The 144,179-nt window shown below is 37.7% G+C and overlaps 4 protein-coding genes across 4 annotated transcripts in view; 1 reads left to right on the top strand and 3 right to left on the bottom strand.

The window, feature by feature from the left end:
- The window catches only part of PALLD (palladin, cytoskeletal associated protein), a gene marked incomplete at both ends in the record, with an annotated part of 195,703 nt that extends 186,235 nt beyond the window's left edge, over window positions 1-9,468 (bottom strand). The window contains one exon of the mRNA XM_081999758.1: window positions 8,423-9,468. Within this exon, the coding sequence (XP_081855884.1) occupies window positions 8,423-9,468 (1,046 nt within the window). The remainder of the gene's footprint in view (window positions 1-8,422) is intronic.
- A 38,893-nt stretch (window positions 9,469-48,361) lies between these two features.
- On the top strand, window positions 48,362-97,047 carry LOC309404752 (putative ATP-dependent RNA helicase DDX60; the record flags this gene model as incomplete). The annotated part of the gene is made up of 37 exons (XM_081999318.1): window positions 48,362-48,743; window positions 48,878-48,947; window positions 50,649-50,826; window positions 50,967-51,308; window positions 51,789-51,896; window positions 53,335-53,496; window positions 54,030-54,188; window positions 54,691-54,832; window positions 56,095-56,256; window positions 57,033-57,135; window positions 57,857-57,972; window positions 61,453-61,616; window positions 62,640-62,892; window positions 63,754-63,917; window positions 66,007-66,159; window positions 67,197-67,346; window positions 68,730-68,849; window positions 70,270-70,365; window positions 71,135-71,250; window positions 71,768-71,913; window positions 72,080-72,189; window positions 72,297-72,401; window positions 72,488-72,616; window positions 73,438-73,565; window positions 76,796-76,954; window positions 78,235-78,379; window positions 79,955-80,111; window positions 82,496-82,596; window positions 83,801-84,001; window positions 85,068-85,172; window positions 86,547-86,685; window positions 87,357-87,478; window positions 89,897-90,044; window positions 92,913-93,055; window positions 94,034-94,185; window positions 96,490-96,552; window positions 96,670-97,047. 37 exons carry the CDS (start codon window positions 48,362-48,364, stop codon window positions 96,770-96,772), a joined length of 5,496 nt encoding a protein of 1,831 aa, XP_081855444.1. The 3' UTR covers window positions 96,773-97,047.
- Window positions 97,048-100,659: 3,612 nt separating this feature from the next.
- On the bottom strand, window positions 100,660-109,619 carry LOC309404426 (uncharacterized protein; the record flags this gene model as incomplete). The annotated part of the gene is made up of 8 exons (XM_081998897.1): window positions 100,660-102,453; window positions 103,545-103,646; window positions 103,741-103,841; window positions 104,426-104,571; window positions 105,476-105,498; window positions 107,364-107,597; window positions 107,765-107,851; window positions 109,074-109,619. The coding sequence occupies 8 exons, from the start codon at window positions 109,617-109,619 to the stop codon at window positions 100,660-100,662; spliced, it is 3,033 nt and encodes a 1,010-aa protein (XP_081855023.1).
- A 2,250-nt stretch (window positions 109,620-111,869) lies between these two features.
- On the bottom strand, window positions 111,870-130,507 carry ANXA10 (annexin A10; the record flags this gene model as incomplete). Its single annotated transcript, XM_081999123.1, has 11 exons — window positions 130,429-130,507; window positions 127,919-128,013; window positions 123,414-123,527; window positions 121,468-121,558; window positions 120,761-120,840; window positions 117,425-117,478; window positions 117,195-117,288; window positions 115,639-115,734; window positions 114,918-114,976; window positions 112,728-112,850; window positions 111,870-111,938 (listed from the first exon to the last, which is right to left on the bottom strand). The coding sequence occupies exons 1-11, from the start codon at window positions 130,466-130,468 to the stop codon at window positions 111,870-111,872; spliced, it is 915 nt and encodes a 304-aa protein (XP_081855249.1). The 5' UTR covers window positions 130,469-130,507.
- Window positions 130,508-144,179: the final 13,672 nt, after the last annotated feature.

The raw sequence follows: 144,179 nt of genomic DNA, 5'->3' as shown, positions 1-144,179 counted from the left end.
AACCATTAATCCAGCGCCACCATGTCCCCTAAACCATGTCCTGAAGTGCCACATCCAGTGGCCACTGTTCTAAGACAAATAGAATTAAGAAGCAGTTTCACAAGTCGCTGAGGTGACTTTGAACATTATGTTCCAGATCTATTCCAAAGGAAATTGAAACACCCAGGATGCCTAGAGAGGGATAGGCCTTATCTCAAATTAGCAAAAGCAAACCAACAAAATTCAAGACACAGCACAGCATGGTCTAATAAACCAAAAGTATAAAAGGAAATAAATGAGAAAGGAAGAAGGGCTAAAGAATAACAAGGTCAAGACTGCAAATAGCTACTATTTTGACTTGTAAATGAAGAAGGAAAAAAAGCAAAATTAAAGAAGATACTATTGACATGAGGAGTAAGAAAAAAATTACTGTGACATAAAAATATCGAGGATGTTTACATATTGTTTTCATATCTATAGATATTATATCTTACTTTGAGTGCAAATAAAATACTAAATGACAACACATTATTACTGAGCAGATTTCCGAAATGAGTGTACTACCAGATTAAAATGGCTAACAACATTTTTCTGTTTACACTCAGCAATATTACACATGCTGTTTATACTTTCAGATCATCTTCAATGCTTCATACACAGAAAAACATCCAAGTTTACCAAGGTAACATTTTTAACCCAATAATCTCCTTAGGTGCAAGAATCTTCCTCCATTTTTAACTCCTTCTTTGCAGAAGATTAATAAGAAAACAGATTAATGGGATTCTACTCTGAAATGATTAGTCGAAGACTTGTAGATGGCTATATAAAAGTAAGTTTATTGGGCAAAATAGTTTCATAAAGAAAACCAGTTGGACTGTGGGGAGAATACAAGAAAAATGTTTATATTTGGGAGCAGTTTAACAACTAACTCCATAAACTATCTCCCTTAGGAAATAAATACAAAATATTCTGGAAACACTTCTTGTTTACAAAAGGTTGCATAATAAAAAAGAACTGCTATTTCTTTAATAAACGATAAACAATTATAACAACTCTGTGAATTAATGGAATAGAAACTACTGTATAAGTTCAGGATGTGTTTTGGATAAATTCTTACTGTAAAATATTGCATTTGGTAATACAAACTAAAAGTAAAACCACCACAAATGCACACAATAAACAGAAAATCCAGTAGATCAACAAGCCAAAGAAAAGAGTGAAACATGATAGAATTTCTGAGCTTAAAGGTTGTTAAAATACTTTGTATATGAATTTTTTTGAGTTAAAATGAAAAATGTCACTTCATCCTAAAACTATCAATATCTGAATAAAAGGTATTAGAGACCCACTTATGCAAGCAAGCCTCTGATATAGCTGTAAGGTTGCTAGAGCATCTAGAGAAATGCATGAGGAGATAGGTGTGTTAAAAAAAAAAAAAAGAAAAGAGGAGAGGCACTTTGCTGTAATTACAGTAGTAGTAATGAATTTGGACAAGTTGAAATAACAATTCTCAATATTGCAATAATTCAGAAGGAAACCATTTGTATAGTCAATACTATCTCTGGAACAAAGTAATACTTCAGTTTCTACAACAGAATTGTTGCCTATTTCTATCCTCTCTCAAAAAACACTGAGCTTCATTTTAAAGTACACATACAGGAAATAGCATGAGAATCACATTAAACCTCAATAAAATATTTGATTTTTACAGTATAAGATTAGTAGATGTGGCTGTTAATGATTTTCAGGTCACAAGAGCCCTATTCCACCACAGAGAGCACATACTAATCCTTTTAATTTTTTATAAAGTATTTCTGCAATCACTGTAACTACCATAATGCTTATAGACTAGTAAAGTTTATTCTTAAGACACATTAAGCATCTCATTGTTCAAAAAGCAAGTTTAGTTCTTGCACCCTTCCTCAGTCTTAGGCTAGCAAATAAGAATGGAATTAACAAATACTTTAAACAAGTTCATCATAAAATAGCTTCACTAAAGTTTCCATCTTGAATAACATAAGTATGTACTTAAGCTTAGGAAAATATATATGAAAAGCAGGACCCAAACCACCTGGTTTTAAACCCTAACTTGAACAGTTAAGATTTTACAAATGGAAAAGTAACGGTTCTGAAGATGACTATTAAAGAGCTTATACAAAAGAGTGAGAAGAAACCGATTTTTTTTGAACTAAGGATACCTAGGATTGTCAAATATGTTCTATTAACATATATACATAAATAGGTACCATTTAGAAAAAATAAGTAGCAATGCCTTGCCACTACATAACTAGTAGAACACCTGCATCTCCCACCAAGACACTACTGTTTCATTACAACTACAACATTTACACAATGAGAGACTTTAAGAAACCAAACTGAATACTACCTCTAAACCACAGTTTTCCTACCTGAAATCGAGCCCAGTAAAGAAGAAGAAACTACAGCTGTGACACCCTTTACATTCCCAAGACTTAAAAATCAACCAACTGCTGTCTAGGTAGCTCAGTCATTATTGTCCTGCACACCTGGATTTCTACTCAGCTGTGTAGATCTGTGCTAAGCATTATTTCATCTGACCTCTGATGTTCCTTGCAGCTGTGCCTGATTAGAGTACTGCAGGATCAGGCCCTTTATTATAGGAAGACTTTGGTAGAGACATAGTTTATTATATGTTTTTAGACTTCAAAGCTTTGAAGGTTGTAAAATCAGGTAAGTTTTGTTGAAGTTGTAGAAATCAATGTAGTTTGGGTTTTATTGTAAGTTTAAGTATTTTACTTTGCATTTGTTTTTATATTTTCTAAGAAGAGTTCTCAATTACACACAGCTAATGTTTCTAGGTGGGGATTTTGGGTACTTAGTGCAGTGAAATTTAGATAAACAACACTTATGAGAAGAAAAGTTTATCATGAGAGCAAATAGATTCCTTAAAGCAAAGAAGCCTTGTTCTTGCCATGTAGTATGTGGGAAGTGCTAATTGTTTGGGGTTTTTTTTGTTGTTGTTGTCAATTTGCTGTTGAACAAGGAAGAGAATATACTTTGCACAAAATATTTCAATACCAGTTGTGCTACAGCCTAAGTGAATATCTGTAAAGACTTTAATCATAGCTTACAGTTCAGGGCAGACCTCAGAAGTAATTAAATATTCAGGTATTGAGGCAAATGCTGAAGAGTTCTAAGTCATTCCCAGCAGGGATTTGCTTTTGCTAGCTCAATGCTAACTTGGGCATTTTTAAGTACTGCCACTGCTGATGCACTTTGAAGGAGAGCTACTGACTGATAGGATGATTTTGAGAGTAATATAGAAATTTTCTGCTTCAACTTACATTTTATATGCTTTAGACCTTCTTCAGAAGCTGCATTTCCTAGAACTTCTCAAACTACTTAATACTCTGCTAGGTTTGGGGTTGAAATCCACGTTGTTCAGCAATGTTAAAATTGTTCTGACCAGTGACAAAATCTTCATTATTAGACATCTAATATTCTGCTAGTAGAACTAGTAAGTTGGCATTGAATTTTGAGATGTAGTGCTTCTTGAAATTTAACTGATGGTTTTCCTTTGGGATTCAACCCTAAAATTCTAGTTAGAATTCCTTCTGTCAAAGCTTACTTATTTTACTCTTGTAGAAAAAAGCTACTTTGGTCAAATTTTGTCACTCAAACTGTAATACTTACAGTTTTTACTTTCTGTATGATAACAGCTATGAACATCCAAGGAACTTAAAATTTACGAGGCCCCCTTAGTCACATAATCTTCAAATATAAACCTTGTCCTTACACTACATTTGATCGTTTCTTTGCTTATAATAAGATTCTGCAACCTTGTTATCCTTAGCCTTATAAGAAGGGTAGCAGGTTAAGGCAGGATTCTAGCTCCAGTTTGGATAAGTTGAGGAGTTTGGAAAGTTTAGCTCCAAAGAAGCTATGAAAAGGGAAGAAAGCCAGTTATAAGGATTATTGGGATCCAGAATAAGATGTGATGCATAGAAAAACAAGAACACACTAAACAGTCAGAAATACTCAAGTAGTTTCTTTTGAATTTTGCTCTGCTGTAGATCACTTGGATGAACTCATGGCCACCAGTGCTTGATTCTGCCTAAGTATCAGCTGTGCTTGTTACTAGGCTGGACAACTTCTTGGGTGCTAGGAAGAATAACAATTTAGTCAGTACTTTTCTTGTCACCATTAAACTATTGTTATTTCAGCATGACTTTCGGAACCATGGCTTCTGGTTATTTTCTTTCCAGCTGAGACAAAAAATTAAAATCCCAGTTGCTCTGTACTTTTATCACACTTACCACACTGAGTTCCAAAAATATTATTTGCAGTGGCTATGTTATTGAAACTGGCTTTTCTGGGAAAAACCAGAACAACTGAAGCCTCGTTTCTGCAGATTTTATTGCTATGTGCAAATGTACAGACCGTGGTAATCCTCATTCATCCTCCTATTTGCATCTCCTATTCAGAAAGTTTTTTATGTGCTAAGTGGCTCGCTCTTACGCCTCACAGACCAGGTAACTGTTCAGGTTGTTCTATAGCCCTTCTTTTGGCAATAACTTTAATATTCATTTCTGTCTTCTACTTATTCAGCAGTTTCCACAAAATGTTTAATATCTTTTATATCTTTTATCCTCTGTCCAGTTTCTTCAGAAAATAGTAGGCATTTAAATATTTCTGATTCATATGATTATGCTCCAAAGATTCTCCCCCCCAAGGTATTACAAAACAGAAATTCAGTCTAATGAAACATTTGTCTAAGTACAGTGCTTTAGAAAACTGGATTACCAAAGTACAAGAGTATGATCATCTAATATTGTATCACTGGTGTTTGCCTTTTTTCTTTTTTTAAACAACCACATAAAACTCCAATTTATAGAAATGTTCCTGAAAGTGGCACAAACAACAGGCATTCCTCACTTGCTCTGCAATGCATCAGTGGTTTTAAGTAGGCTTGTCTTTTTCCACTGCAGCATATTAGCTATTTACTGGATATTCAGGATATACCATACTGCCTTTCAGCTCCAGCAAGAGGGTAGTGATATGCATAGGTGATATTATGTAATTGTTTAGAAGTTTCTAGTAATGTTGTTATAGTCTAGAATCCACTACAAATTTTTCGGCATGCTTTCTTACCTTCTAAAGGAAAGAACCTCCTCCTTCCCCCAGGAGTCTTGCCCAAGCAGCACGCAAGTATTTGCCGTGTCCTTACACGGTTAGCACAGCCTCTTAACGAGTCCCGGCTGCCGTGCGATGGGCTCCCCAGCAAGCGCTCAACAGCTGAAGGGCTCTACGCTTCCCCCTGGCGCGCCTCGGCTCTCAAGGAGAGCTCCGGGCTGCGAGAGCCCTGCCCGTGCTGTGTGCGAGTGACCTCTTCAGCCAAGTCAGCGTCACTACAGAAAGGTCACGGTGCAGAGCTGTGTTGGCTTCCAAATGGAGCAGGTTTTGAGGTACAGCTGCCATATTTTTCTCCCTTGAAGATCCACGATGAAATGGAAACTAAAGGGGAGATGTATTTGCAGTGGGAACTTTGGAAAAGTAATTTTTTTGTTAATAAGTAACATGCTTTTTAAAGTATATTCACAAATTTGTGTGCTGTTGCCAGATGGACCATTATTAATAATCATTAAATAAAACCAGTTTGAGGCTGGACCGTGGGATTATATTAATTGGCTGCCAAGGAGCTTTGCAAGAGACTGAGAAGTTGTCATGAAGCATATTTGCTGTGATTCAGCAATGGTTGTATCTGTAGACAACAACCCACAATTATGAGTTTCAAAAAGGGAAATAAAGTAAAAGTTAAAAATTTAGTGATACTGATGAGATTACTTAAAGGTATACTTGATTTTAAAATCATCTACTATTTATTATATTAGCTGTGTTTCTCATGTCCCATTCTGCTAAGTGATTAAGACTTGCCTTCATATTTAATGATTCTGCAAGACTTAAGACTCAGAAAAGCAGAGTTTACATTAAAATTTAGAGAACATAAAGCTTTTTTCTAGGTTTCTTGTAAACATCTTGATATTAGCAACCTCTGAAATGAATACAACAATGATGTAAAAGACCTAAGCTAAAAAAATCTCCATAGCTTGTACACAAGTACAGTTCAGCTGATATTTATGTACAGTTCTGGAGTCGTATCACTCTGACATAAAGACTGATCTGCCAGATAAAATAAGAGCAACAAGATACCGAAACATTACAACAGTGCATATTTGCTATTAAAACACTGCAACCTGATTGCTGTTGTCAAACTCGCCCAAGCTGTCTATGCTGTATTTCATAACAGAAATTGACAACTTCTAATTGGTTCTGAACTGTACTTGTACCAATGGCAAGAAATATGGAGTATGTGGGTCTGATGGCACCAGTGAGGTTTTTTTTGCAGTTATGAAAATAAATGCCTGTTGACCCTAGGCTCTACTTAGTGAATGTTTGGTAATTCTGTTTTTAGAGATCTTCCATGCCTATGTGCTGCCTATTCTATGATAATTTTCACGCCACAAAATGGATTTTGTAACACAGTAGCACTGAAATATGTGTGAAAGCATAATAAACTGATGATGGTAAAACCATTCAAGCCAACAGAAACAGTGTTTCATTCTAGTAAAAGAGTATTGTTTACACACTGACCCTCAGTACCGTAATGACATGACATGGCTGACATATTGCTTGATGGGCATTAAATTATATTTTTGGGGTAAGCTTCCTGACCTGGTGGCAAGGCTTATGATGTAATTCCTTTGTTTACCATACTTAGATCCACAGCTTGTCTTGGTTTAGAAGATCCCTTGGCTTCAGTTGGTAAGACAGTCTAAGCTTGAGTACATAACCAATGTACTCAATGTGTTGAGGTACAACTTTTTCCATTGTGTATACAAGAACAACTGAACACACCTGATGTCTCTATAAAAGATCTTTTGACCCTGTAAAAATTTCGGTGTCTCAATATTCCGCTTGCCTGGGATACATTTTCACTGAAAACTCAGAGAAAGATAAAGGCAACGCTGTTGTCTTCAACAGTCACAAACAAGTCTCTGGAGATATTTTCTAGAAAATAACTTTTCACCTCGGAATTAAAGCATATACAAGCACATGTAGCCATAACATGACTTTTCAAAGCTGTACTTTTTAATCTTGTTGACAAAGATCTACAATCTTCAAGCTGACAGCTCTGTTTATTCCCTCTGCAAACCTGTACCAAAAGGTACAGATTTAAAAAATATGTTAAAGACAGATTTCAAAGGAGAAGTTCAGTTATGGTATGTATGAAGACATGGATACAAGTTCCTAAGCTTGCATAGCTGTAAGGCCTATACAAGTGATTATCTGCAAGCAATTGGGGTAACTTAATGCAAAATATTAGTAATTTCAAAGTGTTGAAAGACTTCACAGCTAAAGATATAAAGGAATTTAAAGCACAACAAGTGTTACAGATAAGTGATTGCTATGTTCCTTTAAGGAAATGTTGAGCACTTTAAAAGAATTGTGTAGTCTTCAGATGTAACTAAAGGACTTTACAGGAAGTTCTGAATGGGGAACTACACATTCTGTCCTGTCCAAACAGGACTTTTTGGACAAAATTTTCCTTTGGGAATATCAAATATGCTTAGTTGACTTCAAATCAAAATAGATTGTGAGGGACTATTAAATTAGCAGTGTGATCTACCTCTGTGTGTATTAAGAAATCATATTAGAATTAAGGCTCATACCCATGAAGTGGCAAATGTTGTCTATGCAGTGCTGGTTGACTTTAATTTCTATTAGCTTTAGAAGGAAAGGAAGACAGTGGAAAGTATTATGAGTTATTCAGCCCTCACCTGGTACTGCGAATGTAGCTTTTATAACTATCACAATCACAAGTTAATAAAGAATCTAAAACAAACAAACTTAGACAGCAGTTACTTTTATGTTTTGTCATCGAACAAAAGCAAATGCACATAAATTTCACTACAAAGTATTAAAAAAAGTTTTGAAATGTGAACCATATTAATGTTGTCTGGAAATGTCTTACCCAAGAGGATATTTGGCTAGATTTAGGTTATCTCATAGTATAGACTCCAAATCCCATTGGTATAGGACTTGGGGACATTCTAATTAATTGACAGTAAAAACTATATCAACTGCCTGATACATGTTCTTCAGGGGCAAATTGTGAATTCTTTCACCTAGATTAATGAGGTAAGTAACACAGAATGTTGTTAGAGCCAATTCTGTTTCTAATTTTGCCATGTGACTCTTCAATCAAGTAGAACTGCATTTCCCAAGCAGAAAACAATGAAACACTCTAAGAGAATTAAAGAGGTCAGAATCTGTTGTTCCATATGCTTACTATCCACTGCCTGATTTATGTATTCTTAAGTGACTACCCCTAAGCAGTTCCCCTGTGATACCTGTGGTACCTTCCACAAGCAGAAGATGACTTAGTTAAAAGGCATGCACTTACCTGACATCAGGGACTGGGTTGCCAGCAACTCTGCATTCCAGCAATACTTTGTTTCCTTCAGCAACTTCCTGGCTCCGGAGCTTCTGGATGAATTGAGGTGGTAAAGGCTGATTCTCTTCCACATTGACAAAGGGGTGGCAAAGGATCATTTCCCTCTGAGCGATGCTCTCCCTTTCAGAAAAGTGTTCTCCATTCGAATGAATGTCAGGTAATTTTGCCTCAGGCTCAGTCTCTTGATGTGGCTTGTCAAACTCCTGGGTCACTGAGGTACTTACAGCTGGATGTTTCTTTTTAGGAGACAAGTATCCACTGTCTGGAGAAGAAGAGTCCCCATCAGGACTTCTACCTCTTGTCTTTGCTGCCTGTCTAAATATAGATGACAGTTCCTCTATGAATGTGGCAGCTTTGTCACACAGCTTGTTCCTGAAAGGAACTTCCCCCTGGGGTGCCAATTCGGACTTTGAGCTTGTCTTGGACACACCTGGACCATCTTTATCCAAATGTTTCAGGCTTCTAATGAAGCTGGGACTAGCAGTTAGCACAGGTGAAGTGCTTGCTTGCCTCCTGGAAACTGTGACAAAGCTACTTGCTGTTTGAGGTGTGGTGGATTGCTCTTTCTGATTCCCTGGGAGAACATGACTTGCAGCAGATGAAGTCAGACTGCTTGCTTGAGGCCTCTGTAAAGCATCTTGCTCGTGCTGTCTGGTATCTCTGAAAGAAGGATCTTCTGAAGCGCTAGAAAGAGAGGTGTTGAAATAATGAGTGAAGTCTGGTGCTGAATTCTGATCATCCTTCATGGAATTGGCAATGGCTTCCCAAGCTATGTCAAGGCTCTTGCATATCTCCTCCTGGGTAAGGAAGGCAGAAAGTTCATTTGAAACTTCCCCGTTCTGTATGTCTGATAGGGAATCATAGAAAAAGTCATGGTAGGATGAAGCTTCTGATGTATTTTCAGGATATCCCTTATCAGTGCCTCTCTCTGCACAGTAAGCCTCCTTCAGCATTAAAGAAAGAGGTAATGCCTGGCCACAGCTTCTGTCTTGCATCCTGGAAGACACAAATACAGTTCCTTAACAAAAAAACCTTGTCAATAAAAAAAACTACAGCACTGTTATATTCTGGTTCCAATAAGCTATACAAAAAACTTGGAGAGGAGCAGAACAGAACGGTGCATGAAATAACTTATTGTAAACCTTGTTTTCTATTAGAAATGCCCAGGGCTGCAAATTGCCTAGGTGGAACTGAGAGAGCTTAGGAGTAATTTTTCTCACGTGTCTTCCTTCAGAACTATTAAGACATCCTTTGTCTGTACGTTGCCTAGCACAAGCTCAAACTGGACCAATGCGAGTGATTTTTTATTTCACATCACACTTCATTTTTTCTGATTTTAGGCTTATGATGATTTGGGGAATAAATATATTTTTTTCTTTGCCATAACACTGCCTTCCAGACACTAAACCATCAAATTCCAAGAGGAAAACACTGTTCTAGTTGAAAACAGTGTGAGAATTTACACAAGGATGTTTGGATTACAAATTCCAAGTTATTCTTTCTGTTTAATGTTGATAATATGTTTAATATTAATTTACTTCTTGTATTAACATTTTTAACTTGTTACCTTTTAGTACAATTTAGTAGCACTTTTCTCAACACTGGTAAGTGGAACATCAAACTACCACATGCTAAAAGTAAAATACTGAAGAAATAGATTTCACAACCTATGTATCATCCTGCACCACATAAGTGTATGATGTATATTCTGTACCAGTTCTGCAAAGTACAGAAGCATCTATACATCTCCAGTTTTCCCACGATTTTAGAATGAGGATGAGCATTCACTGCCTCTGTAAAGCCAGCAAGAAACAAGACATCAGGGAAACCGTTCTTTTCCCAAGGGAAGGATCTGCCTGGAACTCTCCTTATGGAAATTTATTTGTCCTGCTGGTCACTAGGTTGCGAGTGATCTGATCTTAAAAGTAATTGCCGCTTCTGTGAAGTAATTAAGTTGAACATCAGTGTTTTTAATTACTCTTGAAAATTCTCTTCTTGTCATGATATTTTCTATAAGATTAATTCTGCACAAGATTTTAAAAAAGAGTATATTTTTCTCTTAGTGGTCCAAAGTATTTCTCCACTGATAGATAGGTGGCTTGACAGTCATGAGAAGATGTGCTCGGATGTATTTTACATCAGCTTGTGCAAGCTCCAGTTACCTTTAGTCACTTCACCAGGGCTTACCCGGCATGTAGTCATTAACTGACTGATAAATTATTGGAATTCTTGGCCCGGCATATGCATCTCTTGATATGCCTGCTTGTCTTGCCAACAGATTACAACTCAACACATAAAAGAGAACTGTAAGGGAACCAAAGCATTTCAGCATTTGATAAATGTTTTTGTAGAATACAGTGATAGGCTTATCCTTTGCTGGGATTACATCTTTCTGTTGTTCTATTTGTGTTTACAGGACAACAAATTTAGCAACCATGCCAATCTCTTGTCAACAAAATCTAAAAAAGTATATACAGTATAACTGACTACCACATAGCAACTTTCAAGCATGAACCTGAGAAGCCAGGCAAACAGTTGGTCTAGAGGCTCAGCTGTTAAAGAATAAACTGGATGAATGCCAGGGAACCAAGGGTTGAACCTGGAGAGTTTCTGTCTCCTCAGTCTTAGTAGTTTTTTAAAACTTTGTATTCAAATGAACAAAGGTGCTAGTTTACTATTTAGATAAATCATAAATATCTGTGCTTCAAATGAGATCTTTATTTAAATCTGATTCATACTGGTTCCTAGCTTGCTCACGTATCAAAGTGATACGTTACATACTCAGATAAACTTCTCTGACTTCCAGCACCAAGCTGTTCTGGTGTTTCAATGGTCTTAATGATTGAAGGACAATTTCACCGACTGCTGGCCACCTGACATGACGATTAAAATGAATGTATTATGAATTAGCGTATCTCCTCCTAATTCTCAGTTTTATGCTGTTTTGTCACACATTAGAAAAATAAAATGTCTACGTATGTCATAATTTTCAAAGCCCAATGTCTATTTAGGTAAATCAATCTGTAGCTGAGTATTTAAATAAGGTTGATAAATTTAAACATGCTGGTTATTGGCAATTTCTAATGCTGATAAGCCTTCTTGATGAGAAAGGTCTCATGCCTCAAAATGGATTTATATGTCTAGCTTTAGGCAGCTGAATGGAAGCTTCCAGTATAAACACTGTTTTTTCAGCCACACTGTAATATGTAAAACCACTATTCTTTTAGAGCAAACATTTAGTTATTCTTTTGTAACCACAGCAAACTGGAGGTGCAGTATTGCTAACCCTATCAAGTAGCATATAAGATCATAATTAGAAATTTCAAATGCTATTTCTAGCTTCTCCAAGTTAGACTGTATTTATAACAGTTTTCATCATCATTACTCATTAGGTAACCTGCAAAGCCATATACTGTATCATTTAAAGGCACAAACATAAAATACAATGTTGCATGTAGATCAGTGGTTATCTATACTTCCAGCATTATTACGTGTAAGCTATTTATGGGGTCCTATTTGCTATATATTTAAAAACTACTTACAAGTAAATACACATTTTAACATCATGTTGTTTAAATATTTGTTCAAAAAATAATACAGATGCTTTAAGGAATGATACAGTAAATAGTAAAATCAAAATCTACCGGATTACAATAATCTCAGAAAACAATTGAATAATTAATCAATTTAAGGTATTAGAGAGATAAATAATAAAATATAAAAAAAACATAGAAAAATCAAAGGACTCATTTCAAGAAAAGTATAAGCATCCTGAATTAGCGGAAACTGTCCAATGAAAAATTATTACTTAATTACTTAAAAAAAAAAGACCCAAAGTCAATCTGTTCAAAGGAAGAAGGAAGAAATGTATCTACTAATATTTTTAAAACAAAATGGTATATTTTTCCTCTGAATTTTGAAATCTTGCAAAATTACTCCCCGAAGTACAATAATTACATTTAGCAGAAAATGTACAACAGACCTTACAATGAACAGGCCAATATGAAGAGTCTCAAGTGTAATTAATAGCAGGTAAAGTTGCTTCTTTCCTTCTTTATCTAAGTAGGCTTAAAGTCGCTCCAGCTATTCACTAAAGATTGCTTGGTCCTCAGTAAGCATCGAGAAACTGTGGCCTGTGTGTTACATCTGTCCTCTGTAACTATGTAATTCTTACCCCACTCGTCTATATTTGGTAACTGAACTCATGTTTCAGCAGACTGCTGCTATCTGGAATTCCAGTAGAAGCAACGTTAGGCCTGGAAGTGGCACAGAGTTCTGTGCACTTGCTACTCAGAAATTCAGAGACCTTAATCATTTAAATGTGCAATTTTTGTTGTATTTAGCACGGTATTTTAGGCTGTTTTAAAATTATTCTGGAATTTTAGGATGTGATTTTTGGTCATTATTAAAGGACCTACCTCCACAGTTCATAGAAAACAAAGTGTGTGAAAGTGAATTTTTAAAAAATACATTCTTCCCACTGCATTTTGTATTAACAAATTTTTAATTATTTATCAGAATGAACTATTTTTATGACAATAAATAAAATAATTAGCTTTTTCTACTAAGAGTAGTTTAAAATGAATAGCTTCCTTGTGTACCTTAAAATTTTCCAGGGAAAAAAAGCAAACAATAAAATCATAGAATCATTTAGGCTGGAAAAGACCGTTAACGTTTTTAGAGCTATCAGCAGAAATGGTCCATCTTTTTGTAATAATAAATAATTATTAATCTGTAATCATATACTGAACTGTATAAATAAATTTACCTACTGAATTTTCACATCTCGAAGTAATCCTATCATCAGAAAAGAAGTATGTCCCTCAGAAATGACAGAAAAATCCCTGGAAAACATGTATGCTTTTAAAAGACCCAACAACTCTGACACATGTATTAACACTGAAACAACCAAAATGCATTTCCAGTTCTGTAGCCTTGTAGAGTGTAATAAGTAACACAATCAGCTCTCCCTTTACTGTCTTTGCTAAGGAAGTAATTTCACCTCATTAAGAACTCCTGTGAGAGTTTTGTCTCAGGGAAGAAAATTTTTCGGTCCAAGAGCACACCTGTGCCTTTTCAGGCACATAATTTTCTTTGATAGTCAGTGAAAAGAAGAATTAAACATGAAGCCTGCTGGTTTAATCTACAGACTTTATCACACAATTTCCAGAAATAAATGCAGTGTGTGGGTAGGATTGTTTTTGCCAGATTGCAGCCTATTGGGAGAAGTCAAATTGTCTGGAGTAGTCAGAAGAAATTGTAGCTCCAAATAGATGTTATGGCCCTTTCTGCCTTCTGCCAGTGTCCATTATACCTGCTCTCTGATTTAAATAAATTTTGTGGGGTGACACTTGTTCTTAGCTCAAGGTCTTCCCAATATTGCATTACATTTTTTAATAAAGTTTATTCCTTGGCAACAATAGAAGAGCAGCAAACCCACTGTTGTGACAGAAATGCACAAGAGACTCATAGCTCCCTATTGGTCCTAGACCATCTTAATGTGTCACCAAGTGCTGGTATTACACATTTTATTCCAGTTAATACAGTATCTTTCTCTGCATCTTCATACAGGTAATTACTGTCCCCTAATCAGAGCTTCAACAGATTCACTGTTGAATTAGGAATGCTTACTTACTTCACAATGTATACAAGCCCCATTCTTACGACTTGGGATCCTTACTGTGTACTGTGTTGTAATGAAACTAAGAAAAACGGTTTTATTTCAGGTCACTTTACAGTGATTTCAGTGTGTCAGATAAGAACAGAATTGTCATTCTAAAAATTACAGGCTAAAAGCTGTACACAAAAAAAAAAGGAGCTGATCATCCAAGTGTTAACCACTGTATGCCTAATTTTTAAGCAGTCACTCCACAGAGTGGAATCCAGGCCCTGTGTCAGGCACCAAGCTCTCCACTAAATGCATAAGAGTTCGGCACCTTAGAACAGGAGCCAAAAATAGCCTGCATATAAACAGCGACAAACTGCCTTGGGCTATCTTCAGCCTTTCCTACAGGGAGGGGGTGGATGAAATTCTGGTTCTTGGAGTTATATGATTAAATTGTCACTTCTGGGAAGAAAATATGTCTGGCTGGAGTCACCTGCAGAGATCATTTTTAAAGGAACTGAGCTTTTACAAATACAGTTGCACTGGTGATTTGTGTATATCAGGTACGCCTATTACTTTTTGTACAGCATGATAGAAACATTTGCCCTGAAGGTGAAAGATCTGTGTTCAGTTTATTCCTAGTGGCTTCAAGTGTTAATGAAATACTCATCATAACTTGCAAACTTCTTAGGGTAAGGTTTTATACAGCTATATTAAGCCATGCACAAATTTTTGCAGTGTCATTCTACTAAGATTTAGGGAATGCTTATATCCTTTGACCTATGCTGAATCTTTTGGAAATGTACTTAATCTTTGACAGAGACCTTCCATTTTTATTGCAAAAATAATGTATATGCTCCTTTACAAAGGTGGTAGATAGCAGTAAATCATCATAAGAAAATGCCAGGGGACTAAAAATTTGGAACAATTATACATTTTGAAAGGTAAACATGTGCAATAATATGCAATGATGTAATAATTTAGCATTTACATGTAAACTGTAAAAATCAATGCTAACATATAGGATAAAAGATATTATGCCTGATAGGCTCACTCTATTCCTATTGCAGTATTGTGGCAAATTCGACTGATGAACAGACCACCAGAGTGAGAATACTTTTCACTACCGATAGATTTGATGGTGCGTTGCTGGATTGGTCTCCTGAAACCCTGATAATAGTTTCTAGTATTAGTCAGCCTGAGTCATTCAAAACCTCATGTCACAAATTATAAAGCTATTCTGGTTGTAGAGGCTTTCCAGTCCATATGATGAAGATGTTACATGGTGCAAAAGATTTTCATTGTTAAGTGGGCTAAAACAAAATATAATAACAAGCATGGCTCTTTACCCTAGTAATTCGTGTAATTACTTGAGAAAGCAGAAAACCTGTTATGGTCCCTGTTATTTTGTGTGTTACTCTAAATAGCCACAAGATAAACTACAAGTAGATGGGCAATCTCCTTTCTAAGGCCTAAAGTCAAACAGTAGTCTGTAAACTTCAAATAAGAATCTTTAAGAGCTGCTTCTACTTTAAGCAACAGAGGCAGATACAAACCCCTTTACTAGTTGCCACAGAAGCCTCCAGTTATTTTGAGTAACTGACAGACATTTTTTTCCATCTCTGAAAGTTTAAAAAAACAATATCTGGTCACCTGTGCTTAAACATACTGGGTCACTGCCTTGCTGTAGTTTGATGCCATACATAGATTTGGGTTTTTTGTTTTCTGTTAGTATGCAAATATGTTTAATTTTGCTTGTAAATATATATTTTTTTAAAATTGTTACATAGCTAGAGCTAATCTGTGTTTTTTATAGAGTGCATTGGATGTACCTACCTGTTGAATAAATATGAAAGTGTCGGATATAGTGAAATAGTCAAGCAGTGTCAATGGTACTCAAACATCTTTTTTCCAAGGTTCTGGAAGAGTTTCTCTGAGGATTTTCCTAGGAGAAAACTGTAGAAAGGCAATGGAAATGCTCATACACCTTCAGTTTTGCTAGCAGTGGTACGGGTACTTGATCTAGAAGAAATACAACAGTCGTTAAAGTTAAAATGTTAAAAGCACAGTAATAATAACTCATACCCTTCTTTTACGGAATATGTCAACAAAGTGACTGAGGGGTTACAAGTTAACAACAGTTCAATAAACTTAAAAATATCACAAATTTCCAGAATTGCCACAGCTGTGAGTCAGAAACAGTAAAATGGAAAGGAAGGCTAATAAGCAACTCACAAAGAACTAATACTGTTTCTTAAACTGGGGAAAGAGGTAAAGGCTTCCCAGTCCAAGATCTATGGTATCTAAGCTCTTGCTAAGGCAATTTACCTCAGACCTGTAATTCAGCTTCCCTCATCTCAAGACTACTAGAACACTTGTAATACCGTTCTCTCTCAAGGTGCCGTATTTTTTAATCTATCACTAGCCAGACAGGTAAAAACTGAACTCATAGACAAACTGCCATAGTACTGGTGTCTCCAACATCCCTTAAAATCTCGAAGGAATTTTCTTAGGAATTTGAGCCCCTGTGTACAGCGATTAATACACTTTTGCGCCTGGGGCTGCGAAGCACTCTGTACCCTCACAGGATTTAGCACGAAGGCAAAGAAACGTAGAGCAAAGCTTTTCCATCCTTGCCAGTGAACACTGTGCCTGGGGTAAAGATGTCCCTGCCCGAGTTACCTGAGGGCGGGCGGTGGCCTGGGCTGAGCGGTGCTGTCAGTCAGAGACTGCGAGACTGGCAGCCCCTTTGCGTTTTGCCAGGCCCCGGTGTTCATCAAACTCCCTCGAGGCTGACGACGCTGTGACACAGACCGGTTCCCGAGCTTGCCTTTCGCCTCGTTGAGCCCTTCCGCTCACGGGCCCGCGTAGGCGCTCAGTGGCCCAACGCCAGGCGCTGAGGGGGAAGGGCGGGAGGGAGGGTCGGCGCTGAGGCAAAAGGGCGGGAAGCGGGTGGGCGCTGAGGCAGAAGGGAGGGAGGAGCGAGGCGGGCGCTTGCCACCGGCTGAGGGGTGGTGAAGGGGTCCCAGGCGGACCGGGCGATAGTAGTTGCCTCAGGCGGGGGAGCCCGGCAACCCCTCCGAGCGAGGGATAAGGCGCCGTGGGGTGAGGGCGGGGAACGACCGCTGGAGCCCGCCGCCCCGACTGGCTGTGGCGAGCGGGAGGATGTGGCGGCACGGCGGAGGCCCAGAGGACAAGCTCAGCTGTCGGGACGTGTCGCGGCCAGGGGCCAGCATGCACATTAGGCCCTGCGCTGTTGACACATTTCTCATCGAAATTCTTCCTCAGAACAGAGAACACGCACAGACAATCTGATTTACAGGTACTGATATTTTTGTAATAAAAGTCCTGAAAAATCTGTATGGCTCGGCTCACATCTGTGCAGAAGGCCTAGAGAAGGCCTCTTCACTGCCCGATTCCATTAAATTGTTGTAAGGCATATTATATAATAGTATTAAAGGACAAGAAATGAGGTGTCAACAAACTGTGGAATTGACAGTCTTCTGTGGTTTAAGTAGAAAGGCCAATCCAGGTTTTATCATTTGGGAATGTACACAAATAAGAATTTAAGCAAACCTATAATACAGCAGATGTTGTTAAAGCACGAAAACCCAAGAAAACCATTTCATGTTGAGTTAAGAAACACGTGGGAAAGAAGTGAAAGTTACAGAAGACAGGACTGGTGCAACCTCACAAGGGTAGAGAAAGCAAGGATAAAATTTGCTGGTGTAGCACATGGCAATATGATTGCAACTAGATAGTCTAGAATGTAAAGATTTCAGATTATATGATAAATTTAAGAAATCTAAGCACCCTGTTTAATATATTGGTTCAGTGTAGTCCTACATAATTGTCTAAGGAAAGAAGTGAAAGAAATTATAACTAAAAAACTCTAGTGGAAAATCTGTGTCACAAAAGTAACATTCTAACTTAAATAGACTGATACCTCATATACTGTTTAAAAGAAGAAAAGGAAACCATGTATGGGTTAGGTAGTTAATTTAAGTGTCCCAACTTTGCAAAGCACAGTTAACACTAGTCTGGTTCTTAAGATTAAGAGTTTTCTTTTAAGGAGTCCACATCCAAGAACTTCGCTGTAATTTTGGCTAGTTTTGTTTAACTTTACTGCTTCAACTGTTACTCTTCTCTGAGTTGAATTTGTCCTGCATTCTGCAAATGCTAGTGGTATTGATGTGGCTTTACCATTTCTTTTATTTTGCAACTTAGTTACACTTGTTAACACTCCCTGTACCACATCTGAAAAGTTACCCATCCCTCTGTGCCCTCTATACAGATATCCTACTTAACTTTAAGTCTGTGCTTCAGCCCCACCCACATTAGCTGTTACACGTATACCTCTTTGAAAAATATATTTCAAACAAATCTGATGTTTTTTGATTTTTTTTTATAAGAACTGTTTGCACTTATGCATATCATAAAACTCTCATAGCTGAGCAGTGAGAAAAATGCTTTACAGCATCACATGCCATCTTTTTACGTCGAATGTACTAAGCCTTTGTCAACGCAGCTCAGTTAGACTTTCCTCTTCATAAGGAAAATGATCTCCATTAGATTAATTTTAGCTGCAAGCCCATAGTGCATATTTTACATGTTTATATTCACAGCTAGTCATGTACTCAGATTCCTTCTTAGCATGTGAAATGTATTTGATCTGAGCAGGCACAGACAGCGCTGAAGTTCAATACCAGATTAAAGCCTCTTTCTCTACAAGGGGATTAACTTTGAAAAACAAATGTGCCTGTTTCAACAAACTGTGAAATGCTGATCTCTAGGAAAATAAATATTTACTTCTCTTTTTCCTTTTATCATAATACAGCTTTACATTACTTTACCTTTTTAACAGCTCTTGCAAGCTGTCTTTTGATTATGCCAAATACATTCCTGTAGGAAGGCTCAGCCTGACACCTAAAAACATGTCTGGTGCAAGATAAGGGTAGACAGCTGTGTATTGCTGCCAGAAGTCATAGTGCTAAACAAAGACAAATGTGCAAGAATGTGACATCCATACTTCTAGAAAGAGGAATGAACGCTGAAGGAGGAGCACTGAACAGCTGATTACTTCCGCTGTTAACCTCAGTAGGACAAAATTAAAAAAAAAAAAAGTTAAAACACAGCTGGGTATATAGAATGAACTGCTGAGAGATTTGTCAGTCATTAACTTCTATTGGAGAAACACTTAGCTTGGGAGTATTTTTGGAAAGAGTTTCCATGGAGTTGGAGAGATTTCAGGCCTTTTGTTTTTTTCCGATTGGCCAACAGGCAGGTGCTGATAAAGGTGGTGGCAGAAATATTCCAGACATGGTGAGTATGGTATGGACAAGCAACGGCAACTTACTCTTTGGTTTATGATAGGCTGTATCATGTAAAAACATAACAGAATTTTTCCTTTCTCTCTTTCTGATGTGAAATGAAATGAGGTCAGACAAAGCACTCAATAATGTCAGTTGAAAATAGAACCACCTGTGCTTACAATTTGGGAGTGGTGTATTCTACCATAGCACATGTTTAATGGCTTAAAACTAAAACCATGTATTTTTTCTTCCAGGGTGAAGTGTTCCAGATACTTGTGATTAACAAATACATGTTTTATGTTTGAAGAGCCTATGTTTGTCAAACAGAAATGAATTATTCCATTATAAATGAATCATTTGCTTTTAGAGATAAATCATGTAGCAAACAAATTATTTTTTAAAAATAGGTGCTTTTAGACATGACATAAAGTAAGCCTCAATACTTGGGAGAAAGTAGGTCCTTTTCAGTGGCAATGAAAACTTGTGTGGTGGCACAGAGAATCCCTGTATTTCTTAATTTTTGAGTCAATTTATAAAGCTTGGACCCCCAGATTGGATCCACTGGTTCTGACAAAAGCAAGAGTTAGAATTTTGACAGAGTATTGATTTTGTACTTACAAGTACATCTTTCTCTAGGCATTACAGATTCAGAGTCAATGACTAAATGTTGTAGGGGTACAGTCTTGAGACTTGATGGACTGGAAAAAAGAAGGTCCAAGATTTTTAAGTAAAACAAAAAAACAAGCATGGTAAGTTTGCACACCTCCCTTCCTGTCCTGTTGTTACCTTGGTTAGAATCAAGATAAAGAGGCAAAGTATGCGGTTACCTGCAGGTATGTTTTACATGCTTTAAATTCTACAGCATCAGATGTTCACCTTGTATTGGATACTCCCTATTAAAGAAGGGGCAGTTAATTCTAAATTCATGCATTTCATAGTTGTTGAATGAGATGTTATTTGAGTTTCAATGATACTTTATACAGCAATTTTCTGGTCCTTATATGAAGCTGGTGGTATTAGTCTAGAAAAGGGAGTCGGACTGATTGATCAGTGAACTGATGAACTCTCTTTAAAAGGTGAAATATTACAGATAATCATGCAAAATATTCAACTAGTCAGAGGAAAAATGTGGACCTGGGAGGAAGCAGGCCTGAAAAGCCAAGACAACTACCCTTTAATGATGATGCAAGTATACATATGAGAGTTAAAAGCTGTCAATGAGACAGCTGAGGGAGCCACTGAAACAATGATTCACCCAAGTGGATTACTCGGAACAACACCTCCAAACTGTTTGGAATACAATTTCTGGCTTTGCCATCAAAACTTGACTGGATCCAAAGAATCCGCAGATGAAAGGTGGGAAGTTTTTGTGATGCTTTCACAAAAGGCTCTGAAATTCCAAAACGCCATATAAGCAACCTAACACATATATTATTTGCTTTGAAATTTGTGCAAGGGTAAAATCTGTCTATAACCCACAAAACTTAGGTAACAAATCTGTTATTGAAAAATTTTTTGCAGTAGCACTAACTGTATGTATTGTTGCACAGGTGGTACAGACAGAGATAGAGGCAGGTCTGGTGTGCAAAATTAGGATACAATGGAACCAATCAATCTAGATTTTACTTTACAGAACAAGAAGGAGGGAGGGTGATGCTCTAAATAAAACAGACAACAAGCTGCTTAATTCACTTTGTTGCCACCCTCAAATCCTAAAATAATCCAAACAGGCTGGATAGTTAGAAAGTATATCTTGACACAAACAATTTTAGAGGAGGAATTAGATATCTTTTATATAGCACTGGGGTAATAATTATGTGTAATATATTTTTGAAAAAATACCTATGCTTGTACAACTACAATACGTAAATATGCAATACTGATGAATTAGTTAACACAAAACTTCTATTATTTTGAGGTAATTGTACTTACTGTATGATATTGCACAGTTTTGTGATCAGTGGATATATAATTTCTGTGTAAAAAAGTCATTACAGCATCTCTATTTTTAATCGGGTTATTCTGGATTATGCATTTTAAGTCCTAAATTGAAAGCAACCTTATGAGTGAGTCTCATAAATCAAAATTTAAAGCTTCCCCTTGGGACATGCCGTCTGTGAGTATTTAGTCACAGAGTCAACTACCTCAAAAGCCCAAAAATGTTACCATCTCTCCTTTGCAGACATCTAGATTTGTTTGTCCAAGAACTCTCTTCTTACCTTCCCTCTGCAAATTGAATGGATGGTGTAATATTCCAGCAAGCAGTAAAGCATGGAGGGTTTCCTCTATAGCCAATTTTGATGCTCTTCACTTTCCTGGGCACTTGTACTGAAGTGAATGAAAGTGAGTTTTCAGTTTTGGCACTTTCACAGAAGGGATGGCAGAGACTATGCTTAGTGTTGTTGGTGTCCATTGATTTCAAACCCTGATGAAGTAATTTATTAAATATAATTGACCAAAACTTATAACAATAGTTTGCTTTCGTCTTTCAAAGTTCCATTGACTTCATGTATACCGTTATTGAACTAATGAAGCTTATAAGAATATTTTTTTCTTAGAGCTATCTTGAAGATATAATATGAGGAGATAGAACACCTCTGTCTTAATAGCATATATAAACTGAAAGGTAACAGTCATGGCATCTATAGTTTGTTTTCAAAATGGAAATGATAATGACAATCTCACAGCTAAAAGCTGTGAGGAAAAATTACTATCTTTTGAAGATCAAGGAGAAAATAACAGTGACTGCAGAGAATTTTCAAATACATTTTCTCAGAAAGAAGAAATAGAGCAGATATTGACAGTCAATGAGTTTAACAAAAAAAGATTTCAGAAATCCAGGTAAGAAACTAATTCTGTTTTTGTTTGTCAAACTTTCATATGGTTTGAGGAAGGTACTTTAATCAAAATTTTTTTTTGATTAAAGTTTATTGCAGAGCTGTTATTCTTAAGTATTTCACTATTATTAGAGCAGACATGATTGTTCTGATACTTCACCAGCATTCTACATGGATAGGTAACAGTTTATGACTTAGGAAATGTTTATAGCCAAATACCTTAATTTTTGGTCAGTTGTAAGTCAAGTAGGAACTGGCACCTTTCATGTACAGACTTGGGTCTTTGCACAAGGCTTTCAAGTTCCTTCATGTTAACAACTCAGAAAGCAGACTGCACATTTGTACAGGCTGCTGCCTCACTGCTAGGGTCTCATAGAGGCTGCGTATGGTTTACATGATGTAGTATTTGTGAAAGCACAAGACAGAAGGAAATTAACCTAGGTTATCCATTCCTCTCCTAAGTTCCTATGTGCTTTCATTTTCTTTCTGCAGGCAGACTTCATTTTGTCATTATCTGATTTCGGAATGTTTGGCTTTGCAGCCCTAATGTTATTCTTGTATTCTGCATCATGGAATAAAGAGGTACTTGAATATGATTGCATAATCCTTGTGACAGTTTGCTAAGACTTTCTAAAATTTCACTTTTAGAATTGCACAGATGTATGTTGAATGGACTAGTGCTTCACCATATGATACATGTGTATATATTTGTGTATATATATGTACAAGTTTACCTTGGTTCTTAGGTTCTTCCTAGCACGCTGACATCTGGGTGATTGTTATTTAAAACCTTCAGACACACATTTCCTCAAAAACACAGTTCAAAATGTTAGCAAGACTTCATGAAAAATCTCTTCAATCTGCTGTTTGTTTAGTAATGCATAGTGATAATAAAGGATCGGTACCAATCCTTTACTGAGCTTGCAGCCCTCACATCTTTTCTGAGCATTTCTTATGGAGGTCAGAGGCCTAAAAGTGGGGTCATTCACACTACTTGTAGTGTGTACACATGTGTACAAGAATTATTTTTTTTCTTGGCTAATACACAGAAAATGGGACAGGGCAAAGGAATGGAAAGGCATATGAAGGAAGCAATGTTCTAGGCATCATTGTTACTAGACAGCTTAATTAGCAAATGAGTGGTGAATATTATTCTTTTACAAAGGTTGTTTATTCTAAATACGATTATAGTTTTAAATAGTAGCTGATACAGAGTGAAAATAAATTTCAAAACATTTGAATAATACAATAGAAAAAAGCTTTAATTTAGTCTGAGTATGTGAGGTAGTCAACTGAATATCACTGCTGTTTTGTGTGTTTGTTTATTAACCAACTTGCATGTATGAGAAAGTATATATGCATCCTTTACTCAGAAAAAAGATGGAAGAGTTCTCAAAGCCTCAATATCGCTTTGTCCTTGGACATGTTTTCTTCATTGTTTCATTACCTCTGGGTTACTACTGGATATATGCGCTGACTATGATATTGTTTTGAAATATTTTATATGAGAGAAAATGCACAATGTAAAACAAATTTATAAAGCAATGAACATGGAATTTATGGAAGACATTTAGCATTTGTTAACTAAAATTTCACAAATACTTTGTATGTGATTTGATTTATTGATAGAATTCAAAAGCAGAAAAAATTGTTGAAGAAAACCAGAAAAGGATGAAAGATGAAAAGTGAGAAAAAAGAGTGGAAACAATGGAAAATCTTTGCATTGACAACCAAATTAAACAGAATTTTAGGTCTGGAACAAATAAGTTAAAAGATTTCCTGGAAGCCTGTCAAAGTAATTCTGTGAAACGTACTGCAGAAATATCTGGTTTGAATGTCTGTTTTCACCTGTGGAAAGAACAATCCCTAGATAAAGGTAAGTGTACATATTTTTGTGGTTTCTTTGAAGGGGATGGCAGGAATTAACTGTATGAAGACTGGAGAAGAACACCCTAATAAACTTTGCCTATTGTAATGGCATAGTGTTTTCATATTAACAGTAGCATTTTCTGTGCAGCTCAGATCATTTCAAGGATATTGATTTGTGGGGGAGGCATATGCTGTATTTAGGGAGTTTTCTGGACATTACAGTAATTCACCAGTTTGGCATCATCTGCATTTTGTAAGAAGTATTTTTTCACAATAGGTATATTGCAGATTATGTTTGGCCAGCTGAGTAAAAGAAGATGAAAGAATGCTTTGAATGTGCTAAGGCACACAATAGACCCATATTGTGCTTTTTAAGTGGGTTTTTATTACGTTAAGCTTGCATATCTCAGTTCATTTCTATTTGCACAAAATTCATAGCAGTGATGATGAACATATGTTCTTCACAAGATGAACAATAAGGTGAAAAAAGGTCCATGCGTGAAGTATGCATCCACTGGGTGTAATGGCCTCTCTTCTGTCTAATATTCTCCCTCCACAGTGTCAGCCAGGGGCTCTCCTACTGCATCAGGTGATGCATTGCTATTTTGTGGTTGCCCAGACCCACAACCCATTCAGTTTGGGACTGTTGACGCTGCTCAATTTGAGCTATTTTGATGAGCCCACTGATACACTCTCTGGGAATGAAAGAAAATTGTAAACAGCTTGCAGTAGCCTTTGGTTTGACCCTTTTCAGCCTAATCATTTCCATTCCTATACATACCAGCTTCTTATTGCTGTTTTTTGGTTTGTTTTCAAGCTGGATCACCTAGCAGATAAAGGTTAGCCTATCATCAGTTAATGTAGAATAACTGGGAGAGTAACACCTAGCAACGAAGGGGTGACGAGTTAGGGAGTGGGCTGACTTCAATAACCATTTAACCGAGATCAGCAGGTGCCTCTAAGGTTTATAAGACTGGAGGTCTGGAATGGTATGGGAGACTGGGGAAAATGCATGCTGCACATTTGCAGGCAGAATATGCATGCATTTGCATTTCCAAGTACATCTATTGCAGATGCTGATTTCTGTACACATTGAGACATCTGTGAGAATCATTGGCTCCTGATTTTTCAAAGTTTCTTTCATTAGGGGAAAGATTCTTAAAAGCAAAAGTATTGGATGTTACTATCATTTCAGCTGGCTTTTTTTTCCCTCCAAAGCAGAAGTGTGAAAGATCTATGAATGGCTGTTGAAGCAATGAGAAAAATCCATTCCCTACTGGATAAATAACATGATTTACTGGAGACCACAGATCATCTGAGGTTTGCCAAATGCCTTAGATGTTTTGGGTTTGAGAATTTGCCAGTCTGGATTGTTCACAGGTTATGTCTATGAAATAATTAAAATTTTAAATTTTTCTATTTTTCCTATATGTTGTTGCTACTGCATAGTTGGTACAGTTTTTCCCAGAATACTAAATTAAATCAACAATATTAGCAGTGAAACACCTGATAAAGACTTACTTGATTGCAAAATGACAAACTGTAAAGTTCAGAGATGCACTATTTATAATTGCCTGTACTACCTGTTGTAAGCAAATAATGGAGTGAAAGTTAAGATCGTCTTTCCTGAATTTGAAAAGTGCAAAACTTCCATAGAAGGCCTCTGTAATAGTATTTTGAATGCAATTCTATACTCCTCACAAGGAAAAAGGGAAGAACAAATTTTATTATGGGGAACTGACTCCATAACACATTATCACCAAGACTTTAACCCCTAGACCTGTGACATTGCTGCCATTTACAAATGTTCCTCAATGCCTAGCACAGCATGGTTGACTGCATATAGGGTAGTGGTACTTGATACCTTAAGCAGCACTTTCTCTGTGAAGTATGTAAACTTTCATAATCAATTTCTTTCTCAGCATCCTCCAGCAGTTTGTTCAGATTTAAATGACTCTCCAGCAATCCCATTCACTTCCAATTTACGAGGTCAATAATACTCCCTCTAAATTATGCTTCTTTTTCTTTTCTGAAAAGCACATACCACCTTAGCAGACCAACTGTGATTTTCTTTACTATTTTGCCTAATTAAACCTGCTTCAATCAATGAGGGGTAAAATTCCTTTTCTGCTAGTTGAGGTGATGAACAGGTATGATTTAAGGCAACTTCATCCACTGTGTCTTTGTATCTTTTAAAACTTGTAATTGACAAACATTATTAATAAAGCTACATACATGAGATTATTATATGCCACCCAGTATTGCATCTAATTCAGACTAGATACCATGGTAATCAGCGATTGGGGTCATAAGATGTTTGAGATGACTGGTCATCTAATCTTATCATTAGGGGTTCCCATAGGGGATGGAAGTTTGTCTTGTCTCTTTTCCCCTGTAAGGATGCAAGTTTGAATGTACATATCTTTCAGATGTCCTAATGGCTTTTTGAGTTGCTTTGAAGTCCAGTCTGAAGTTCAAAAATTGTACTCCTTTTGCATTCATTTGCATTTTGTAGGCCTACCTTCCAACAGAATACAGGACATTACATCCATATTTGGGAAAAGTATGAATCTTTTGAACTGAAATCCTTAACAGAGTGTCATATATTTTCTGATATATTAGTATGTGCTCTATGTTGTTGCCACATTTTGTTCTTCTAACCATTCAGTTTGCGCAGTTGTTTTTTTAAACTTTGCTTAACTCCTCCTACACTGATGTTTGCATCATTTGTATGGCATTTCTCCAAATAAGCGGTTAGTTTTGTCAGGCTGGGATGTATTTTCCATTTGGCACTTGTTTTTACCCACTTCATCAAGATTTCCTTTCTTTAAGAATTAAAGTCTGCCCAGAATATTTACTGGGTCCTTTGGTGCAACTGAAAAATATACTAAGTGTCTACAGAATCCAGAGCACAATCAGAGGTCTCCATGTTTTCTGTTTGGTCTGGGAGTACCTTGATTTCAACTACAGGACATGGGCCATTACCTGTTATGAGAAGAGAGGAAGATAGAGATCCCAGGGTTCAAATTTTTTATCAGATAAATGGCAGGTAAATGGCACTGTGAATTTTATTTAATATGCTTATGTTTATGGGTGTGCACAGGAAGACACTGGTATTATAAGAAAAAAGTTAAACTAAAAGATAATCTTGAGATATTGATACAAAATTACTCTGACACATATCTTTGAGACAATAGTTATCTGAATAGGCTCAACAAGGGAAAGAGTGAAGATGACTCAGTATTGTCATTTCAATATTGTTCATTTCAAACAAGCTGAGTGAAGTCTGAAGTATCATGGGATTGGATTCAAAATAATCAGATCAACACAATTTTAAAAAAATTAATTTCTTAATTTTCTTCTATTCAGAACTTTGGGATATATCTAAATTATGTTTTCAAGCATTTTCCACCAAAAGTGAGAACTTAAAAAAAAAATGGGGATTTTAAATCTCAAAACAACTTATTTTTTTCTGGAACAAGAAAGCAAAAATATTCTAAAGCTTAGACACTGTGGACCATGATAAACTGATGAGGATTGATAGAAGTAACTAGGAGCTTTATTCACAGTATCATGCTGTAGTAATACTAAATAGCAGGATGACATCAGTTAAGAAAAGATGAATTTCCTGTAACATGGGAATTATTTCCTTAAAGAAATAACTGGTGAAGAAAAAAAAAAGAAAAAAATACTGACCCTATATCAGTGAAATGTAATTGTGTGTGTGCAGTCCTGGTCTTATCACAAAAAGTTTTCTTAACTTGACATCCATTTACTCCCTTTTCAACAAGGGATTCTTGATATTGTAGGTAACAGGGACTGTTGCCCATACTTCATCAGGGAAAACCTATGCATCATACTATTGCATGGAAAAAATCCTGAAGGACAGTAATGAAGGGGTAGTTGCTCCCACCAAGGTATGACTTTACTTCTTTGTGTAGCTTAATACAAAATAGTAATTCACTGCAGTGTTACAGTATCATCAACGTGTGTGAAGTAGTGCAGTTACATTGGAATTTTTGAAGTTAAGATGACATGTGCAGGCTGATGATCTAGCTAGCTGGAGTTAAATCCTTAATTTTCAGGATATAATAAATAAAGACAAGACCAAACTCACATGGAAATCAGCAAAAAAGTTGACAGGTGTTTAATATGGCCTCTACAATGTGGCTAATCTGATCTTTTGCAATCTTTCCTGCATTCAGTATAATCCTCATTTTTTTCTGATGTACTTAGCATGCTGAGTTGCTTTCTATTGTACCACATCCTAACCTCAAAATTGTATTTTGAATTGACTTTAGTATACAGTAGTATACTGCTGTAGTTGCAGTAGTATAACACATGTAGTTCAGGGATCACAGGATCACAGAATGGTTGAGGTAGGAAGGGACCTCTGGAGGTCACCCGGTCCCACCCTCAGCTCAAGCAGGGCCACCCTGAGTATCTCAAAGAAGGGAGACTCCACAGCCTCCCTGGGCAACCTGTGCCACTGCTCAGTCACACTCACAGCACGACCCTCTGACGTATCAGCCACTCCTAGTTTTGTGTCATCTGGAAGATGATGAACCGAAATCTTTGTTTACTCTTTTTAATCTCTTACTTTTGTTTACTTACTACTGAAGTACTGCCTTTTCTCAATAATCAGGCTCTTCTTAACCAAGTATGGTGAACTATTTGTAATCGATTTAATAAAACACTGCCAGATGGCTTAGCAGTGAGTGGTGTTTTTAGATGAGATTTTCGCCATGATGCTCTCAACTGTCAGGTATGCTGTATTATTTCATTTATCTTTAAAAACATGATTATTCAAACTTGTGTATTAAAAAGTTCTACTTCTAAACTGTGATCTTAAAAAAAAAATAACACACCAAAACTAACACCTTTGGACAAGGGCTGACATCGTAGAACAAATATGCTCTCATTACCATCACAGTTGTCTCACCAAGGAATGCATATGTACACTGATTTAGCACTCACTGTAACAATTTTATTGACGTGCCAGCTGGAAGATGTAGAATTCCAGCCCAGAAATTAGAGATACAAGTTATCGGGCATTGTCTCATATGAAGTTCAGGATGTGGAGCTTTTCTCCAAGCAATTTTCTTCCTCTTGTACTAACATCCATACACCTGGGCACCCAAAAATAAGACGTGGACAAATAACTACACATACATGCATATACATGCAGGTGCACAGAAAAGCAGAAAGTAAAATCATTCAGTGTATTGAATGATTTATTGAATGACATATAATTGGCTGTAATATCATGTTAGGTTTGTTCACTTTCTAATTGTCTTGTTTGTAGTTTCCACTTATTTTTCCAGAAGGAACTTTTTGTCAGAATTTGCTTACCATGATAAATCCTGGGGGGAAAAAATGTATAAAATAATACAAATCTGTATTGGGATTTTATTAAAAAAATATGAGGGATTGAATCTGTGGGCTTTATCTAAAAAACAGTTCAGCAATTTCTTGGACGCTGCCGTGCTACTAACTGTGCATCTTACAAGAAGCCAATGGATCTACCTAATCTCCGGCTGGTCAGACATGAACTGCATAAATGAGGAAAACTCTTAGGCCCACAGCAGGCCATTTTCTTACTGCTCATCATCTGCCACCCAATGGCTGTTAGACAAATGGAAATAAAAAATGTGTTCATTAGTGACATAAAATCAGACCCTTTCACTCGTGGGTTCTGCACTAGTTCTTGTTGTTGCTGTTTTGAAGAGTTTGCCAAGTTTGTATAGCTATATTACATCTGCTAGAAAAGTAATACAATGTTTTATTGTATTACTTTTTATTTTTATTTTTAATAAAGTATTTTAATTTTTTTTAGATGGTTACAGGAAGTAAAGAGATGCTGGCAACATGCTGAGAGGAAAGACGACAAAATCTCCAGTTTGTGGACAGTTTCTAGAAAAAGGAAAGAGAAAACAGAAAACTACCAAGACAGTAAATAACACATACAGTGTTAGACTGGATAAGTAGGGGAAACTAAAATACCTCTAATTCAATTATTAGTCTATTTTAAAAAACAGTTATGTTTTTTAAATATAGACTAACTTTAGGCACTTAATGCTGTATTTAGAATTGAATGGCATGTTTTCCTGCATCCTTAGTACCTGCACTTGTCATTGATATAAATGGGAAGGTAAGCATCTTTGCAAATATAGAGATTTCTAAAGAGTACCATCAGAGACCCTGAGCCAAGCCAATCTAACAGTTTGCTGGGACAAAAATGGCCACCCAAGTTTTGCTTCTTCCCTTCTCCACTCTCTTTTCTCTCTCCTGTCCCAGCTGTGTGAACTACCCCATCTCACACTGGGTCTGGTACTTGTCTGGCTCCACAGCGGGTGAATTTATGAAGACAATGCAGGAGAGAACTAACCCAAGAAAGAAGTGAAGAGCTTTCTACCACCTTAGTGAGGGGGATCAGCAAATGAGTGACAGAAACAAAACTAGAAAAGGGATGAAGCTGTGTGGTTGAGAGTGAGCAGTGAGTGGAAAAGGAGTGAAAGAGATGAGCTGAAGGAGGGGTATTATGAAAAGGCAATATTCCCAGCAGCTGCAATGAACTGTCATCAGCTCACATGTCACACTAACTTGTACATCCCTACAAAATACGTGGTGTACAATGGGGAAGATAGACTGAGGCTCTCCCTCCCTCTGCTGCTCCCTTTGGCCTCAGCTGCTGCAAGTGTAGCTATACTTGTATCAGAACAAGACTGTGGAGATGGATCACTGACATGACCAAGGCTGAAAATAGTTCTATTCTTCTGGCTGCTTATATTTAACTTTGTGTTGCCCAGTGATCCAAGTCAGAGCAAAGCCCAAGAATGCTTGGGCTCTATTGGGCCTCACTGAGAAGGTGATAATCTATAGCTTTAAGCATGCCTGTATTCAAATGCTGGCTTTTAACATTAAATTTTAAAACTCTAAAGGTGTTTACACTGTGCTATGAAGAGAGATACAATGACTTAGTATTTGGCATTTGTTGGGGAATGGTGATCTTGTCATCCATCACTACCATCCATGTGCTACCTTGAACTGTGAAGTATGTAAGCTAAATAGCAAAAGTAAACAGAGTTAAAATGTAAAAAGAGTAGAAAATGTATTTTTAAGTCATTTCATGACCAAAATAGGTTTCCTGCTTAGGTTGTCTGATGCAGAAATGTTATATAAACATCCTTGCTTTATCACCATGAGAAAATGTTATATTGTATGACACAATGTTAAAAGTCAGGAAAAACTGTCCAAGGGCCTCTGTAAGTACACATTGCTATTATTTCTGCAGTTAGTTGGAGCAGATGCTTTGTAAGTGAATTTTCATGTTCACATTTTCCACATATATTTAAGGAACTGGATCCTGAGGAATTTACCTGCTTTTAAAACAACCTAGTAATCAAAAAGACAAATGCAAGAAAATATGAAAATTAATTGGAAGAGGAACTGAAAAACTGGATTTCACATAATAACAAAGAAGACATAATTGTGTTGTTTTACTTAAGGACTTAAGGATAAGAGCATATGAGAAGAGGTATTGTTTTAGGTGAAGGAGCATATGGAGTCATTGAAAAACACATCAAGCAGATCCTCCATGCTTTTCTTCAACTATTTATTTTGTTTCTAGGTTAACAAAGTGCTAGATTTGCCACAACATTGTGTCGGTGCGTATTCAGAAAATGAAATGAAAGTAGATTTTCTACTCTTTGTTGAAAAACTGAGAGAAAAGAATAAATTGTTTGTATTATTTTTTATGTAAGTTACAACATCAGTAGAAAGAAAATATCTAGCTTTTAAAATATAGGGATATTGCATATAATCAAAGAAAGTGTCTTGGAATCTAAGAAATTTTATAGTAAATGCAATTCTTAGGGTAGGTCTCATTATCAGTCTGAAATATTTGAAATTAAAAGGAAATCTTCAATTTTCTCACAATTTCAGAACATCTATGAGTGGCATGACACTGAATATAACATACAAGAAGTAGTTGCTCTTGTTATATAAACTTGCAGGTGGTACTGGAATGTAGGATACATCTCATTTAACATATCAGGCAAAACTCTGAATTGTAAACTAATGGGAAAGTTTATACTTTACAGGAATAAATGGGAATAAATGCAGGACTACTGAAATATGTATATATATTTCCACTGAATTGGTCTAGTTTTAAGAATGTTTCCTCATATTTTTAAGCAGTACTGAAGCTACAGTTAATGGCTGTGGTCATCACTCCTTGGCAGCCTCCTGTTTTAGTAAGTCCCTCATGAAGTTCCTCACTCATAGATACTTTCCTGACAACCACTGTTGTGCAGGTGAGATCCCACAATGATCCTCAGGATTCAGTGGAAGATTTTACCTTCATCTCGTCCACTAACACCCCCTAACTATATTGCTTTGGAGAGCAGCTATGATGCTTTTGCCACAAACCTTGTAACTGGAAATACTTAGGCATACAGAGACTTGATCTTCCTATTCCATAGATGACTGTACAGACAATATATTTGAAGAATCTGGCTTGGGCTCATTCTCCAAAATCTGTTTTCAGATTCCGCCTAAAAAAGGTGGAGCAAGGGGCTGAAAATGTAAGCAAATACCTAGAGGAAAAACAGAAGAGTAAACAAATGCCAAAACCTGAAAAGCATATAAAAGTATTAACAAACAAAATGGGAAAAAATGGGAAAGTAAGTACAGAAACAGAAGACTATGAAAGTATTATTTGCACTTGACTCTTCTGAAATGTATCAACATTCCCAAGTCCATGTCTTAAGTGATAAAAGTACAAATAACTTTACTAAAATACAAATAATCCACAGTGGTTGCCCCTCCATTCTCCAGGAGCACAAAGTGTTCCTCTGTATCTCAGGAAAAAAGATTCAAATGCTACAGGGATTCCTATGGATATCTTCCTCCTTACTCTTCCTTTTTCCAAGCTGCCTTTCCTCTGTCAAGCGTTACAATATGACTACTTGAGTGGGACTAAATATCCAAATCTGCTCATGCATCCAGGACCAATCTGAGATTTTTGACCTGTGATTAGAACTACCAAGAATAAATTTTATCACTTTACATGGAAAACTCTCTTCTTTGTTCTAACCAAGAATTGGTCTCATTTTCCCCAAGTTCCTGGCTGCTTCTCTAAGGCCAAAGACTCCTATTTTCCCATTATTTATTTTCCCCTTACTCACAACATTACCACAAACATATAATTTGTATACATATTAGACCTAAAGATGAGCCAATCACAAGAGAATACAATGTTTTCACCTGTCTGCAGCACTCAGCAGGTTTTGACCTCACAGTCTTAAGTTAGGTAAAAAGTAGGAAGTGGAAAAGCAATAGTAGATGGGATTTATTTTCATTGACCTGCTCCTACCATCAGTAGGACTTCTGCCATAAACTTTGGTGAGAGCCAGTTCTGAAGAGAACGACAGAAGTGAGTCAGGAGAATTGTAGAAGTGGGTGGAAGTATATTAAGTAAAAAAAAATTAGATCATAATAATAATATAAATTCTAATGAACTTAAGAAATTTTCAGTCAGTGCCTTTCTTAGGTAAAGGTTCAAGCTAATAAGCATATTGACTTTGTACAGTGTTATGAAAATGACAGTCATCAAGCTGAAAAAAATATAATTGGTGAAGCTGAACAGCAACACATGCAGCAATCACTTAGGAATTACTAGAATTCTTCCTGACTGCACATATGGAAACTGCCAAGCTGACAATACAGAGGTGAGGAAAAAAAAAATTGCTGATACTTTCTTTTTGTATTACATGAAGACTTTGCAAAAAAAAAAAATTTACATGTGTTTTCTATTCTTACTATCACGATATGTTGGCAGGTTCTGGTACTGTTATTAGGTATAGAGCTAATATCCATCACGTGCAGTTACAATTTTTATCTCCGTTTCTTTACAAGAAAAAAAAAAAGTAGTGTCCAGAGTAGTATTCCTGTTCTGTAGTTTTTCTTTTTTTGGACAATACTTATACTTTGCTATGTACTTCTCTCTACAGTAAGACAGAAGAAAAACTAATGGATTTTAAGTAAAAGTGAGTTTATGGCATTTCCTTATCTCTGTTTGAACCTTCTTTGACTCCCTGGGAAACTTTCCTGTTCTCCATCCTTACTGATACATTGTGAAGTACCACTGTATCTTATAAGGTTGTCAGCCATGGTCCCTAAGGTTACTAAAAAAAAATTTTGATATTTTGGCACTGAACTTGCAAATGTCATATGGAAGAAAACCATTTATATTAATTATTATTTATCTTAGACTCTGCAGAAGTTGATTGATTGAACACAGTCAATGAAACACAACAAATCACCTAAAGACGCTTGTGTGGACGGGAACTGGATTTCATCATGCTGCTGTAGACCACAAAGGAAGACAGTTGGTATAGACGCTGTTCAGAAAAGGATTTATACAGGTCTTTTCAAAGATTTTATGCACATGAAGACAACTATGATAAACTATCTTACACCTCCTTTTTCTGACTGCTAATTGGAAAGGGTTTATTAGCTGCAATAAAGAGGTTGTTATTGATGGGGTCCATGTTCCAGCAACCTTTACTGACATGGAACAAATACACCCCAGTTTTAAAAAAGTCTTTAACTAATGCTGCAGAAAGGGACACTGCCAACTCTCTCACTCAAAGCTAGAGAGTGACTGCTTTGTGGCCCTCAGACCAAATATGTACAAATGTGTATTCTGCCAAGGTAGATGATAAGGCTGATTGCACTATTGGAAAGGGCAGTACAAAGAACAAATGGAGATTAGAGTACTCATTTATACATTGCTTAACAGTCTGTTTTCTCCAGTGTTACAACACTGGAACTCTGAAACAAGTGTTTCAGCCAACTAACTTTCTCTTTCTCCTGTTATAACAGAACTGGCTTGCCCCTGAATACTCTTTGACCTTACAGATCACCTGAGTATGTTGTAAAAAGCCTACTACCCTTAAATAAACTTAGGGATGTGCACAATCATAGAATCAGAGTCATAGAATAGTTTGGGTTGGAAGGGACCTTTAAAGGTCATCTAGTCCAACCTCCTTTACAAAAATAAAATTAAATACATTAACTGTGTAAACTAAAAATACAGAACTATGCCAATATAAATCCTTACCAAAATGGTACGTCTACATAATTTGGCAAATTGACGCTATTTCAGAATGCTAAATATTCTTACATATTTTCATCCCCACTCTATCTCATAATCCTCTTTCCATTTGACAGGGATTTGCATGTAAAATTAAATTTCCTTCTGTGACTTTTTTGCTGTATTACTATTCTCAGTAAAGAAGAACTGTTCTTTCAGGAAGAGTAGCAAAACCTTTTTACTGCTATTCTTGATACATTTGCAGTATCTGTTATGTTCTTTAGGTTTTGACTTTTCATTGATTGCATTTTCATCTTTACTTTCCTCATGGGACAGCGAAGACCACGCACTGAACAGGCTAAATCTCAAAATGTACCTGAAGAATCCTTTGCTCAAATGCTCCATATCTGAAACACAAAACCTAAAACATAAAAGTCACACCAAACTGTAATTAAGAGACAAGTAGATTTTTAACAATCACTCTAAAAAGTGCATCATTTAAACAGAACAACTACCTTGATTGTGGAAGATCTGGGCTCTACCACAAGTCCTTTGTTTTAGGGGTGAAGTGTTTGTGTGTCTTACCTGTGCCTGAAGGAATTAAGGAAAAGAGACATTTGATTTTGCAAATTTTGTGCTTCAAAAATTTTGGTTTTCAAAATAGAAACTTATGATTAAAAACATAAGATTGCACCATTTTTTTTTCTTTTAGGTTGTTACATCTGCTAGGCAATTTCCTTTTAAGAACGTTGGAATGCATGTAAATCTAAAACTGTGTCACTTGGATGCTCTGAACTACAGACAGGTATGGAAATACGTAAGCAGCATGACACTCATACTGAATGTGTGAAGTTCATATGTATGTATATGTACATAGTAGACACAATTATGAGTCAGCTTACTATCTTATGTATTACTGCCTGGTTACCTGCAAGAAACCTCCGTCCAGGATGTACACATGTTCACAAAATCTAAAGGGAGGTTTGTGGTTGTTCCCTGGCTGCCTTGGGTAAAAACATTCGTGTCTGCAGCCTCTGTTCTAAATAGAGCTCAAACTGAAGTTCTTCCTTCTCATCCTCTCAGGATGGTAAGAGCCAGAGTTTTATGGTGTCAACAGCCTAGGACTACTTCTTCCCACCACTCCGTACAGCATAAATAGACATTTCAAATGAGCCAAATGAGAGCTGTGGAAACAAGGCATGCTCGAGGCCCATGCTTAAGGCAAGTCTATGTAAAATATGTCATAGAGGACTGTGCTCCTTAAACCTCAAGATGTCTAATCCACCGCGTACACTCTCTGTCTCCTCTCTCCCCTTACATGCCCTTCAGTCTGCTCTGACCTTTTCCAGCTACTGCTGCCTATGTAGTTTTTCAGTGGTGGTTTAGCTGGCATTAAGTATAAGAAGCAGGGAAGCATCCTGATGGAGACAAGTGAGTGGGAAAATGTATTTTTCTGTGTTAGAGCTGATGGAGGATTTTTTTCCGCTGTTCTGAAGGCCTATGTAGTTGAATGAAGATAGTGATTAAAGTTCATAAATAGGAAGGAAAAAAAAGAATACTTACAATGCAATATTGAAACTTGCTGAAAAGTCTCATCTTTTTGGTAACATGCAGTGGATGTGGAATGCCTGAGTATGTTTCATTGTCATTTGTAGCAGTTCGTGAAATTTTCCTGTAGTGTCATCACTAATGAATCATAATGCAGCGTAATTTAGACTTGGCCTAAATATGTATATGAACAGAATCAGGGATAACTGCAGACTACAGTGATTTGGAGAGGGATGGTGGTTTTAATGTGCCACAAATTGGGAAAGAAATGGGTTGGCAGTTGGGTTCTTTTTTTTTGCCATATAGTGCTGAAACTGACTTTTTTCCTGTGTGTCACAGAGACAGGATGAAATGTAGAATTGGATGGATAGAAAAAAATCAGGCGTGGATAAATGGATCTGTAAATCATAAAACCCACGATAATTTTAAGAGTTTACATTGGACGTGGTCACCTGATAAAAAGTGCATGAACAAAGAGGAGGAACAACGAAGGACTGTGTCCTGCCACTGGAAGAATAAGCATCCCTTAAAAAAAATATTTATGCATTACAGTAACAACATGTAAACTGCTGTTACTCCAGTAGCAGCATGTAAACTCCATTTACACTGCACAACTCCAATCCTGATTCTTTATAAAGTTTTAGCTAGTGAAAGTGGCAAAATTTCATTATTTGAAACACCTTGAAATGAAAAAACTCAGCATACTTTTTTTATGCTTTCTTTCTTCAACAGCTGAGTATGGTCCTGTATGACTACTCTGTATAACATAAAATATAGTCTGAATAGGGGCACTGACTGTTTTGCCTCTGCTTTTATCTCGACTGACTGTTTTAAAAGGTTTAATTTAATTATAGTGTGAGGCACCTCACAGTAAAATAATCACATGGAGGAAAGTTGTGTAACACAAGGTTCTCGCATCTCTGAAATCTTCCTTTTTACCAACTTACATCCCAAATCACCAGAGATGAGGTAGCTCTCTGAGGGTCAGAAAAGATGTGGAATGCACCGATTTTAAAAATTTCTTAATCTAAGATAGCTTGATATCAATACATCTAATACAGCAAGTTTCATGAAGAAATAGTTTCATTCACTTAAACACTTCTTTATTTTCTTCTTCCACCTCAGTCTCTTTTCTCTTTCTGTCTAGACTGTAATCATGGATGTCAAACAGTGCCAGAATTTTCTCCACTTCATTGATCCTATCCTCTCAGATCCTATCTACTCTCCTGGAAGTACTAACATCCACAAGTTACTCTATGGTATCATTAATTCAGTGTACCTTTATGTACCCAAGACCCTTCTGACAACACACTTCACTTTAAGGCATAGTCCTGAATATTACTGAAATGACATTTTGCTAGGGTAGAAAATGAAATAAAATTGTATTTTTGAACTCTTCAGATGTCTGGATGTGCTGGGAATGTGCAGGGAACATTACACAGGGAAGTAATGCTAGGAACATATTAATTTTGTTGTCTTTCTGCTTTCTTGAACACGATGTCTAAAAAACAAGACAGCTCCCAGCACTCAATCACCACTGACAAAGGGACCATAGTCCAAAATATCTTGTTCTAACATTGTTTTCATTGAGCATATGATAAGTTTCTGAAATGAGGAGTAAGATCTTTCCTGTGTACTCAATAAGATACATGCAGCATAGAAGACATACTCACATTTTCTAAAATACTATTTTGCTAGATTTGCAACCTCAGGAAGGTACCAAATCATCTCTTCAAGTGTAAGCTCCATAAATAGTACAAAATAAAAGATAAATGTCTGAAAAATCATGAAGCTAATGAGTGGATTTGCTTTGAAGCTGTGCTTTAAAACTGCAAAACACACGGGTCTTAGTTTTATGTCAGCTTTGATTCTTGGAAGTTAATACACAGGTACTGAAACTTGCTTGAAAAGTAATTCAGCCTAAGCTCAGATGCTGTTAGGGGCCTGGGTGTACTAACTGGTGCTAACTGCCCTGACCAGCCCCACCTGAGGCCTTCCCCTATGCTCCCCCAACCGTGGGGCTCCATTTAAGCTCTGTCCGGGGGCAGCTGCTTGTCTTAGCTCTGTTTCTGAGTTACTGTGTGGGGTTTCTGGGTTGATCTTGGCTTATTACTTTGCCTGATGATGACTGGGCTGTTGGTGGGGCCCTTTGCTGTCAACACCTTGCCTTGCTTGCCTGCCTCTGGCACAGCAGGACCGTGTCCCTCAGTGTGGTTGCCACCTGGCCTGTGATGTGGCTGTTGGCCCTGTACTGCTGGCTCGGCTGCTGGCCTGGAGTGGCCCTGCTCCTCCTGCTCCCCAGCAGCTGTACTGACTGATGGTTGTGGCTGTATCATAGTGAACTTCAATTATAGTATTTGATTTGATTATAGCATTTCATGCTTTCTTCTAGTTGCTCAGAAACATAGATGTAAATTGTGTTTTTTTTCAGGTGGTTCATAATGATCTCCTAGAAGTTTTTGCTGCTGCATTAGATGAGTACAAGAGCAAAACAGAGAACTTTGACTAGTTCCTATTGATTGCTTCTAGAATGGCTGATATGAAACAAGAATACATCCGTTTTTAAAAACTGGTAGGTACATATTCTATTTTTATAGGCAGATGTACAGTGTAACTTCAACAAACTGCTGTATGGATTGAAGGAAGATTTGGAGGACCATCTGTGTGTTTGTGTGTGGGAAAACATAATCTCCTATCAGGCTTGCAGTGCTCCTATTCTTTTCCCATGGTTGTTCTTTCTCTAATCAAAATCTTTTTGTTTGCTGTGTCCCCACTCAGCGCACCAGTAAACATTTTGCTGCTGTTCCTGTGTTTGCATCCCTTTGACAGTTTTCCTCTGTCATAATCATCAGATTGAAAGAAAGAGTAAGGCATGTTCAGTGTGGTTAGTCTATGCACTTGATGCACATGTAGCGTAAGACTAAGAAATTTTCGGGAGGCTATTACAATCTGTACTGAATTGGTACAATTATATTCTACCTATAAATAGAATTTAGCCCAAATCTTGGTGAACTTTCATCAGGACATAAAATGCACATGTCTAACACCAAAACCAATGTAAATTTTTCTCGCCTATATATTGTTGTGGTGAGTTGACCCTGGCTGGACGTCAGGTGCCCACTAAAGCTGCTCTATCACTCCCCTCCTCAGCTGGATGGGAGACAGAAAATGTTACAAAAAGCTTGCAGGTTGAGATAAGGGCAGGGAGAGATCACTCACCAATTACTGTCACAAGAAAAACAGACTCAACTTGGGGAAATTAATTTAATTTATTACCAATCAAATCAGAATAGGATAATGAGAAATAAATCAAAATCTTAAAACCTCTTCCCCACACCCCTCCTGTCTTCCTGGGCTTAACTTCACTCCTGAATTCTCTACCTCCTCCCCCTGAGCAGCATGGAGGGACAGGGAATGGGGGTTGTGGTCAGTTCATCACATGTTTCTGCTGTTTCTTGCTCCTCCGGGGGAGGACTTCTTACATTCTTTCCCTGCTCCATTGTGGGATCCCTTCCACGGGACACAGTCCTCCATGAACTCCTCCAACATGAGTCCTTCCCACAGGCTGCAGTTCTTCATGAACTGCTCCAGTCTGGGTCCCTTCCATGGGGTGTCCTTCAGGGACAGGCTGCTCCAGCGTGGGCTCCTCTCCTCCTCTCTCTCCATGGGGCCACAGGTCCTGCCAGGAGCCTGCTCCAGCGTGGGCTTCCCACGGGATCACAGCCTCCTTTGGGCATCCCCCTGTGCCACCGTGGGGTCCTCCTCGGGCTGCAGATGGAGATCTGCTCCAGTGTGGAGCTCCGTGGGCTGCAGGGGCACAGCCAGCCTCACCATGGGCTTCACCAGGAGCTGCTGGGGAACCTCTGCTCTGGTGCCTGGAGCCCCTCTTGCCCCTCCTTCTGCACTGGCCTCTGCAGAGCTGCTCCTCTCACATATTCTCGCTCCTCTCCCTGGCTGCAGTTCCGCAGTTTTTTCCCCCCACCTTCTTAACTGTGTGATCCCAGAGGTGCTACCACCATCGCTGATGGGCTCAGCCTTGGCCAACAGTGGGTCTGTCTTGGAGCCGGCTGGTATCGGCTCTATCAATCAGACACAGGGGAAGCTTCTGGCATCTTCTGACAGAAGCCACCCCTGTAGCCCTGCCCTGCTACCAAAACCTTGCCACTCAAATCCAACACCATTGTGTTACATAAATTTTGCAGCTCACCTATGCTGGCTGAGGAAAGAGACTAGGAAGCAAAGTATAGAATTACAAGGGTAAATATTTATTCATGCACATGAGGTGTCCCAGCCAAACTGGAGCACACTGAATGTGGTTTTATAAGGGTTCTTATACCCTTCAAGTGTTCAGGTACAACACAATTTGACTAATCACTAATTAACACATATACTACCTAGTATGAATCATAGTAAAACTTTGCAAAGCAACCATATTTTTGTAGCATCACCATCTGTCAGCATTCTTGCTGCTTGTCCATTGATCCCGATGTTCCCGGAGTCAGTCTTGCTGTAGGACTTAACAGTGTTATCAGGGTTTCAAAGATGTGTTGGAGGGGCTAGGATGCTAGCACTACCTTGGCTGTCCAGGGGTATCTTTTATCCTTCATGAACAGCTCTAAAAAGCAAAGTCCTTATTTCCAGGACTGGGCTGTCCTTCTAGTGCTTATGATGAGGTGGTGTCCTTCAGTTTGCTTTACTTAAACGTGAACAATACCAAAGCCTCCATTAAAATTCCACTACCTCATTACATTGCAGTGTATAATGTAAACCAGTAAATATTAACAATGTTAATATACTTTCATACTATAAAGACTGGTTGATATAATATTTAGGAAAGGAAATCTTCATAACAGTTGTGGGTATAGCCTTTTAAAATAGAGGTTTCTAAAGAATCAGAAAAATATTACTAGCTGAAATTAGTCTTGTTTTCCCTTAAGATTATTCTCAGTAATTGCTAAAAGGTTTGAATCTTTAAGAAACACCTATTCATCCTGAAGCAAAGAACATGCTTGTTGAAATCTCAGATCAGATTAATTTTAGCCAAAATTACAAGTGGGTGAAAACAGAGATTCTGTATATACAAAAGGAAGAAAGATTTACCAGAGTGTAAAAGGATTTCAATAATCAAAAAATTTGATTAAGAATATGAATGAATATTTCTTAATAAAAATTAAGCCTTCAAGATTTTACTTCAAATTTATAGAGGTACTGCTTAAATAACACTAGTATGAAGAAGCTTTTTGTATGGTTTGGAGAAGAATTGAGTGTATAAATATAGCTACACTTACATTTTATGTCATTTCTGTTTAGACTTCTCAGGTAATGAATGCACTAACTCAGAACTGGCATCTTAATGGGTTGTAATAATGGAAGAACAGCTATTTCACCTTTCGCATGCTTGTCTGGAAATTATGATAATTGCTTATGCAGCAATTATAAGCTCAGGCAGAAAGTGTCAATGCTGTATGTACGTAATTAAAATGCTTGCCAGGACACATTTTCTATCTAGGATGGATATATTTCAGAAAATGGACATGAAATTCTATAGATTGTGTTTTATTACTGGTTTTGAGGCTATTCATGTGCTTGACAAACATGTAGGGAAACTAATTTCAAAACAGCCACATGAGAAAAGTATTCTTATTTTACAAAAAACACTTTTCTACTTAATGTCAAATGCTTTGTCTCTCCTTTTACAACCGCATGCAATTTAGTGATGATCAACAGATATTATTTTTTTTTCAACTGGAAAAGTTTGTTTCATGCCCTTAAATTTGATAGAATATATCAGATTTACTTTTCTAGGAAAATATTTGGGCTAGCCAGTAGGGGGGCTGAGCATGTGTCCCCATCAGATATACAAACAAACACATACATACAAACACAGCTGGCCACATAGCTCAACAGAGTCAGAGAAACACTCAACACTCACTGGCTGATCAGGAAGAAAGCCCTTTAGCAGGAAACGTATATAATGCAGATCCCACCAACAGCTGGGCCTGTGCACTTGGGCTATCCAGTGGCTGGCTGTGGATCCTGGCTCTCCCCGGTTGCCTCCTGCACAGGCACTCACATGCACGTGGAAACAATCTCTCAGTTGAGCCCGAGACCTTATGGTCTTCCCAGTATTTGGCCTGGACGACCTGGTAGACAGGTCCTCCAGGGGTCTCACCCTTACAGACATGCATAACCTGGCTCCCAGGCCAGCTCACTTGCTTGCCGGCAGGTCTGGCTTGATAGTCACTAGGGATTACGCGCTGACTTACATACCCTCACTCAGTCCTGTTTCTGGTTCTGCAGATACAGGGGCCCCCATGACCCATGGTCTGAGGCCAGTTGCTGGCCATACACACGTGCATGCAGAACAGGTAGTCCCGCACCCAGGAAGTGGGTTAGAAGTGGAGTTTAATGAGCAGACAGGACAGCCTGTGCTGATTAGGTGCAGGTGCATGGCTAGACAAGCATTCTGCCTGGCAACCTGTTTACATGTCATCAGCCTCTTCTCTCCTTATCCCTCTGTTTTCCTGTGCTTGTTCACAGCCCCCCACCTCCCAAAACCACCTTGATATCTCCTTTCTCCAGAGCAAACCCACTGTTGGAGTCCCATTCTAGTGCCTTGCTTACCATTGTGCTAGAAAGCAGAGTACTTTGTCCATGCAGAGTGGGCTGCAAACCGTCCTCAGAAATCTCACATGAATGGGTAAATCATTATGAGCAGATGCAGATCCTTGGAGTCTGGGAGAGACTCGTTCCTTATTCCTGTAAACTGAATAGAAATGTATCAAAATCTAGCTGATCTTAAGAAATGGAGCTGAAATATTTGGATATTGGAGAGCCCTCTATGATGATTGGTTTCAGGAAAAACTGACAAGTTGAACATGACGGGAGTTTCACTATTTAGAAAATACAATGAGAAAATGCACAGTAAAAATACTAATAAAAATGATTGGGTAACTCTGAATAGTTCCTAATTTAAAACTTCAGCTTGTTCATAATAACTCTATCTTAACACTAAGAAAAGAACTTTTCTTCTATGTAAAAGCATGTGCACATTTAATCTTTTCCTTTCATTTTCCAGTGTTTTCTTAAGTGACCTCTGAGAAAGGTGGTGGAAGTTCTATGGCTGGTATTAGACTAGGCAAGCAGAAGGTTCCTTATGCACCTTTGTACACTACTGTTTGAAAAGTAACCAAAGCATTACCAGATTTCTTATCAATCACAACTTTCTGTACTTTGTGTTGGTACAGTACGGTTAATGAAAGAAATTAGAATATTCATATATTTAGTTTAATCTTAGGGTAAAAAATTTCTCACATTCAGACATGTACTAGTCGTTCCACCATCTGTATTGAATTTAGGGCTAGATTCCAAAACATATTGAAGAACAACTTATGCAAAATTTGAATTTATGCATTTATTTTCAAGGAGAGAGTTTAGCTTAAGATAGGTGGCTCCTGACAGCTTCAAGTAAGCATTGGGGAATTTTTATTATACCCCCTGAGGTGAATTAAATACACATTTGGGCTTATGTATAAAGTTAATGAACAATGCATTGGACAAAGTCCTACTGCTGTAAGCAGTTCTACAGGGAAGCTGCAAAGATGTGGCATGAGCAGATTCCTTATACATGCTTGCGCCAGCACCAGTCATATCATTACAAATCAATACTGTAGCGTTTCCTATTTTATCAACAAGGTAATTTGTTCTCCTTTATATAGAGTCATTCTACCTCTGGCATTCCTGCTTTTATTTAACTTGGTTGTGGAGTTAGGCCTTCCCACTGCCAGGACTGGGTCATTCCTTGGTCACCAATTACCATTGCTGAGCAGTTACAATTTGAATTTCCCCTTTGTAGGATGTCTCAAGTTAAAATTTCTGCAGCTCTTTTTCTATATGACACAGTTACTGCAACTGCTCAATGATTTTAGGCACTCTGATTCTTGCTTGAAAGAATTAGTCTTGGATCCTCATCTCGAGCATCTCTCTCTACCCTCCCCTCTTTGCTTCATGCATTACGTAGAGAGTTCTAAAAGAGTGTGGTGGGTTGACATTGGCCAACTGCCAGATGCTCACCCAGCTCTTCTCTCACTCCCCTCCCTCAACAGGACGAGGGAGAAAATAGGATGGAAAACCTTGTGGGTCAACACAAATACAGGGAGACTGCTTATCAGTTACCATTATTGGCAAAACAGACTCGTCTTGGGGAAAAGTAATTTAATTTATTGCCAATTAAAATAGATTTTGTTAGCAAGAAACAAAAAATAAAAATTTAAACACCACCTTCCCCCCACTTTCCCCTGTTTTTCTTGACACTTTACCCCTTCTCCAGTGTGAAACCTCTCCACGGGCTGCAGTCCTTCAGGATAAACCTGTTCCAGCATGGGCTTGCCACAGGCTGTGGTTCTTCCAGGGTATATCCACCTACTCCAGCGTAGTGTCCTCCATGGGGGGGCCCTGACCTTGGTGTTTAGACTTTCTCACTCTTTTTTTTTTTTTTTCTCTCTCCATCTCCGAGTGTTGGTTTTGCTCTTTCTTAAATATGTTTTCATGGAGGAGGCACCAGCTTCCTCAGGAAAGTAAAATGTCTGATTTGCCTTTTAGTTATGGTGAGTGGTGGGCCTAAAATAAGCTTTTCTGAACCAAAACGCATCATCCAAAGGGGTGCAGAATTGAATCTAAAGGTCTGTCTTCAAGACCTAATTAAAAGTTATATTAAAATCTGTTGAAGCATTGGGCTAAAGATCATCTCCCATTTAATTTGAGGAAAAGAAATGAAGAGTTCCAGTTATTTCCCAGATTGTTACTTCCCAAAGAAAAAGCGTGCTGAGAGCAGTGAGCAGGGGCTTATCCTGGGTAAGCAAAACAATTTTGATACGCTGGAGCGCTGTGGGTGTGCTACCATACGGTAGAAGATACCATTCTCCTGAGTTTCTGGAATCTTTGTACAGCTCTGAAAGGAAACGCAGGGTGTGGAAAAGACCTCAGGTCTGCTTACTCTGCAAGTGTTACGTGTCAGCTGTCCACCAGGGAGGTGTCCAAAACCTACCTGGATCCATGAGGGGACTACTTATGTATGTAACTCCAGTGGCTGGCTGTGCTGTGTCCTGCACAAGTACCTGACCTAAAGAGGAACTGGGCTTTTCACTTCTCACCAAGACAATCTGATACGTAAACTCTGTTTTTCTAAATGTTGTTTCAGCGGTACTTGGGTACCCAGGTTCCTTTGTCAATCGAGGTTTCACTATTTTAAACTAAGTGATAGGGATCCGGTACTGTTCCTGGTACGTGATTTGCTGGAAGTGCTAAAAAGTTGTGTAAAGTATATCCCTTAGTTTCTTTTTATATGGAATGCCCTACCTTAAAGCAGGCTGGTAGAAGAATAGATTGTGGTGAATACAGGGACAGAAATAGGAATTAGTACTTTCTGCGCTGTATATTATGCAACCCGCACTACCGACACTCTTAGGCGATGCAGGCTGAACGGCTCCCGCAGCACAAGCTGCAGCCGCCGTGACCGAACAGCGTATGATCTAATGGCAGCTGGGATACCGGCGAGGCTGTTCAGGGGCGCCGTTCTCCCAGCACCTCGGAAACGAAACCTGACCTTGGCGGCCGGGCCGCGCCGGGAACGGAAACCGAAAGCTGCTCGGGGAGGCGGGGGGCGGTGGCGGCGGGGCCCGAGCCCGGGGCCGGCGCCTTAAAGGCGGGGAGGCGGCGGGGCCGGGACGGGCGGCAGAGCGGGCAGCGGCAGCAGGTACTGCCCGGGCAGGGGCTTCGTTAGAAGTTGTGGTTAGGGTTGCCGTTCGGGTGGGCTTTGGGGCTGAGACTGGGTTTGGGGTTAGGGCTAGGGTTGGTCTTAGTTCTAGGGGTGCTGTGGTTGGGTTTAAGCGTGGTGCTGGAGCTGGGGCTGGGGCTTGCATTAGCATTGCGGTTGGTTTAGGGCTGGGCAGCATGCAGGGAACACCCGGGACTGTGTGGGCAGCAACGGAGCATCCTCCGGGGTGGAGGGGCAGCGAGGCTGCTGGGCGGGGAGTCCAAGCCACCTGTTTGCCTCTGCCTACACTCTGTAGCTCCAGGCACCCCAGATGCCAACATGTGCGCTGCAGAAAAGCACCGATGTAGCAAAGTATTTAAGCCTTTTTTTTTTTTTGTGAAAGGTAATATAGCAGTCTGTACATGAGTATGTACAGATACAGTTTTTCTTTCTTTGAGAATGGTTGGCTTTACATTTTTGATATATAAAAAGTCATGCTTGCTTAGGAGATTGCTGAAGTAGTGATCACAATTTTCTAGGTAAGTGACAATTTCAGCATGCAAAAATACGTGATTCATCCCAGGATGGTGTTCTCAAGCTTTTGATACAGCTTTTTCAAGTTAGATAAGAAAATGGAGAAAAGTCTCAGGTTTATTGCTGCCTTGACAAAAAGCACATATGCAGGAACACAAAAGGTGGCTTTATGTAGCTGTATGTATATAAATAGCTTACATTTCATGAAAATTGGTATTACAATTCAACTGCAAAGTTACATTAAGCACACCACTGTAATATAGCACGCTGTATGTACAGTATTGTATAAGTAAATGTATTTTTGTTTCTGTTTTCTGCAGCTACATTTGCTAGGAGTTTAAACTAACACAAGGTGAAAAAAAGAAAATTTCAGCTCAGTTTTGAGTTGAGTTTGTGGAATCTGAAAAATGGAGGTTGCACTTCAGTTTCTTTTATTAGTTAAGGGTTATAAGACTAAAAATGACATCTGAAGATGAAATAGTCCTTTTATGGTCTCAGGAAAATGAAGCATAACCATATCTAAGGTATATGAATATCACAATGGCAAATGCTGCAACAATAAATACTGTATGAGGCTGTTACCTGAATGGAAACTAGAGAAAACTAACCTCAGGAGAACTGAGCTGATGCAGTAGGGAGTGTGCAGGGTTATCCCAAGCTGCTTGCTTGTTCTTTAGCTCAATGAACATTGTGATCTCGTAAAGTGGGGAGTTACCCTAATCATTACAGTTGTATGTTCCCTCAAGATTTGAGAATTCTACTCTTGGGGAAAAAAAAAAAAAAGAAAAAAGCTAGAACTGAATTAGAAAGTGGGATTGTTACCAAGCCATGGTTACCCCCATCACGCAATGTAGATGTTGTGGCACACCTACTTGTGACTGGACTAGCACGAATGGTGTGGGTACAAGTCACCTGAACCAGGAAACATGGATCATTCCTTGGAGTGTGCCATGTAGATATATATATTTGCTATATATATGATTTACTATTTATATATACATATAATAATAATTTGTATCTATATAATATAGCAAATTATGACTAATATCCCCCCAGGGTCCCTTCATGCAGAGCACAAAACTGATAGGTAATGCTTCTCTTTAGTAAACTTTAAGAAAGACAAAAGCTGATGTTTTCCTTATAGTTCATAAAAATATTTATTCATTTTAAAATGAAAATGTCTCATAGAGATGTTCACAAAATGCTTTCTGATTTTTCCTAAGTTCTTTTCCAGTGTGATTATGAAGTAGATAACTTAATGGTTGAAGCCTCAGAGCATACAATGTTTCCTGAAAATTATCTCTTGAATACTTAGAGTTTTCTTTTTTTGGATGCCAGAATCAAGATCTGTGATGGAGTCTGCAGATCATTTCAAGAAAATCGTTCATAATGATGCAAATGAGAATGCTAGTAATGATGATAAGGATAGTGAGTATAGCGACAGTGAGAAAGAAGGCTTCCCTCCAACAAAGGAACATAAAGAGAGTGGGAGTACAAGTGACAGTGATGAGGAGGATGCGACTTGTGACAAAGCAGAAGCAGCTGTTATGCAGATGCTTAAAGAAGAGGAAAATAGAGAAAAAGAAGCCAAAGACCCAGATTACACTAATGCTTATAGTATTTCGACCACTGAAGAAGTGACACAGCAGGCATCACAAACTGAATGTGAGGATTTCAGAGTTCTCCAGAACGAACGTGATTCCCAAAGCCCTGGTGAGGAGCTGTTATTAGCTTATGCTTGTGTTTGTGGCTTTTATTGCAGTGTCTTACCTTTTGGCTCTTTTGTAATGAACTGATGAGTTATGATTATATGGTTCTATCTATAACCATGTATATGGTCATTTTAGAAATAAGAAAACATCTTGAATTTCTGAAGAAATTGAGGCTACACATTTGGGCATCTCTATCAAGAGCTCAGTAAGTACGGTGGGATTCATGGAAAGAAATGTAATAACTGGTAATAAAAAAAGTTTCTTTGAACTAAGAAGACTTCATGGCGTAGTACCCTTTAGAGAAAGAAGCTATGTGCTTGTCACTTAGGTTTGTGAAAAACCAGGAGACCTAAGGCATGCTTAGAATGTCATATTTCCTCCAGCCACATGAAGAATGATTCCTAATATAGTAGAAAGTCTGCCCAAAGAGTAGGGATTGTCTGCACGTTTTAGGAATTGGTCTACCATTTTAACTATTGCTATTTATTCTTTTTCAAATTCTTTGTCATGCTTTTTTTGACCATGTTTCCTCACATGTTTTAAGGCTACTACTTTTACAGCATTTAAAACAGTTTTCCTACAAAATTTGCCTTTTCGTATGTATCTTCTGTGTGTTTGCATGTCAGTTCTCATGCATAATCTTGCATGTCGAGGTTCTGATTCTTTTCCCTGCCTGAAATGGAAAAGGATTAGCAATAGTGCCATTCACATTGACAGTGAAGTGTCTTCTCTGCATTCTGGAGCTAACGTGCTAAAGAGATTAGCATTAATTAAAGACAGACAATTTAAATGTGTAAGACAGAAGTTTGCATAGTTTTTGTTCATGGAAGGCTACTCATTGCATCTGGGCTACTCAAGGATACTGCATTGATAACAAACTGGGCCTGTAAACCAGAGGCTGTTGATCCCAGCCAGAAAGGAAAGCTGTGTCTTCCCAGGTGTGGACCTAAGGTGATGTGTATCAGGCATTTTTGACAGCCTTGAAGAAAACAAGCATGTTCTTAGCATTAGAGTATGGATGTTCTCATAATGTGCATCAGTATTGTAATATGTAATAGTGTAGTATGTAATTGACAAACATGAAAGCAGAGAACCTTTACAAGAAGGGCTTGCATCTTCATCTGGACCCACAAAAGTTCTTCTGACTCTTTGGTCTGTAAAACATCGTGTCCCTGGACTTTCATGGATTCCTGAAGAGCTGAAGAACGCAGTCAATTCCTAGGGTGTATTCAAAATTACTGACGTGCTGCCTGTTTATACTTGCCATCTTCAGCGAAGAGGCTTTGTTTCAAGTTTAACCCAAGACTGGTTAATGGCTTATCAACTTCCATAGTTTTCTGAAATGAAAAGGGGATGAAGAAATCTTTTAATTATTTGGTCTCTTGAAGGAATGTATTGTGATTGGATTCCTCTTGCTGTTAAGTTATTTTTCTTGCCATAGACATTCCTTGGATGAAGGAGGTACTTGTCATTGTCATGATAGTTGTTGATAACCCACTTGCTATTTTTAGCTGGAAACTCAGGCAGGAAGGCTCTCAAAATATATTTTGTGGTTATTTCCTGTGGGGTATTTCCTATAGAACAGATAACACCTTTGCATAAGCAGACATGGACGTGGCAAGAGTTGCCACATAAGTCAAAGAAGCCCCAGATGCTACAAAAGTATCTGAAGTTGTAAAGGAGACAATTACTAATACATTCAATAACTAAAAGGATTGCAAGCTATTGAGAACTAACCTTAGATCCAAGAAAGATGGTTTGCTATTGATTTAATTTATACATTTAATGTTTAGTTGATTTAATTAACAAAAACATTTATTTTAAAGTCTATTAGTAATCAAAATTCTTCTGTCCCATGTCCCCAACTTGGAGTAATGTTATGTGGATGCTATTTCTTTTTTTTCAGGTATGTCAGTCTGTTGAAAGACTTTGTTGAATCTGAATTCTTTGTGATAGATGGGGATTCCTTACTACTTATGTTTTTAGATGAGGAAACACAATATCTAAACTTCTTCTACCAAATTGAATGCTTCCTGCAGGATTTCACTGAAAAAGGAGCAAAATACATCATTGCTTTCTTCAAGGTACTGAACAAGTAACATTTGTTTGCTGTTTAAACCACTGCACTCCTTCAGAAACACCTGCTTGATTCTAATCAGGATTAGGAAACTTCATTGTGTCAACAAACGTAACTGAATAATTTCATTGTTTTTATTTCCCACAGGATGCAGAACAGATGTACTTTCCGTATCCTCATTTTCTTTTCTTACGTACGACATTAATAGAACACCTGAGGCATAACACAGGCATCACTGTTCATACAGAATTTTCCAATTGTTTATCATCAAATTGGGAGATTTTCCTGAAGAAGAGCTATCCTTACTTCATCATTGTATCTGACATAGGGCTGACCTCTCTCCAGACAGACTATTTATCTATTTTAATTGCTCATTCATTGTCAAAGAAAATCAATGTTGTTCTTGCTTCAGGACAGGAGTATGATATTCTTAGAGTTTATGGATATCATGTTCAGAGTGTGTATAAACACAGATCTTTTTTTGAAAAGGTAAGTTACACAACTTTGTTGTTGGTTTGCAATAACGGTGTTAGTTCTACTTAGCAGCTTTAATTAAAGTATCCCAATATGAGTATTATTTTACATATTAAAATTATAAAGCACTGATACGTTGCTCATTTTATGTTTCTTTAATTTACTGGGCTTGAAATCCTTAATAGGCAAACATTGTGAGTGATGGCAAATTCTTACCCTGTTCTCTATAGTCTGATTTCACATCCTTGTTCAGTTAAGATATGATAGTCTCAAACACAGCCTTTCCCATATCTTCAGTATCACATGTCTTAGTTGACTTGTAATATGCCAGACAAGACTAGCATTTAGGGCAGGGATGTGATTTTTAAAATTTTATTTAGAATAGATGTTTCTTGGAGGCTGGGGATTGATATATATTTGAATGGTCTGTGGCTAGCAGTCCCCGAGGGATTGTATCTATTGACTTTTGCATATAACTTTGACTTTTGCACTTAGTATGAACAACATCTGCGACGTGCCTGTGAAAACCTACTCAGGAACAAAGAACCATTCATCTGTCTATATGAGCATCTCAAGCTGAGCCTGAAAAGCATACAAAAAGAGGTAACTGGGCCTCTCTGATCCTTTTTCTTTTTTCTCCTCAGGTTGATTGTCTTCCTCCATTCCTTTACCTGAAATTCTCTCCTAGCCAGAACTGGGGCTCTCTTCCTTATCCTGAAGTGACACCCAGAGTCTGAGAAGGTCTCCTCTGTGCCCACTCTTCTTCACAGCAGCTTGAAGCTGTTTCGTTCTTTGAAGTTCACTCAAGTAGGATGGGTCAGCTGGAAGGTGCTCAGTGGGATGCCCTTTAAGGGATATTTCCATCTTGGGGACTACCTTTATATTGTAGAAGATGGAAACCAGCCCATTCAGTGGAAAACAACATCTGTGGCACAAATCCACCCTTGGTCACATGGGTGGCTGTGGCTACTACCCTCTGGGCGCACTGTGGCCATTGCCTCACCCCCGCAGTCGCATCTGGCTCCTGAGGGTAGGGTGTGGGAGGCTATGTTCAGCAGTGGCGGGCAAGAGTCAGTGCTGCTGCCAGCAGCAACCTTGTCTGAAGGGACATCTCAAAATCTAAACCTTGCTGTTGCAGCTGCTAAGGCTTGCATGCTCTGTTAACTAAAGTATTCACAATTTGGTAAGATTTTTTTTTAAGATCTTGATTACAGTTGCAAGATCTGTGTTTGCATGATTGAAGCAGTGGTTTTACAATATTTTAACTTAAAAGAACTGGTATTTTTATGGTGCCATAATCACCTTTAGTGCCTAATATACTCCTGCCATTTTCCTGAGCGTTAAGTTAACCTGCAGTGTTGTGACTCTGCTCCTCCTCCTGTGGAGAACAGCAAGGCTTCCTTGGACTTCAGTGGGAATGATACTGGCCCAGCAAGCTGATTTTTTTCAGTCCAGAAGAAAATGGTGTTACTCAGAAAGCATTTTGCTGAGGCAACTTCAAAAATTGGATACCCCAGAAGCAGAAAAACATCAGGGCGCCATGGGGGTGGGTGGCTGGTCCCTCGGGGCTGGGGCTGGTGGAGCTCCCCTGGGGGCGGCAGGGCAGGGCCTGGTAGCCGGGGCCTGTCCCACTGCCCCAGTCAAGAGCAGGGCAGCCGGGGCAACCCCGGGCACTAGGCACCTCCCTGGGAGCGGGCTGAGGCCAGACCAGGTTGTCAGCCTGCCAGGCTGTGGGAGCTGGAGGCCAGCACTGCTGCAGCATTGCTGGGGCAGTGACTGACGGCCCCGGGGGGCTGGAATGGAGCCCTAGGCAGGTGGGAGGAGGCCCCAGAGGTTGGGCAGGGACAGCCAGGGCTGTTGGTGCCCCCAGGGACGTGACAAAAAAAGAGCTATTTTTACTAATGATTGTGCCCACTTTTCCTTCTGTAGTTTTCATATCCTTCTTTTCCCTTCTCTGATGGAACTGTACAGGATAAGACTTGGGGTTTTTTGGTAATTTTTACGATAGCGGTCATTTGTGCTATTCATGTTATGACTACAGGTTGACCAGACAGTCCGCCTGTTGAAACAGCTGTGGCCTGATGGATCTGACATTCGGCGTGTGGTCTGTGTTCTTGCTTGTGCCGTGGGATTAAAAATATACAGCAACATGCTGGAAAATGCAAGTACTTCCAGGGGAGCAAAAAAAAAGCAATCAGCAAGAGTAAGAAAATTTTTAATATCTTTTCAGCACAGTGACCATAAACATTTTGCTGATGGGAGAGATGGCTGTCTTTCTAGATCCCAAGCTGCAGAGATGTATGAGACACATTCAGTGGACTACGGGATAGCTACGAGTGGTTAGCACAGCTGGACTTCTGTACAGACTTTTTGCTGTGCAGTTGAGAAAAGAGCATAGGCCTATATCTAGGTATTAACTTTTCCTCTTAAAACAATATCATTTCTAGCCAGACACACTGACAATTGTTTTTAGGTTTTGTCTTGATTTTTGTAGTCGTATTTCTTTTGGAAAAGAGATTTTTTTTTATTTTTTATGTTCTAACTGATCTACATCTACCAGCACTACAAGAATGTTCGTTTTGATGTAAGTGTATCCACAAGTAATTACAATGCACAAATTCTTTAAATAGATAAAAATTATTAGCTGCTTTAACAAAGTGCAAACCACTGAATTAATAGAGGTGAACACTTATTTTACTGAAGGACATCAACTTTGTATCTGTCACCTCTCAACAGGGACGAAGTAAACCCTTATCTCCAGAAGAAGCAGCTGACCTCTGTAGAATGCAGTGTCTTACAGTGACTTTTCTTCTTCATATGCCTCTTTCACAAAGAGCTCAGATTAGGATCATGAAATCCTGCTGGACTAAGCAAGTTTTACCATTAATAAAAATGGTATGTGTAGCACTGTCTTACTTTTGTCATCAGGGGCAATTGTAATTTCATTTTTCATTTTCCCTTATATACCACTTAGTCATCTGATGAGATCAAAGCATGTAATGTACCTGCTGGAAACAAAGCTTACCTGGTTCAGGAATCTTATGAGCCACGAATCAGTGGAGCTAGGAGAATGTTTGTGGCAATATCTCTGTACTTGACCTCTTCTTAGACATATCCAGTTAGCCAGCTTTAGTGTTAGGGTACTGGGACAGATGGACCGCTTGGTCTCATCTAGTATGGGAAGTTTGATGGCAGGCCTTTTTATTGTTTAAAGTTGGTTATTACAGTGAAGGAGAATAGTGAAGGCAGTTCCCTGATCATGCAGAAAGTCAAGTAACAGTGTGTTGTTTTTCATGTCAATACATTCTGTGGTAGTTAACCTTGCTTTGGAGATGCTTTGATCCTTCCACCTGAAAAAGTACTCCATAAGAATTAATTGTTTGCTTTATTTTAACAGCAACAGTTGTGTATGCATTTTGCTGTGACACAGCTAAGTGATACAAATGATTGGAAATTGGATTTAACTTACCTGCCTGACTTAAATGATGATTCACTGCTCATAAATCTTGCACATTACTATGAGGTCAAATACACTGAAGGTATTTATCTTTGTTGAACAGTTTGCTTTCTTACATTTCTAGCTTTATTAAGCTGCAGAATGAGAATGAAACTTCTTGTACAAGCAGAAATGAGCACAATTTTCTAACTACCCATGTAATAATGGATACATTTTATGGAATAATAGGGAAACTTTTTTCTTTAGCCATGTCTAGAAAATCACATCTGAAAGTGTCTTTCAACAGCACTCACTCAGAATACTTTACCATGTCATATCTTTGATGTGTCCCCTGTACTTATACAAAGGAAGAGTAGTAAGGTAGTAAGGGCTCTGGGTCACTGTTATTGGGTATCCTCAACCATTTGGTTTTTAGCCAGTTTTCTATCCATTTCGTTTTGTCTTAGTGCAACACAGTCAGAATGGAAACTAGATCCTAATGCCTACTGTCACTGTGACATTAGATAATATTTTTAATTTCAGATGAGATTGATTCAGACAAAATCATATATTATCTTATAAATACATGAATTTGGGAGCTGGAGCTTTAAGAACACCATCAGATGTGTTAAGATTCACAAAAAAGTTACAAAAGCTGACAGAGCAAGGAAGTGTGGAAAAAGATTTGTAGCAAATGTTCTTTCAAAGTAATTCTGTTTACCTGAAATCCTGTGCCATGACTCTGTCTGATAGTAAAGAACACTTTCTTTATGAATTTAGTCACAAGATGTCCTGTGTGTATCTAAGTAAAGGAAGTGTAGAGGAATTTTTAAAGGGAATATAAATTAGGAATATGAAACATTTATTTTTATAATGATACCTCTTATTTGTCACTAAAAAGAAAAGTGTCAATTCAAGATCCTACTCTGCAAGAGGTGAAGGTGAGAGAAACTCTTCTTTAGCTGTGGAGCTTGTAGACTTCCACAGACAGTCTAAATCTAGTGTTTTTTTCCAAAATACATCTCAGTACACTTAGTTATCTATACCCTGGGCTACTAAAAGCTGTGAATGTACAACATTCTCTTCTAATTTGTTCTGATGATCAAAGACCTGGGATACAACTGAAGTCTTTGTGCCTGATGCTGCATAGGTGAATAGGCAGGTTCTGTTTAAGGAAACTTAACTTTAAAGCGCTGGTTTTGTTCTTTTCTTCTTTTTCCTTTTCTTTTTTTCTCTTTTTCCTTTTTCCGTTTTCCTTTTTCCTTTTTCTTCTCTCATTCTCTCGTTCTCTCTCATTCTCTCTCGTTCTCTCCCCCCCCCCCCCCATTCTTCTCTCTTCTCTTCTACTTTTTTCCCCCTGTGCAGGATCAGAGTTCAGAAGGGAATTGGGGAAAGAAATGGAGAATGAATACCAAAGTTTATGGGAGACTGTAACAAAATTGGCTGTGAAATACAGTTTTGGAGATGCTTTCCCAATACGAAAGACCTCCCAACTATTTCTTCAACAGGAACGGACATTATTTAGAGGTACTGACAACTCCACAAATTAGAGAGTTAGAAGCATGATCTTCATTACTATCACAAAAAGTTCTAGGAGTAGTGATCTAATTTTATTCTGATCACAAATCAAATGTTCGTTTTAAACCTATCAAATTGTATAAGCCTTTAGAAGAGACAGTTGGTAAGAAATTCAGTAAAGGCTGGAATATAATTCTGCTTATGTTTGTGGGTGTTCTTTAGCTGGTTTCAATGATGTCAAGTGGGCAAAGTGAGCTCCAGTGGAAAAAAAAAGACAATTCCTTCGTTATCTGTGGGATATTAAGGCATCTTCTCACACAACATTTGCGTGGCCTATTTCTGTATCTCCTTTGGAGACCTTGAAGACTGAAGTTGTGGCTAGACTTCGAACCTGGGAAGGATGCACAATGTTACATGTCATCTTTAGTCATCTAATGTACATGCACTTGAAAGTGCATATGTGGGAGACTGTGGTCTTTATGGAATCAGTGCACTAAAGTAGATGCCTGTGAGATGAGATGGGTTGTAGCATTCAAAAAGTTAGCATAGGTGTCTAAAATGGGTTATGAGAGTATCTACTTGGAAGCAATAATGATGTCTGCTTCATTCTTCTTCCCATGCTTGAGAGGAAACAGTAAAAGGAGAGCTAGTGAACTGCTGCTTCCTTTTAGCAAATTCTACTTTATAGAACTTAATTTATAATGTAACTTGACAGAATTTTCAAGTATGATATGCAATTATATATTTTTAATTAAACAATATTAATTATTTTTTACACTGTAAAGACAGTGAAGAAGAAATTCCTAAAATTGGACTAATCTCAGTGAAATCTCCTCTTGTTGAAGATTATGCTGGAGATGTTTTGAAAGACCTACCTGTTTTAGAAAGGTACATATGAGTTTTATTCTAATGAAATAACATTATAAGGGCTTATTTTCTACTCCACTGCACTTTACATCCATATTGTGCTCAATTTGTACAAATGTAGAAGTGCTTTTGCTATGGCTAGGTAAAATTTCACATTTATATGTACTTCTATAAATATTAACAGAAAGTTCAGAACAAGAATGGGTAAGAGGCAATATATCCATATTTTCTCATACTGTTATTTGTTTGCGTTATAGTCTTTGATTCTTATTCTACATTCTGGAACTGTGTTTCTAAATGTACAATTTGTATTTGAAAGGCCTTATCCTAAATTACAAAGCTCAGATTGATTTCAGGAAAAGAAAAACATTAAATAAAAATAGTGAAAAAAAAAGTAAGGCAAGATTATTCTTCACATTTGCTCTGCTACTTTGTGGAAGTGGGTTCTGTGCTGCACAATGAGTCTTATCCAGCATGCGAGTTACATAGTTACATTGCCTTCTGTGATGAATCTGTGAAAATAAGTGAAAAAATGGGGGTTTACTTTGTTAGTAATTCTTTCTGAAAAACCGAGGCTATCTTGACACACTATATTTGGAGTAGAATTAAACCCTATGTTCGTTTTCTGTCACAGTAAAATTGTTTTGATAAATACCCAGTTTTTTGAATGTTTTGACTGTTTCATTAGAGATGTCAGAAATCACTTTTAATTTCTGCTCTGTTTAATGGTTGTGTGTTTCAGCAATGATCCTGCAGTTACTTCACTTACTAAATACAAGGAATTTGATGAGCTTCGTCACTGGCATTCTGGCAGACCTTTGACTGAGGAATATGAGCGAGTACGGTGCAATGCTGATGGTAAGAAAAACTAACACAAAGCCCACGTGTCTGTGTTGGCTAGAACAGTATTGTAGAGGTTATAGTGGATTTGGAGAAGGACATCTCACTCCAGAAAATATTTGCAGCTGTATAAATACTTGCCAAACTAGAGCTACTGCAATAGCTAAACTATACTTAAACTGATGTGCCTGTGCATTATGTGTTTGCATTGTGTATTATCTTAAATAGGTCTAACAGAATGAGCACTTGTGGTCAGATGTTCATGATACATTCCCTTTTGCTTGTGAAATGTTTCATATTTATATATTTATATAAGCAAACCATATGTACATGTGAGGTTTAAAGTTTTAATATATGGTTTGCATAATGCTTAGTAAGCACATCCATACATATGCAAAATCTACTTAGATGTGAGTAAGCACAGTGCACGCGTAGCCAATCGTATCCTTTGAGAACAGAATTAAAATAAGAAATAAAAGACGTTTTTGTGGTTCAACTGCAGCTGGCAACTAAGCACCACACCACTCACTCACTCCACCCCCCTGGCAGGATGGGGAAGAGAATCGGAAGGGTAAAAGCAAGACAATTCGTGTGTTGAGATAAAGTCAGTTTAATAGGTAAAGCAAAGGCTGTGCACGTAAGCAAAGCAAAGCAAGGTATTCATTCACTACTTCCCATTGTCAGGCAGGTGTTAAGAGCCATCTCTAAGTATGCAGGGCTCTATCATGTTTAATGGTTACTTGGGAAGACAAATGCCATCACTCCAAACATCCCCCCCTTCCTTCTTCCACCAACTTTTGTTGCTGAGCATAATGACATATGGTATGGAATATCACTTTGGTCGGTTAGAGTCAGCTGTTTAAGCTATGTGCCCTCCCAACTTCTTGTGCACCTGCAGCCTACTCACTGGTAGGGTGGTGTGAGAAGCAGAAAAGGCCTTGACTCTATGTAAACACTGCTCAGCAGTACCTAAACGCCCATGTGCTATCCACACTCTTTTCATAACAAATCCAAAACATAGCCCCATGCAAGCTACTATGAAGAGATTTAACTCTATCCCACTAAAACCAGCACAGAACTAAGCAGAAGCTGTTTGTATCATAATTCTTGATGTTATGCATTATAGTTTCCTGTAAGTTTTTTCCAGTTTGAGGTATTAAGGTAAACAAACCATGGACTTAGCTTTGATCTTAGATTTGCATGTTTACTTGACGTATACGATACTGTATGTACCAGCAAGTACACAAAACTTTCTCTCAAAGATGTTCCTATTATCTGTTGCATCATACAGAGAATTAAACTGTGAAAAACCTACCAGGAGTTGAGAAGTCATGGATTACTGTACTTCCACTGTTGCTTATGGTTTTCATTCAGTGACTTAGAAATGTTGTTTCCTGAGTGGGTGTGTGCACCACTTGACCCATGAAATCAGGGTTGCATCTGCTCATCTTTCTGACTGGATGATTTTTTGCATTCTTCCATGCACTGTGATTTCAATGGGAAGTGTGGAGAGCATAACCTGCAGAATAGTAGCTAAAGCACCTTCCATAAATGTTGGAATTGAAGGTTTATGTCCATTCCAGCTAAAGGGAGGGCCCCTTCTCTCCTGTGCTTTGCATGAATACTCTGACTGCTGGCATGTGTCATCTTAGTCTTTGTTGTGAAAAACAGATCTTCTGAGATGAGTCTTCGCACTCAGAAACTAACTCATCATTTTGATTTTAGGTCAGAGAGAAATACCTAGGCTTGAGTGTGGAAGTATCCAGGTGCTCAGTTCAGTATCTTACTAGCTAGCATAAGCGTTCTTCCAGTAGCTTTATTTATTTATATTCTGATGACAGACTCTTGTTTTCATGGGGAAGAGGTCTCTTTCTGATCATCTGAATTGCCTTCGGAAGACACCTTCTTATTTTCATGGACTGTGTGAGAAGCCTAGGCATTTTCATAGAATCATAGAATGGTTTGGGTTGGAAGGGACCTTAAAGATCATCTAAGTCCGACTCCCCTGCCATGGGCAGGGACATCTTCCACTAGACCAGGTTGCTCAAAGCCCCATCCAGCCTGGCCTTGGATATTTCCAGGGATGGGGCATCCACAACTTCTCTGGGCAACCTGTTCCAGTGCTTCACCACCCTCATAGAGAATAATTTCTTCCTTATATCTAATCTAAATTTACCATTCAACCAATTCTATATCCACTAAGTGATGCATCCATCATATCCATGTCTCTCCAATTTAGAGATGAGGATGACGTGCAGGACAGTGTCAAATGCTTTGCAGAAGTCCAGGTAGATGACATCAGTTGCTCTTTCCTTATCTACCAGTGCTGTAATCTGTCATAGAAGGCCACCAAATTTGTCAGGCACAATTTGCCCTTAGTGATGCCATGTTGGCTGTCACCAATCACCACCTTATTTTCCATGTGCCTTAGCATAGTTTCCACGAGGATCTGCTCCATGATGTTGCTGCGCACAGAGGTGAGACTGACTGGCGTGTAGTTCCCCTGGTCTTCCTTTTTTCCCTTTTTAAAAATGGGTGTTATGTTTCCCCTTTTCCAGTCAGTGGGAACTTCACCGGACTGCCATGACTTCTCAAATATGATCGATAGTGGCTTAGCAACTTCTTCTACCAGTTGCCTCAGGATCTGCGGTTGCATCTGATCAGGATGATCTGTACATGGACTTGTGCACCTTCAGGTTTCTTGGATGGTCTTGAACCTGATCTTCTCCTATAGTGGGCGGTTCTTCATTCTTCCAGTCCATGCCTTTACCTTCTGTGACTTGGGTGGTGTGGCTTGAGCACTTGCAGGTGAAGACTGAGTCAAAAAAGTGGTTGAGTACCTCAACCTTCTGAAATTGGACAATTTTTCTGTATTCCTCTCAGGCTACCTGTCCTTGCTTCCACGCTCTGTAAGGTTCCTTTTTGTGTTTGAGTTTGTCCAGGAGTTCTTTGTTCATCCATGCAGGCCTCCTGGCACTTTTGCCTAACTTCCTCTTTGTTAGGGATGCACTGTTCCTGAGCTTGGAGGAGGTGATCCTTGAATATTAACCAGCTTTTGTAGGCCCCTCTTCCCTCCAGGACTTTATCCTATGGTTTTCTACCAAGCAGATCCCTGAAGAGGCCAAAGTCTGCTCACCTGAAGTCCAGGGTAGTGAACTTGCTGTGTGCTCTCCTCACTGCTCTAAAGATTTTGAACACCATTTTGCTCAAACAGTTATAATTGCTTTCCAGGCATCCTGCTTGTTAAGTTCTCCAATATTTCTAATGCATGCCTAAAGTAGTTTGAATTTGAGCCTATTTGCTGTCTCGCAGATAATTCAAAGCACTGTTGGATTTCAGTGAGCCTTAGTAGCCAGCCTTCTTCAAAATGTGATTTTGGCCTTTAGGTCAATGAGGAATTTTTAGGAAATTTATCCATTACCCAGGTATCTTTTCTTGGAAATAGATTAGTCTGGAATTCTGTCAGAGTGTTTTGTAATCAATTATATTATTTTGCAGCAAAATCCAAAGATCCAGAAGAAAGAAGACAAATACAAAAGTTACAGACTTTTCGTCATTTTTATGGAAGCACTTTGGAAGACAGCACTTCAAAACTTATTGTACAGCAAGAGGATGTGTCAGGCAATGCTAATGCTGCTGTCAAAAAGACACAAAAAAAACATGTGAGTATATTCAAGTCGCTCTTTGCAGATCTTGTTTCTATTGTCCAGGATTTCTACTATATGAGTCCCACAGCTGAAGTTTTATGTTCTGAATGCACTAGTAGTTCTCAGTTGAAGATGTTTAAATTGCCTTTGTACTTAAAATTTAATTAGCTAATTGGCAAAAGTATTTTTGTTCCTACTTAGGAATACTGATGAGTGATTATATTTTAACAGGCACAAGTAAATAAAAAAAATAATAAATATGGACTCTGTAAAGGCTGATAGGTTTTGGCTCATGGCCAGTATTATAATGTGGAGTGAAGGAAACTGGAGTTCATTAATTTAGTTTTACTCTAAGAAACTATTGAGAAATACTGGAAAAAACATTATTCAGTTATTTATTTCCCTGCACTATTTGGAAACATTCTCTGTAAAAGATCATGTGGATATTGCAGTTAATCCTAACTATGTGAACATTGTCAGATATCGCAGGGTATGTAGCATGTACTTGCATACTCGTGAACAATACTAAGCAATAGTAATCTGAGTAATATTTCATTAGAGACTGTACTATGGATTACAGGTTATGGCCTGTTGAATTACCTGTAAAAGTCTGTGTATAAAATAACTTCAAGTAAGGTTGAACTCTTTATTTTATTTAACTTATTGAAAAGCATCTCAATATGATCAGAATTACTATAACCCAGGTATAAAATAGAAGCTTGAAATTTAACTTTCAGACATCTGCTATTCTATTTTTCCACATTTGTTCTTTTTTTATACTACCTGTGAATCTTTATACTGACGTAAAATGAAGCTTAGGGACACTCTTTCAAGCAACATACAGCAGGATTCAGAAATTATATCTCCTTCAAAATTAAGTACAATTTTAAACAATTCCCAAAACACAATGCATCAAACAGATAGATAAATTGAAAACTATAATGTACCTGCTGTGACTCAGTTTATGGATTAGCTTTTTTTAGATAATGCTTGCACATAGTGATGGTTAGTTCTAAATATCTTCATTTCATTGGATAGAAAAGTAAAGCGGAAACAATTGCAGAGGAAAACAACAGGCGACTAAAAACTAAAGAAGAAAAGAAAGAACAGGAGCAATGGAAAACCTTGTGTATACCAACTGAAAAGGAAATAAAAGCAAATCTGACTGTCGGAATAAATAAATTGGAGAAGTTTCTCAAGACCCTTAAAAGTAAATCTGTGAAGTTCAGCATAGAAATGACAGGACTGTCTGCCTGTTTAGAAGTGTGGAAGGAACACTGCAGAGAGCAAGGTATGATAGCCAAATTCATGTTCAGTATTCAACTTCCACTCCCTTTAACCAAGAGAATGAGTGACATTGGACATTCTCATCTGGAATAAAAACATGTAAATACAACCCTGTTTCAGGAGCATGAAAGGTATTTTTAAGTATTAACAGGCTCTAGTCTCCTTTTGCAATTTCAAGATCCTTTGAGTCAGCCATAAAGTATCCAATGAAATTAGATTGTAGCTATTTTCCTGTTTTGCTTTGTAAACATTGCTTACATAAATAATTTATTTTATAGTATATATCTTTAATGCTTATGTATTATGCACACTAAAATGTATGTATATTGCAGTGGATTGTTTAAATTAGCTGAGGTGGTTAGCTCACAGTCTGAATGACGATGACTTGCACAGAAATCTGTGCTACCATGGTTAGTGGCCTCCTGTTTCACCAGGATTAACTTTCAGTTAATTTCAGTCCATACCCTCAGTCATAAGAGTCCAAACACACACTGCTCTAAACACATTGAGGAGAGTTGTAAACATTGGAGTGAAATATGTTGCTAATAAGATTGAGGAAGAAATGTGTGGGTCAGGAAGGTGAAATGCGGGAGCTCAGGTTTTGCATAGATGTCAGAAGCCTGACTTCCTTTTACAGCTGAGCGTGCAGAAGCAGATAGAATTATTTGGGTGTTTGGTCTTCAGTGGCACTCCTAGAGGTCACAGGAGTGTGGGTTGTCTTCGTCTAGTTGTCTTTAAATAAAATTAATTTTTAAATTGTTATAAACATGGTTGGATGTATAAGGTCTGTTCTAAAACAATCCAGTATCAGAAGACTTCCAATGATACAATTGGCTCTCAAATAACTATAGGCTTTTTTTTAAAGGTAACAAATGTAAAGATTTAAGCAAAGCTGTTCAAGTCATGAGGAGAATTCATATCCTCCTTGAAAAATATCAAGATCTCTTGGAGAAACCACATCTACAAAAACTGACCAGATATCTAAGACTTCTTGGATTTGAGAATTTGGCATGCTCTCTATCTGGCCAGGTACCTTTTATAGACTGTAATGATTTTGCTGTAATTGTATCTGTGGCTGAATATCAACAGTGTTTTCTTAAGCATTGAATAGTCTGTAGAAGATCTATATTGAGCTTATTTTATTTTGTATCATGCCATAAGATTTGGAACTGTCTATTCTTGCTTCAGATATTAATCTTCTTTAGTTCTATGGATACATTTATCTGCTTGATGTGAGGACTAGCTGGCACAACAGGCCACTTCCTCTTTAGTAAACAGAACTTTACATGGCTGCAAAGATACCCTTTGCAAATGCATCAAGATTAATTTGCTCTAGTTATGTCTGCCTGAGGCCTTAGACATCTCTGAGAGGTACCTCCTGTTCAATTCATCACATCAGTTGAACTCTGCATTTAAAAATAACTGTTAAAAGCTAAGTGATGAGCAGCTGCTCTCTAACAGGCCCAAATGTGCTACTTTAGAAAAGGAAATCTTTTGAGACTGCAGAGGTGGATAAAAACTATTCTGTTTGTTGTTATGGTATTACTGATCACCTCTGAAGGAAACAGTTTCATGTACTGAGTTGCTTGTCCTTCCTAGCACATCTGAGACCACCAGTAGCTAAACTGGATTCAGCTCTAGGGTAATTTCTGTAAGGATTGGCCTTATGCTTTTTCTGCATGTTAGCAACCTGCCCACTGATTTAATGTTAAGAGCAGTTTGATACCTTTTTGTGTAGATGGGATGTTATTAGCAAGTGGGGATGCTAAAGGGGCTCTCAGGTGGAAGAGGGAGGATGTAACTCACAGCCTGCAGAATATGAAGTCAATAGCAAAAGGAAGGAAGATTACAGTGAACTGCAAAGCCAGTATCAATCACTTCAGTGTCTCATTTTTCAGGCACAGTAGAGTTAGGAATTTTTGGAAGCTTATTTCTGGAAAGTGTTTATCATCCTTCCTTGAGGATCAGGACTAAGAGGCGAGTGAGGAAGTGATTGTTTTCTAAGAAATTTTCTTCCCTTGAAGAGTGGAAATTATTTGTCTCTTTTTCTATGTGAATTCAACTGGTGTATGATGATGGTTTGCTTTTGGCTACATACTTATTATAAGGGTATTTGGTGCCCCAAATAAAGTATATTACATTTCAGAAAGCAGAATTGTAGGATCCAAGAATCTTAAAAGGTTTATTTTAAAGGTTTGTGGTGATAGAAGGGACATGTTGGCAAGTTTAATGTCTTGCCCAGAAGGACTCTAAATCAGTCAGTGCATTTTGGACCTACTGTTGCTTTTGCAGCTGCTTGTTTCTCATTATTACTTTTGCAAAGCTGGGGGAATTTTAGGAATAACGGAAATTTTCAGGAATAACTGAAACTATTTATTTCAAGAAATTGAAAAAAGTTGTGAAATCTCCATCCTCGGAGATAGTAAAAACTCAGCTGAACACAGCCCTGAGTGACCTGATGTAGTTGCATCTGCTTCTAGCAGTGAGTTGGATTAATTGACATCCAGACATCCCTGACAACCTAAATTGTTATGTGGTTTTTCTGATCTTCTGGTGTACGTTGTAACATGTAATGCTTTTCTATAGAGCTTTCAGTTCAGATGTAATCAGACATGTCCATGAACATTAAATTTGGTATGTCTTAGGGTATACAGGCACTGTTTAAAAATACAATGCTTTAGAATATTTGGGATCACACTCAGTCTTTATATTGAATTTCCTTTTGCAACTGTGATTCATTGCACAAGGGGTCAGGGCAGGCTGAAGAAGAGAGACATAAATACGGGAGGAAAAGGCTCCAGCAGGCAACAGCTTGAAGAGGCTGAGCTTTGCCTGCTAGCGAGTTTTGTTAGCTCTTCTGACAACAAAACCACCACCAAGACCACCACTGGCTATGGAAGACACATTGCTTTTGGAACATAGTTTCCTTTGAAGACATACAAGTGTAACTCTGACATAAGGCTATACGGTGTAGATTTGTGCAAGAAATTATTTAAAAATCACCTGCACTTTCATATGTTTTTCAAAGCTTGCAGAATTCCACAGCACAAAAGACGTGGCATTTTCTTAATCTGTTGCTAGCTTTCAAACCAACTTGAATTTTCATTTAACCTTATAGGCAGGAGAAAGTAATGATCAGAATACAAGCAACTACGCTATCAAAGTGGGTCCAGCTCGCTTTCAGCTACAATACATGGATTATTACTTGCTCCGAGAAGAGAGAAATGATCCAGACCCCCGAGTGCAACATTTCATACCAGACACATGGCAGGTAATGAGGTACAATCTTTTTGCATAAAGTTAATGGAAATGATCTTTGATTTATTGTTTTCATTGAAAAATACAGATTATTATACTACTTGTCAAAAAGGGTTGTTTAACAAATTCAGCAGATAATTTTTGACTGTGTTCCATGTTCTTTCTACACTGCGAGCTTTTCTACAGAGACCTTTGCCCAAGGAATTCAACATAAGAAATGTTGAATCCATGTGATTTCACTGCTTATTACCATATTTGATGGTGGTAACATCCCATTTGGATAACCTCTGACTGTTCATCCTCTGCTCATTTGTCCCTAAAGAATTATCTGTAGTATAAGTTGAGAAATAACTTTTCTGTCTAAAGCAGAGTAAATCTAACTCAAATTTTCTTGTTATTGGACTGGGGAGGCCAGCTGAATTTGCTGCTTTGCATGTCTCTATCTACTGAACAGTCACTTGCTTGAAAAGCAACTTGGAACTTGTCATATGTGCTGATAGAGAAAGATAGTGTTAGTACTATTATTTCTGTTTCCTCTTCTGTACCCCTTCCGCCATACTTTCACAGACCTATATAAGGTGAGAGAGCATGGAGGACAACAGGAATAGGGAAGAAAACAGGTTAATAAACACTATATGCTAGGAACAGAAGAGAGGTTTGGACAGTATTGCTGTAACTATTATAATGCAAGAAAAAAATAATGCCTTGTATAAAACAATGAAGTTTTTGGAACTAAATGATACACTGCTGAATTAACTGGATTTACTTTTTAATTTTAAAATGTCCAGGTTTGGACTCGGAATGTTATGGTATCAGTATCTCAGAACAAATAAGTGAAATAGAGAAGTTATAATTTATAGTTCCATTTTTCTCTTAAACTGTTAGTGGAAAAAAGAATACAATCATAAAACGACTAGGCTAATTCTGACTTTCTGTAGTCTAGAAGTTGTATATGCAAAAATAAGAGATGTTTTCACAGAAGGAGCTGGTTTACTCCAATAATAACTTAATAACAAGAGATTTTGACACACGTAACCACTTTTCTCTTAGCGAGAACTTCTTGATGCTGTAGATAATAATGAGTCTGCAGTGATTGTCGCTCCCACTTCATCAGGAAAAACATATGCATCATACTATTGCATGGAAAAAGTTCTGAAAACAAGCAATGAAGGAGTAGTTGTGTATGTTGCTCCTACAAAGGTAAGGCTGCATCCCTACTACATATTCTGTATGTATGACTGTGACATAGAATCATAGAGTCATTTAGGTTGGAAAACACCTTTAAGATCACCACATCCAACTGTTAACCTAGCACTGCCAAGTCCACCACTAAACCATGTACCTAAGCACCAAATCTACGCATCTTTTAAATACCTTCAGGGATGGGGACTCAACCACTTCCCTGGGCAGCCTGTTCCGATGCCTGACAACCCTTTCAGTGAGAAATTTTTCCTGATATCCAGCCTAAATCTCCCCCGGTGCAACTTGAGGCCATTTCCTCATGTCCTATTGCTTGTTACTTGGGAGAAGAGACCAACACCCACCTTGCTACAACCTCCTTTCAGGTAGTTGTAGAGAGTGATAAGGTCTCCCCTCAGCCTCCATATTTTTCAGAGTGATTTTGAAACCATTTGAGGTAACTTATTACACAAATTTAGTTGATTTTTTTTTTATTATTAGAAAAGGACTCTTTACATTCTGTTTTACATTTACATTTATTAGAAACAGTGTGTTTACAAATAAATCTTAAAAATATTTAAGCTTATGTAGCGTTTTGTCTATTAATATCTATATGGCTAATTTGTCAGAAACACTAATATGTACAAAAGTGTTATAAGTAAAATGTTAGGTAAATGATGAGATTACCAAAAGCCTACCAACCTGGTGAAAGTAATATTAGCACAGAACAATGACCAAGCAAGTCAAGTTGTCTTTCTCTAATTGAGTTCACAATTAGATTCTTGAAGAGAAAATTTATGAAACTCTAGGCAGTGTGATATTTTTTAATGAGAGTTCTATCATAGTAGTTAAAAACTGACTTAAGTGCTGAGGCATAATGTTTTGATTTCTTCCCAAACTTATTTTAATTTTTGGATAGTGAATTACATGTGCTGTTATTCAATAACAATCTCTATGGACTGTTTTCTACAAGTAAAATAAATTTTTCTGGTTTTATACTCAGGCTGGGCATCAAAATCATCTTTTCATTTCAAGACCAGTCTGGGTGCAGAAATGCATTTTACACCTGCATCTCCAGGACTTTGAGATCATTAAAGTGCTTGTAGATGCAGTAGAATGTGATTATTTTTAACTGCTTTGAAAATAATTAAAATACAGAATTAATAATGTTTAACTCACTTTACACAACACTAAATTTCTTTGAAAGCATTTGAGTATAATTAAAAACCAAGTACCATTTCTTTTTAAAGTTAACATTGTTGACAGTCTAGACTTAATATTACATTACATTATAGTCTAGTACGTTAATATCAGTGCCAAAATTGAATGCTTTTATATGTCTTGGAATATCATGCCTTTAGACATACACTGTCTAGTTTTGTTAATGACATGCTTTATTTTAAGGCCCTTGTAAACCAAGTGGTGGGAACTATATACAGTCGATTCACCAAGAAGCTTCCGGATGGATTGGTAGTGTGTGGAGTCTTCACACGAGATTATCGCAATGATGTCATGAATTCTCAGGTATATTTTTATGGGTGTTCTAACATATAATACTAATAATGACTTCTGTATTCCATCTGGCTTCTGACAATGTTAATTCCAATTATAACACTTGTGCCATTACTAAATACAAAGTTCAGGAAAAACGTAAGCATACCTGTAGTGTTTACCAGAAACTTTCAGTCTATGGCCTACAATCTTACCTATTCATCCTTAGGGGACATGCAGTTGAGTACTTGATCTGATTAAAAGAAAAAACATTAAAATCCTTTGATTGCCAGCATACAGCAGATGCCTTACAGAAGTCCAGATAGAATACATCAGTACCTCTTCCCTTGTCCACTGATGTAGTCACTCTATCATGGAAGGCCACTAGGTTGGTCTCTCTTGTAGTGGGGAGCCCAGAATTGGACACAGGACTCCAGGTGTGGCCTCATCAGTGCTGAGTAGAGGGGGAGGATCCCCTGCTTTGATTTGCTGGCAACACTCCTCCTTAATGCAGCCGAGGATACCATTAGCTTTCTTTGCCACAAGGGCACTTTGCTGCCTCATGTTCAATTTGGTGTCCACCGGGACCCTCAGGTCCTTTTCTGCAGAGCTGTTTCCCAGCTGGATGGCCCCCAGTATACACTGGTGCATGGGGTTGTTCCTCCCCAGGTATAGGACTTGGCACATCTCCCTGTTGAACTTCTTGAGGTTCCTGTCAGCCCATGTCTCCAGCCTTTCTATGTCCCTCTGGATGACAGCATGACTCTCTGGCATATCAGCCACTCCTCCCAGTTAGGTATCATCAGCAAACCTGCTGAGGGTACACTTTTCCTCATTGTCCAGGTCATTAATGAAGCTGTTGAACAGGATCAGAGCCACTATTGACCCCTGGGGTACACCGCTAGTTACTAGCCTCCAGCTAGACTTTGTATTACTAATCACCAACCTCTGGGCCCAGCCTTCCAACAAGTTTTCAGTCCACCTCATTGTCTGCTCATCTGGCCCATACTTCAACAGCTTGTCTTTGAGGATCTTACAGGAGATGTTGTCAGAAGTCTTACTGAAGACAATATCCACTTCTCTCCCATCATCTACCAAGCCAGTCATTTCATCATAGAATTTGGTCAAGGCTGGTCAAGCAGGACTTCCCCTCGGTGAATCCATGCTGAATACTCCTGATGACTTTCTATTTCCTCATGTACTTGGAAATGATTTCCAGGATTAGTTGCTCCATCACCTTCTCAGGGATTGAGATGAGGCTGACCAGCCTGCAGTTTCCTGGGTCCTCGTTCTTGCCCTTCTTGAAGATAGCAGTGGCAAATCATTAATTCGTTCTTGCTTACCTTGAAATCAAATCTATATATATTTTCAAATGCTTTTTAAATGTAGAATCTACTTGTAGTTGATTAGTCAGTTTACTTGAAAATAATGCTTTACAAACCTTTCTTCTTAGATACTAGTGACAGTGCCTCAATGCTTAGAAATCTTGATGCTGTCTCCTCGTTGCCAGAAATGGACGAAACAGATAGAATATGTTATATTTGATGAGGTAGGCATCTTTTAATAGTAACCAATTTAAGAAATATATGAAAAATCTTGAGGAAAAATGCTGGTGACTCAATTTTTTGTTACATAAATTATTGCTGGTATAGAAACAACTTCAGAAATATTATTTTGGACTTACTTGCTTTTTCCTGTTTGCTGATAGCGTTTCTGTACTCCAGTGAAAGAACTTAGAGATCCATTAGTCCTCAAGAGGACATATAGTTCAGTCAAAGCTACCAGGAACTTCCTCTACTATGGTGGCTTTTAGTTTTTCAGTTGGCTGGCTTAAGAGAAATAACTTATTTTATTTCTCTCAATCCAGTCAACTGAAAAGCTAAAAGACACCACTGTAGTCCCAGTGGCCTAAATAGAGCATTCCAGACTGGGATCATAAACATTTTACATCATACAGTGTTTGTCTGTCTTTCCAGGGAAAAAGTCAATGATTAATCTTGCTAAATTTAAAATTTCTACTGTATTCTTTCTTGTGTATAGAATTAATTGCAAATGATGCCAGTGAGTATCTAGGGTACAGTGAATGTAGTATTAGAATTTAGACTAATTTGCTATCCAGTGAAGTCTGGAGAGGGATTTGAACATTTGATTTGGATCTCATGGTCATTTACTCCAACATAAGAATTATTTAGTACTGATCTTACTTGCTGATCAAAACTTTTGATTTTTTTTCAAAACGTAAAACAACTCCTCTTATGGGTGCACTTTGATAAGGAACTTTTTTTCTCTTCTTTTAACCCTTTTCCACCAAAACATAGGTCCATTGTCTCGGTGATGAAATTGGAGCAGAGGTGTGGGAGCATCTTCTGGTAACAATTCGATGTCCGTTTTTGGCGCTCTCTGCCACTGTCAGCAACCCGGAACACCTAACTGAGTACGTGTGGAATTTTCTTGCTCACAAGAGCATATTTAAATTGGATATGAGGAGTTTTAGGTAGAGAGGACAATTACTATTGGGAGGCAACTGATTTGGAGTTATATTGTTATATGTATTATGCTTACACTTACTCCCCCAATTAACACAAAACTATACTGTAACTCTTGACTCTGTAATGAGAACAGGCACTACTATTCCTTCAGACCCTATAATTGAGCTGTGCAGAGGAGTTTAGGAGGCTTTTACATCTATTTGAATTGCCAGAGCCCCATAAGCACACTTGTCCATGATCAATCAGAGAAGACACCTGCACTATATTTATATATATAATGGTGCTATTCCACATTTTTTATTTGCACCCTGGAATAAACTGGAGAAAATTGTACTGAAGATGGTGAAAAGGGGACTGGAAATTCTATAGGAGAAACTGAGCAGATTGTAGTAATTCATCTATTTTAGCTATTTTCTTAAAATATTTTTTACAACTCATTTTTATTTTATTCTTGCACTGTAGGTGGTTACAATCTGTGAAAAGGTATTGGCAACGTGCTGAGAATAGAATAGAAGGAAGCCCTACAAACTCTGAAAAGAATTTTAGAAGAAAATGTGAGGTGAAATCTAAAGTACAAACACAAAAGAAGTCATATCGTGTTAGACTGGGTGTGTATCAGAATATTTTGTAACTAAGAAATACATTTAGTGTTGTTTCTGAAAAAAATTTAATTAGGGTATGTGAACTTAAGCATGTTTTGTTTTTCAAATAAAAACAAATCTTGTTTTTTAAAACAACCAAGTGCATCATGACAGCATTTTTGTCTCTTCACAGTCTTGTATGAAGAAAGATACAATGATTTGGAAAAGTATGTGTGTTCTTTAAAGGGCAGTGATTTTATCATTGAACATTGTCATCCGTGTGCTGCATTATCAGTCAGTCATGTAAGCATAATACTGGTGTCAACATGGTTTAGCAACTGTTACATTTAGGCAAAATGAATTCCATCAAAATGATTCCTTTATTTTTCTTTTGTTTAAACTCCATGCAGATTGAGAACTATGGTATTCCTTCAGATCTTTCTCTCTCTCCACGAGAGAGCATCCAGCTTTATGACACAATGGTAAAAGTCTGGAAAGAGTGGCCAAGGGCACAGGTGTGTATGCATGGCTGTGAGCAAAATATATAAAAATAAATAGATAACAAAGTACTGCAATATTTTATATTAATGTTGTTTTCCAGGAGCTAGATCCTGAGGAGTTTGTCTCTTTCAAGAATAAAGTAGTAATAAAAAAGGCAGATGTGAGGAAATACGAACAGGAACTGAAGAAAGAACTAAGCAAATGGATTGTGCTTGGCCAAAACCAGAAGGTAACAGTTGTTACAAGGCACTTTCTTAAGCTTATGTACACTTTTAATATAATAATAATTGTATGTAATAATATAATTAAGGGAGTTTCTCCTCCCATAATTATTATTTATTAGGTTTAACTGCTGCTGTACTTGAAAGATAAGCACTAATGTTTGTGACATTTCTATAAGCATTTTCAAGGTGATGTTTTCACAAGCTTCTCTGGGAATCAGATTTCTGATACTGCTGTGAGATTTCAGTTCGTGGTTCCTTTAGGTAGCTCCTACAATTAATGAGAATATTGTACCATTGCTCTGCTTTTTTAGTCTATGTCTTTTTTGCTGCTTATTTGAAACCTTCTGTGTAACCACAGACAGTATGTATGTTGCCATGTAAAAGATAGAAATTAAAGCAATGAACAGAAAATGAAGTCCTTGATTGGAGGCCACCTATTCCTATATCATAAAAAGGAATATGAGGAGGTGGTGAATCAACAAGGAAAAAATATAGAATAACTGGGGAAAAAAACCCGAATTTCTTGAAATATGACATTTAAATATGAAAATATATCATAATCAGTGTGTTAGTGATACTTTATTATTTGCACAGTGATGGTAGCCATGAATGCTACAACAATTCGCTTTTTGAGCTCTTACTAAAGTCAGCTGAAAACTTGCAGACCTTTTAATCTGTAAACTATATGTGGCTATTGCAGTTCTGAATCACTTAAAAAATTTGAGCTGATAGAAGTTGACACAGGAAAATGGAGACTTCATATTTGTTAGCCTCTAGCCAGAAGTTTCTGCCATTAAAATCTCCACAATAATACTGTTTTGGTCAGGTGAATGAGCTACTGGAGCACCTTAAGCCAAAACCTGTGGATTGCTCAGAACGGGAAAAATGGAAGCATTTTGCAAGCTTTGTTGATAAATTACATGAGATGGATAAGTTGCCTGCCATATTTTTTATGTAAGTATTTACATTCCATGTATTATATGTGTATTGCCTATATTAAGAAAAATGAGTATTGGAGATAAGCATTGATTTGGCTTGGCAAATGCCATTTATATGGTATTTGTTACCTTTGCTTTAAAACATACAAAGTAAAGGCCTACAAGCTCTATCAACCCATGTATCTTTATGGCACTAAAGGTTTAGCTGAAATAAAACTAAGAGCATTAATTACTTTATGGAAAGGCTAGAATCCATGCATGATGTCTGAGAAAATTACAAGGAACTGAATTACATTAAGATGAGAGTCAGATTCTCAGTTGCTTTGCCCCAGTGTAGTCAGTAAAACTTGTGGAAAGTGTATGCTGTTTATTTAGAGGTGCAAATGGTGTATGTAGGGACAGATTTGCTAGGGAAAAGGGTTAAATGAGGTTCTGTTACTGTGTGCATTGGTCACATGGTGAGGGTTCCACTGCATAGCCTCTAACAATCTCATCTTGCATCCAGTGACATGCATCAATCAACCTGTTTTGCAGACATGTGAGATGTAATTACATAACGTCAGACATGCAGAACTTTGAGCCTACTGTCAATACCATTATTGTGAGTGATATTGCTAATATTAGTAAAGTAGGCATGTACCTCAATGCTGGACTTAATAATAAAAAGAAGGTGCTTATCCATAAACGGTTGTCTGGCGCATATTCTCAATGTAATAATGCATAGGAACAATCATGTAAAAATGGAAAGTTTTCTCATCTCAGTATGAAGCCTGGCCCTTCCTTACATTGGACAGTAGGGGTAGAATGCTCACTGCCATTCCAGTTCTCACATGCTTCATGTTGATAAAAAGGTATTTCTGAAAGAACTCTAGAAAGGAAAAAGAAAAAAGTGAATATACATATTGACGGCACATCTCAGATTAGTTGCTGGTGAATTATTTCTTTTTCTATTTCTCAGTGATGGTCTAGTTGTAAATTAATGTTATGGCTGATTTCAAGATAAAACTGACAGTTTTCAAAAGGACTCTTAGATATTTGTAATTCCTTCAAATATGAAATAATTTCAGGGCTGGTGTATGAACTGCAACATCATGCTGGGGCACTCAATAAGAAGTTCCAAGGTGCTTCTCCTTAATAGAGATGGATAAGTGCCTGTCGTGGTTTAGCCCCAGCCGGCAACTAAGCATCATGCAGCCGCTCACTCATTCCCCCTTCCCCCAGTGGGACAGGGGAGAGAATTGGGAAAAAACTCATGGGTTGAGATAAAAACAGTTTTATAGGACAGCAAGACAAAAGGAAACAACAATGATAACAACAATAACAATAACGACAAAGGAATGTACAAGAACAATAATACAAGTACAATTGCCCAATACAGCAATTGCTCACCACCTGGTGATTGATAGCCCGTCCCCGAGCAGCAATTTCCGCCCCCCAGCTAACTCCAGTTTATATACTGAGCATGATGTTATATAGTATGGAATATCTCTTTGGCCAGCCTGGGTCAGCTGTCCTGGCCATGTCCCCTCCCAGCTTCCCCTGCACCCCCAGCCTGCTTGCTGGCAGGCCACCACGAGAAGCTGGACTGTCCTTGACTACTTAGCGCCAACTTAAAACATCAACATGTTATCAACATTTTCTCATCCCATATCCAAAACATAGCCTCACACTAGCTTCTGTGAAGAAAACCAGCTCTATCCTGGCTGAAACCAGGACAGTGCCTTACTCTCATCTACCCTGGAATGACGGGACCTTAGAAATTGTTGGTGACTTATGGCTCTGACAAGGGACTGCGAGTAGAGTGTAAATATCCTTGACAACTGATAAATGATCATGATGAGACAAGAACACAACCCAGACCAATGAACATGGAGGCAGAACCTAGTGGTATCAAGCTGGGCGATGAGGTACATAAATCTGTTATATAATGGTCTTTTAAGGCACAGGTGTAGTGTAACAGCACTTGGTAGACCTCCCCAGTGTCTTTGTAGTCAGAGGAGGGACAAGAGTCAGACAGAATTAAAAAAAAAAAAATCTCTCTAGTTAAATGTCCCAGTCCTGAGAAATTGTGATGGAGGTGAAGGGGGATGAGTAACCCTCACAAGTAGTAGACAGTGACTTGGAGTAATGGTTTGATGTTTATCATTGATCATTTGATCATTGATAAACAATGATGTATATGCTTCATTGGTGCTGGTAAGCTTTTTCTCCCTAAGCCATTATTGATGAATGAGGTTGCAAAAAGGTCATTCTGTATGGTGTTATGTTAGCATGGAATTAACGGAGACTCCTGACAGAGCAGGTATCAGAGCTGTAGAAGCCAAATTGCTATCGCAGCCATTGGTAGTAGGGGAAAAAACAATACTTAGAGTCTACTTTGCTTTTCTTAGAGCCACCAAGGAAAAGAACAGGCTGGCACCACTTTAGTATGCCTTATGGCCAAATAAGTGGTAGAGAGAAATTAGATCACTCAATTTCTGAGTTGAGCTTCAAAGGGGAAAAAAAGGGTAATTGGCAAATGACTGTTACTGAGCTTTGTCATGCATGAAGATGTGAAAACCTTAAGTTAAGAAGTGATCTCCTGGCTTTATAATCTGCATTTCTTTCTGGATAAAAGGACAAAGTCCTTCAATTTTTGCTCCTGTTCTTGGTGACTGCCAGATTTGAATGACTCGTGCATATTCTAATGGACTAGAATGCAACCTCAGCCCATGTGTTGCCAACACCTGGCAGGGGGTTAGGTAACAGGATCTGCCTGCTGCAAGAAGAACAGAAAAAATACTTTTTTAGAGTGAAGCTGGAGAAGTCTTCATCCCAGTTAGACTCCAAACGGTGCCATACTGAAAAAGCTATGAGGAAGAACAGCTATGTAGAAGACCAAGAAAGACAGGCACTGATTCTCATCTGGGTAGTTGAGAAGAATTAAAATGACTTAAGCTGCAGTTTGTTTCATCTGTATGTCCAAGTATCCAGCTTAGGGAAAAGTAGAGTTGAGCATACTTTCTATAGATAATTTATTGGTGGAACCATTTTACGTTTTACCACTCAGTTTTGGAATAATAGCAGTTTGAAAGAGAATGCAGACTATGATTTGGAGATGGAATAGGTATATGCTTCTAATGATTAAATTCTAACTAGTGTCAGATGATAAGGCTCACTGAATATTATTGTAACAGCATTGCATATAAGTAAAAACTCTATTAGAGTTCACCTAACTGACATATATTATATATTATTTACTTTAAGATTTAATGTGGATTCAGTGGAATGTGCAGCCAAGAATGTATTCCTCAATTTGCTGAAAAAACAAAAAAGTGAACAAGACCCTAACACTGAGAGGGAAAAAGAACGTTTAAGGGACGAGCTAAGAAAAGTGAAAAAAATGCTCATAAAATTCAACCCTCAGTAAGTATTATAACTATATATTATTAAAAAGCTTGCATATTATGACAGAGCATAATTTTGTGATAACTTATTTCTGGGGAATATACCTTTCAGCAGCACATTCATCCAGCTTACAGTATAGTAGTCTCTGCTCCTCTTTGTGCTCTAGGAACCCACAAGTAGGAGCAGCTGTATGGCAGGTATCAATTAGCAGTACCTAGTATATAGTCAGGCAGCAGAAAGATACCAGTGTTGCTGGCATTGTGTAAGGTGCTGGTACTACAACTTAAGAATCAAAGAGAGAGACCTGAGTATATGAGACTGGTTAATTTGGAATAATTCATTACTGATACCAAGATATCAGAGTGGCTCTTTCTCTAGACAGTAACTTTTGTCTCTTCAAGTAGCATCTGACCCTGGTGCTGGGTCAGCCACTGTGGGAGAGTCTTTTCATAGTTTAGCCTCACCATGGCTGGTTACAGTGGTGGATCTCTGAAGTATGGGTTCACCTGACTGGTGAGATATTCTTTGAATATTTGTCAGCCTTTTGTTTGGATTGTACTGTATTTGTTTCCCCCTTAACTTTGAATCTTCTTGATTTTGTGATCATAGAGTATGGATTTTTAGAAGTCATTTGACAATGGAATACGGCTGTAGTTATCAGGATTGTCAGGAACATAAAGCATCATAGTTTTGTCCTCCTAATCATGACCATTTACAGTACAGTCTTTGGAAATAATATCATGAAAGAATAAACTTAGCTGACTTTAATAGTAGTAAGTGAGAACTTGAAAATCCAGTAGGAATTTAGACACATATTTAGACATTGAAGTAGCTTGAAAATCTGCCTCTAAATAGTTTTCCCTCCCCTCTCTTCTTCAAATCCTGTCCTAAATCCTTACAGTCCATGTCATTATTGGCGGTAAATCCATCACATTTCTCTTTTGTATTTAATTCTACGTGCAATCTTGTTAGCTTACTAATTTGCTAAATGAAGTACTTACAGTTGCTGGCTTCATCTTCCTTCATTTTTGCATGCCACCATAATTCCTCTTTCTGATTCACCCAGAATTACTTGCTATTTTGCATACAAGCCATGATAAACTGAAGCTGTTAGCATTATCAGTGAATTTACATTAACAGATCTTTACGTTCTAACACGTTCTAACAGATCTAATACGTTTGAGCCTACAGTTTAAAAGGGAATGAGCCTGCATCTTTCAGTACCCAAAGAATATGTTAAGATTGAGAAATGTATGTTAATTACAGAAATAATATTTTTAATTGTATATTGTATACAGGGATATGAAAAAGTTGAGCTCCAGTAAAATGGAAAACATGGCACTTCTTTTGACCACAAAAGAACAGTTAGAAAAGAGACTTAAAAGGCTAACTGCTATCCCTTCTGTGTGTACTTACGCTAATCCTAAAGCAGTGGATGAAGATGTAAGTAATTCACTGATAATTATAACATAGTTTTGGTTTTGTATGTCTAAAATGCATAAATTTGTGCATAAATACATAAAACACATATGATGTGTGATGCACTTGTATTTCATAACAGTGCCTATTGACTTCATGAAGCATTCTGAATATTACCATTTAAATTTTATTCTAGGTATCAATCTTAGATAACTTTATTTTTAAGATGTGTGGACAGCTTTCATTCTGCCAAATAAAAAGATGTTGACTTGTCCTTGTGATAGAAGACCTGGGATGTATACTACAATTAAATAATTTCCATGAACTGTCAGCAATGCAGTTCTGTTACTTGTTGATTCAGATCTCAGACTCTCTTTTTCTGACTGAGTCATTAGCATAGGCTATATGGCACCTTTGTGTGCTTATCAAAATATTTTTAAGCCCTTCATATCCTGTAAAAATACTAAATAATAAATAATTTTAGGCTCTAAAAGTTCTAGTCCTCACAAAGAAAAATTTTCCATGCTCTTCAATGTGTTTTTGCCCACTGAGGAAAGAAAAGGTGAGAAAAGCACTGAAAATCTGCAGATGTCCATCAGAAATATTAATGTACATATGTATAAAAATAATTAAGGAATAATTTATGAAAGAGATTTATATTGCATCATTTCTAGTAGTAGTGGGTGACAGGGCCTTCAGGTCCCCTCTGGTCTAAACTTTTTGAAACATGACTGTAGTTCATATAGCTGTCTCTTTGTGGCTGGGTTTTTTTCATTAAAAAAAGTAATTGTGATGTATAGCTTTTAATTCAGAGAAAAGGTGCTCAAAATTTTGGTGAAGTGCCTTGATAACACTTTCTGCTTATTGTGATATGTCTTGAAAGAGAAGAAGGTTCTGTGTATGGGGACCCAACTTGAAAATTCTCATGATTACTTATCATGGGAACTTGGGATCCCAATGGCATTTTTGGACTGCTGTCAGCCAGCACGGGAGGAATACTGCTTCCCACAGCTGCAGATGGTAAAGGTGGTGAAGAAGTAGCTTGGACTTTGGAACAGATGGCACTTAGCTGTAGAGTGAAGTTCAGAAAATACTGAAAAAGCTTAATTCGGTGCTATTTCTGAATTCGGGAAAGGGAAGCTTCTAACTGTTGTGAAATGAAATGGTGATACCAAACAGGGATGATAAACAAGAGTAAAAGAGTATCAGCTTCATGTAGATACTTAGGAATCTGTTCTGTGATACTGGCACACACTATATGGTCATGAGGCCATGCTTCGAGTAGGAGTCATGAACATGCAAGCTTGCCATGTCTGGTTTTATCTAGCTGTATGGTATGACAGTTAGGGCTGTTGTAATGAGATTTCTCGCAAAGGTGAAAAACCCTGATAGTACATAGAAGTGTACTGAAGAGCTTGGATTTGTCGTCATAATGAAGCTACTGATGATACACATCCAATTACATAATTTGGGCTTCAGGTTCACTGAAGATCATAAACAGCTATATTTCTCTGTAGTACTTGGAACTATCAGGGAAGACTTTTTTTCATTAGCATCACCTGGTTGTGCTTAATACTTAACATTTGTTTTTATTTGTAGACTCTGAGGAAGATTTTTCATCGGCTTAGATTTGAGAGAAGAGGTTATCTGCAGCAAACAATGGCACTGAGGGGCATTGGGTATCATCATGGATCTATGGCCACCAAGGCAAGACAAGTAGTGGAGATGCTTTTCAGGCTGGGATATATCAAGGTTGGTAAACTGGGATCAGTTCTTATTTTTAAATTTGAGTTTCTCCATATATTTAATTAAAAAATATAGTGTACATTTCACCAGTGGTAAAATATATTGCATTGGCTTTGTCATGCTTATTTAAAAAATGTTAACATGAAGGTTTCCAAACAAATAAAATAAACGAAGTGAACTGATAGCTGTAGAACTTTATTTCTAACGAAGAGTTTCTGTCCTTCAGATTAGCATATCATAGAATCATAGAATCATTTAGGTTGGAAAAGACCCTTAAGAACATTGAGTCCAACCATCAACCTAACACTACCAAGTCCATCACTAAGCCATGTCCCTAAGTGCCATGTCTGCACGTCTTTTAAAAACCTCCAGTGATGGGGACTCAACCACATCCTTGGGCAGCCTGTTTCAATGCTTGACAACACTTGCGGTGAAGAAACTTTTCCTAATATCCAATCTAAACCTCCCCTGGCACAACTTGAGGCCATTTCCTCTTGTCCTATCGCTTGTTACTTGGGGGAAGAGACCAACACCCACCTCACTACAGCCTCCTTTCAGGTAATTGTAGAGACCAATAAGGTCTCCCCTCAGCCTCCTCTTCTCCAGACTGAACAACCCCAGTTCCCTCAGTCACTCCACATAGGATTTGTTCTCTAGACCCTTCACCAGCTTCGTTGCCCTTCTTTGGATACACTCCAGCACCTCAAGGTCTTTGTAGTGAGGGGCCTGAAACTGAACACAGTATTCGAGGTGCGGCCTCACCAGTGCCAAGTACAGGGGGACAATCACTTCCCTACTCCCACTGGCCACAGTATTTCTGATAGAAGCCAGGATGCTGTTGGCCTTCTTGGCCACCTGGGCACACTGCCAGCACACTGCCAGCTCATCTTCAGCTGGCTGTTGACCAACACCCTCAGGTCCTTTTCTGCTGGGAAGCTCTCCAGCCACTCCTCCTCAAGCTGTAATGTTGCATGGGGTTTTTGTGACCCAGGTGCAGGACCGGGCACGTGGCCTTGAACCTCATACAGCTGGCCTCAGCCCATCGATCCAACCTGTCCAGATCCTACCCTTGAGCAGATCAACATCAGCTTGGTGTCATCTGCAAACTTACTGAGGTTGCACTTGATCCCTTCATCCAGATTGTTGATAAAGGTATTAAACAGAACTGGTCCCAATACTGAGCCCTGGGGAACACCGCTTGTGACCGGCCGCCAACTGGATTTAACTCCATTCACCACCATGCTTTGGGCCTGGCCATCCAGACAGTTTTTTACCCAGCAAAGAGTACACCTGTCCAGGCCACGAGTTGCCACTTTCTCCAGGAGAATGCTGTGGGAAACACTGTCAAAGGCTTTACTAAAGTCTAGGTGGACAACATCCACAGCCTTTCCCTCATCCAGTAAGCGGGTCAACTTGTCATAGGAGGAGATCAGGTTAGTCAAGCAAGACCTGCCTTTCATAAACCCATGCTGATTGTGCCCGCTCACCTGGTTGTCCTGTACATGCCACGTGATGGCACTCAACATGATCTGCTCCATAACCTTCCCCAGCACCGAGGTCAGACTGGATCCTCCTTCTGGCCCTTCTAGTAGATGGGTGTCACATTTGCTAGCCTCCAGTCAACTGGGACCTCCATGGTTAGCCAGGACTGCTGATAAATCATTGAAAGTGGCTTGGTGAGCAGTTCCGCCAGCTCCCTCGAGAGTACCCTTGGGTGGATCCCATCTGGCCCCATAGACTTGTGTGTGTCTAAGTGGTGTAGCAGGTCGCTAACCATTTCTCCTTAGATTACAGGGGCTTCATTCTGCTCCCCATCCCTGTCTTCCCACTCAGTTGGCTGGGTACCCTGAGTACAACTGGTCTTACTATTAAAGACTGAGGCAAAGAAGGCATTACGTACTTCAGTCTTTTCCTCATCCTTTGTCTCTATGTTCCCCACCCCCATCCAGTAAAGGATGGAGATTCTCCTTATCGCTCCTTTTGTTGCTAATGTATTTATAGAAACATTTTAAAATTGTCTTTTACCACAGCAGCCAATTGAATGTGTTTTAGTTAAATGAACTCTATAGGATTATGATATTTTGTACTGTCTTCACAGAATATTTCCATTTGTGTTCAATTTCAATATTATTTCAATTATTTCAATAAAACATGTAGTATAAACTTTCAGAATACCAAAGTTTAATATGAATATGTAATAGCTATATGAACTACACTAAAGAGTGAAATTCATGTATGGTCATATCTCTGTTAAATTAATTGAAGTTTAGCTAGATGAAAAATGAAAGTAAAATTCTTGTTGATTTAAATTGGATTCTTGATGACATTTTTTTTTTTTAAATTGAGTATTGCCTTTTCTAATAGACATGCTCATGTTTGATATTTTATAGGTAGTCACAGCTACTTCAACACTTGCTCTAGGAATCAACATGCCATGTAAATCTGTTGTCTTTGCTGAAGATTCTGTCTTTTTAGATGCCCTAAATTACAGACAGGTATGGAAATAGCACATCTATTTTTTATTACAAGAACAGTACACATGTAGCTGTCATCACACACAAATTCAGAAAAATGTTTTTTCTTTTACATGAACTGCCAGCTCACAGATAATGTATGTAGTCAAAAGACCTATTTCAGCAATGAAGGTATTACAATCGCTCAGTGAATTAAAGGTATAGATTCGGCTTTGGGTTATGCGAGCTGGAAAGACAAAAGCTGTTTTGTTCTAGCCAGGGTTTTATAAACATGTGAAAAATGTGCTATAAGAACATACAGTGGGGATGTAATGAGGAAAAGAAAGATTGCTGACTGGATTAATAGGGATGTTTGAGTTTCTTCCACCTTGGAAGTTGCACTCCACACAATGCAACACAGCAGTGTGTAGATGAGGTTGCAAATGCAATGAAGTAGAATGTCTCCAGTCATGGCACAACTTACTGAGTGGGTTGAGAGACTTTAGCCTCTTCATTAGCCCCTGTTTCCTACTCTTGTGCTGCTTTTCAAACCTGTATTTTCCTGAAGTAACTGCTAGTTTGCCTCTGGTTCAGGAGGCCATATAGGCATCACCTGGCAGATAGCTCTCAGACTCAGAGTGTGAGTGGATCTGTGCAGTAACCAGACCTACGTTCATCTCCCTTCTGCTGCACATAAATTATATGACTCCAGCTTTGTCACATCATCTGGTACAAGGGGCAAGTCCCCACAATGGGCCTGACCAAGAACAGGTGATCCAAGCAAGGAAGTGCACCCTTAGGAAGCTTCTCTCTACTCCTTATTCATATTCTGTGGGCTTTATTCATACTGATACTACCTCTTGCCTCAAATCTACCCAGAAATAATTCAGAGCTTAATGTAACTTGAAAACAAAGTTGGTGTAGGTATAAACTAAGTTGAAACTTACCTTGAAGAAACATAAATGTTAAAAAGACATGTGAGAGAATGTAAGTATCCTGACCAGTGTTTAGATCTTCTATCAAATTTAGAAGTTCATATTAAAAATAGTAAATAAACTCACCACATTTGTAAACCAGCTATATGTGAGGTACAACATACTTTGCACACATTATTTTAATATTTCTGCATAAATGCTTTATTAGGACTCTATAGATGGTACCAATATATACAACTTAGGTATATTTTATTTAGAAATTAATACTTTTATTATTTTAAAAATACAATTAATGAATATTTTGTTCTTAGATGTCAGGACGTGCTGGAAGACGGGGACAAGATATGATTGGAAATGTGTTCTTCTATGACATCCCACTGCCCAAAGTTGAAAGACTTATCAAATCCAACGTACCTCAGTTGAAAGGCCAGTTTCCTCTGACTGTTTCCTTAATATTGAGACTCATGCTGTTGGCTGCGAAGGCTGATGACAAAGCAGATGCCAGAGCAAAGGTTTAATGTTTTTTTCTTAATAGAAATTTAATTAAATTATAATGTCTCCTTAACATGAGCAGAAAGTTATGCCCTTCAGAAGTAAGCAGTCTGCCTCCAAATGAAATTGCATACTCTGCTATACTGCTTCTAGTACCTGTGACATCTTCTCCACAGTATTGTACTTCCATTTTCATACATTTATTCTTTGCAATAAATATTATCATCAGGAAGAATGCTACTATCAGGAAGGTATTTTTACCAACTCTTGTTCTCTGCAATATTTCCATTAACTTGGAGAATCAGAAAGTCTTCCAATATTTAAAATTTCAGCTTTATTTGAGGAAAAGATGTGAACATACATTTCCATAGGGAAGAGGGGAGCTATGAAATGCTATCTCAATTGAAACAATGAGAAAATTCTCTGTATTACTCACTTGATTACATCTGCATACTAACTCTCTGGAATAAAATAATTCTTAGGCTTGCCAGTGATTTATGTAGACAACCCATGACAATGATTACAAATGTAACAACAAATTGGTCAGAGATTTCCTCTTGTAATTATTAAGGAACTCTTACCTCCAGATGATCTGTTTTTTACATCCACTTCAGCATATAAACATCTATTTTCAAGGACTCACTGAATGAATTCAGACATATTTCTTCTTAAGATAACAAAGTAAATTGCTAAACTTCTGTGTTAAATATTAAAATTGTATTAAAGTGTAAGGAGTAATTTTAAAACTTCCTGGTTTTAGTTTAATGATATTTAAATCCTTGTCATTTAGATCCCTATATGAACTTCATGTAATTAACTTTACAAATCTCAGCATAAGTTTAGAAAATGAGCGCACATCTGACAGACAGAGGATAGACTTGTTCACAAGCATTTCCAGGAGTTAGGTGTTCAGCTTAGATAAAAATACAACATAGCCTCCACCCAGCATTTTTACCCTGAAAACAAATTGATGAAACAAAGCATAAAAGCTGGACATTAAATTTATTTGCTTGTTACAATATCAATATTCCCTTGGATTTCTAATTTATTTTTTTTCTTTTTTAACCCCCCCGTTTGTTTGACCAGGCATTGTCAGTGTTGAAGCACTCACTGATGTCATTCAGAAAAGAAAGATATGCTGAAATATTAAAAATTTATTTTATGTTTTCCTTGCAATTTCTTATCAAAGAGGTAGGTTTTAACTCATTCTCATAAAGGGTAGTTCCTCTTAAATCTACAGATTCTCATTTGTTTGTGTTAGTATGCTTTAATTTAAAGAACCATGTATTTTATATTCCATAGCAATAGGCTATTTCTTCCTGTTAGAAATTTAAGGAAACAGAAAAAATTAGAGTGCCTTAAGTTTGAGGTTAATTCTGAGCTACTTATGCTATGGAATAAATTCAATAGGAAAAGTCTTATGGTATGTTCTATATGATTACAAATTGATTAGGAAAGTAAGAGTTGTGTATTTATATTGTATATGCATGCATGTGAAATGATAAGGGTTTAAGACATACTAACGATGACATGATTTCCAAAATGCTGGGAGAAACTATATCTCTAAGAGAAATTAGGTCTCAGAGAAGACTGAAAATTAATGGTGTATATCTCCATAGTAATAGTTTCAATTTGATGGATACCATTTTGGAAAATTTTTATGCATGATTCCATTTTGGCTTACCACTTAGAACTACAGGTGGTAAGAGGCACCAATAATGTCATTACGTTAACAAATCATCTGTGCCCAGGTTTCCCAGTCCTGCTCCTAGTAGGAGCCCTAACCAACATTTCTGCCTCCTCTGATCTGTCCCCCTTGTGTGTGAGATCAGGAGTCTGATGAAGAGAAGAATCTGATCAGCGTACAAAAGACATTAGTAATGTTTCCAAAAAGTCACAGTTAGCATGGAACTGGACAAAACCTGGCCCATATACCTAGTATCCTGTCTCCAGTAACTTTCCCAGGGAAGTATATAAAAAAACCCAAGGGCAACCATGTAATGATGATTCTTTGGACACTCCCTGCTTTCTTACAGGGCATGATGCAGAGTGATTTCTGACAGGAGAGGTGTCCTGGAATTTATAGCCTTTAATGGACTTTTATTCCATGAGCTTCTCCTGGTGTTTTTTTAAACTATGTAAGCTTATGCAGCCAAACATCTTGCAGCAACATATTTGACAGATCACTGCTTGCTGTGCTTTTATCCCATCAAACATTTGGCTTAATAGTTTTTTTTTTTTTTATTCAAGTTTCATCAGATCTTACTTTGGTGGCTGTATGCACTTTTCATTTGCAACATGATCTAAATCAGCACTAAAACTATGAAGTCAAGATCTATGCTTTGCACAGGGAGATGAACATCTCCCATGGAAATACTTAAATAGTTGGTGACTTGTTTTTCAGTAAGGAAAAATTTTTGTCTTTCAGTGGAAAGTGAATGGTCTCAATAAGTACCTATGCATTAGGTTGAAGGACTGTTCTTCTGAATGCCACCATTTTATATTTTTGTCATATCCAAGTTCATCTTTCACAACGAGGCTTTTTTTTTCTTTTAAATTAAATAGGGCTACTTGGATCAAGAAGGTAACCCCATAGGATTTGCTGGACTTGTGACACACCTGTACTATTATGAACCTTCAAATTTTGTCTTAGTGAGCTTTCTTGTGAAAGGTTTATTCCACAAATTGTGCCAGCCAATTAAAGGTAAATAATACTGTATGCATCTTAACTGCAGTCCTATGGCAGGCTCTGTAATCCCAATGGTTATGAAATTTTCTGGGTGCCTTCTTGCTGCTGCCACCTTTTGCTTGCCTAGCCTTCATCCTCATACCCTTGGCCTCTGTCTCCACACACTATGCATATGCATATTGTTGCCAATGTGCATTGCTGTCTGAGAAAGCCAAGGCTTTGGCAATGGCAATGCTGATATCATGAACCTAAATTTACTGTTTGTGAAACGTTCTGATGAGGTAAAAAAGAATGCTATACATAAAAAAAAAATAAATTCTGACTCCAGAGCACAATTTGAATGCCATGTAGCAAATAAGACGGATGACCACTCTGAATATCAACGAAGTGCTTCTAATGTCTCATTACATGAGTCAAATCCGTTCTGTGCACTGAGATATACTGCAGTATATGAACGTATAAGAATACAATATTGATCTGTACATATTATTAGTCACTTAATTATCTACCAGCCTTTTTTGTATGTAATGAGTTGATCTTTATCCAACATAGCTTTGTATAACCTCTGTCATGACAATGGCAGCTGGGAAGGAAACTGCTGAATAGTTGTTTATTTTAAGAAAAAAATATTTTCTATTTTTTTTACACTTCCATATTTAACCCAATTATTTTCTGTTTTGATGTAGGCTCAACTGTTTTTTCAGAAAACGTCCTGGAAAAGCTAGTGCTCATTCTAGCAAACCTATTTGGGAGAAAGTATCTTCCAGCCTGCTCAATGAAATATAAACGCACATTTTGCCAGTCAAAGGTAAAGAAAGCATTGGTTTTACTGTAACTCATGTTGAGTACTGCTTCAATGAATTTGTTCCCATTTGTCAGTTAGACTAGGGTCATTATGGATGTATGGTAGCCTGGAGAAAAGGAGGCTCAGGGGAGACCTTATTGCTCTCTACAGTTACCTGAAAGGAGGCTGTATAGTGAGGTGGGTGTTGGTCTCTTCCCCCAAGTAACAAGCAATAGGACAAGAGGAAATGGCCTCAAGTTGTGCCAGGGGAGGTTTAGATTGGATATTAGGAAAAGTTTCTTCACTGCAAGTGTTGTCAAGCATTGAAACAGGCTGCCCAGGGATGTGGTTGAGTCCCCATCCCTGGAGGTATTTAAAAGACATGCAGATGTGGCACTTAGGGACATGGTTTGGTGGTGGACTTGGCAGTGCTAGGTTAACGGTTGGACTTGATGATCTTACGGGTCTTTTCCAACCTAAATGGTTTTATGAATCTATGACTTTGGTGAGCCAGCAGGTAGCTGCTCACCCAGCTGCTGTCTTACTCCTCCATCTCAACAGGATGGGGGACAAGATAGGATGGAAAAGCTTGTGGGTTGAGACAAAAACAGGGAGATCGCTTACCAGCTATGATCATGGGCAAAGAAGCCTCAATTTGTGGAAAATTAAATTAATTTGTTGCCAATTAAAATAGATTTTGGTAGTGAGAAATGAAAAACAAAAATTTCAACACTACCTCCCCCCTCCTCTTTCCCCTGGCTCAGCTTTACTCCTTCATTCCTGACTCCTTTACCTTTCCCCCACCCCAAGCGGTGCAGGGTTTATGGGAAATGAGAAATGAGTTGTTGTGGTCAGTTCTTAACAGCTCGCTCTGCCATGCGTCCTTCCTCACACGTCACCCCTGTTCCAGTGTGAGTTCCTTCTGTGGGCTGCAGTCCTTCAGGAGTGTGGGCTCTCCATGGGCTGTAGTTCTTTCAGCAAACACTGAGCTGCTCTGGTGAGGGGTCCTTCACAGGCTGCAGTGAGGATATCTGCACCAGCATGGTCCTCTCCACTAAGACAGCTGCAGGGAAATGTCTGCTCCACTGTGGTCCCTTCTACAGGCTGCAGGGGAATCTCCACTTCATCACCTGGAGCACCTCCTCCTTCTCCTTCTCTGACCTTGGTGTTTGCACTGCTGCTTCTCATTCTGCCGGTGTGATATTTTTACCATTTCTTAAGTAAGTTTTGCCAGAGGTGCTGCACGTGTGCCTGATGGGCTCAGCTCTGTCCTGTGGTGGGGCCATTGGAGCTGTCTGTGTCTGTGTCTGTCACCAGGCAGCCCTTGGCCTCTTGTCACAGCAGCCATCCCTGAACTATGCCTCCCTGCCATCAACACCTTGCGACCTACATGCAATGCAAGTAGCTAGAATAATGAAAAAATTACTTACTGTTTTAAAATAAAGCCTTGATTTAACCACAGAAGTAGCAGCTGAGTGTCAGGTTAAATGAAAAGTACCAGATTATTCAAGTATGTTTTAGTGAAAACAGATGACTATACAGTTACTGTCATGATAAAAGTATAAACGACACAGCATTTCTTTATACAGTACGACTCAAGTATCTCTTCCCCAAATGGCAATTTATTCTCCTCACTCTACTAGAATTTTGTCTCTAAGGAGCTGTAGCTTTTTGTGACACATACCAATGACGCAGAAGATGACCAGCATACTCTGTGGTACTTGACACTGTAGGCTTAGGCCTTTTTCAAAAAATGGGACAATATTAGTAGGATGAGGATTAACACTAGTTATGCACAAAGTTAACCCACCATGGGTACAGGCAGAGAGTGAAGCACTTGTGCTCCTGTTGGCTCTTCTATGCAAAGCCTTAAAATTTTGGAGGACACAGCTATGGCTGCAACAACAAAGGAAAATTCTTCCAGATTAAGATGTTTATGTGGGCAGTTTCCAGCAAGCGTTCCAAGAGGAAAAAAGTTATTTATTTCTGAAAAGGGGCGTGTCATGTAGGAGGGATTGTGGGACTGCTGTGGCTAACGGCAGCAAAGCATCAGTCTGTCATGTTGGTAGGGAACCTGTTGAACACAAAGATACGCAAAACAAGATGTGGGAAATGCAGCCCTTCAAAAGTCCCTTTTTAGCTAGCTGAAACATCTTTAATAAAGCTGTTTGTTAAATACTCTGTGAGTGAAAATCTAGGAATTTTATACTTACTGTTTATCTTCCATGCCTTTTTCTGCATTTTATTCATGTTCAAGTTTAAGATCCATTAATTCTAGATGGTCAGGCAGTCTGACAAGTTGGGTAAAGTTTGGAGCTGTACTCTTTCCTTCTTTCTACTAATATGCTATGTGTGTACTAGTATTTTATGTATGCACCAATGTAGAACTGACACACTTGGAGAGATTACCTGATTTAAGCAATAAACGGCATGTTATTTCAGGTCTTTCTAGAAGATCTGCCAGAAGACTTTGCAGATGCTGTGAATGAGTACAACACCAAAGTAGGGGAAAATTTTGCTCATTTTCTTCTGACAACTGCCAAACTGGCAGATATGGAACAAGAATACAGACTTCCACTGTCAAAGACAGGTAGGAAGTGAAAAAATAATGCATATTAATAATTTTTGAAATTGATTGTATTAGGAAATTTAGGTTAATTCTTATTTTGTAAAGAAAAAAAATGGTGACTTCAGACACTCTAATAAAGAGATAACAGTTTCTATTTCACTTTTGTTTTCCAAGCATTATAGATTATATTGTATATGGTACAAATTTTGTACAGGAAAAGGATCATTTTAGTTGCTATTCTTTTATTATTTGGTAGAGAAAATAAAAATCAAAGAGAATTTTTTATAAAAGGAAAAAATATTAAGTGTAATTATTGAATAAAAGCCTTTTTATCTAATCATCAGTGCATTTGCAGGTCCTCAAATGCCTATGATACTTGAATTGCTTTCAGAGTTTTACAAAGGTTAGATTTTCAACATCTGAACAGCCTTAAGGTTGAGGTAACAATTAAAGAAGAACATTGCACCATTTGTTAAATCAACTAAAAGTTACTTATGCCAATAAATGATGTCAAATAACCAAAGCAATATGAAATGCAATGACTATAAAATTATCAAGCAATATGGATTGCCATTGGGTGAAAATTATTTAAGTACTACATAATCTCATGTTACTTCCTGGAAGAGAGATATAAAAGCAATGGAATATGCCACTGTCCCATTGCCTAACGCCTCTAAAAATAACATGCCTTCAAAAATACTGTTTTTGAAGCAAGGAAGCACTTTAATTGTAGCAGATAACTGCATTTATCCATCCTTTTTTCCAATACTGGTACAGTGATGTTTCTAGTCTCTGCTGTGTACAAATAAAAAAAAAAAAGCCCACATCACCTTACATGCTACCATATCTTATCATCTACTTTGAGTTTCGAGTATGCTGATAGCTGGATCATGGAAAGTTTTGTCTAAAGTTGATTTCAACTTAGGTGAGGCATTGGGGGAGATAAACAGATAAGGTGAATGCAAACCAAGCTTGAATACAAGGTAGAGCTTGAGATGGTAAATGGCAGTTTCCCGTTTCCAGTACAGAGCACTGGAAAGTGCTGCATAATGGTATAATATTAGCAACACTATAGTGAAATCCTATTTTTTCATATTCAGTTTAAGATTGCTTATTTTAACAATGGAGGGACCCCACACCTTGATATGTTACCTGAAAAATGTAGGAAGTAAAGAGCTGTAAATCACAGAATGATGGAATTCCAAATTAGAAGTGCAAAGCATGGCCTGCCTTGCATTTTCAGCATATATATTCCTTTATATGTATTACTGTTACTAATGCTACTTTTACCCAGGACGTGAGCTGTGGAAATTGAATTTCCTATTCTACTTGAATGGTAAAGTTTCATGTTTAAATGGAAGGTGTAATATGTTTGCATTCTCCCCATTTTGATGAAGCTCGAATACTGTGCTCAGTTTTGGGTCCCTCAGTGCAAGAAGGGCATTGAGTTGCTGGACCATGTCCAGAGGGAGGGCAACGAAGCTGGTGAGGGGTCTGGAGCACAAGTCTTATGAGGAGCAGCTGAGGGAACTGGGGTTGTTCATTCTGGAGAAGAAGAGGCTGAGGGGAGACCTCATCGCTCTCTACAACTACCTGAAAGGGGGTTGTGGTGAGGTGGGTGTTGGTCTCTTCTCCCAAGTGACAAGTGATAGAACGAGAGGAAATGGCCTCAAGTTGCACCAGGGGAGGTTTAGACTAGATATTAGGAAAAATTTCTTTACTGAGAGAGTGGTCAAACATTGAAACAGGCTGCCCAGGGAGGTGGTTGGAGTCAAAAAGCATTCAAAAAACATGTGGATGTGGCACTTCAGGACATGCTTTAGTGGGCATGGTGGTGCTGGGTTGACAGTTGGACTTGATGATCTTAAAGGTCTTTTCCAACCTTAATAATTCTATGATTCCATGATTCGAAGCTGTTTCACTTTGAAAGAAACATTTTCCATTAGATTTACAGAAAAAGAAATGCAAGATCAAACCATGCCCCATAGTTCAAGATGCAGCAGAGACTTTTCTACTTATTTACCATAATTTGGGGCAATGCTGCAAAAAAAATATGTCAAACTGATGAGATTTTTTTATGAATGCCATAAACAGTGTAACTACAGCATACTTACCATAACACAAAGCAGAAAAGGCTGCAGCGTAACGATTGAAAGTATAATTGATAATTTGGAAAGAAAGAATAGGTTTCTATTTAGAAAAGGAAAATCAAAAGTAAGAATATATTTAGAAATAACTAGACAGGTCTTCTACAGACAGTGACTGAGGTTACAGGCAGACCGTAAGCCAACTGAAATGCCATGCTGTTGTAAAAACAGGAATTCATACTGGGTTGCATAAAGCAGAGCGCTTGTATGTGACAACCTTCCCATACTTAAGCACGAACAGAGTCTCAGAATATTCATTCTTTAGAGGTCCATGCTTCAAAAAAAATGTTGGCTGGGAGTCCAGAGGATAACAATACAAATTATTAGATGTCTAGCTATTAAGACCTGTGACTACAGGTTGAAAAAATGTAGAACAGACTAAAAGATGGAGGTAAAATAAGTCTTCTCATAGTAACACTCCCTCGGTTTTGGCACAATTTCATGCTGATAGCAATTTTGGCTACAGATGGGTCAAGGAGAAAGGCTTAAGTTGTGAGGAGTGGATTGAGATGTACTTATTCCCACCACTAGAAAGCTTTTTTTGTATATACTATAATCAATTGTGTAGAGGTTCTTAGGAACAAAAGAAACAAACATCTATGGAAGAAGAATTTACGTTTAGAAGATTAACTGTTTCCTATTATTATCTACTGAACTAAAAATTTCTTGCTTTTAAAATATATTGCTGAAAGGGAGCTTGCGTCTGCATAGCTCATGTTGTATTTGAAACTTTTTTTTTTAGATTTTACATCTAAGAATTGGCATGGCTCTGAACTAGCATCTTATTTGATGGACAACACCAAAAGCATATCTGCCATCTCACCTTTTGCATGTTTATCTGGAGTGGTGGATAACGATCTATTTCATGGGGAGATCATTAATAAAGTAAGTTATTTTTTCATTGGGGCAGAACTTTATTACAGTTCAATAAAAATATTTTTTTGTTACAATCTTCTTGCCTCTGTGTAATATGATGGGACTATGCTCAAGTGTCAATCTTTAGGAGAAACAATTTGAAAGATCTCAAAAAAAAAAAATCAGCACTGAGTAGCACCACATTATGACAGTGCAATAAACACCGAATAGATAGATGGAGGAAAAATATCTGGAAATAGTTTGCTTTCTTGCAAGGACTCTATTCCTTTTGACTCTGAGACAAGTTAATTACTCTAAAATTTCTGATTGAAACACTGTCCCCAGTTTTTCCTCCATGTCAGGAGGGTTTTTTTTTGTTTTTTTGTTTTTTTTTTTTAAAATCAATCAGAGTCTCAAGCATCCTAGCATAAGGATGCATTATTGCATTGTTTGCTTCTCAAAAAGGATTTCAGTGATTACATTAGACAACATACGAATTAGCTTAAATGTAATATACAGCAACGTGTTTACTGTCAGCTTGCATTTTCCTGCGGTCTTCTCTATGGGCTTTGTAGCATGACTCATAAATCTGTAACAGAAAAAATTAAATTCCTACAACTGGGGATGTGAAATTCACCTTTATCCTTAAAATATTCCATGCTGAAGGTTGATTAATACATTCAAAGCATCAGTAAGACAGTCTGAATACATGATCTATGCGTATGGAAAAACCCTCATCTAAAGCTCAAGAGAAATCCAATGGCCTAGTCAAACTTTAAATTACTCAGAATGTCCCAGAGCTGCACTGGCAATGTAAGACACTTTAGTAACAAATCCTCTCCTTTGCCTACAGCCTACAAATATTTGTGCAGATTTTTAGAGTGGTCCAGGATTACAAGTGTGAAACTCTCCAGCTGTGGGGCTAAAGGTATAGCTTCGATAAAATAGGCATATAAACAAAACCACAGTAGCTATTCAACAGACAGTTGTTTTGGTTTTTTTTTTTAGGCTGTCTTGCGTTCCCTTGGAATTAATGTCACAAACTGCCCCCTGCTTTATTTGAACAAGTACGATAATCAAGGAAGGAGGAGGCCACTCAATGCATATGCACTGGACTTCTATAAGCATGGTTCCTTGATTGCATTGACAACTGATAACTGGTATGTGCTACCATTTTTCATATGGTTAAACAGCAGCATAGTTTACAACATGGTACACAAGTACATCTTTCTGTTTTTAAAGCTTTCTCCCTCCAGAACTTAGGGATGGGATAGCTGTTATGTTGAATGTTCTAAACGCGAATAAAACATATACTACCTTAAAGTCCAATGGCAATGGCTGTAACGTATTAGCTGGGTATTCAAAATAACACCGTAAATGGGAAGTCTTGAGTTCAGTGACATAGGTTATTCTGACAGGCTCTTCAGAAGTTTTGGGGTTTTTTATTTATTCAAGGTTTTTTCACAATGAAAAAGATCAGGAAAGTCCCTGACAAGAGGACGCCCAATGCAGTAGTCTAGAAGATGGCAACATAGTAGTAGAGAGATGTCAAAAGCTTGCTCAGATAATAAACAGCAACAGATTAAAGAAGGACCTCATGATCAGTGTTAAAAGATGCAGTCATCCAAAACACAAACTCTTTTCTACTACAGGAAGGCTGTCATCATAGAAATCTGACTTTCACAGTAGCAAAGCAAAACTTACCAGTAATTCAGTATTTGTATCAGTATTGCTTCAATATTTCCCCTTTTCCTAACTTTTTCTAAGCATTTAGCAACTTGTTCTGGTAATTCAATCATACTATAATCTCTCTTTAAAGGAAAGAAAACCACCACCCACCAAAACCTCTGTGCCCAAGCTGGTCAACTGCTGCCATATCTCATCGTATTTTCATGCTTAAGCCTGTGGTATATGCAGCCTTCCTGCCTTCTCTCATCTTATGATCTAGATTTTCCAAAACTGTTTTTTTTCTTTTGCATGCTCTTGCTTGTATCTTTTAACACTGATCATGAATTCCTGCTTTAATCTGTTTCCATCTCTATTATTTGACCAAGCTTTTGACATCTGATACTATGTTACCATCTTCTAGACTACTGTATTGGGCTTCCTCATTTCAGGGACTTTCCTGACCATTTTCATTGAGTAAAAAACCTTGATGGAATAAAAAAACCCAACAACCTTCTGAAGAGCCTGTCAAGCTCTTACACTTGATAAGAGCTCCAAACAAATAATCTTTGACACTCTTTTACCTTCCCAATTAAGCAACTTATGAACTACATCAGTCTTCTGTTTCTTCTTCTCAGAAGCTAAATTTGAGATTTCCTTTCTTTTGCTCTTACCATTTACAGCCCCATTGTCCTCTTCAGTCCTTTAGAGATGCACCTGCTAAATGTGATGTCATTTTCATCATCACTTTTGCCTTTGAATTTCACTGTCCTTCTGTAACCTTGTTCATTAAATGCATCTCTTCATAAAACTTCTAGCTTGCTGTTCTTAATGAAGCCATTCACTATGTTTTATTCCCAATCTCAGCTCAAAAAAGCTCAACCACAAGCTCCCTCTCCCAACTACTCTATCAAGTACCTTTATTTTGCCTTCATGCTCATAGCCAGTACCTTTTACGTATGAGTAAGAAAATGCCACCTCATTCTGCTCTCTGAGGGTGCTGTTGGGAGCATGTAATAGTATCTGCTTCTTTGTAAGCTCTTCAAAGAAGATTCTAGTAAGAACAGTTAGAATACACATTCCATGCACTGTTGTAATTACAACAGCAAAGTTTGACACTAATGCGTCATTATCAAGAGATGAAGAAATATACTGATTATAAAATCACATTCTTGTAGTCTTTCAAGCTGATCTAGTGAAAGATGTCCTTGCCTATAACACAGTGGTTAGAATAGATGATCTTTAAATGTCCCTTCCAGCCCAAACCATTCTATAATTCTATTATTTTCAACACAATACTGCTTGCAACTTTTTTTTTTTTAAGAAGTGGTATTAACTACTAGGACCAGAGTTTATTAAGTTGATTTTCAGTAATCAGCCGTCCCTTTTGCAAAATATAGGGTCTTCAAGATCTGTAGAAATCTTACACTATCTCCTGCTCAATTTAGCCAGCGGATTCATCTGAAGTAGAGTGTTACAGTTTAGCTTGTGACGGGTTAGTTATTCAAACAGCTGAAACCATGTTCCCAAGATAATATTAATACATTAAATTATATTTCCAAATACTACTTGTGAGGTTTTTTTATGTTTAGTATAATTATAAAACATGTTTTCTACAGCATTATTAATTATTTTAAGCTTATAGTTACTCTACAGTAATCCTAATGAACTAGCATGTCAGTGACTGAGGCCATGGCGTATGCTCTCTGCATCCTTACCCAACCTACATGGCAGGATTTATTAACAGTGAAACAGTATGTTAGAATGCATATCCATTTGAATTTTTTTTCTTTCTTCAGGTTAAATGAAGGAGATGCTTACTACGCACTCAAGGATTTTTCACTCCTCATTAAGTCTATTGGGTATGAGAAACTTGTGTTTTTTAATATACCCTACATATTTCATCTTTAAAGCAATTTAAAATGACACCATGCTTTTTTTCTCCCTCCCCCCTTTCCCCCCCCCCAAAAAAACGCCAGAACATCACTGAGTGAACTTTGTGATGATCCAAATGATAATGTTCTACTGGCATTCCAACAACTGGGCAAAACCTATGAAGAGAAACTGAAGTGTGTTACCTGAAGAAAAAAAAAAAAAAAAGAGAAAAAGCAGCAGTACATAATACTCTTACCACACAGATCAGCTGCCTTTTAAGTTATGAAGTGGCTAGGTCCGAGTTACCAAATACGCTTCACAAACAAGCTTCAGTAATATCCAATATTAGTAATACAAAGTTTACTTTAGAAAATTAACCTTTACACATTGACATTTTAGAGCTGCAATGTCAACTAAATAATTGTTTCTAATAGATTACAAAACTAGGTAATTGCACATATCCTTTAATTGCACTATTTTTTTTCAGGAAGTGACATATATGTTAAGACAGCTCTCAAATATACTGAGCAAATGTCACAGTTTTGACAGCTGGTGAGACTGGCCTCTCAGCAGGACAGCACTGGAAACTTTCAGCCCATTTGTGACAGATGTTCAGCAAATACTTTGGCAATTATAATCAAATAAATGGTTCTAATTATTTTCCAAGGTTTCTATTAAGTTATGAACCATTATAAAAGTTTTTAAACCCATCTGCAGTTTTAGTCTACAAAATTTTAAGTATGAAGAGGGTTTTATATCAGTACAATGAGGTTTGATTAATTAAATGTTCCAAACATATGTAGAATTGCTTCACGTTTCATCCTCAGGAGTCAGAAAGATCCAGGACACCTCTAGCATACTTGTCAAAACATCCCTTGCAATACAAATTACTGAATTTAGGAAAACATGTTTCCTAGCTATTTTCTTACATTTTTGCTGGGAAGAGCAAAATTTTTAGCTGTATTTTCATACTATTCCTGAAAATTCTTTAGTTCAGCACTACATTTTAGTCTACTTATAGTCTGAAAAAAATATATACACACATACTAATATTTAGATAACCTAGGAAAATTAGGCTTTGACAACAGTCCTTATTGTCACACAAAATTTTATAATGATGACCAAGATAGTGATGCAAGTTATTCTCTACTGATAATAAGCAAAACGTGCATTAAAGACAATTCAGAACCCCATTTCTTTGAACTAGCTCTGGTGTTCATCACATGATCACTGAAGTCTTTGACTTGAAATCTCTTTAGGCAGCATTAAACTACATGCAACATGTTGCTAGGAGATACTGGGATGGAAAACCTGTATATAGTCAGGTAGTGCTGCTGAGCTGCAATCAACTGAATTAAACTCTTGCTTCCTTCCAGTTTTTTAATATGTGAAACAAAATTACGACAGAAATGGATCTTAGTGGTAGAAAAGACTGCTTTTTAACTCTGCTTGGAAAATAAAATTTACTCAAATTGTTCTTTACTGTCTCACAATTCATGCCATATGTAGATAAATCTTGCACAACTGTTCCTCAACTACAGTAGAAAGTGACCTTATTTAGACCTTTCCATGTTGACGTTTCCCAATATAAATTAATTGACCAAGGAATAAAATCAGAAACAGGTCCTATTGTGTTCTCAGTTATATGACCAGTAAGCATGAAATCCTGGGTGAAAAACAAACTTACTAGGTCTGTCACGGGGTACTAATTTTACATGCTGAAGACTGCAGTGTCTCTCAAAGCATTAGGAACAGCAGTCAACATTTCACTTTTAATAATGTATATAAAAAGCACCTCACTGCTTTTAGTAAGGAATAAATAGTGAAAGATGACTAAGTGATTAAGTCAAAATGACCAAGGAATCAACTTGTGAAAATATCAGAAAAATCCGTAATTTTACTGATGTAGTATCTGGGTGGATGGTAATTTTACTGTGACCTACTGTAAATAAAACATCCTGCTTACCACTTATCTCCCTTGTAAGTCCTTAATGCTGAGCTACTATGCACTTAGACAACTTGCCATACTTGAAAAGCAGCCCTAGGACTGTACTGAACCCACACCCCAACAATTTCTGCTTTCAAAGACAGTGTATTTAGTCTGCTTATTTGCTTTGTGATTCTATAATGGTTTCTTTTCACTAAAAGATGAAGTACCTGCTTAAAATTTTAACTTTATCAAACTCTCGTGAAACACTAATAGAACTGAACAGAAGATACGTTGAAAATAAGCAATTTTAAGAAATTCAGTAGGGTTTCTGAATAACCCTAACACATTAGGAATTTTTTTTGTCACTGTAAGAGAAAACACACATTTTCCACAACCTTCTGGCAACAAGTTTTATAGGTGCCTTATCTGTGTCTCTAAAATTGTTCCATTTCTCTCACTTTCATTACAGTGAGATGAGCCTCCATCCATGACATCTTCTGCCATTATCATCACGCTTAGCCTTTGTCTCCAAGTAATTAAATTAATACCTTTTTAACACTTCTCTCCTACACATACAGAAGAACATGACAAGAATGTCTAGAGCTAAAAGCAGAGCAATTCTTAGGAGAAAACTGAAATAGTTTTAAGAGATGAACATAAAGAACTGTAACACTAACAAGAAAGAGAATTATCACCACCTTCCTTACTATAATGCAGATGCAAAGGGAAGATTAGTAAGTTTTATAAATTCTAGAAACTATTTTTCTGCACATTTAATAGAGGAATGCACAGCCACAGAAAAACTGAGGACAAGAATTTCACCCAAAACAAATTAAAATCGGGTCATTTCCTAAACGAAGAATAGTATTTCTAAGTATTCTGTCACAGTAAGTATACTGTTAAGCCTTGCACAGATTTAAGTTTAAGTAATATTTCTCTTATGAAGTTAAAGTTGTTTTTTTTTTTAAAGATGACTATCTAGTTGCCAGTGAAGAATTATGAAGGGATATTAAGCATTCTGCATTCTGATCTAATTCTTGCCAGTTGACATGTCTACCTAATGCAGGATTAATTTATTTAAAATCTGGCACTAGCTGTTGCTGGAGAGAGAACACTAAATGAAGTAGAGCTTTAATCTGAAGTAGTACTACTGTCTGTGTATTCTAATAGCTAAAGCACAATTATCTTCTGGATGTAACAAGATGGTTCAAAAATTAGAAAAGATGGTATTTTTATCCTCACTTTGTATCATATTTCACAGAGTAAAGACTCAATGAGTTCTGGATCATTCATACTTGCAGTGAGAAGTGCTGTTTTCCTTTTCTCCCCTGTTATGCAAATTTTAAGAGGAGATATTTCTGTTTTAAAAGCTAGATTCTCCTAATGCTTTCATCAAAACAGCAAGTTAGTATCTGCCAACTGATTCCCAAACTGTTGCCAAAAGGAACTGAAAATTAGTTCTGACAGTTACTTTTCATAAAGGCAGCATCTCAGAAGTGTGGCTGACACCCTTCTGCAGCATATAACAAGAACATTGATGTGGTGTTTCAATTTCACAAGCATAAGAGAAATTATTGAAATTACACTCAATGTTGTATCTTCAATTTACATTAAATACATCATAAAAAAAGAAAACAGCCAAAGAGAGATATGCAAAACGATTTTCAGTAATGCCCTTCAACATCTTTTATTTCCTGCTCCTCCCTCCCTGCCTGAGGGGAATGTAACTGCCTGTACGCTCTTACCGATTTAACCCTTGTGCAAGTGCTGCCGTACCAAAACGTACTATATTGCTTCCCACTGCTGAGGCTTCACTGAACCTGCTTCCTGGGACACCTCAGTCCCCCAACACCCACACATACCCCAGTTGCACTTCTCAGAAGGTCTGCATTCTCAAAGATATAGCATGTGTGGTCATACTTGTCTCTAACAAGACATAACATTTTTGTTAGTTTCTTCAGCTTGGATTTGTACTATAAAAATCAGTTTAGTACACTGTACTGGCTGACAAGCAGTTATGTTTCTAACACAGATACCTCAATTGGCAAGAATAAGGGTGAACGACATCTGTAAAATCACAGGTATCCCCACTTCTTATGTATTAAGTAGCATTTATTTAATTCCAGCTTAGTTAAGTATAGTTATCTTCCATTTCACTCTCTCTTCATGTCTCCGATTTTCTTCTAGTAGATATTTTGTCTTCAGCAACAGAAAAATATTCTGATGCACTGCTGGTATCAGTAGAAACAGATGTCTGACTTAGCTCTTCAGTGTCAGAATCGCTGTCACTTGGCACTCCTCCTGCCTCATTTACCGTAAGCGCAGAACCTCCTAAAGTCAGATCATTGTCTGTGCCAGGAACAGAAGCAGCTGCATTCTGAAACAGGACAGACTCAGGTTCCCCTTCCCTCCTAGGACAGGAACAGTTGTTTTCAGCAACAGTTTCACTTTCTTCGTCTTTTGCCTTTGTTTCTTGTTTTGTCGCTGTTGTAGTAAGTTGAGTGGAAGATGCATTCTCGTATTTAACAGGAAGGACAACTGAACATAAAGGCTGACTACAAGACTTACTACTATCAGCAAGCATTTCTGCACTTTCAGTTTTCTTAGATGAGTTCATGGGAAAGAATGAACCTTCCCATTTTGGATGGCTATGTCTAGAAGCAGGCTCTGTACACTCTGAAGATACAGACTTCCCTAGATTTAGAGGTGTTTTGTCAGATTTCATCTTCTCTTTTTCAATTTTTTCAGTACCATTTCCAGACAAAACCCCAGAGAGAGTCAGCGACTCAGAGGTATTTCTGACAATACTTCCAAATGAAAATACTGGTGAAGGCAACTGAAAACTGTTACTTTTGAAGGAAAACATACAATTACTGGGGAGAAGAGAGAACTTGGAGACATCATTCACCCCAGCTGCATTGTTGGTTTCTGAAGTACTGCAAGCTACAGTTGTGATGGATTCTGAAACATTAACTTTTTGTTCCCATGAGACAGATGGCTCCTGCGTACCATATTCTGGAGCTTCCTTTGCAGAAAGTGTTTTTTCTCTCGTGTGAGATGATGTACTTTTGTCAGATGGCTTCTCAGATTGGCTATAGAATGAGGATAATGGTAAAACCTTACATGAATTGCTGACTCCCGATCCTACAAAACAATCTCTGTCTGAACTGCGAAAGGGAAATGAAAAATCTGGCTTCTCACTTTCTGCTGAGTCTAAATTAGGACTGGTTGAAGCATCAGAAACTGTGGGTTTGGTTGCAGGACCATGTTTTCTAAATTTGCTTTCATCCTGGTTATCACTTTTATCCACACAATCACATTTTCCCAGATAAAACTGAGGGAAAACATATTTCTTGTCTTTCTTTTTGAAGGAAAATGTACTTGCATCTTTAATAAATCCAGGTAATGAGTTGTTACATGCACTGAAAGCAAAAGGTGAAGCAGAAAGTCTCTCTGCTGAAACATCTAGAAACTCTGAATTTGAAACCGTGACAGCTACAGATGCAGCTGGTTTTAAGCTGGATGAAGTGCTAGAATTTGCATCCATTTCATTGGAAACAGTAACTGCTGATGCCTGCATTGACAATTTTTCTTTAGTTACTAAGTCTTTGCAGTTTTCTGATAAGGCTGGAGTGGTTACTTCCTGGGAACTTCTCTCATGAAGTAATTTTAAGTCACCATTTGTGTCAGGCAAGTTCATATTTGTGGATGGGATGCTGTGAGTACTGGTTCCAGAAAAGCTTCTCTCATCACAGCCATCTGCTCTTTGCAGGGTTCCCATTTTTACTTTATCTGTGTTATTTGCTTTGGCAGGTGAAGATACAAAAGTAGTTCCTGAGGTCCTACCCTTCAAAGCCTCAGTAGTAACAAATTTATACTTTTTATTTGCAGGTAAAGTTTGTGTCTTGAACTCATTGGTGAGCTTCTGACGTTCCATATAGTATTTGTAACGTAACTCCTACAATTACAGCAAAAAATCCCATTAAGTAAAAAGGCATTTGTGGATTCAGAGGTTATAAAAGTCACATACAATCCCAAGACTGAAGAAAAGTTTTTGTATATCCTATAGCATTTATGATGTATTTTTCCATTGCTGCCAGAAGGCAACAGGACACAAGTCATTATGGAAAAAGTTCTTTTAAAACAATTGAAAAAGATACACATGGAACCCCAACGACAAAGCAGATTTTGAAATAGGAGACTACAGAAAACAGTATTTCAAGTCACTGTCAAAACCAGAAATAGATAAAAATACTAGCTTAGACATTAAGTGACAAATTCTCAACTTGTCATGAAAAGTAACTAGCTGAAACCAATTTAGGCGTTTTGGGGTTTTTTGGTTTTTTTTTTTTTTTTTTTTTTGTAATAGATACAGTAACTATTGTGTTCTCAATGGGATAGAAAACACATTCTCCCAAATAACAAAACATTATTTTTCTTTTGCTGTATTTAAAGGACCTAAGCAACTTTTTCATTTAATCATCTGCCACTGGTATTGTCAGAACATACATTACGTGATTCACTGCCAGCCGTGTAACTAGAATCATTCTGCACAGAACAATACTCACTCAGCCACTCACACAGAACTGCTATTAATTAAAAAAAATCTAGTTGTATAACTAGATCATTTGGAATGAAATAAAAAAAGAGACTGGATTCAGTTTCATGTCAACTTATCAGGAATTCAGGTAGTCTTAGAAGAGTATATTCTGTTATCTTCAGAAAACAGAACACCCGCAGATGACTTCCTCTTCAAACAGGCATTTCTTTGGATTAGAAAGCTACAGATGTGACTCAAAAAGCCACAATAAAATATAAAAATAAACATTTCAATTCAGTAGTAAGATTAAGTTCCAGCTTTCTGAAGCAAAAAGAGACAAGAAGAGTAAAATCCTGACAGCTTTAATAGCCTAGTCAGATTTACATTCTAGAATTGGCAGGGTACCTTTCTATGAAGAAAACTAAAAAAAGATTATAAAAGCGTATTTAGAAATTTGTGCCATAACAAATAGTAACTTAGCCATACTTACAACAGATGTTCAATCATACCTCATGACTCATGTTTTGAAACGCTGACATTTCTGATATTGACATTAAGCGAGTACAGATCCTGCTACCGTCTGCTAGTGCTTCCTCCTGTCCTGCTACAGGCTGAAAAAATGTTTTGCAGCAGACATTATAGTTTGTTTTGATAAGACAAAATAAACAAGATAGTACAGTGTTGCAGCCCCAGTCAGTAACTTACAAGAAATGTGTTGGGTATATTCTTCTGGTCCTGCCATTGCTTTATGTTATTTTTAAATAGAGTGTTTTTTGTTGAGTTCTCATTTCCTCCAGAAGGTAGATCTATTAGAAAGAATACAAGAATACTGATGGAGAGCATATTAAGTATGGAAAATACTGAAAGGTTCCTGTCCATCTAAGCATAGATTCTAATTAAGAATGAAAGTATATTGCCCTAAGAAAAACCCTAGTACTTGTCAAAAGTTTTGTGATATAAAGCAAAAGGCCTGCATAAAATGTTTTCTAAACGCCTGGAGATGCCTACCCTGATACCTAACATTTTCTCCTATGGGGTAAAAGTGTTTAATCAGAGCGTAGTTAACATTCATATTACACTGCAACAAATGCCCACCTAGTTCAGCAATACAATTCTGACAGTGGCGATGCTGGCTGTATAGGAAAATGATAATGATAATTCCCCTAGCTTCCAAAAAACAAGCAGCCTAGGGACTTTCTAGAGAAAGCACATTCATAAAATGCACTTAAAAGCCTTCGATGAATTTATCATCCATCAGTTTGCTCAGATGCTTTCTGAACACTTGCATACTTTTGACATGCAGATTGTTTATTAGCAATTAGTTCCACAAGTTGCAGGTTCCTAGTGTGACTTCCTGAATCTTGTCCTATATTAAGTCCTTCTTCTCTACCTTTAACAATGCCTACATTAACAGGCATTAACTTCAAAGCCAAGATTTCATTAACCACAGGTTTGATATCCATCTTCTTTTGAGTATACTCTGGTGGTTTTTCATAACTGGATGCTATATTCATCAGATCAAGCTGAGTTTTCATTCTGGAAAAGGAAAAAAACCAAACCCAAACTTAAACCACTTTTCTTAAGGCTCTCATGCCAACAACTAAATTACACCTGCCTAGTATAAAAAAATTATTTTGAAAAGAAATGACTAAGAGGGAGACGAAATCAGAAAAAGTAAGTCTTGAATAAAATGTCAAGTCTCCTAGATTTTTTTCCTTAAAACTTACTACTTAACAATTCACTTGAATTTGGTTTCATACACAATTAAAACTGCAAGAAGTAGTGTCTGTAGTTCAGCAAAAAGATTCAAAAAACACCCATTTTTCTTAGTGTACTATATCTGAATTTAAATTATACTCTTTCTGCAGAAGGCATTGCTAATAGCAGTCTGAACCACAACATATTTTCAACAACTCAGCTTCCAATATTCTTTTTTACAACGCTGCTTAAAAAGTGGTAAGAAACGTAATTAAGAATCTTTAGAAAGAAATATACAGGGTATGTACACTGCAAACACAAATGATATTTGTGACTACAAAGACACTACAAGACACTACAAAATCTCCATACACGCTCTTAGACTTAAAAGATTTCTGTAAAAGCTCCAGGTGTGCTTCAATGTTGCTGAGTTTAAATAAGATATCTAAAAATATACAATTACCATGTATTAATGAATTCCTATACTCAGCTTTTGTCAGGGAGCCAATTCAAAAGATTATCTCTAATCCCAGATAGTACATCACTAAAATTCTTGACAGATTTCCTAAAATTTGGAATATGGAGCATCCAAAAATCTGAAAGCATTGTAATGTCTTAGTTACTAAATACTATTTTCATTTTAAGTTGCTATATAGGACCATATTTAAAGTAACTATTTTCTTAGTTTTTGATCTTAAAATTACACTAGAGAACTAACAAAGCATGAAAAAAGTTTATATACCTTGTATTCAAGCCACAGGCCACCTATAAATAAAACAAGAATTTGTAAGATACGAATGAGTTTTTCTCCAACTTTCAAAAGAAGGAGATTATTGCTTTATCAAAGTACTTCGGAGACTGAATTCCCTCTCTTCATTTCACAGATCTATTGGAAATAAACTTGTTAACATTCAGAAAACTGAAAGGAAAAAAAAGAGCAGCCAAACGTAAAAGAGAGATAAAATAGTACATCTGAAACAATGATTTACCTTGTAATATTTTGTGTTAAAGGCAACAAGAACTCCTTCAGAGCCAAATGAAGGCATTCAGATAATGAATCATGACCCACATGGTTATCTCATCCATTTTAGATGTTCAGATATTTGTAAACATTCAAAGGAAAGGCTATGTTGTGTTTTTTGGTGAGGGAAAAAGGTGGGTGTTACCTGTTTTCAAGATGCTATTACACTGAGATTAAAAAAACCTGTCTTTTAGTTTCAAGTCAGCCAGACAACGGCAGTATGAAGTGCACTGCGCTGTAGTGAAGTGACACTTCCCAAAGAATGGGGTAATGAAAAGTAAAAAACTGACTGGATTACAGACTGGCTGCTTCCCTATAAAAACCTGGTGATCTCACTGTACTGAATCTTAAAACAACAGCAAAACCACACCTCACTGAAATGAGCTGTGTACTGTTATGGGGGGCAGGTGGAAATGTGCTAAGTTTAAAGCATACTAATTACTGGAGTCAGAATATTTCTTCCAAAAGTGGAAACTGCTTTTACTTTGGGCAAAAAGTGAAATGTTCCTTAATGAGTTGTTATCAGAAACTTAGCCAAACTAAGTACTTTCTTAGCTTCTCATTTTTGTGAAGGCAGCAAAAAGACCCATTGCAGAGAACAGCAATACGCTGTGGTTTCTTAGGAAAGCATAAGCCTTGATGTTAAAGAAAACACAAAATTCAGATTTAAGTACTTTGCTCTATATTTACCATCTGCCTAAATTTCATACAACTGCAGCCACAGTGTTTGACATGAACGAGACGAAAAGCTCTACACTAGCTTAGATAACAGTGAAGATTAAACTTGTGTCTTGGGTTCCTCTAGCATTTCTCTCTAAATCAGAAACAGTGTTTGTCTCTGCAGTTCCCTTAAACAGTACGAGGAAGACGTTCAGGGTCTCGTATACAGAAGTGTCTGTACTGAGTAGTACAGACTATGTCAAAAGTACCTAAGCTAGCTTTGAACTGGCTGATTGATCTCCATTGCACACCTTGGTGCAAAGATTACAGCAGGCTTTAGAATCAGGCTTTAAATTTAGAAGTTTAGAATAGCTAAACTTTTAGCTAAGCCTTAGCTATCCCAACATGGTACTCGACTAGGCAGCACAGACAAGTTACCGGTTCTGGCTCCAATCTTTCCCCCCAAAGCAGTTTTAATGTCTTACAACTTTAAAAATGCAGTGGAAGTGCTTAATACACAAAGCATTTGAAAATAAATATGAAAAAGCAAATAAACATGAGGCAATTTTGAAGGCAGTACTAGTAACTCCCTACCCAGCACCAAGGCAGCTTACTTTCACAGCTGGTGGCATAAAATAGCAAGTGTTACTGCAACAGCTGAACAGTCAATATTAATTTCATCACTTTTCAGTGAAGAAAGTAGGTATCTACTGAATTCACTAAATACCACCGATAAGCTGCAAAGAAAGCTTTTAAAACTTTTCTAAAATGAAAAGCACTGTTACTAAAGAAAGTATGAAGTGTTAAATAACTTTAGTCTGTATTTTTTGTTTGTTGAATTTGTTTTTCCTGATCCAGTTGTTATCATAATCTACAATATAGCAGGCTCTATATGATATTTGAAGTCCATTATACAATTGATATCAAATAATAACAAAAAAGCCATCACCTCCAGAAAACGCTGAGGATCACACTCATGGACAAGCTTTTCACAATCCTTCAAAAAATTCTCAATGGTCTTCTTGTGAGTTTCCTTCATTTTCTTCCAAATCTGAAATTCTTTCTCTTTTTTACTTCTTTGATTTTCAACATCTTCTAGCAATTGCCGTTTCTTCATTTCCAGAGTTTTGAAAATTTCTCCAAATTCCAGTGCAATTATCTCTGCATCATTGTTCAGCACCATCTGGAAGCATGAGCACATAAACACAGATGAAAATGCAGTAGCAATGTCTACATGGAGTCACTTCCCTAAGTAAGCTCCAAGCACATCCATGCCACAAGAAGCACCAGTATGCTCCACGCTGTGATTAACCCATCACGCACAAGAAGAGAAACAGACATATAACTCACATCTGTATCATTCGGTTGACTTGATATTTCAGTTGTCAGCTTCTCATTTATTATTCTCATTTTTTTCAGACTGCTGAAGAAGGTTAACTGCAAAACAATTGAAAACACTTATGACTTTACCCACTCCACAAAAAAAATACATTTCAGTGGTTACCTACAATCACATAATAGGATGTTCTGTGCAACACATTAAACAAAGGTTGTGATTCAAAACATCACTTAGTAATATTTAATGCTTTCCTGGATCAGTACACAGTTTCTTTTGCTATTTCTCTCTCTCAAAGCAATGTTTTAGGCTCACCTACAATACATATTTTAGAACAGCAACAGGGTTACTTTATAGTTAAAACATCTTTTCTGCTCAGCCTTTTTTTTTAACCTCCCTCCTCACACACACATTTATCACAATGTAAATTTTGATGCTGTTATTCCCGTTTGACAAGCAACTGTGTGGTACTTGCTTTTTTTTTTTTAATGCCTCACACCGGTAAATGAGAAAGCTGTCCATAACAGAGTTATTTCTGTTTACTTTTAAACTAAGATTATCGTTGTTTTTTACTCCTTTATCTCACTACATTATCACTAACTTTTACATAGAAAGTCTAGTGCAAAGGCTCTTTTCTCCTCGTTTCCCTGAGTAATACGCAGTTGGTGACGGGAGAGGCAGGAGGGAAATCAGTGCAAAAAGCTGCTTTTCGCATAAAGAATAGTCAGTGCTGTAGTTAAATGTTTATACCTATACTCTTCACCACTGCCCTGCAGTTCTTTCAGTTACTGCACAACAGAACTGCCGTATGACATGCCACCTTGCACTCAATTTGCATAGGGCACAAAAAGCACATTCTGCCCAAATGGTAGCTATTTTGGCAAAAATCACAACTACTACCACTACAACCAGCCAACCAACCATTAGGCCAGGCAGCTTGCTTTCTTCATGCAAGCAGAAATTGCAAAGACTGCAAGTCTCGATGTTAAAAAAAACCAAACAAGCCAATCCCAACGCGCCCCCCCCCCCCCAACTCCTCAAGTACTTTGGCAAGGTGGGTTCAGGTCTGTTGACGATGTGATATCGCCTGGTGCCCTATATGTGGCAGACGAAGTCTGACGGCAGCACGGGGAGGCACACCCCGGTAGTCCACAAAGGAATCCCGACTCCTAACGAATCCTCAAAGCGCCTCGCGCCTGCCCACCACACCGCGTTTTGCCCTGCGTTTCGCAGTAAAAGCAACCCGGGCCCGGTGGGACCCCGTGGGGGACAGCCCGACCTGCCAGCCGGAGGCCGGGCGCGGAGGGGACGGGCCGCGCTTACTTTTTCCTCCTGGTACACAGTGTCTATGAGGTTGACGGAGTGGAAGATGCCCTGATGCTCCTCCGAGACGCACTGCCCGCACCCCGCCTGGCGGCACATCCTGCAGTAGAGCTGCACCAGCCGGCTGGGATGCTTCTGGCAGGCTCCGCCGAGCGCCAGCGGGGAGAGCAGGCCAGGCCCCGGCCCCTGCTCCGCCTCCCCCACCTTGGCGGCCACGGCCGCGCCGGACCGGTACAGCTTGACCACCTCCGCCAGGGTGGTGTTGACAGGCAGCGCGGCGGCGCCGCCGCGGGGCAGCGGGCAGAGCTTCCTGCACAACGGGCATGACACCCGGGCGCCGGCCGCGCCGCCGCCAGCGCCCGGCCCCGGCCCACCCCGGGAGAGGCGGGCCTGCCCCTGGCCCCGCTGCTGCTGCAGGCGGGCGGCCTCGGCCGAAGCCAGGCACTCCAGCACGCAGTCCCGGCAGAAGTTGTGCGAGCAGAGAGGCAGCGTCACCGGCTCCTCGAAGAGAGACAGGCACACGGCGCACGTCAGGCTGGCTTCCATCTGCGACAAGCAGGCGGGCGGCCGGGGCCGCCGCTCCTGCTGCCCCGGGCCCGGCTCGCCCCGCTGCCCTGGGCCCGGCTCGCAGGCAGGCCGGCTGGGCGCCCCCGGCTCGCCCCGCTGCCTCCAGCTAGGCGGCAGAGAGCCCCATCGCCGAAGGGCTGCGAGCCACAGCGAGAGAGCCGAAAACTCCGCAAGCCCCCAACTCTAAACCCCAACTTCCCAGGAAGTGGGAACCAACAGCGGAAGGAGGGGCAAGGAGCAACGCGGTGGCGATTGGGGAAGGCGCCAGATTGACGTCGCCACTCTCCAGTCAGAACAGAAGGAAGGGCGCGAGGCGGTGCCATGGGGGCGGGGCGCGGAGCTGTCCGTGTGTGACCGGCGGCCCGGCAGCACGGCGCCGGCGGCGTGGGGCGGGGCGGAGGGTGCTGGGACCCACCCTCTGCCCGGCGCGTGAGCGGCTACGCCCCAAGACCTGCCGGGCCCTAGCGCCGCCGCCGCCATTTTGTGACAAGCTGTCAACGGAATTCGCGCTGTGCGTGGTGCGAGGGGGCCTGGGGCTCTCCTTCTGAGGGAAGCACCGCGTGACCAAGGCGTTTGCAGTTGAGAGGAGTGTCCTTATTCCTGTCCGCAAGCGTACAGAGCTAAAGGGAAGTAACTCCACAGTGCTGAGGTACGGCTGTCATTAGCGGCCTCTAACTACAGCTGCAGAATCCTAATACAACTTCATCTTAGGATTTTGTTAATGCTGAGAAATTGGGGTAGTGCTCTTCTCATTTTTGTGCTTAGTCTTTTTTGCCTCCCAGACCCGTTCCTTCCAAAGTTCTGGCTTAATAGTTACATTATCTCCCTGAGATATTTTGAAATCTGTCAAACTCAAGAGGGACTCAACTGAAATTTTAAGTTTATTGTAAATCAATGGATTTGTAACATAAAGTCAGTATTTGCAGAAAAAGCAAGGCACATTGAAAATGATGTTACTGTTACAGACTGAAGGAAGGGACAGGTGCAAATGGCATAAAAGCCACCAAGTATTTTTATGTTTTTGTAGTGGTGCTTTATTCAGTCATACTGAGATACACTTGCAGAAAGTACCTTTAAAAAAAAAATCAAGTGTCTGTCAAGTTGGAAACCTTGTAGCTACAGGAGAAAAGCAAGGGGCAGTTATTTTAATGAATATTGCCACGTTTTCCCTTAATGTGTGTTTACATGAGAGACTGACAGGAGGTACAAACACATGGGCTGGAAAGTCTTATGGATAGGCTGCACTGAATAGACTCAGGATATTTAAAAGCAGTGTCACGTTTTCCTGTGGGATGGGGACTCGAGGCCATGCTCTGCCACCTTTCCTCATTGCGGTATGAATTATTGTTGCCAGATATTGTAAGACTGCGTTTGCTGGTGTTCTGCAATGCGCTGCATACTTCAGCCGCATTTGGAGGTGCAGTGTTACCTACTACTAGTCAACTCCTGAATTATACCATCTGGGGCAACCTGGAAATACCTCGGTGCTCTTGAAGGGCAGTATTCAATTAATGATTAAAATGAGAGAGGTGCAAATGGAATTCCAGACTTTAATCCTCTGAACTTCTTTGCTCAAAGATACATACTGCTTTGTCTTCCAGGGGTTTCCAGTGCGTGGTTTGGCGTGCCTGATTCTAATTTTTTCTTTTGTTTCAAACAGAAAGGGGAAATGCCATTAAGTATGTGGGCTAAATGAAAGAGAATACAAAAGCACTCTTTGGTGAGTGACTGATAATAGGCTGTGACAGATGCTTAGTTTGATAGTAACTAAAACAATAGAGTTCAAGAGCATAAAATATGAGGTATAAGAAGTGGGAAAGAAAAGAAAAAAATTACTTAAAGGAAGAAATCATGCTGATAAAATTAAATAAAGCAAAACATTCTTTCTCTCCAGTGTGGAAGTGAATAGGTTTTTCCAGAGCCTATTGTCTAATGTTTGGGATGTTGCAAGACTAAATGATAAACATATGCTTCCATGGAGTTATTTTACCATTTGCTTTGTTAATTTACATTAATCATAGAAACAGAAATATTAATTAGAACTAGGGATAAAACCATGTTCCTGCCAACATTTTTTCCTGTCTCAAGAAAGATTTAATATTAGCAAATGTATAGGACTGATTTTTCTGTTCTTTTATATATTATAGGGATCTCTTACAGTTAGTGTATTGTGTATAGCTTCAATCTCTATTTAGAGTAGATTTATACAGCCTTCAAAGTTCATCTTCCTTAATAATCTTCAGCATCACCAGCACAGATAGCAAGTAAAGCACTCTCATAATGACCTGAAGCAAAATGCTGCAAGAAAAAAAAATCAACATTTCTGTTACTATACGTTTTCTTAATTTTTCTTCTCTTGGTGTGTGACAAGGACTAGACTGATGTTGTAAGGGTTTTGTAAAATATGACAGTGTTTTCCTAAGGATTCTAGGCCAAGATTTTTTTAATTTCACGTACCTTGGGCTTTGATTGCTTGGGGACCTAGAAACAATCGACCTTTGAAATGTTGGATCAAACCTGTTTAATACTTCTCAAGTTCAATACCAAAAAATCATGAGCAATTTCTTACAGTTACTGCACATCTTACAGTTGGTTTATAGCAACTAAAAAAGGTCAAGTGTCTTAGCAAGAGTCATTTTTGTACAATTAAACAGTGTCAGAGTTTTGTTTTAAGATACAGAGCAAGAGTACATGAGGAATAGTTGATACTAAGTGCAAGGATAAAACCAGACTTTTATCTCAGTTTTGCATGAGAGTGGTATCAGCCTAACCTTGCAGGTCAGTGTGAAAAAAGATGGTATCAATTAGTGTTGAAACTATTCATGCAAACTATTCCTCAGCATACACTGTCCTACCCTGTTTATATCCTCCTCTTGCTGTTGAGGAGGGATGAAATCACATAGAATGAGGATGAGTTGAGAATTCACTGCTCACTTACTGAGGTCAGCATGAGGCACTGAGAAGATACGCTATTGTTTTTATACATTACTTTTTTTTTTTTTTAAATCAAGTGATTGAATGGGTATTAACACACACAGTCTGTGTGGTGCCAGTGCTGAATATATGCAAAAGTGGGTAAAAACTTACTTTAATGTCATGAAAGAGTGATTTCCCATATCTCTCTTTGTATCGCTGCCGTATATTCATCAAGTCAATCTCACTCCTGGCAATGAGAATCCTTATAACTGTTTTATTGTGAAAGCCAAAGTCCTAAAAAGAAAAGAAGATGAGAGGAAACTTGAAAGCTGGACAGTATGTGTTTGCCTATCTGTATACATTCATATTAATGTTTAAGAGATAAGCCAATTAATTAGGCTACCATAAAGATATCCTAGATTTTAAAGAAATCAAAGCATTCAAGGCTTTTTTCCTACAGAGTTTTCACATGCTCAAATAATAGAATTCATGTGACTGGATAACAGAGATTCCCCACATATTGGTGTTCTAGCCATGCACTGAAACTTTTAAGTAGAAAACCTGAAGAACTTTTGTCAGTATTCTTGGGTATTCAGTTTGTAGGTAGCTGTTGTAACTGTCGTTGTGGAGTCCATTCAAACTATGTTGATACCAATAATCTATTTCACAACAACTGCTGTAGAATGTGAATTCAATGAGATTTTTAACGATTGATTTGGAATTTACATAGCTTGTATTCAGCTGTGCTTTAATTTTACTTTTTCTAAATAAATTGTCGTATTGTAATTGTGTGGAGAATGGGGACATCTAGTGGCAATAAAAGTAATTAAAACAGTTTTAGGGTTGGGATGACTGATGACCAGTTTAGATTGTTTAAAGCTAAATTGTAATTTTATCGACTAGCCTTTGATATTGAAATCTTGTTCTCCAAAAAACAAGTAATGAGATATATTAAAAAAGCTGCATATAGAGAATTTGATACATGTTTGATGGCTAGATTAAAATATTTCTTAGAAACCATTATGGGCTATGATTTCAAGCGTTAGAATCCTGTGTGGGTTTTATTATATTGTATTATAAATGGATGTGTAAAAAGCTTGTGGTATAATCTGGACACAGCTTGTCTGCAAAAACATAGGGTATTTTGAATTCTTGCGTTTCTTTTGAGAATTATCTGTGTTCATTAAAATGCTTTGAGAAAACAGTGTAAAATATTAATGAAAACAAAATGCAAATGTTTATTCTTAATAATTAAAACCTTTTTCCTGCATCACATACATCATCTGAATAGAATATAGAAGAAAACTATCTATGTGATGTTTTTTAAAATTAAAAGTGAAGTTTTAACTTGAAAAGCTGCCTTGGTACAGGACCTTTGAGAAACATCACTTTTCCTGATAGTTGGTATTTCCTGGTACTTTTGGCAAACCTTTTTCATGACATGTGCCAGAATCCTCTTTTGACCACTCAGACAAAATACTGCCTCTTCCTCTCAGCCCCTGGGATTTTCCTGGGTTCTTTGCTGCCACTGTTGCTGGTTTCACTGAAACAGGGGATGGCAGTAGTGGCAGCATATGGAAGAGGAAACTGGAGCCCTGTTGAAGTGTTGCTGAAAAGTTTTGTTTGATGGTTCTGGCTTGAATCCTATCTGCCATTCCTGCTCTAAGATGATACTTCATATTTTACCCATGGCTGGCTTTTATGACCATCTTCTAAAGATTACACTTAAAAGATTAAGCTTCAAATATTATACATCTTTTACGTAACATAATGCTTCATTATTTTCACTAATGAATAAAAAACAAATAAAAATGTCTTCAGTGACCTCTAGTAGGAAGAATTTGCAGGTGTTTTTTTGCATTTACCCACATTTCTTCTTGGCACTCATTTGTTTTAGTAGGTTAGCATCCACACACAAAGGTAAAGAACCTGAATATGTACACTGAGTCCTACCAGAAAATAGGACTATTTGTTTTTATGTAACGTTAATTTATGATTTAGTTTTTATTAAATCTCTAGAGATAAAAATTGCATAGTAAGAAAAGTGCACATTGAGTTCTGCACAGCAGGGGGAGATACAATCCATAGAAAAGAAAGATTTTCAATTAAAAACAAATTGACAGTTATCAGATTTTTTTTAAGAATCTAAATATTTAACCTTTTACTGTTACTGTTAGATCCTAACTGTTGCTTAGGCTCTACTGCTTTGAAATTTATGTTGGTACCAACAGTTTTAAGACACGCAGTCACACCTTAAAGATTGAATGGACTGATTTGTAAGTACTTGTTTAAGAATAATCAAGCAAACAGAAAAATAGGGACACTACTTTTTATGATACGTGATGAAGAAAGACTACTTACATGAATTGCATTATAAAGCCTGTAAGCAAAGTAGGAAGGCTTGTCGCGAACACAGAGAACTAGGAGAGAAGAGTTGCAACAGGTAAACATAAGATTATAATATAATATTTTCCATTGGCTTTAGGCTCCTTGAAATAGAAAGCTGTCTACTGCTGTCCATGACTCAGCTTAAAATTAAGCTATTAGTTTTCACAAACATAACTATATTTATAATTTTAAAACCCTGGAACTTATTTTGGGTGGCAACTCATTGCTGTTGCATCAAAAGGCTTATTAAAAATCAGTGAATATGCTCACATGACATCATTGTACAAATACTATTATCCTTATTCTGTAAGTGGAAGACAAAGGCACATAAAACTTGGAACTTTTTTATATGCTACTGAAGTCCTGAAAACTTTGCCAATTATTTAATATGTATAGAATCAGTTGGTAATGCAGTTCTCATTGATCACATAAAATTTGTTATCAAATAAAGAACACCTATTAGTTCTGCTCAGTCAGAATCTAGTGCTGCAGATATACATTTTTAGATGTACACAAACATGGAAAAGTAGTTCGAATATTCTTTTCTAATTATCTCTGAAAATTTAATTACACAATACAGGAGAGTAAAGTGGATAAAAATATCAGAAAAACAGTATTCTTGATGCATCAGAGATACCATGCTAGATATTTATTAAAACATTACTGCTAGTATAAAATAATATTTTTACATTACCTATTGCAACCAGTAATTCTTGAAAGTATCCATCATAACATTCATTAATGGCATCTACTATGTCTTGCCCAGAGATATTTTGGAACTCCTGGAAAACTTGGGGGTAAAAAAAATTCTTGATTTATTCTTGTTCATTAATAATGATCAACTTGCCTTTTTTCTCCTGCTTCTCCTCAGTACCATAAGTATTGAGTTTATTTTTTTTCCTATTTTTTTTCCTATTTATTCTCATTGTTCCATTATGTTTTTATCCCCCAACTAAGGCAATCTACATGAGTAGCCTGAAACTTGGCTTCCAGGACATTCTCCCTCTGGGTTCTCCAGCATACAGTATAAAAAGAATGCATGCCAAAGCCTCTGTTTCACTTGAAGCGTTAATAAATCTCCATCTAGCAACCTCTGTTTATGAAACTTGTAAGAATGTCATGAAGCAAGAACATGTAAGAAGCAAGAACTTCCTTGCTCAGCTTGGCTAAAACTGGCCAGAGATTCACAGATTGTGAAGCCATGGTATGACATGCGTCACATGTCAGTTATCCAGACATGGACACTCTCTGGATAATGCAGGTATCCAGACTTACACACATGAATATACAGAACGTGCTTACTCCTTTAGGGGAGGAGGAAAATTTTGAACTCACTGCTTACTACAAAACTTGCAGAGGACTACAACTCTTGCAGAGGCAGAACCTTCAAATCCCTGTTACAGAGAGTAGAGCATAAGCAGGTATGTTATGTTAATCCTGTCATCACCAGCCTTACAGAAGTCATGAATTAATTTGTTGATCCATGGCAGCAAAGTTGTTCTAAGCTACTGTTAGAAGTTGGCATAAGAAATACAGCTGGTGGCACAGTGATAAACTTATAACCAAACAGACTGCTTTTCCACTGCTGAGCAAAGAAAAATCTCAAACTTGTCACCAAACAGATACAACAGGTTTCTTTTCTACAGTGGAAGATCTGGATGATGTCACATAAATTTCTTGCAATCTGTAATTATGTCTGATTATCTATTTTAAATAAAAATGTCCTATTATGTTTCTGTGTGTATGTTCATTACAAGAGAGTGGATGTGGACCCTGAAGTGCTCCCATCAAAAACTTCTTCGAAACTTACGGGGAAAAGCCTCAACACAACAATGTGTTTTCACATACAAACATTTGTTGAAAATACTCCAGCTACCTCTCCCAAGGTGTTTCCACTCATAGCAAAGAGTTACTTAGGAAAAATGAAGAAAATATTTAAGAAAAATCCGCCTCATCCAGTTCTGTCCTGTGTAAAGTCAGTGCAGCCATAGCTTATGCCTGCCTTTGGTCATGCGTTCTTCTCTCTGCTAATAGGCATCCTGATGTCTGTCTGTTCTATCTACAGCTGTCTCTAGTCCTCAGTTCAGTTTTGTATTACTTCCAAAATCCCATTAACATCAGTGGGAGTCGCACTTAGGTTTCAGGCTAATACCCTGCTGCACACTGAGCTTCTTGGTATGTAAACCATGGTTTTATTAGCAAGTCAAATTTTCTCTTTCCTATGTTCAAACAGCTGAACCGCTGGATTACCCATCCACAACTGCTGGTAACTCTTGTTGCAGAGAATCATTTGCAGCATGTTTTTGTGTTCGCCTGTTTTCTGCTGACATGCTTCCCATAGAATCTAATATACCAGAAAAAGGAAAAAAAAAGCAAATGATTTTAAGTAAGTCCTAAATCACTTTTCAACATTTGTATTTGTTTGGTTTTTTGGTTTTTTTTTTTTTATGTTTGAGAAGCTCACATCTGACTACATTTACCATTGCATCCTGAGCAGCTGTAGAAGGATCTGCATATCCTTCCATCCTTGTTCCCTGGGGGAAAAAAGATAAATTTGCTTCAAAAGTTAAATCCTAGGAAGACTGTAGGAATGTAAAGTCATCTCTATATGAAGCTATGTTTCATTTCTTGAGGTAACACCAATGGGCTTTTAGATGAGATCAATGTATTCAATCAGTGTATTCAATTCAATTCAAGCCTAGGACAGGCTGAGGAGAGTTGGGGTTGTTCAGCCTGGAGAAGAGAAGGCTCTGGGGAGACCTTATTGCAGCCTTCTAGTGCTTAATGGGGGCTTATAGGAAAGATGGGGACAGATTTTTTAGCAGTGCCTGTAGCAGTAGGAAAAGGGGTAATGGTTTTAAACTAAAAGAGGGCAGATTTAGACTAGCTATAAGGCAGAAATTTTTCTCAATGAGGGTGGTGAAACACTGGCACAGGTTGCCCAGAGAGGCGGTGGATGCCCCATCCCTGGAAACATTCCAGGTCAGGTTGGACGGGGCTCTGAGCAACCTGATCTAGTTGAAGATGTCCCTGCTCACTGCAGGGGGGTTGGACTAGGTGACCTTGAAAGTTCCCTTCCAACCCAAAGATTCTATGATTCTATGAATGGTTGAATTTGCAACTATAGAAAGTATCTTCAAGTTGTCATGTTATGTCTTCACTTCCTCTAAGTAGAGGAACTCTGCAATGACAAACGGTCTTGTGAGAGGAAAAAATGGGGGCAGCGGATAAACCCATCCCATTTTTAGTCCCATTTTAAATAGCCTTTTACCTTATCACCGCCATCCCACCACCATTCCCAGTATTGTGGATGTTGTATTGCTTACTATAATATGTAACTATGAGGGGAAAACAAGGGTAAGAGTAACATTTGCCATTTGCTGATTATTTCTTATCAATATGCATATTGCTAGAAGACTCTTTTCTCTTTTTTTTTTTTTCTCCTTGTACAAACTGTAAAGCCCTGCAAGCTCATCAAATAATGGAGATTTTGCTTGCTCATAATCAGTGTCTAAAATTAAGATCCAAGACTAGGAAATCGACAGCTTTGATACATACACCACAGAAGAATACTTCAAATGTTCCCATACATTTAATAGCTTCTCAGTTGCACAAATCAAGCTGATATGCTTAAGTAAACACACTATGATCTGAATAGTTGTTAGTAAAAGAGAAGAGCACACAACTTCCGGAATTGCTTTTTTAACCATTATTGTCTTGTAAGAATACAAATCAGCCTTGGTTGCAGAACTCTTAAAAATCTCAAGCTACATGTAATCACTGCCTTAATGATACATGTTTGAAACAATTTGCTTAAGTTTAAAATTTACAGTCATTTTACCCTGTATGTGAAAGGGAGGATTAAAATACAAACCCTGTATTGTCTGTCAACTTGTAGAATGACTGATTTGTAGCTCTTTCCTTTTAAAAATGTTAATTTATATTTTGATTAAATTGTAAGAATTTCATATAGTGGAATTCCTAGTAACAAGGCAAATTACTTGAAGGAAATTATGTTGGAATGATTGCATAGAGTTACATACATGAGAAAACATAGGAAAAAAAGACAGACAAGTGAACAATAAGAAAAGTTAAATAATACTCTACATGAGTCAGATGCTTACTTTCCCCAGTAACATTTAACAGTGACTACTCTTGGCGTATTTTTGCTGGAGAATCCTGCAATGTGTATAATTACTTTTTAAATTGTAGAAAAATACCACATTTCAGTTAATACCCCAAAAAAAAGAATTAGAATAGGTCTATTTGTCTCATAGTAGAATGTTATTTAGCCTGAATTTTTAACTCTGTTAATTTATTTAGGAAGACTATAACCTATGACTTCTAATCTGCCTTAGTGTGGACATGAAAATTGTAAATACCACACTATAGCATTGAATAGTTTGCTCTCCATAAGTGAAGCACATTTACTTCTATCTGTAGTCAGATGTGTGTGTCATCAATCCCAAGATTTAATAGAAATCAAAGCAAAGGGTGTCTGAAAAAAGTATTAAAGGATGCATTGGAAATATTGCTATAGAGTAATCTTCTGTAAATTGCATGGTACTAGAACTAAAAAGGATGTATTTTAATGAAATATCACTAGTTTTAATATAAGATTGTGTCCAAACGTGGATGATTCAGCTAACACTCTTCAGAAGTATACAGTATAACTGACCGAAGTTGGGATTTCCTGCAATTCGTCTTTATCTTGAGAAAAGTAGCAGTTAGATCTTTTTAGCTAAGAAGTTGCTGATTTCAAGCCTCTTTATCAATATCTGTGGTTTAACAAAATAAGGACTAACAATGTAGTCTCAGATAATTTGTTTTAAATTTGTTCTTTTGATGAGTAAAATGTGTCGCATGGTATTAATAAAGATGAGAAGTGAGGTTGCTTAACTTGTAGCCCTTAGTTTTTAAGCAAGGAAGAGTTTTCGTTATTAAGGGGGAAAAACATCTAACATCAGAAAAAAAAAATTCCTGTTTATAGCTTCTACATTTGAAACATCTGCTCTTTATCTCTGTACCTCAATGAAGCCTGCTGCTATTTCAAATCTTAGTAAAAAACACTTTTTCCCCAGACACATGTATATAAAAATACAGATATACCTTATGTATGCTGTTATCTCCTTGCAGTCTTTTTGTCATTATTTGTTACTCTGGTTTACCAAAGATTTTTAAGATAATGAGCACAGTGACAACAGTGAGAATGGGAATTCATGATCTGACAAGGATGACCAACTTTGTTGGATAAAACTACAAATTGGTAAAACTGTAAAAGGTGGTGTGTCATAGTGACAATTCGTTTACCTGCATGCAAACATACTGTGATCTAGCATATGCAGTAGCACAAAGAACATAATGTTTAAAAAAGAGAACTATTTAATACTTTCTTTCATAGTCAAATGTGGATATATCTCCATTTTTACATAATGCCTAAACTGGATTATGAACCGTATATTCTAACAATGGAGGAAACAGAGCTTTAAAAATGAAAATCTCATTTGTACATGCAAGTAGACTACTTTTGAGATGAGTCAGATTGAGCAGAACGTCAGCAGTTGAATGTCCAGGGACTTACTCAATAAGTAAGGTCTGTTGACCTTTGCCTCCATCTGAAAGGCAAAGTCAAAGTCAAAGTAGATGAAGGAATTTAAGTTCTCTTCTGCTCTTCCCCCTCTCTTGTGGAAAAGTGTAGCCCTCTGTTGAACTACCTTTAACAACAGTCACCTTAAAATTTAAGACTTCTCAAATAGCATCGAAAGTTATTATGATTTTTTTAGAAATGTAAATCATACTACCTGTTTTTACAGTACCTGAGCAAGATTCATGAGCGTATCTCTGAAGTGACCTGAAGTCTCAGAATCGATATCTTGTTGAAGATCATTATTGTATTCTAGGTTAAACCAGAAATGTATGATCTAAATCACAAATGAACATGCTCTGAGTAGTACTAATGAATATTAGCAAACAAAGGATAAATAAATAGGGTGCAAATACTTGTCCATTTTCTGTGGTGATTATTCCACAGTAACCCATGCAGGTTCTACACAGACCTAGCCATGGGGCTGGCAGGTCTGTCTGGGCCCTGCTGGGGGACCTCAGCTGCTGCCCCGGCTCCCCTGTCCACCCACCCACGGGCGCAGCCCCACCACTGCTGCTGCTCTGTGGTGGTGAGATACTCTGAAATGTCCCACCAAGGAAGCCTGAATAAGCACTTTTTGAAGGAAAACAGCTTATGTACTTCTTTGAATAAAGTGTGCAAAAGTTTTTGAAAATCCCTGAATGTGGCTTCTAGGTATCTCAGATGTCATAGGCAGCAATACATCTCAAAAATACTGTGATGTATTTTCAACTTTAAACATTTTGCTTCAGCCTTTTGTATATAGTTATGGGAAAGGAGGGAGGAAGGGAACCAGTCGGTATTGAGAATTCATTTTTGTCATTCAGTTCCTTCATATGTGCTAATACATCTGGAGCACACATAGTACAACTGCTGCTGTGCACTTGTAAAAAACATTACGCATTAAGTAGGCTTCTTTCATCTGGAAGATCTCCATATTTGACCTTGAGGCTAATATGTCAATTAGGCATTTTTCTTCTGTGTCTACTCCCTGTGTGGAAAGAAGTAAATTTGAAAAGATATTGTTAGTAGAAACCACAGCTTTTAGAAGAAAGGAATGCTGTGCTTATCAGAAGTAAGAAAAGAATAGCAGTCATTGCTGGAGCAATGCAGAGTGTACTTTTGCATAGTCTACCTGTTTAAATAGAAATTGACTTTAAATTAATAGTAGAACCCTGTATTTCAAATATATTCCTACTTAATCTGAGTTTCAGCATGTACATTAACAAGTGGGGAATGAAGCAAGACTGGTGTTGACAGAAACATAATGGGAAGAATTTTAGAGCTTTAGTAAGAATTTAGGATTTATTGAAAGAAATCAGATGCAAAGATTGGGCATACATCCCCATCATGTGTTCAGGCAATCTGAAGTAGATATGAGCACAACTATTATTTTGTGCTTCTATCTTCTTCTGTTTTTTTTTTAATTTGTTTGTTTATTTAGGAATGTTACTGTCTGTGATGTCTACCGTAGAACTTGGTATTTAAGGGAGGTATCATGGCCATACATGCAATGCTGCAAATTACTGTATTTTCCCACAGGATTTGAATTAATTTTATAAACTTGAATTGACATAAGATATGCTGCATATGCTGCTTTTGTTATGCACATGTATAGTGTTGGTGAGTATTCTGCATTTGGGATAACGGGAGAACATGACATCGAGCCTGAGCCTGGAGACACATATGGCCTTTTTTTTTTACTTTGGCCATACGAATCCAGATCAAGATAGAATACTATAAGAAAGTTCAACTTTGAGCCACATTTAGAAAAAAAAAAACCCTTTGGAAATCTTGTCAATAATTTTAATAAAAGTTATGCTTCTAGTGCTACCAGTGATATTTCACAGTATGTTTTATGCCAACTGTAATTAAAAATATATCAGTAGTTCTAAAAAGTGCATTGGTTTAAGTGTCTGAAGGACAAGGAAAAATAATGTTAATTTTTTTTGAGGGGATTCTCAAAATATGTAAGATAGATCACCTTGCTCAAAGTTGTATAATCTGTGTCTTATTTGTGACAGTGGACAGTAGCAAATATTGATGGAAAGAAAAGGAAAACGGTTGAGCTCTGATACACCTTCCCATCTTTCAGGAATGGGCAATTTAGGAATTTCCTGAGAAGGAATTTGCCAAGGATTATTATTTTCAATAGCCAACAGTGGACCTGTTTTCTAAGAATTTATTGAAGTCCTTTATGAACTGATTTGTGCTTTTGGTCTCCACAATGCCCTGTGAGAATGAATTTCACCATTTAATTAGATGATCTTTGGAAAAATATTGTTGTTTGTTTCAAAACTTCACTTGCTTAAGGAGCACAGGCTCAGATCCTGGGAAGAAAAGGAAATATTTTCTTCAAAATGTGCAATCAGTTCAATCTGACTGGAGTAATCATAGCTTTGTCACAGAGTAATTTGTAAGTGTTTATGTAAAGACATGTTCTGCTAAAGAAGTATTGGTCTTTTCAGAGGTTGAGGCTTAGTGCATGGCAATGGCTGTTCAAATGGATTTTATTCATAACATACATAAATGCTTGCAGGATCAGGGCTTTACATTTCCCTGTATAAATACTTCTTCACTGACTGAGTTTACCATGGGTGTTGAATGGGTTGTATTTTTTACAAGACAAGGATGTTATTTATGCTAGTTTTACCATACCAATGAATAAACTTCATATAGCACTGTATTTCTGATGACGTAGTGTACCACATAGTAGTACTACTACTTGTGTACTAACTTTCAGAAGTTTATCAACCATTGAAATGTAAAAAAAAAATCAGTTTAACATCTGTTCAGTACTGTAATTAGTGACTGTGACTCTAAGCAATTCTGAATTTGACAAGTACCTTCAAGGCATGCCAGAGCTCATGGGCATCATAGGAGGCAGGTGGATACATCAAGCCAACCATGACTTCTTTGAAGTGATGAGAGAGATTCTCTTTTAAGTCCGTTACCAGATCCTTGAAAAGAAAAAGAAAATGCATAGTGAGGATTATTTCAATACTCATGATTTATGAAGACAGCTTAAAAAAAGTATTAGTGGTTTTCTCTGTAAATGAATAAAGATGAACCGTTGAAGATGAATTCTGGCTAAAATGAAGTAAGAAGAATATTCTCTTAAATTGTACCTCCTTCTTCTAATAGTATGGGTGAGATGACAGTAAACACATGCCAGCAGGATTGTTGATGCTTGGTTCATTAGAATACAGAATAAAATTCAGGCGTTTAAGTGCAACTGCTACTTGCAGGCTTGGAAACTTGCATACCATGGATGCAGCTTCCCTTGTGTACTCCCTGTGTGAATCTGTGGAAGCTCAGCGCCTTTGGAATTCAAATCCCATAGAACACAGATGATTTCTTGTGCTTCTTTCAATGTTACTCACTATGTGAATAATTTAAAAAATCATCCATATTGCTCCTAGTATATAAAAATATCTGCTTTGGATTGCTGGAAGTTTATATGCCTCAGTTTATGTATATATTACATTCAAACTGAATTCACTATGTTTGACAGACGCTGGATTAACAAAAAGGAACCTCCCTCTTCCCCCGCATGTGTCTCAGTACTCACTTGCCAGGTAGCTGAGTAATGGATGAGAGTTTCCTCCCCACTCTCAGCTTTCCTGGTAGTAATCTTCAAAACACTGCAAATACCAAAAGCTTGTTATACTATTGCTGTTTCTGATTAAGAGGATACTTGTGCAGTCACTTTTTTAATGTTTTGTGTACAGCACTAGGCAGCTGTCAGATATGTTCTGACCTAAGTCTGAATTTAAAGGAGTACCAGAAATGGTTCCCATGACATAAACTATTATGTTTTCAGAGCTGCATCCTTTTCAGGCCTGTACTTCGGTTTTGAAACATATCTGAATAAATTAAATTAGTAGCTAGAGTAGCAATGAAGGACATATACACATTAAAAATTAAATTTATGATGAAGAAAGATATGCAGTCTTCAGTGAATGCACATTAGGTGCATTTGACAACCACTAAATCAGACATGGAACAGAAATGAATTCATTAAGACATTTCACTTCTGACAACATGCCTGTGGGAAAATGGGTTAATAATACAAATGGATATTAATTAAAAATTACTCCTGCAATCAGAACTAAGGGAAGTGAAGTATTGAAAAATAAGAAAAGACAACTCTAAGTTGTCATTATTAACATTTCCTAATCATCTCTGCTACAAGAAATCCCTGAAGGACAACTATAAGAAGGAACTTAAAGCTTGCCTGTATGTCTGAATCATGCAGACAGTTCAGGGTTTTATTTTCTTTTTTTATATATTTCTCCTTCTAATGTGCCGCACTTTACGTTTGTCAAGTGAATGGGCATAGTGGCTACCATACTGAACAGGCTGAATTGAAATTAAGAGGGTGGAGGACTGGACAGACAGGTTTACCACAATTAAACTGCGAATGCTAAAATTCTTATTCCCTAGCTGTCTGTCTTCTCTGTCCTGCAGAGTTTACTGCTCATAAGCTGGCACAGCTGAATGGCATGTTTGCCCAATGCGATATATCCATTAATACAGATTACAGCCAGAGAAATGCTATCACTGACATGTGCTAAGGTATCTTCTGAGTGTAAACTGCAGCAATTCAGGGCTGCATCCTGCAGCAATCAGAGATGCATCCTATCCTGTTCAGCAGTTCTTGCCCAAGATAGCAAATTTTGAGGCATCAGTCAAATAAATTGCATGGGACACTAACCAGATTAGCATTTCAGTATATCTGCTCTCACAGATGAGACAAAAATGATCAGCATTCCTGTTTCATTTCTGAACTAGATTAGAGCTAATTTGTACTGACTCCTGTTTCCACATGGCAAAAGGTAGAAGTAGGTGGGTTTTTTGGAAAGCTGTCAAGAATATCTTGATGTATCTTGCACTGTAAAGTATACCGAGTGCTTAACAGATTCATTTAAATTAAAATTGTGGGTGTATATGCAAGATGTTCCATGAGTTTCAGAATTTTCTGTAGCCCTTGCTGGAATATAAAAATAGTTTGTGTGCCTTTCCTCTCTATTATTATTCATAGTTTTGGAGACTGAAGTTCTTAAAAATGACAGCTGAGGTTTTTGTTGTCTTTTTTAGTTCTTTTAGATCTTTAGGTCTGTGGCCACTGGCTTTATAGCACTTCAGGTTGACTGAATATGGCTGACAGAGGTATAAACTGAAAATTTAATTTAATTGAAATTTAATTGAAAAAAAGGTGGTGTGTTTTCATAGGGATTTATTTATTTGTTTATGTTTTTATTTTGGATTTGAAAAGAAAATACAAATAGATCAGTGGTGAGAAAGTCAGTAATTGTTCTCTATGAATATTAAATATGGCAAATTATAACTCCATTCCTGAAGGACATTTGGCAATTCTTTATTGAGATATTATTAGTGTTATCTCTAGGTCACCTTCACATATCAGAGGGCAAAAATTAAAGATAAAAAGTAATATGAAGTTTTAAAATGTTTTCCCTTGTTAAAATGATAGGTCCAGTTGAAACACTCTAGAGAAAAGGTTAAAAAAAACCCAGCCACCCGCTATGGACAGAGTAGAGAAGGAGCACTGTCCAGTGATTAAGGAGATAAATGAAGACTTGAAAAGAATGGGCTTGGGTGCTTTACTATCACAGGCACCTTTGGGTAGCTTGACATGCTTTAGTTTTCTGTAAGTAAAACTAATACTCGGTGAGGAATGTTGCATGGATAAACACTGAACTTGTGTTGTTTGCATGTGTAATGGTAATGGTAACCTAATAAATACCTTATAAAAGAAAACCACTTTTAATCATTCAGATCCACTGATCTCAATCATTGTCACAGTCTTTGGAAGGTAAGTATACCTGTGATTCAGTTATTGTTCTTTTATGGTCTATTTAAAACATACTTATCCATTCAAGGCTGCATCTAAAATACCACAAATATTGTGTGTTTGATTTTTTATAACAGTCCAAATAAAGCCAGTGATCTTCTATAGGTGAATAACAACACAAAATCAGCCCACTACACTGATTAAATCCAGCTCTTCCCCCACTTATAGGAGAGTAAGGGGCTGTTTCAGCATATTTAGAGGTCAACAGTTGTGCGGTATTTTGGTATATGGTTGGTACAAAAGCTGTCTCCAGAAAACTGCTCAGCTACCCAAAGAAAATACACTGTTCTACTGGTTAACAGACTGGTGGTGTAACAGACTACCACATCAGCAGTTAATGTGGAGTTCTTCAATGAACCGTTCCTAATTAACTCTAATTAAGGCTGATGGCTGTGTGGTAGGATTGCTGCACACTCGCTGTCCTCATTCACGCTGATTGATTCAATGGCAAACATACATTGACCTTGAAGGCATTTTGCAGTGAGCTGTTATTTTTTCAGGCTTCAGGAAAAGAAGAAAACTGGATTTTGTTTAAAATGTTTGTCTGGCTTCTATTAGGGGAAGGGCATGTCTGGTCAATTTAATCACAGCATTTTTCTTTATCTTTCCAATATAGTATCTAGTTTCATACAGCAGTTTTCATCACTAGATTTCCCAGGGATTTTACAAAAGGTGTTGCTATTATTTTCACCCTTATATAGCTGGGGTAACTGGGGAAAATACAGGCATTGCAACTGCCCCAAAGTCATTTGGTTAGCAATAGTAGATCTGGAAACAGAATGAGAATATCTATCTCTCTGTATGTTTAAGAACTCATATAACAAAAATTACCTTGTTATATACAGTAAATATGGATAAAATGCATTTGAAAAAAGAAACCCTAACTTTTTATGTCTTGAAATTTTTGAAATAAGTTTCAAAGATTCATAAATTTAAGCAGTTTAGATGATTATTGCACTTAGTGTATGGGATTACATGATATGAGGTCTTAGAAGGTCAGTGCTTGAGGTGAGAACATTAATCAGCGTGTGGATAAAAAACAACTACCTGCAATTGTTGGTATAGTGTTTTTCTTTGGTGTTTCAACCCAAATACAATACTGTTTTATTATGTATTCAGAATACTTGAAAAAAAGTAATGCAGACCCCCCCCCAAAGCACATAGAGAAAGCAATAAGACTGTCCAGAAATTCTGGTTTGGTCAATAGAGGAGAATGAACTATAGAAGAAGAAACTTTGCATGTCCCTATTTTCAACTTTGGGTGTGTCAGATGTACTTCTACTGCTATATAGATGACAATTTGAACCCATCAAGGGTATTGATAATTACATGAGCAAAGTTGTGTGCCGATCGGTTGGTGCCAGCCAGCTCTCTGCCAGGCTTTTGATTCCAGTAACTGACCTGAGAGAAGGGCTGACCAACCACACTGGAGACAGGAGAGACGGAAGTAATGAAAGTACAAAATGGCTGTCATACCCTGCCATACATGTCTCTGTACGCCTCGGCAATCATAAGCCGCTGTGAATTGCAGCGCTGCGTTAGAATATCAATCAACACATCTTTTTCACAACCTGTGAAGGAAACATGACACAGACTCTAAATTAACAAAGTGTTGTTATTTACTTACATTTGTGATTGTTCATGTTTTGTTCAAGAACACTAACCTAATTTCTTGAAAAAAAAATAGATCAACAGATTAATATCTGGCTGGTCTTTACCAACATCAGTTATATTTACTGTGCTCATGTACCTTTCACTTGCTGGTGTGATACCAGCAAAAAGTGAAGTAGTCTGTTATTATCAGATGCATCACAATCTCTTTCAAGCTCAAAGGATTTGAAAGCATTCATAAAACTGAGAGAGGCTTTCATCTATTCCGAACTGGGCACACTCGCAGAACTTGTGGCTGAGCCTGGGAAGTCATACTTGTATGCCCTGTTGATATTGATTAAATTGTCATTCCCGCATTAGGGATCTCTTTTATGGGGATGACAAATTATGGTCAGACCATTTGTTGAAAAACTGAGAGAGATACATTTTCAGAGGAACTATATAAAATAAGTTATGAACTTTTAAAAATATAATATTTTAACCAATTTCCAAGGGCATTTTATTGAAGGTTGCCTATGATCTATTGTTTGATGACTAGATATACTGCGAAACTTCTATAATGAATAAGTACTTACTGCTTATGGAAAAGATGATGATGATTAACGCATTCTGAAAATTATTTTTAATTTTAATTTTTTTGTCCATCCCAAAAGTTGGCTCTTGGTAATTTCAGATGGCTAAAATAATGAAATGTCATGATTTAATGATATCCCAGCATAAATGTATCTCCAAGTGTAAATCAGCTGACTTTATCACACTTGCAGCAGAGATGAATTAGGCTGGAAAGCACAGGGATCAGCTGGCATCTGAATGGTGTAGAGTTGTCTTTCAAGTTTCTACAAGCCATTGTTATATAGGCATATATATATGTTACAGATACACATTCTATACCTATTACAGCTTTGTTAGACAGATTTTATCGTACAATCTACAACTGACAGGTTCCATTTTGACACAAAAGTAATTGGACATTGAATATTTTTTTTTAAAGTTGGAAGCGGAAGTATATATTTGCTCACTGTACACCAGGTTGAGCTCTTTTTCATCTGGATCATCTAGTCACAATTACACCAGCTTTTTAGCAAGACACTGATTTAACATCAGTCTGAGTCATTTTCATGAAACTCACAAAATGGAAGTATTACTGAAACTGTGCATAAGGATTTCTTTTTACTTTTCACTAAATAGTTATCACTAGGAATCTGTACAGCTTATATAGTCTTTACAGTAAAAACTAAGAAGGACTCAGGAAATATTTGAAAACCTAAATAACTTTATCCATTTGTGTAAAAGCACTGGTGTCATATGCAACTGAAAATATGTGACTGAACCTCCTCACAAGAATGAATGTCGTGTGCAAGATTTGGGGTCAGGGTGCCTGTAAAGGCTATGGAGACTTAAAGTCTCTGAAGCTGAACTTTTTATTTCACCAGTTGTCCTTGAAATTAGAACTTTGTTTCATGTACTTTGATAGGTAAATTAAAAGTAAGGTTAATGTGCTTGTATTTTACGGTATTGAATGAAGAAAATAATCTCTGTGTTGTCATGTTAGCAACATTGCATTAAAAGTACTGTTTGAAGTTCAGCAAAATGTTTAAAACTTTTCATCTGTAGCCAGCTTAGTCAAAAAGATATTTCAGATTCCCCTTGATCAATAATACCCATTGTGGTTCATTTGGCATTAAGTCTGAGTCCTCACATTTCCATTAGAAACTGAAAACAGAATGCACAATTTGCTGCTGTACAACATTGTGAAAGGCTCAAGAGGTATAAAAATTCTGGTACAGAAAACAATTTTAATGTGAGGAAAATGTTTCAGATAGATAGTAAAAAAAAATAAACTCAATATCAGCAATACCAACAATGTTCAACAGGAAAACACAAAAAACTGAACAGAGTGCTTTGGTGAACAAAAATTTTTTGTGTGCTTAGACTGAAAGCAAAAATTGCTCTTGAGTAAAAGATAATAAATTCTTTAAACTTTCTACTCCATTTATTTCTTGATGACTGATTAAAAGACTTAACAGTAATAGTTAATTGTTGAAGTTACAATGAAAAACCTTTCCTTTGTTGACCTTCACTGTAGTGGCATAACACAGAATTCTGTTTTCTTTTTCTTATTTTCTCAAGGAAAGCATTCATTACTGTAAGTGTGGCATCGATTTTAGATTAATCTTAATCACCTCTTAGTTCCTGTAAATGCAAATACATGATGTCTTTGGACATCACCAGTGTGTCTTATTGTGATACCTTGAAGAATCAACAGATACGTGGTGACACTTTTAATATTATGAGTTTTAATTTTGCCTAATGTTTTTATTTTATGAGAGCTTTCTGAAAAAAAAAGATGTGTTAGAATCAGTCAAGATACTCACTAATTCCCTGTAGGGCTCCTCCTAGCAATTGGGCATCCATAATAGGGTTAAAATTTGGAGCAGGAAAAATCGTTCCTTGTATCTGCTAAAGGAGAAAGCAGCCTTTAATTGAGGTGTTTTACGTCTATTACACTGCATATATAATTCTGTTCAAAATCAACAATCATAACATTCAATTGTCTTTGTTTCATGGGGAACAGGATGCAAAGTTTTTAATTTATGAAACAGAACTTAAACTTGCAGTAAGCCCTAGGAAGACAGACCATATTTGAGGAAGTTCCCCATAGCATGAGTTAGGCCTGAAAAAAATTAAAATTTTAACACTAATTAATTTTTTTTGCATTAAAATATAACCACATTTTTGTGTCTATCTCCCAACCTTTTTCTGAAAATATAATTTTGTCTTTCAAAGTTAATCCATTATATCCCTGACAGTCTTCAATATCTATTTCTCATGGTATTTCTAATTTGAAAGGACTAGTGAGAAAATGATGAATGAGATACATAGGTTGCTTCCAAACCTAGTGAATTTTTAAAGAAATTATGTTGTTGCTAAGTGTGAGATAGCTTTTTGATAAGCCATATAGAAGGCAACACCATTTTTCTAGTTGCTTTGTAGCTGATTAAATTACTGTCAGTTCATTCTCAATGATACTTTATTTAATATATTTTTTCTTATTCAAGAAATCTGTGAATAATAAACAGAACTGGTGTACTCATTTTAATAGAATCACAGGTCCATACATGTACAGAAGAAAATAACTGATGTTGAAAGCTACTTAGCTCTGTCCCCTGGTTAACCTCTTCAGTTCCTCTGAGAATTCTACCTTCTTTTCCAGACGTATGAAGTATAAAGGTTATCTTTTGTGATGATTCCTGATCTCAGTCAATACATCTGTTTAAAATGACACTGTTATCTTGAAATTTACATTTCAAGGTAAAGTGGGATATATTTTATAAATATAAATGGGGTATTTTTACAAATATGTCCTAGAATCAGGAGTTACACTGATTACACTAGTTTGTTTGTTTGTTTGTTTGCTTGCTTTACATATACTTGAAAGTAATTTATATATTGTGCCTTCAGTAGTGATGATGTACATACACATACAGATTTTGTGTATGGCTGCTAATCACGCTTCCCTGGCTTGCAATTTTATCAAAGCAATTAAAAAACACCAAGCAAGATGTAGATATTTTAGGTGAAAAGGAAAACATAATTTCTTGGTATGTTTGATCATTACTTTAGAACCACCAAGCAAAGGTAGGGGCAACAAATTGTCAGTGGCTAAGTGAGGAAAAGAATGTCTGTTCAGAAATTTCAGATTTTTAAAGGAGTTACTTTAAAAAGTCCTAATAGGGCAACATGCCTTTACACAAAAAAGAAAGTATTCATCAGTAGACAAATATACTTCTGCAGCTTGTTCATCACTTAAATATAAGGTCCTACTTTTACAACTGAAGATAAAACACAGAGTGTCTTTTTACTCATTAAAACAATCAGGAAAATAATAAGAAAAAAAATCTTTTGGAGATATGGAGATAAATACTGGCCATAGAGAAGACAATGAGACCATGCCAGTTTTTGTAGGTTGATATATGTTGTTGTATCTAAAATGAATTGCAGACTCATCCTCAAGATATGCTCCATCCCATCTTCCTCTGTCAGTGTGGGAATTGTCTGTGTACCCTGGGCCTCACTTATCACTTAACTCATCTCTAGGGTAGGCATCTCCAGATATTAGCCTCAGAAATGGAGAGTTTATATCCTCATGACATCCTAGTTACTGACAGTACACATACTTCTTCAGATGTCATTCACCAGAAGTTTCCTAGGCACGTGCCGTTCACAGCAGTGTGGAATCGAGTACCTTGGCCAGAAGGTACATGTGGCTCCATTCTTCCCCCCTTGCTAGCACATCAAAATAATGCTGGCCTTACTTCAATCATCATTCTCTGCAGCTCAGGGGTCAGAAATGCTTGAGCCCTGTGGCTGGTCAGCTGGACAAATCACCCCAAAGCTTACTAATAAACAAAATCACTATGGAAAGAAGTGCTAGAAGACTCTGTTAGAATGCAGAATCGAAAATATATATTGACATATGCTATGAGTTAGGAAAAAATGAAATTTAGCTTTCTGGCCCTGTAATTCATGCTTCCCAAAATGTGAGATGTAAAAAAGCTCATCAGTCTTGAGAGGAAAAACAAAACAAATCCAAAACCAACACATCACCAAATATTATGTTAAGGTTGCCAAAACAGAAAACATTTTGATGGGATTAATAACAAAGAATAGTAGGATGCAAATGGATGCAAGTAACAGATACAAGATTCAAAGACTTTGAGCCTGCACTTGAAACCAAAGGTAGAAAGCATAAGCATATCTGGCGTTCAGTTTAAGCGCTCTCAGAACCTGTCACAGCCGTCGCTGGTCAGAAGGACGGCAGTGGGGAGGAGAGAAAATGTAGGACATGTGTGCATTTATTTGAGCCTAATTTAAAATACCAGTGCTGGCTCTTCATCTCTGCATCAGCTTTGAACAGGTTGAATTCCCATAAAGATTAGTTAGCTCAAGGTATTTCCTTTCACACATTCAAGTTTGTAGTGTCACAAAATGAACCAGTGTGTCACTGATCTTTTCAGCATTTACGACGCTTGCACTAAAATCAGAAATAAGTGGCTAACTTAGTGGATGCTTAAAGGGTGGATCCCTGCATAGTACTTGGATTGAAAAATGAGTAAAAGTGTTTTCGAAGTAGATATTGCCTCTCAGTCAGAATGGAGGCAAGCATTAATAATTTCTGAATATATAACTTTATTCATGAAACAGTCTGAACAAAAAAAAGGGCTTTGCATGAATGCATATTTGCAAAAACATAATGAAAGGATTGATCATAACAAAACCAGTTTTGAATATACAGACTTACAGGCTTGTAAATATTTGACCAAAAAACTCAACGCAGCCCTTGTAATATATCTTTCAGGCAAAAGAATAAATTTTTGAATGTGCTCAGCTCTCCCTTGGTTCAGCAGTTTCTGAACACTTTTTTTATAAAGTTTTCACTGTCTCATTATTTGAGGTTCACCATCAGTAGATTAAACCTGATCTAGTAAATGCTTATCTTCTAGCCAGGATCTAATTAAAACCACAATGCTTTTAAGTAGAACCAAATTAAATATGAAAGTTCAGGTAAAAACTTTTACAAAATATAGTAAAATACAACTTTTTAAAAATGCAAGTCCTTTGTGGGAAAGAGCTCTCATCCTTTTGTTTGTTTTTAAACAAATTAAAATGTAATTAAAATTTTCTTATAGTGTATACATTGTACTTGGCTTTGTCTTCCATCCCACAGAAGACATTTGTCCCAGAGTGTTATTTTTGATGAGGATTTTCAGTGTACCTTATATTTGGATTTTCAGAGTGGTTTCTCAGCAAATTCACAGAATCACACAGAATCATTAAGGTTGAAAAAGACCTTTAAGATCATTGAGTCCAACACTCAACCCAACACCACCATGCCCACTAAAACATGTCCTGGAGTGCCACATCCACATGTTTTTTGAACACTTCCAGAGATGGTGACTCCACCACCTCCCTGGGCAGCCTGTTCCAATGCTTGACCACTCTCTCGGTGAAGAAATTTTTCCTAATATCCAATCTAAACCTCCCCTGGCGCAACTTGAGGCCATTTCCTCTCGTCCTATCACTAGTTACATGGGAGAAGAGACCAACACCCTCGTCGCCACAAGCCCCTTTCAGGTAGTTGTAGAGAGCGATAAGGTCTCCCCTCAGCCTCCTCTTCTCCAGACTGAGCAACCCCAGTTCCCTCAGCTGCTCCTCATAAGACTTGTGCTCCAGCCCTTCTCTGGACACGCTCCAGCAACTCAACATCCTTCTTGTAGTGAGGGGCCCAAAACTGAACACAGTATTCAAGGTGCGGCCTCACCAGTGCCGAGTACAGGGGCACAATCACTTCCCTACTCCAAATTCAGCATTCTGCCAATATATAGCAGTTCTCTGAACTGAGATCTAGGATGTACAGTGTGCATGCTGTCAGGATCCTCGGAAGGAATTTCTGCATAACTAGTGACATCTTACTGTGTGCATAGCTCACAGAGTTATTGTTGCAATGTTGTGGCCCTTGAAAAAAGTACTTTGCTACTTTGCGGTTTAACCTTTAGGAAGATTTATCCATCACAACCTATGTCAGTTTTATCCCGTTATGACTTTCATAAGTTTCAGTCTTTGACAAGCCAGCAGAAGCATTCCTGGTTCACTTTTTGTGTTTAATTTCAAAATCTTCAGGAGTTTATTACTTATTAAACTTATCCCACCTGTTTGGTAATTTCGGGTCTGAATCCAGTGTGATTACACAGCGATAGCCTACCACGTGCTGTGCCTTGTAGCCTTTTTATGTTTTTGTCCAGTAGCAAATAACTTAAAGAATGCTGTGTGATATTTACTGTGGAAGGCAAAGCCGAGGAAATTTATTGGTAGACAGTTCAGTGGAGACAGGGATCGATTCTTGGATGCTGCAGTGCTGTCTGTGCCTCTCTGAAGTAAATCCTGCGCGGGCAGCCCGTACGCTTGTCACAGAGGACAGGGCCTTGGTGCCAAGATGGAGGTGGCACTACTCTCCTGTGGTGACAAGATGCTACACAGCAGGTGAGAAGGAAAAAACTTGATTCAAAAGCAACGCAGAAATCCAAGAGGCTGCTTTTCTGAGGAAGCGGCTGCTCTCATGTCCTTTGGTGCAGTTTTATGGGGAGAGTGAAGGCGTGAAAGAGCTGCTGTAGTTCTGAGTTGTTGAGTTGCTGAATGCTCCTAACAGTCTCCTGTAGCGAGAGATAAGCCAGGAGGTTGTGGCAGGCATTTTGTTTTGCGAAGATTTGCTACAATCGTGAAGAGATTTGTTACAATCCTGTAGTAAATCTGTGGTTACAACATTCTTTTGCCGGACATTCTTCAAGAAAATGAGGAAACACTTAGAAACTATGTTCACCTTGAGAAAGCTGGGGCTCTGCTTCCATAACCTAGGGCCCACGGTGAAAAACCATGTTTCCCCCAAAAGTTATACAGGGTTAGCATGCCTAAATGTGCCTAGGAAATGCATAGCTAGCAGCAGTGTACTGCACACATTGAGGGAGCAGAGCAGTAGAGGCATTTGGTAACTGAATGAAATTACAACAGATTGAATTGTGCGCAGGGAGCACGCAACTACCTGGGAATAGGTTGTTCCTCTCCATTATCTTGGGTTAGAGAATTTCTACTGCTTGTTTTGAAGCAGGGCATTTTTAGGGCTGGTTGAACAGCTGAGTGTAGTTACAGGTACTGCTGTTTCACTTCATTCATTTTCACTGAAGTCGGCTGTGACTGACCAGTAAACCCCTGTAATGGAAGAAGGCTCAGAGGAGCTGGGCAAGGGCGGTGTGCCCATGAAGCTCAGGGGACAATGCAGGATGTGACTGTTGCGAAGAAGAAGGCGTACCTCAACTCAAAGGGGACCGAGGGTGGCCTTTGTTTTAGACAAACAGCTATCAACAGTTGAATGGATGCGCTGGTGGTGTAAATGTTTACACCTGAGTTCATTAAAAGGGTGTGAATGTCTTCCCAAGTTAGCCGGGAGGGGAATGAACATACGGTTCAGCCCAACATAGAGTATAAAAACTAAGCAACTAGCAAAATAATTTGGAAGAGAGCAATGAGTTTGAGCTGGCTTCAATCCATGTATTACTTCCTGGTGACATTGTAACAGTGAGCATATCATAGAGACCAGTAACAGGGATCACATCGGTATTACATTTGTATTGTGTTTTCAGTACATTTTGTATTACTCGGCTAGATTGAAAGTCTTGTGTATAATCACTTATCTTCAAATAAGTAAATTTGATACTAAATATTACACCCTGCATAGGTAGAATATCTAAAAGAAGCTGGTAAGAGAGTATTGGATGCTGACAACCAGTTTTGAGTCTGTGGCCATTTCTGTTTTGCTTGCGTATCGTTTTCTCCCCAAGCTCTGAAAATCATAGGGAAATTAATAATATGATCTCATGACTTTTCTTCTATATGCCTCAAGATGGTCATTGCAGGGAAGTTAAGTCATTCCCCTGTTGAGATTTCCTTACTTAATATTTATTTTTAAAAATACATTCAAATATTCCAAATATCCCCCAGAAGATCCTGAACATCAAGTGAAATTTATGTGAAAGAAAAAAAGCTACCTATATAGAGAAGAAAAAAACCTTTAAATACCCTCCAGTGAATGAAATGTCCAACAGAGTTCTGAGTAATTCAAGCAACAGCTCCCCATCGATCAGGATGAATTATCAGGAAGACCATAGCACTGGTACCATCATCAGATTCCAACAGCTTTGAGGCAGCAATCACATTACAATAACTCCTTCTGAAGATTGGTTGAAAATGTTTTACAGGACCAGAGAACACATCATAAATCAAAGTGAATAAAAACCTGCAAAATCACTACAGCTTCCTCTGCAAAATAGAAAACATGAGGTGGCAACTGCTGTGAGACAGAGCATCAAGAATTACTGTGATGAACATCTTAAAAAAAAAAAAGTGGGGGTTACGGAGGATTTAAAAAAAACCCTCAATCTATCCTTTTATCAGAAGCCACCCTAGATAGAATCAAGGTAAAAAAATATTACGGATGTCCTCAACAAGAGTAGTAGTAAACTGTGGCAAAAATCAGTACAGAGCATGTTTTGCACCTTAAGCACTAGACTGCTATAGAATAGAGACAAAAGAATTCAGGAGAATAGGAACAGCAGAACAGTGGCATAAGAGGCAGGGAGGGGGTGGAAGGCTAGGGTTGCACTGACGTCATCTTTCCCTTTCTTAAGAAATAGTTTGACAATTAGAGTCGTTATTGTTTAATTGTAGTTCAGCACTTCCAAGTTATAATTTATAATGCTAAAAGTTAAATTCCAGCCTTTCATTTACAGACTGAATAATTTACTTTGATGCGTAAAAAGCAGGCTCTTTTAAAGGTAAACTCTTCTGGTCAGTACTCTAAATGTTAATTCAGCTTTAGTATGCTGGAATTGGCTTTATCAGTGAAACCTTTTAAAAGAGGTAAATCTACTAAAATACCCAAATTCTCCTGTATGTCTTTAATCATTAAGCTATTTTAAGACCCCCACCAGCTTATATTAAAGAGTCAGGGATGATTGCCATTGTCTGGAAGGAAGGCAGACCAGGTCCTTATTGCTTTCTCTGACCCTTGGTTTAGTATACCTCAGTTTCCCTCTGTAGGAAAGTCCCATTTTAATTATTTATCTGTAACCAGCTATTGTATACTTAATACTAAAATTCAAGGCAGTATTGTCTCCCCAGACTAAACCCAGGTATGCTCTGTGTCTGTCTTCTTCAAGTAAAAGTGATTCAGAGGTTCACTGAGTACAAAATAACAAATTGACATAGGTGCCGAAATGCAAAACTGCTCAAGTCAGGAAGATGGCGAGACATGGGGAGGGGGAAAAATAAAGGATCTAAGATTCATGCTTGCATCAACTTTGTGATCCTGAATTTCACACTTAAAATGAATATTATGTTGCTGTTTGCTGTGAGCAGAAATTACACTTCATGGCAAAGCTAAATCCGCAGCAGTGAAAGTTGTGTTGTGGTTGTCTTGTTGATGTCAGAGGAAGAGTTAGGGGTATGTTCACTGAATAGAACACTCTCCAGCCCACCCACACAAGTAAAACAAAACTGTAAATCAGAAATCTTTTTGAAAGTTGAGAAGAACAGGGACATTTTTGGATCACTTAACATTCTTAGTACTAGGATTTTATCCAAATCTCATGGTTAATGTCAATGGAGATCTTTTTGTTGATTTCAGGGAGCTTTGGGTCATGCCCTTAATGAGCAAAACTGTTTTACACCTTGATGAGGAAAGCAAGGAGAGCTTTTGATGGACAGTGGAGGGTCTCCAAGGTGGTCAAAAGGCTGGACCACTTGCCCTGTGAGGAGAGGCTGAGGGAACTGGATTTAGCCTGGAGAAGACACAGCACTGGGGGGACCCAACAGCTGCTCTGCAATACTTATCGGAAGAGCATCAAGAACATGGAGCCAGGCTCTTTACTGAGGTGCATGAAGAATGAAAGGCAACAGTCATAAAACAAAACAGGGAATGTTCTGGCTGGATGTGAAGAAGACTTTTTTTACTGTGAGGATAACCAAGCAGCAGAAGAAGTTGCCTGAAGAAGTTGTGGTCTCTGTCCTCAGAGGTTTTAGCAACTGAACTGTGTGACTCTCTAACTATCTTGGGTCTGAATTCAGTGTTGACCCTGCTTTGTTAAGGAGGTTGGGTTCCAACCAACCCTCCATTCAATCTAATCATTCTATAATTTTTTTCAAAGCCAAAAGTTAACAGGAGTTTCTCCAATAACATTTTTAAAATAAGTAAACATTTTCAAACAGTCATTGATTTCAGTGACGTGAGATTGAGTGATAAAGAAACTTGCATTATGCTCTGGCGTTCAGTCCTGTAGGCTGTACACCAATTCCAGACATATACTTTGAAGAATTCTAAACTTTTTTGCAGGATTGGGCACAAAACTTGACATTTGTGTCAGTGATCACTGGGGTCCACTGTACATAATGTGACTACTTGAGTTATCATGCTGGTAAGAATTGTGTACATTGCCGGTATAAAACCACTGTGAACTTCATGTGCAATTTATGTATGCATTTTCATTTCTCAAAAGGGAAACTAGAGAAGATATAATGAGTGTGGAGCCTAAAAGATTTGACTATTAGGAGTGGCAGACTTTGATACCTGCACAGAAAGTAAAGTTGTTGTTTATGGATATTAAGTGAGCCTAATGGTAATGTCTGTATGGAACTCTATGGAAGCTACAGCAAGCCAATTTATCTTTACCAGTCATAAAACAATCACATTAAAAAGATTCCTTTCCTAAATAGGTTTTATTTATAATAATCTCAGGTAGATCCCATAGTAAGTAAGGTGTTCACTACACCATTTCACCAGTATCTGAATGTAGTTACAGTTTTCCAAAGGGAATTAGCATACATTGGAACTGCAGAGCTGAACTTCTAAGTATCCGGAACCGGATCAGAGTCAGTGCAGACAGCTCATTATTCAGCCTTTTCATGGTAAATATAAGTCATTCATTAAAAAAAAAAAAAAGGTGGGGAGGGAATATCTAAATATTGCCTTAAGGAAATACTGATCTAAAGAGCATACAGAAGAAATATGGGCTAGGTCCTCAGTTGGTGTAAATGTACATAACTTTGTGAAAGTCAGTAAAGCTTTGTTTTACACAAGATGATGGTTAAACTTAGATCATCTCCTAACTCCTCTCTTAACCAGATATCCTTCGAATATCCTTATTATTAACACACTGCATGTTCCCACAATCTTCATAATGAACCTTGTGAAAACTCATGCATTCTTCTGTGGCTCTTCCTAGGTTTGCATGTGTTTAGATATATTCATTAGGCACAGTGGACAGGATACAGTAACACTAAACTTTTCCTTCAAGTTGTCTGCACTCAAAAATATCCATCCTCACAAGTGCATACATAGGTGTTTTGCTGGCCAAACAATGTCACATTCAGTTACTCAGTTGAGTTTTAACTGCTGTATTTTTTAACTGGAAAAAAAATTTGGTTCTTTTACCTCTGTTGAGCAGTATTTTTACAAAACTTGAGAAGAGATTGCCATTCCTCTGCCAGATAGATGGAAATTCACTATCAAGTTCAAAGTTACTGGAAGGGACAGATGGGCAGCCAAATTTTCTTACGAAACCAGGGGGGGAATGCCTGGTATGGTCACTGAAAGAACATGAAGAATGCCACAATTTAAAAGACTTTTTATTGTGATGTGTGGATTCTAGCACCCTTCATTACATATGCACCATTTTGCTGAAGCGTTCTTTGCAAGCACGGTGTGCATGGCAGGGCTTTCTGCACTAGAAAGAAAATGCCTTCAAAGAGCAGCTGAGGAAAGTTATTTCTGGGAGCAATTTGGCTTTTTTATGAGTTGGTTTAGACCAATTGCTGTATGTGAGCATGGAGAAATGCTTTTAATACTGTCTGTCTTCTGCAACATCCTAACAAAAAGGATATCTAGTGTTCAGAAGGAAGAAAATCAACAATATTTTGTTTTTTTCCCATTAAGTATCCAAGAATCTAAAGGTAAGGCAAAAAAATCTCCAGAGGTGATTCAGTGATTTTTGACTTTAAGGATTTTAATCCACTTTCTGACATCAAGATACCCTCATCTACAAAAACACAGATCTGTTTCCACAGAGGTGGTCCAGGTGGGCACTTCATACATATCTGTGTGTGTTTGCACATGTTCATTTAACTTTTTTGAAAGGAACTGATTCCAGAACAGCTGTGCAGACAGAACAGGTTTGTGTGGTGTTAGTGCAATGAATCAAAACAACAGAAGAGATTGGAAAGGGACTGTAAAATTTGTAGTAAGTCTGAAAAATGATACTTGCACTCTACCTTCCTTCTGTGCAAGAGCAAGGAAGTTACAGCTTTTCCTGACCAAAGCCATCAACAAAAGTATCAGTAAAAACTGAGGCTGCTTTTATCCAACTGTGATGTGTAAAGTTCAGGCAATTCACTCTTGTGATGGAAAAAGCAATCTAAAGTATGAACAACCTTCTAATAATATTTGTTCAGTAAGTCATTCCACTGATAACAATCAAAGTCAGACTCCTTAGTCTGAATGTTTCCCATAGGGAATATCTACTAAAATAAAATGCTTGCTTTATTAGCTAACTACATGCTATGAGCTAGCTATACTTTTGCAAAGATACCCTTTGTGTGCAACTTTATTAAATATAAATTTCATTTTGATTTACTGTGAGTTTATTGCATGTGTTACACTTCATTTGAATAATATATGATATCGTAATGGAAGGGGTACTTTTAAACATAGACAATTCTTTCTCCACAGCCTCCCATTTTTCCCTGTACGAGTATTTTATAGAGGTCACAGATGTCATCTCATCTAATTTCTGGTAGTTTTACCTCTATGGTACTATGGGGAACCATTTTATGTATGTAATTTCTGATAATGAAGTTGCCCTGCATTGCTGAATCTGGCAGAAGTGCTGCTGTTAACATGTTGTACATCTCATTCTTGATCTTGGGGAACTCTATCCTATCCAGTTGTTCATACATAACATATGTAATTACTAATTTGTGTAACATAAAATATAAAGGAGATCATCTTAAAGAACTAAGTAAATTTTGAAAGTAATAGTTCCAATTCTTTTTTTCATGTTTCTTATGCTTCTGAATTAATGGTATATTAATGTTTTGGGATTCCTTGAAAAAGATCTTTAAGTCTAAAGTGTGCTTCTAAGACTTGTCCTCAAGCTAAGGTTGTGTTTAAGAAGAATAGACAAGACATTAATGTGACAGCCTCACCACTCAGTCCTGCATAAGCCCTGCTTTCTTGCTTGTGATTTGCTAGAAAGAGTGATTTTTCTGCTGTTTTGTTGATGAGGCTCATCTGAGAAAACTGCCACTGCTCAATGACCGATTTTATCTTGAGGAACCAGCTGACATCCGGGGAGAACGTTTGCGTGGGCTCCGCACTACTTGTCCCCATTCTGTCTGGATGCCTCAGCAGGGAAGTCTGCTCCACTGGTTCGGATCCAGTGAGCTAGTTCATACAAACCCCTAATTTCTCTCCCGTTCCATCCCACAACACATGGAAATGGGAATAAAGAATAAAAATTTACCCAACCTGAGAATCTATCGCAATACTTTTCAGAGAAAACCTGTAATTGGGTTTTGATGTCTTTCCTGAGATCGATAAGCACCCCATTATCTACAGTTGCTTCTCTGCTCTCTTACTTCCGTGATTATGGGGGGAAAAAAGGGCTAATCAGCGTGTCTTTATGTGTTTAGAAGCAGAGGGAATAGAGAGATGGTATTCATACCATTTATTTTGGAGAATTTTGGTGCAATTCAGAGGATCAAAATTAGGAACTTAAGATCCCTCTCTGCTCAAGTGGTCCTAAAGGCTGACTAATGCAGAACGATTACATTAAATTAAGCCTAAAATAGCTGGTGTAAACAACTCCCACAGTTAAGAATTAATGTGGAATCTATTAGATTTTTTTGATAATACTGTCAAACTATTGCAGTATTATTACAAATATAATAATTACCAATTTTAATGACTTAAAAGCAAAAGAATTTCTTCTATAAGTAATTTTGTAATGTATTACCATTGATAGCAGGCAACATGCTATATGCAGATGCGGTGTCAATTGTTTAAATACAACTGGTCTCAATAAATCGGTAGAAAAGAAACTGAACTTATGGACTTCCCCAGCTGAAATGGTTCTACTAGCTTTGTCAGATGGAGTTATTCTTCCTGTCTTCCTTTAATTATCAGAATAGATTAATAACATAGTAATTAAAAGAGAAAATAAGAAATAAAGAAGAAAATCGCTTTTCAGTTCTTAAGTGGTCTAGTAAAGAATGGAAGATCCCAAATAGCAGAAAACCAAACACATTAATAAAACCCATTCAGTACATATTTCTTTAGAAAAACAAATATATGCAATATAATTTAATACTTTACTGATGAGATTGGAATAATTAATGCAATTATACTTTCAAATAAAATAAGAAAAAAATGTTCATCCTTTAGAAAGTTCTATATTGATCTGTGAAGTTATTAGGAATGCACATACAAAAAGCATTTGAGAGGAATGAATCATTATTCCTATTAATAATAATTAAAAGCATATGAAAGTACTTAGTGAACATAATTATCAGTATGCCAGGTGCAGAAAGCAATTTCGTTTTTTGCTGTCATGAAATAATAACTATAGTAACTTTCAGAATGGAGATTTAAAATTGCAGTATAAACTGTTATTTTCTTGAAGACTGCTAAGGAAACCATTTAATATATTGCTCTAATTTATTGATGTGGAACAATAACTGATCGCTTTTCCTGTGTTATGGCCGTTGTAGAGGTACTATTTCTTTGCTTTGCTGTTTTTCACATTGTGAACAAAACCAAGTGCTTATAAATAATAAAGCTGTTCAGTTTATGTTACAGACTGTTTTGTGAAAATATAAACCCACCAAAAAGTGCACGAATCCATATCTTCTGAACAACTTGCATTTTTATTTTTTTATATATATATGTCTATATATATATCCAATTACATGATAATGTGCAATTGTGTGTCTTGTGTAACAGCTACCTGCAAGTATAGAAAACCCACAAACAGAGTCTCACAAAGGGATAAACGACAAACTATTTTGTCTTGAAAGGTCTCAAATTATGAGACAGGAACTGATAATTCTTTATATTTTAATCCTCATTTCAGACACTTCATTTGTACTGTAAGTAACCCCAGAATTAGACCCAAATCACAAAAAAATTAACTTTACCTGAGATTAATTTCTACCAGTGGAGGGAAATGGGTCCCAACATGTGTGACAACAACTCAAGAGCAATGAAAAGTTTTGAAAGATTTCAGAGATAATTATACTCACATAATCTCCACAATACATTTTGATACCAGTCTTCAAGTTCTGTTGAGATGAAAATAGTAGCTTTCCTAGAATAAAACTAACAGTTCAGTAAACTAAATTGTTATAGTCAACTCTTATTCTGTTTTGGAGAACTGAGAGAAACCATCCAATCAAACCGATACCAAGTGCATTAGGCTCCAAGGTAACAATGAAGCAGGAACACCGCTTGGTACCGTACGTCCTT

Source organism: Phaethon aethereus (genome assembly GCF_964289735.1).
Source record: "Phaethon aethereus genome assembly, chromosome: 4".
Taxonomy (NCBI): domain Eukaryota; kingdom Metazoa; phylum Chordata; class Aves; order Phaethontiformes; family Phaethontidae; genus Phaethon; species Phaethon aethereus.
This window is presented reverse-complemented; position numbering and strand designations above follow the sequence as displayed.